At 33.9% G+C, this 126,468-nt stretch overlaps 12 protein-coding genes and 2 long non-coding RNA genes across 22 annotated transcripts; 11 read left to right on the forward strand and 3 right to left on the reverse strand.

Moving 5' to 3' along the window:
- Nucleotides 1-3,971: 3,971 nt before the first annotated feature.
- On the forward strand, nt 3,972-5,888 carry LOC124834032 (RNA-binding protein csdA-like). Of its 2 annotated transcripts, none has more exons than XM_088115472.1 (4): nt 3,972-4,116; nt 4,503-4,823; nt 5,435-5,514; nt 5,626-5,888. In XM_088115472.1, exons 2-4 carry the CDS (start codon nt 4,507-4,509, stop codon nt 5,637-5,639), a joined length of 411 nt encoding a protein of 136 aa, XP_087971598.1. In that variant the 5' UTR covers nt 3,972-4,116; nt 4,503-4,506; the 3' UTR covers nt 5,640-5,888. The 2 variants fall into 2 exon arrangements, with proteins under 2 accessions (XP_087971598.1, XP_087971600.1); XM_088115474.1 differs by having other exon boundaries at nt 5,435-5,505.
- A 7,031-nt stretch (nt 5,889-12,919) lies between these two features.
- On the forward strand, nt 12,920-15,681 carry LOC124848906 (Zinc finger (CCCH-type) family protein). The gene is made up of 2 exons (XM_047326731.2): nt 12,920-14,072; nt 15,025-15,681. The coding sequence occupies exons 1-2, from the start codon at nt 13,316-13,318 to the stop codon at nt 15,300-15,302; spliced, it is 1,035 nt and encodes a 344-aa protein (XP_047182687.1). The 5' UTR covers nt 12,920-13,315; the 3' UTR covers nt 15,303-15,681.
- Nucleotides 15,682-18,893: 3,212 nt separating this feature from the next.
- On the forward strand, nt 18,894-29,869 carry NUDX19 (nudix hydrolase homolog 19). The gene is made up of 6 exons (XM_088105160.1): nt 18,894-19,522; nt 19,912-20,052; nt 20,147-20,251; nt 20,652-20,751; nt 28,886-28,978; nt 29,335-29,869. The coding sequence occupies exons 1-6, from the start codon at nt 19,037-19,039 to the stop codon at nt 29,592-29,594; spliced, it is 1,185 nt and encodes a 394-aa protein (XP_087961286.1). The 5' UTR covers nt 18,894-19,036; the 3' UTR covers nt 29,595-29,869.
- A 422-nt stretch (nt 29,870-30,291) lies between these two features.
- Nucleotides 30,292-31,877, reverse strand: LOC124837021 (uncharacterized). Its single transcript, XM_047312305.2, has 2 exons — nt 30,969-31,877; nt 30,292-30,822 (listed from the first exon to the last, which is right to left on the reverse strand). Exons 1-2 carry the CDS (start codon nt 31,722-31,724, stop codon nt 30,532-30,534), a joined length of 1,047 nt encoding a protein of 348 aa, XP_047168261.1. The 5' UTR covers nt 31,725-31,877; the 3' UTR covers nt 30,292-30,531.
- Nucleotides 31,878-38,938: 7,061 nt separating this feature from the next.
- On the forward strand, nt 38,939-44,396 carry LOC124837018 (FAD/NAD(P)-binding oxidoreductase). Its single transcript, XM_047312301.2, has 13 exons — nt 38,939-39,215; nt 39,346-39,388; nt 39,472-39,547; nt 40,132-40,191; nt 40,286-40,336; nt 40,803-40,857; nt 41,190-41,260; nt 41,345-41,396; nt 41,812-41,889; nt 42,150-42,239; nt 42,323-42,436; nt 43,964-44,032; nt 44,113-44,396. Exons 1-13 carry the CDS (start codon nt 39,060-39,062, stop codon nt 44,167-44,169), a joined length of 972 nt encoding a protein of 323 aa, XP_047168257.1. The 5' UTR covers nt 38,939-39,059; the 3' UTR covers nt 44,170-44,396.
- Nucleotides 44,397-47,906: 3,510 nt separating this feature from the next.
- On the forward strand, nt 47,907-50,770 carry LOC124837015 (zinc finger CCCH domain-containing protein 17-like). Its single transcript, XM_047312297.2, has 3 exons — nt 47,907-48,120; nt 48,395-48,505; nt 48,971-50,770. The coding sequence occupies exons 1-3, from the start codon at nt 48,049-48,051 to the stop codon at nt 50,342-50,344; spliced, it is 1,557 nt and encodes a 518-aa protein (XP_047168253.1). The 5' UTR covers nt 47,907-48,048; the 3' UTR covers nt 50,345-50,770.
- Nucleotides 50,771-52,526: 1,756 nt separating this feature from the next.
- LOC124837016 (plant/protein) lies at nt 52,527-53,346 on the forward strand. Its single transcript, XM_047312299.2, has one exon. The coding sequence runs from the start codon at nt 52,841-52,843 to the stop codon at nt 53,150-53,152; it is 312 nt and encodes a 103-aa protein (XP_047168255.1). The 5' UTR covers nt 52,527-52,840; the 3' UTR covers nt 53,153-53,346.
- A 7,757-nt stretch (nt 53,347-61,103) lies between these two features.
- LOC124837008 (Dynein light chain type 1 family protein) lies at nt 61,104-65,555 on the reverse strand. 5 transcript variants are annotated; one of them, XR_015783841.1, is made up of 5 exons: nt 64,576-65,554; nt 63,453-63,609; nt 63,164-63,211; nt 61,675-61,856; nt 61,104-61,566 (listed from the first exon to the last, which is right to left on the reverse strand). XR_015783841.1 is itself a non-coding variant. In XM_047312285.2 (3 exons), exons 1-2 carry the CDS (start codon nt 65,146-65,148, stop codon nt 63,454-63,456), a joined length of 729 nt encoding a protein of 242 aa, XP_047168241.1. In that variant the 5' UTR covers nt 65,149-65,554; the 3' UTR covers nt 63,060-63,211; nt 63,453. The 5 variants fall into 5 exon arrangements, 1 of the variants encoding a protein (XP_047168241.1); XR_015783842.1 differs by having other exon boundaries at nt 61,675-61,894; XR_015783844.1 differs by lacking the exon at nt 63,164-63,211 and having other exon boundaries at nt 64,576-65,555.
- A 5,275-nt stretch (nt 65,556-70,830) lies between these two features.
- LOC148206968 (uncharacterized) lies at nt 70,831-73,892 on the forward strand. Its single transcript, XR_015783845.1, has 2 exons — nt 70,831-71,047; nt 73,260-73,892. It is a non-coding gene; the product is annotated as an uncharacterized LOC148206968 (long non-coding RNA).
- LOC124837020 (glyoxylase I 4-like) lies at nt 72,439-73,362 on the reverse strand. Its single transcript, XM_047312304.2, has 3 exons — nt 73,220-73,362; nt 72,948-73,053; nt 72,439-72,853 (listed from the first exon to the last, which is right to left on the reverse strand). Exons 1-3 carry the CDS (start codon nt 73,360-73,362, stop codon nt 72,599-72,601), a joined length of 504 nt encoding a protein of 167 aa, XP_047168260.1. The 3' UTR covers nt 72,439-72,598.
- Nucleotides 73,893-74,788: 896 nt separating the features above from the next.
- On the forward strand, nt 74,789-78,280 carry LOC148206969 (uncharacterized). Of its 2 annotated transcripts, XR_015783847.1 has the most exons (6): nt 74,789-75,505; nt 75,623-75,849; nt 75,995-76,057; nt 76,294-76,350; nt 76,437-76,499; nt 77,696-78,280. It is a non-coding gene; the product is annotated as an uncharacterized LOC148206969 (long non-coding RNA). The 2 variants fall into 2 exon arrangements; XR_015783846.1 differs by lacking the exon at nt 75,995-76,057 and having other exon boundaries at nt 74,794-75,505.
- A 2,865-nt stretch (nt 78,281-81,145) lies between these two features.
- Nucleotides 81,146-84,204, forward strand: LOC124837011 (testis- and ovary-specific PAZ domain protein). The gene is made up of 4 exons (XM_047312291.2): nt 81,146-82,227; nt 83,346-83,525; nt 83,620-83,671; nt 83,795-84,204. The coding sequence occupies exons 1-4, from the start codon at nt 81,968-81,970 to the stop codon at nt 83,885-83,887; spliced, it is 585 nt and encodes a 194-aa protein (XP_047168247.1). The 5' UTR covers nt 81,146-81,967; the 3' UTR covers nt 83,888-84,204.
- Nucleotides 84,205-88,563: 4,359 nt separating this feature from the next.
- On the forward strand, nt 88,564-92,595 carry LOC124837009 (F-box/kelch-repeat protein At1g55270-like). Of its 3 annotated transcripts, XM_047312288.2 has the most exons (4): nt 88,609-88,841; nt 88,959-89,005; nt 89,136-89,470; nt 90,605-92,595. In XM_047312288.2, exons 3-4 carry the CDS (start codon nt 89,444-89,446, stop codon nt 91,862-91,864), a joined length of 1,287 nt encoding a protein of 428 aa, XP_047168244.1. In that variant the 5' UTR covers nt 88,609-88,841; nt 88,959-89,005; nt 89,136-89,443; the 3' UTR covers nt 91,865-92,595. The 3 variants fall into 3 exon arrangements, 2 of the variants coding, with proteins under 2 accessions (XP_047168245.1, XP_047168244.1); XR_015783848.1 differs by lacking the exon at nt 90,605-92,595 and adding an exon at nt 89,714-90,082 and having other exon boundaries at nt 88,564-88,841; nt 88,959-89,470; XM_047312289.2 differs by lacking the exon at nt 89,136-89,470 and having other exon boundaries at nt 88,603-88,841.
- A 9,720-nt stretch (nt 92,596-102,315) lies between these two features.
- LOC124837007 (DEAD-box ATP-dependent RNA helicase 52B-like) lies at nt 102,316-105,272 on the forward strand. Its single transcript, XM_047312283.2, has 6 exons — nt 102,316-103,009; nt 103,143-103,226; nt 103,332-103,574; nt 103,711-103,878; nt 103,967-104,080; nt 104,403-105,272. Exons 1-6 carry the CDS (start codon nt 102,410-102,412, stop codon nt 105,045-105,047), a joined length of 1,854 nt encoding a protein of 617 aa, XP_047168239.2. The 5' UTR covers nt 102,316-102,409; the 3' UTR covers nt 105,048-105,272.
- The last annotated feature ends 21,196 nt before the right edge of the window (nt 105,273-126,468 follow it).

Below are 126,468 nucleotides of genomic sequence, written 5' to 3' on the forward strand. Positions count from 1 at the left end.
ATTATTATTCTTTTTCAGTTGCATTGAAAATTATTTAAAGGAGGATAATATTGGAAAGCAAATTTTTATCCCACAGATCTTCTCTAGTTACTGAGATGAACATCCCACACAATTTCATGCAAATTTTTTCTTTTTCATCTGCTTAAACAGTAAATCTTGCTAAACGAACACAGCATTAATGACAATGGAAAGCAGAGATTCAAAGTTTAATTTTCAAAATTGAATGAAAAATTCAATTTCCAGCGTCATTTTCTTTATTTAAACTATGAAATTTTACCTGTTCATGCACTTTTATGATTTTTGTAATCTTATATATTTATTTTAAGAAACAAATTATGATTTTTTTTCTTCTTCTAGCCATTCCCCATCTACCTGTATAATATATGTTGTGGATTTTCATAATACCGCATATATTTATACGTAACATTTTATGAGTTTTTTTAAGATTAATGTTTTTATTATCTGAATTTGATGTAAAATTAAAATTTGTTTTAGTCTAAAACTTTAATATATTTTAATTTTTAACTTTAAAAAGTAATTAATATATTACGTAATATTTTATGAGTTTTTTAAAAATTAACTATGTTTTAATATCTGAATTTTGATGCAAAATTGAAATTTATTTTGGTTTAAAACTTTCATATATTTTAATTTCTAACTTTAAAAAGTAATTAGTATAGTTATTTTAACTCAATTATATAAAAAAATACTTTTAAATGATATAAATAATTTAAATGTTAATATAAAATATGTTTGACACGTCAAGAAAATTAATGTAATTAAGTTTAAAAAATTATATTAATTCATTTTTAAAATTTAAAACTAAAATGTATCAATGTTTGTATCAAAACGAATTCCAATTTTGTGTAAGTAGACATTAAACTATATTCATTCATTTTTCAAAGTTTGAAGATCAATATATATTAAAATTTTGAACATGAATAAATTTTAATTTTATGTTAAAATTAAAATTGAAGAATAAAAACACACTTAATTTTTTTATTTATGTAAACGTGACGTGACTTTGTAAAATTGTTTAAGATGCCATGTAGCTTATTCTGTGGTAAACATAGAGATGAGTATTTTTGGGTTTAGATTGGCGTAAGGACCTTGATTATGCTAAATTTGTGATATGGTTAAAATTCGAAAAGCAACGGCTATATTTTAGAGGTAGTGTGATTGGGTTGTGGATTCTCTAAGTATTATTGAATAGAATAGAGAGAAAAGGTAGATAGTGGGGGTATGAACTTTGAGTCTAAGGTTTTATTTGATGTCAATACATGCAGAATATTCATCTTGTCTGCAGAAAATTAGTGATTACGATTCCTCCTTATCGAACCTGGGCCAACAACCCAGCATTCAGCCCACGCTGGATTCCACCCATTTCAGCCATGTCAGCAAAACCCACGCCATCTTCCAAAAAATAACTGCTTCTTTACGATATTCAATAATTAAAATCCAACATTTCGAAATAGATCTTGGGTGATACAAGTAGACAAGTTTTAAACTAAACAAATTTTTCTTATAATCATTTTCTAAATTTGCCACTAATTACTTGTTTGTGTACATGATATATTTAAAATACTAAATTAGTTAAAGAAAAATTTCATCTTCTCTCAAAGTTTAGGAACCATTGTTGCTGCATCACAAGTTGTTAAATCAGGATTACTAGGAGCAACCTTATTAATATTGTCTTTAACAAATATATATCCTTGGATTAATCCTACTATACCAGGAGTACTTTAAAAATCTTTCTTACAGTCATGTAATGTTAAAGTACTTTAATGAGATTTTCAATATAGTTATTCGTCACTCCTTTAAACTTTAAAGTACGTAATAATCTTATGATCATCGTAAAAAAAAAAGAGATTATAATATTGTATTTAAATGAATCCTACGTCCAAAACAAACAAAAATCATAAACTTTACCCTTAGAAACTAGTAGTATAGATCGAATGTGTAACAAAAGTAAAAAAATTAATAGAGATCCTATTTTTATACAAATTACATTTAGAAATAATATATTATAAAACAATTTCCAGCCAACCAACTATCTATAAGGAAAAATATGTAACTTTTATTATTAAAAATTGATATTTTTAATACATGTAATATATATATATATATATATATATATATATATATATATATATTGTTTTTGTTACACTTTTTGCAACTTATTCAACATGTCACATCAGTAAAATATACCACATCAAAGATCACGTGACAGTCACATGGCAACATATATGTCATTCTATGAATAGGACTTAAAATAGATATATTACTGGACAAAACAATGTCAAGTATAAGTATAGAAAATGAGGTAATTGAGATTTGATATTTTGTTGATTTTGACATAATACTTTTTGGAAAAAATAAACGTTTTATGATAAAGACTAAAAATGATATTTATTTTATGTGTAGGCCAACCTATTACATGAATAACTAACAGTGTAGCTATGGCACCACGAAAAGTATGACGATGCTTCAGCCCATCTTTCAGTTGAATTGGAACAAGAGAAAATGATAAAAAACAACAGTGATAATTACTGTATGATCCACTTGTACCACTTGTGTATGTATATATAATAGTTTGGAAGTCCAAAGACTTTGATTCCGCTGTAGCACTTTTTTGAAACCTACATGAGTAGGTTCACCTGTCGAATTTTCCCGGCGTCGACCCGCTGCATATTTTTCCACAAAATTTTTCTTTCTTATCATTTTCTTTACACTTAAAAAAACAAAAGGAAACAGCGGCTGTCTGGTTGGAGAATTTTTTTATGACTCCAATATCTTGTCGAATATTTAAATATATAAAGAGATTGAGTTTTTGTATGTGAATTTTATGGCAAGAATTGTAAATAGAGAGTATATAAATGAAAAGAAGAAAGATGAGGAGGTTTAAAGTGTATAAAAATGAAGAATTTGACTGTGAGATGAATAACATGTGTTTAGTAGAGTGGTATGTAAAAGAAGGAAAAGAAAGTGTTAACAATGGATGTGAATCTTGGAATGGCATTTCAATTATTGTCCTAAAGGAATTGAGAAAAAGGAAAGAAGATGGAAATGGATGTGCATGAGGTTGGAATAAATTCTCCATAATAATAATAATCTCACTATCACTACTCCCCCTTTAACTGCACAGCACAGCACACCACTGCATAAGCCTACCCACTGAAGGCTTATTTAGAATGCATGGATCCGATGGCTATTCGGTGGGATGAGTTCATCTGACTGTTAAGCCGTAGGTGGGGTTAAAGAGATATGGGATTCTGTAGTAGATTTGCAGCCTACCACATAACAACTACCCCATATAGTCTTACATCCCTTGGATATGTTCCTCTCAATAATTCATAGGAATCACGTAAAGATGGGCCAAAAAGACTAGATACAAAAAATAAACGTGTATGCAAATGCAAATGTATATACTGTTCTTATTGTTACTAGGCTAAAATAACTTTTTAATTCTTAATCTTAGACTATAAATTGAAATTTGTTTTCTTTCCTACTTTAAAAGTGGTTCAATATAGCCATTGAAATCTAAGAACCGCAACTATATTTTAGGTGTTAAATGATGTTTCATATTAATTATTAGATTCAATATAATCATATTTTTTAGTTTACCATTTAACTTATTCTAATTTAAACATAAATATGAAACACAGTTTAACTCAATTTAACGCAAAAAAAAAAAAAGTTAATGTTATTAGATTAAAAAAATTATATTAGTTTAATTTTTAAGTTGAAGAAAAAAAAATTAATTAAAGTTCGATAAATTAAGTTAAAACATATTTAAGCATTGTTATTATTATTACTGATTATTACCCATCTTTCCCATCGTTTCTAAGAATAACAAGCCAAGGCTGTACACATTTTTATCACATCTTCCAGTAAATTCTTTCATTTAGAATCCCTTGTCAAGAAATCCATTACCAGGGAACCAGAACTGGCATTTATGTCCCCCTCAATAGCTCTTACAACCAGTATATAAAGCTTCACAACACAACCAACACACTCACCATCTTTACTCTCAACCTATCCTAAAACCTTTACTATACCAATAACAACTCACTTCTCGCCTCATACTTCAATTATTCACATAATTCTTCTTCAAGGGTAAATTTCTTGCTTCTATGCTTGTCATTCGCATTTTAAATCATTTCTTACACGCGGATGTTATGTGTTAGTTTCTTTGTTATGCAGTGCTGTGGAACCTTATGGTTCAACTCCTATGAATAGATTGAGTAGAGCATAAAAATTGACAAGATTGTTATGCTATCTTGACAGAGTATTCTATCACTAACACAGTACTTTCTAATGCAAATAACCTATATGTGGATAAAAAATTGCATGCCTTTTATAGTAGTTAGGGTCATAACTCACAATGCATAAAACAAGGACTGTGTGGAGGCTGCATGCATACACAGCCCTTATTATCTGGTTACACTGAATGATGGAACAAATAATTATTGTTTACGAGTTCAATTGAACATATTGATCAGGAAAATGAGCTGGTCTGGAGGAGATTGGATGTGTGGTGTTTGCCAGCACATAAATTTCAAGAAGAGGGAAGCATGCCAGAGTTGTGGATACCCCAAGTACGGAGGACCTGACCCTTCAACCTACAGATACAACAGGACTGAAGCTTTGGCAGGGGACTGGTTCTGCAACTGTGGAGGTCACAACTATGCCAGTCGATCAAACTGCTACAGATGTGGTGCAATGAAAGATGATTATGCTTCAGGATATGCCAACAACTCTGGAGGGTATGGATCTGACACTTTCCCCCCAGGATGGAAGAGTGGAGACTGGCTTTGCCCAAGGTCTTTTCACATTATCCTCATATTTTCAGTATTCGGAATAGTGTCTCTATTTTGTTCCACATTGTCATCGTATTTTCAGCTGTTTCAGTTCAGTAAAGAGCCTGCATTTAATTGCATCTACAAACACTAACTACATGCCACCTACATGTCCAACTAGTCCAAATAAAAATGGGGTTAACCCTATTAATACGATCATTGGTGCGTGTATTAATGTATTTCAAGTTGGTTGGTAGGTACAATTACTTAAATGCACCAATAATCTATGATAGAGTTTTTAACTTCATTTTACTTAGGTTGAGTTGGACGATCCATCCAACTATCATAAAATCAGAACAATGTAATTTAATAACATGTGACTGATGAACACACTAGCTGCATTGTATCGAAGGTACAGTCTCTTTTTCTTTCTCCCAAAGAAAGAGAGAATCATACTCAACGTTGCACATAGGCATGTAGAGTGACACGATAATTACAGTACGGATGGTGGCCAGTGTTATTTCGTTGCATTCATCAAACAAAATATGAAATATGATAGAAATAATTTTGTCCTAAAAGATATCTTTCTCATTCAAAGTATTTCACCTTTATTTTTTCTTTTTCTAATATAACAGACATGGATGTGGAGTGCACAACTATGCCAGCAGGACAGAATGCTATAAATGCAAAATGCCAAGGGATTTTGGTGAGAACAGTTTAGTGTTCTGAGGTTTCATCTGTTCTTTTTGAAAAATATGGTCAAGATGTTTCTAAAACATACTAATAAACCTAAAGCCTAATGACATATTTTTTACTTTTCTTTCAGGTGGTGCAGATTGAAAGAAGAAACTTCACACAAGACCTGCAATATAATTGATTTTTCCCTTGGCGTCTTTCTTATCCTAACAATACTCTATCTTGTTTTCCCTATGTCAAGTCGAGTTCTAGATAAATCATGGATGAAGACCTCTGTTAGAATCATAGCAATGTTTTTTCATTAGGAAGGAATATGGTATCCGGCTGTCATTGTTTCTTGCTAGATATGTACTGACAAGAAGGTTATGAAATCCATACACTTTATTTTCCATACTCGTTACTGACATAATTAAGCTTTAGGACCTAATATTAACCCTTCCTCGCCAAACTTTCCCTTGTTATCTTCACCAATTCAAATGCAAGTGTTCATGGATACTTTTTTCAGTATTTTTCACAAACAGTGTGTGTGAAAGAGAGTGGAAAGGCGAGAGTGAGACATTGTGTGCTTGTGGGGAACATCTGCTTTGTTCAGTTGCCACTGTTGGGGTGGTCCAAAGAATGCTTTTCATAATTCATACATCAGACTGAGAAATCAGACCCAAGTCATGAATCACTATGAGCACCAGACTCTACAACACTAAGGGAAATCAATGAGTTTACCACCTAAATGAAGAACTCAAGATATAGCTCTCAGAGCTTCCAAACATATATAAGTTCTGAGCAAGGAAATAATTAAACATGCAAGAATCTAATGCAGCATACAAAAGCATACATGATTGAACTAAACTTCAAACAGACCAAACATAATTATTTATACTAATTAATTGTAGCTTAGGCATGAGTACTGTCTTGATTGCTAACTGAGCACTAAAACAGGGAAGGAATTCTAAATTTCAAATCATGATAGTGGTTGATTATGTTTGTGTAGGCTTCACTGACTTAATAGCAACTTTAGAAAGTGGAGGTTGACTAAAAAGCATATATATGTTCTTTGTTTGTCACTGTGCCCCGTTATAAAATATTCTGGGCTTTCATTAAGCTAGCTTTTGGTTTATATGCTTTGAAGATGTTAAGATAGGACCCCACTTTTAATGAACTAGTTCCCCCAGCATATTGCAAGGATCCAAAGTGTTGGACAATCTATCTGAATTAATGCAGTGGCTGCTTTTCCTTTCTGGTATCCTCATCTAGGAAAAAGACGCACCAGATTAAGGAAGTAATACTATTTGTGGCACAGGATTTATAAACAATTACTTTCTCAAGGTTCCTTATTATCTTGTTGGAGCACATTAGATGATGCAAAATAATGAAAGGATTAAAGGATTTTCTTAACTAAAAAAAAAGACCTAAAGAATCACTTTCAAGAGGCATCTAAAATCTACAATGTTACATTTCTTAACTATGTTTTGTACTTTGCCAAAAAAATTAACTTTATTAGAAAGTTTAAGTATGAACTGAAACTGATATCATATGTATAAACCACTCATAACTCAAAAAAGTGGTTCAACCCATGACATTTTCCAAACATACTAATAGGCTTAAATTTCTTAGAACAATTGGGTAATGCATATTCGTTTGTTTCGTTGCATTTAAGCTGTTATGAGTGACTTCACCCCAGGTGTCTACGAACTGATAAAGGCTCTTTTATTTTTCTAATTTACAATTATTATCTTTTTTCCTCCAGTACCTTCATAGACTTTTATTTTCTACTTTGGTCCATCATGATTTTTCATCCATCCTCAATCTCTCCCAAATTATCATTATAGAATTTTCACACGAAATAGCATAAAAATCAAAGGGAAAAAGACAGTATTTAATATTAAGATGAGGTATGAAAGAAGTTAGACTTATGAAAATATATAGCTTCTAAGAGTCTTTTCATCTTATTTCAATTAATTGTTTTAAGTTTCATATACTCCAGAAGATTTTGACATCTCTTATGTTTTGTTCACTTGAATGGATTTATCCCCTCAATCACTCTCTATCAACTTTTCTATATAATGATACTAATATTAATATATATATATATATATATATATATATATATATATAAATCGATCAATAATGTCATGACAAATAATTAAATAAGCAAATCAATATTCTTTATTAAGAAAGCTTTCATATAATTTTATATATAGACATGCAGATGTAGACTAGTTTTATTAGAAAGTGGGTTGGGCCTAACTCATCCTCACAAACCGGTTTGTAAAATGAAGTTTGTACCAAACTTATATATTATAAATTGGCCTTATTTCTAGTTGATGTGGGACTTCCAACAAGTTTTTCTAATTTTTCTTGTTGCAATGAAGAATCACCCAAAAAGTAATCCTCTTCAGACAATTTGTGTCATAAAAATGTGAGAAGAACATACCTTACTGTTCATGCAACTTCCTCCTATATTACTCTATTTTTTATCATTTTTACGATGTTTCTAAAATCCCTTGTCCTTCTTGTATTTCTTAGTGAGTGCACTTGCATTCACGTTTGTCCTTGTTCATACATCGCACTCTTAAATTTTTAATCTTCTAGCTATGTTATGTCTAATAACCCCTAACAATATGTTATACTAAAATATCGTTAGAAAGCTTTATGTGAATATTGAACATTATATATTATATTAGGTAATCAGACATTGTGTTAGTTATAATTTAGGTATTATTATAATTTGTATAGATGATCATTCCTTTAATAGATGAGAAATTATAGGATCTTTATATATCAGAATTGTTCTTTAAACCTTCATTCATTAATGTCTAGTCTCATGTTCGAGATGTATATATCTCGGCGTAAGGGAGTATATTGGAGGTCTAACATCGACTAAAGATAAGATCAATTTAAAGTATATAAGTGGGTACAAACCTCACCTTACAAGTTGATTTTGTGGGGTTGAGTTAGGCTTAAAGTTCATTTCTTAACATTATTAACAACCTTTTTTCTTGAATTTCACAAACAAATTGCATTCAGATGAAAATAATCGAGAACTATCCTATTCATTGTATCAAAATCATGTTTCATGTTCTTGCTATTAACTAATAAAATGTAAGTGGTGGAAAATACTTTCTATTGGTTCATTTAAATTTTCAGACTATTGAGGTAGTTGAATATTGGAATTATAGGATGTGAGATTGAAATTGGAAAAATCTAATGAAAATTTTAAAAATAGTTAGTTAAGTGTTACAATTTATAATTTGACACAAGTTATAAAAAGTTTATGACAATTACCTTAAGTATAAGATAAAGGTTTAAACCCTGTAGTTGTCCCTATTTATGTGGGTTTTTCCCAGTTTGATCCCCTTCTTATTAGAATCCCCAATTGAGTCCTTAAAAGTGCTAATTTGAATCGATTGAGTCCATACCGTTAAATTTATTTAACGGAATTAAGTTTGTGCATAGGTGGAAGGTTGATGTGTCTAATTTTTTAAGACATGGCATGGTGAGAGTTGAAACGTGACATGGTTTAGGCCGAAATTTGGTAAAATGTAATAATATAATATTAGGGATTTCTGAGATGGGATTTAGGGTTCAATCAAATTGAATGGGATTAAAAATCTGAGAGGTGGTTGTAGATCAGACGAAGGGATGGAGAGCAGTGAATTTCCGAATGGGGTCTGGGAGTAGCAGTCAAGGTTGTTGTGGAAGGAAGGCTTGGGGGACTGTGGGGTCATCCAGAACCAGATGGCGGACTTGAAGGAGACGACGACATCAGTGACAACGAGATCAGAGTTGTTGATCAAATCCACCCCAATTGCATTTCCGCACTGACTGTAGTTGTAGTTTCAAGATATTGGATGGGACCCCTGCCATAGTATTGCTCTCCAGAAGCGCAGGGGAACTGGGGAGTTGGGGAGCAGTTATCGCTTGGGTTCCGCTCTCTCACGGAGCAGTAACCCCATGCCTTTGGTCCGTCCGGTGCACTGGGCCATCCCCCGGTTGTTTCGTGAGACATTTCCCCTGCATTAAATTGTTCATGAAAAAGGGAATATTTTTTAAGGTCCTACGTTGAAACTTTCATGCCTCCGAAAAAAGGGAATCTTTTTGATGAAACACTGTAAACTCTTATTGAAAATTGTCCCCCTTAAGATCAGGTTTCTCTTCATTTAAGTCATAGGGAATATCAAAAGGGTTTCATCTAGGTAGAATAGAAGGAGCAGATCAAAGAATGGGTGGTAATCCCATGGCAGCAAAGGAGTCATCAGGGTAATCAAATGGATTATGCCTGGTTGTAGCAATAGGTGCAACATTACTGGGAATATCAGCAAAGTCTAAGTCTATTAGATTCTTCTCAGATATCAATCTCCTTTGTCTTCTTCTGGCAATAAGATTCTCCAACTGCGTGTTCCTTTCCAGCTCTAAATTTCCCAGATCCATGAGGTTCTTTTGGTCATCCTTTGTCCATTTAATGACAGATTTACTTTCATCTTCTTTGTCACCTGTAACTTCTTCCTCCTCTTCTTTGAACCCTAAATCCCATTTCAGAAATCCATATTATTAAAATTTAAAAAGTTGCTAAATTCCACGTATTCAACTCTTAGTATGTCACGTTTTAAATTTAACCTCATTAACTAAATTTAACGGTAGAGGCTCAATTGATTCAAATTAACACTTATAAGAACTCAATTGAGAATTCTAATAACAAAGGGATCAAACTGGGAAAACCCAACAAAAATAGGGACAACTAAAGAGATTTAACCTAAGATAAATGTCAAAATCTTGTAAGATGTGACATGTTTAAACTAGTATTTTGACCCGTGGAGTCGCAAGATTTTTTTTAAAATGTTTTAATATTTATAAAAATATATTTTATTATATAAGAAATAATAAAATGTATTTTATTTAGAATAATAATACTAGTTAAAATAATGAATAATGAAATATTATGATAAGTTTGTTTATAACAACATAAATTGTTTTTAAATATATTTATCTATAATGATTTAATATAAAGTAATATGTTGAATTTTAAATAAATTAATAAATTTGGTATATAAATAAATAATTGTTAAATTAAATTACCTCAATTTTTATTTTTTCAATTTATTTTTAATAAAAATCAACTTAAATTATCATTAAATAGATTATATACACACCTTTCCAAATTATTATTGACATTTATAATTTAAAATAACTGGAACAATTAAAATCACATGATATAAAATAATTTATATTTTTTGTTTTTATTATAAAAATAACTATATATAGTTGATCAGGTGTGCATTATAAATTCAAGTTCATCCCTATAAGTGATTTACTTTAACTATTAGTTATTATCATTCACAAAAACATAGATACATGTGAATAGATATATGTGAAGTTGTCTTTTTTGAATAAACCAAATATAGATATTTTGTTATAAATGTTTTTACTTATAATTATAGTAATTAAAATAACATAACTGTCAAAATCATTTACTTGCAACTTTGTTTTATTAATATAAAAATATTATAAGTAAACATATTTTCAATTTAACCCGAATATTTAATGTATTAAAAACCTTTTATACAACTATTCATTTTGAATTTTGCTGTCTTCATTTAATTGAAGGTATGTTTGAATTTACAATTTTTTGGTGCAACTCAAAATAATTTCTCTGTGCAATTTGGAAGTCTGAGTGTTAAAGGTGTACAACTTTGTAAGTGTTCTATATTAAAAAAAAATATTTCACATCTTGATTCCTTTATGACAATAACCCAAAGTTAGTCTAAAATCATCTCCCACACAACAATTTTACCATCAAGTAATTTATCATTGTTTTTTTTTAGCTTTCATAATATATTTGAAGTTCAACAAAATTCCTCAAAACATAATTTTTCATAATGTATAATCAATTTGATTTTCATAAATATTGTACTAAGTAAAATTAAAACTATAATAATTAATCTATTAAAAAAAATTCTACATTAATCTAAAAAAAACTATATATTTCTTTTGTGCAAAAATATCTACGTTTTGTTTTATTTTATTATTTTAGTAAAAAGAATCGATTTTTTTTTATATATAATCAAAGTTAGTAAGAGAATTTATAAATGAAATATTGACGTTAAAGTTTATAATTAAAAACTAATTTTAATAATTCATAAAAAATATTTATTTTTATAATATTTAACAAAATTGTAATTAAAGTTTTAGATTTTTTTTCTAAATGTTTTCTCATAAAATTTGTAATTAAAATTATAAAAAATTTACTCACGTTTATTTTTTATTATAAATTTTTTTAATAAAAACATATTTCTTTGTGTTTAAAATATTTTTTTAATAAATTAATGCATTTTTTATATTTTTAAAAATATTTATTAAATTTTGATATATTAATTAAAATATCACGACTAAAAATATAATTATGTATTTATCATTTAACTTTATTTCTAATATATATATATATATATATATATATATATATATATATATATTAATATAATGTTATCTAAAATCTATCCTAAATAAAATTTTAAATATTTGTGAATATTTTTTTAAATGATATTTGATGAATTATTTTGTTATAGATGGGATAGTATGTTAACATTATTTCGATTTGACTGTTGTCATTCTTAATTGAAACCATTATAAAAAATTTCTTTTTGAAATTCTTTTCAACAATATACACCATGTTCATAATCAACTTATAATCCATCAAGCCTTACAAATTCACAATAAATATACATAAAACTTATGACAAAATACCTCAAATAATTAATATTAAAAAATCACAGAAAATATACACTAGGTTAAGAGTGACGCTTAACACACAATTTAAGATTAAAATTATTTCAAACCTACAGTAAAAAGTGACACTATAAGAAAATTGAAAATTATAATATCTTTGGATAAAAAATTTCTTACTTGATACATGTAAAACTTTTAATTTTATTAAAATTATTTTATTTTAAAAATAATAAATCATAATCAATACTATTTTTTAAATATAGATCAAAACAATATTTTGAGTTATAATATTTAAAAAATATATTATTATTTTTTTAAATATAACATAATTTTGTAAAGCAAGCATTCTTCTAAATCCTGTCACCAAAATTAGATGAAGCACATATTTCATTATTCTAGATAACTTAACAAGAAATAGCATTTTTTAGAAGTTTGTTTCAATTGAAAAAAAAAATAGTTGAAAACTCATCTCAATATTGCACTAATGTTAAATAAAAATTATATTTTGTTATAATTGTAATTAAAATAAATAATTTTTATTTTTGAAAGAATCATTTACATTTTATTTTAAGTTTAAACAAATATTTTGATTACAATTTGATATTATTTTTTTCTGATCTGTTTATATAATTTCATTTTGATTTGTTGTTTTTTTTTTAATCAGTCAATCAGGGTTAGATAGGCGGCTAGGGTTTTGACTTTCTTATGCTACCAAAAGGCTTAAACCTCCCATTTGCCTCTCCACATTCCCTTCCTTTCTCTTCTTCGCCCTCTTATTAAATACCGGTGATCAATCTCCTAAAAGATCAAACTTTCATCAACCCCCTAGTTTCTTTCCAACATTCTCATCTGGGTCTTCCCAATTTTTTGATTTCATCTTTCTCTCTCTCAGAAGCTGTCCACAGTCTAGACTCTTACCTTTTCTTTATTGTCTGTTCAGTATTGATCATTCGATTATTGAATATCAGTGTTTTAAATTTGATAAAGTTATTGATTCAGTTTATTTTGGGCTTGAAACACTACTGGTTCTCTAAGTCCATTAGCGAAGAATCAAATCAAGATAGAATCAAAATTTGATTGAATTTGATCAAAATTTCGCCATGAGTTTCTCTGACCACATTCCATCTTTTATGATGTCACCGCCGTCATTTTCGACAGACACAGATGCCATTGAAGTGAGGCTTCAATTTCCAATGAACAACGAGGAGGAACATTCACAACAGGATCAACCCCCTTCGTTCAAGAGGGCAAGAATTGGTGATAACAATCACTCCTATCCAATGGCATGCCCTCCAAAGATGATTCAGAACCCCAATTTTAATAAGGGAACCAGCCACATTTTCTTCAAGACTCGCATGTGTGCAAAATTCAGAGTTGGGGCTTGTAGGAACGGTGATAATTGCAACTTTGCACATGGAGTTGAGGACATGAGGCAGCCACCCCCGAACTGGCAAGAGCTTGTTGGATTGCGCAATGAGGAGAGGCTACCCTCCGGGAATTGGGATGATGACCAGAAAATTATACAGAAGATGAAGCTGTGCAAGAAGTATTGTAATGGGGACGAATGCCCCTATGGTGATAAGTGTAGTTTTCTTCATGAAGACCCTGCCAAGTTCAGGGATGATTCGGGGAGGTACAGAGAGAGCACAGCTATAAACATCGGAACTAATGGATCTCCCAAGGCATATGGTGATCCTTCAAATTGTTTAGAGAATAATAAGGTTGTCAACACTGGCTTAAATGTTTCCCGCTCGAATGTTAAGTCCACTTATTGGAAAACTAAACTGTGCATCAAATTTGAGACAACAGGGCACTGCCCCTTTGGGGATGACTGTCACTTTGCTCATGGGCAAGCAGGTACTTCGAATTTCTCTTTTTGATTGATTGATTGTTGGTCTTGGTTCTACATTGTTTCATTTGTTCTGTTAGATCATTTTGAAATCAGTTATTGATTTAGACCAGATTTGGTTAAAATTTTCCTTAATCACTTGTAGAAGAAAAGAGTAAGTCGAATTTCTAATTTGTGCAGTTTGTCTTCTATGAATATTGTAGAAAAAAACTATATAAACATAGCTCCTTCTAGGTTATGTCTGGAACTAGAAGATCTATTATGCTGTTGTACTTGTTCATGATCTAATCTCCAAAGAGATTGCTTCCTAAACAAACAAGATACAAAGAGCGTGCTTGATTGAGTGTCATTTGGTCTTTGTGTATGAGCATTGAGTATTTCTTGGTGCAACAAATGTTGCTTCTGTTCAAAAGTAATTAAACACTTCTATAGTGTTTAATTAAAATCTTTGTTCACATGTCACATATGCATGGAAATATACATTTTACTATAAACCCTCGTTAGGAATTTTCTGTGATAGAAATGTCCTAGATTTTCTCTATAATTAAGTAGTTGACCATCTATTTTGTAATGCATTAAAATTAAAATACAAAGAGTGCACTTGACTGAAGTTTATAGTAGTTTGGTTTGGCATACTTTGTGAAAAAAAAAAATCTCAGAGTGTTAACAATAATGCCCATGCTGAAGAATTAAACATGGTGTCATGGCCCACTTGATTATTTATTTCTTTCAAATATATCACAAGATCAGGATATTGCTTCTGCATAATTCCGAACGATCAATTTGCCAGCATCACTTGATTTCTGCTAATGGCTCAGATATTTGATGCCTGGCTCATAAAAAATTTAGATGTACTTTCACTAGGATGTGATATTAACTTTATGTTCTTATTGTGAGCAAAATGTACGTACACTCTAGAAGTACCATGATTTCCTTAGTGTTTTTTTGTTGCAAACCCAGAGCTACAATTTCCTGGTGGACGCAATGAGGCAGAAACTGCAGGTGCCGTTCTAGTTTCAAATAAAGCTACCATTCCAACCTTACCAAGAGCTACACCAATTCTTTCTAATGATGCTCCTCCAAGCCAGAGAGCAAGTGTGCCTCCTGCAAATGAAGAGGAGCAGGGCAAGAAGCATTTACTGAAGTGGAAGGGACCCAAGAAAATCAACCGAATTTATGGTGATTGGCTTGACGATTTACCACTAGGTCACAACTTGCCAGGTAGAGTTGGAATCTGATTTGAAGTCTGTGCTCTTGAAAAGTCTCAACAATTGGATTAGGAGATTGAATTCTTCATTGCAGACAGAATTTTGAAGTGTGATCATTCGTTGATGGTGATCAGTTCATAGATTTATTTGTTCTTACTTATTTTTTCTATCAATTGTTATAGTTTTCTTATTCTAATTAGAGATGTGCAATCTCATTGTACATTGAGGTTTTGATGGATTTAGGACTTTAGCCAAATTTGTGAGAAGAAAACCAAATTCTGAGTTGTGTGCATCCTGATTCGGGTTCATCAATTGTCAAATTTTCTGGACCGAACCCAGGTCTTAAATAGTTAAACTATAGTATTCTATTTTTACTTATACATTGAATATGATCATTGGGCCTCTGGTACGTTCTCTTTTTCCACAGTTCCATCTCACCATACGTTGTTCTCGTAGGTTTCAACGTTGGATAAAGCTTATTGCAAATGATCCACACAATTCATAGAAAGAAATGTTGAGAAAACACTTATTGTGTGAATTTTTTGCAAGTTTACTTAAAATAGAAGGGTTGTGTTTTTGTAAGATATGTATCTGCATCGAAATAAAGCTGTGTGACATTCAGGTTTAGCAGTAATTCTATGATTTGTTATCTCTTGTTATGACTGGTTATGTAACCAACATTTTTAAAATGAAAACTAATTAGCAAACTAAAACTAGTTATATAAGATTGGTTATAATATGGTTATAAAAGGTTGACCTAGCTACTTATTATAGACTTTTTTAAAAGGTTTAGTCTAACCTATGAATCTTTTTAAAAATTTATTTTACTATATCAATATGGACCTAAGTATAGATCAGTTTATTCAATTCAAATCACATTAGCAAGCACAAAAATTATACATACATGTATAATTGTTAAAATAAACTTAACCTAATCCACATACCCATAAAAAACTGCAAGTCGAGTTAGACCATATGTTCTAATTTGAATTGGATTATTTTTACCTCATCGTATTTGACCTAATCTAAATGGATTTATTGTTGGGAAAATCTCACGATACACACTTAAATTGAGTCTTATTATTCATTATAATTGAAGGGCTTTAAATAGCCCTAACACTTATAATATTACAAGGAATAAAAATAAAATATCAACTATCTTAAAAATAAAATCTGTTTAATCTATCATAAAATAATATTGTACTTAGATAAACCGAAAATCATAACTACTTATCCCTATTTTATCTCTATCAAATCAAACTAAATATTACTATACCCAGAAACTAATAAAATAATATTTAAACAAAATTATTAATAAAACCCTAAAATTTAAGTTTATCCCAACAAATTCCCCCATAAACTTAAATTCTTTCTTCCTTCGTTCGACTTTCCATGTGCATCATCCTACTCCGGGTTTGCTTCTTTCAATCAAATTTGAGTTCTTCTTTTTCCTTATTACCCTCCTATCTTTTACCTTGGTTGACCTCTTTAATGCTTTGACTGACTTTGTTATGTCCGACTTCTCAATAACCTTAACCAACTCGTTCCTGACCTTAGGCGATTTCTCAACCATCTCTGCCGACTTCTTCATCGGGTTCTTCTCAACATCTTCATCTTCCTCTTCCTTTTCAAGAGTCACCTTCTTCAACTCCTCAAGCTCAACCCATGTTTATTCATAATTTCATTAGCTTACTCTAGAAGTTTTCCTATCCGCTGAATCTCTTCACCTTTTTGTTTGAGTTCTTTCTCCAGGTTTTCCTTCTCCACAATTGTTGCATCCTTTACTAAGATCACTTCATCCATTGTTGGGATTGGGCTCTCCATTTCCATTGCATCCGAGCTCTTTGCCATCAACAGGATTCCACACTCTTCTTCAACATCTTCAGTAACGAGATTCGTCTCCCCTTTTATCTCGGTTTTGCAATACTTTGCAATATGACCAAACTTGCCACAATTGTAGCACTTTGTTGACCTACACTCGTTTGCATAGTGGTCGTACTTGTCACACTTAAAACACTCCACTCTTGACGGATCTCCTCGACCTTTTCCTTGTCCTCGGTCATGCCAATTCTGCTGACCGGTTTGATCTTCATTATCATTACCTCGTCCTCTGCCACCAGGACCTCGGCTTTGAATAATCCGAGATTTATTCGAGGACAACTCCCTCATTTTCATCCATCTCCATATGTTCAAACTCTCTTCTAAGAGCTTGTACTCGAACCTGCTTCACGCGGGTATCTCCTTTGTATGCCACCTTCAGAATTTCCCATGCTTCTTTTGCTGACTTTGCATTAGCTATTTTCTCGAATCCAGATTCATCCACTACATTATACAAAAAGTACAAAGCCGATTTGTCTTTCACTCGTGTCTTTTTCAATGCAGCAATCTAGTTCTCTGTCTGATGCTCATCATCCACGGGTTCATTGTACTCGTCCTCCACTATGTCCCATACATCTTGGGATCTAAGAAGAACCTTCATCTGCAAAGACCAATTGTCGTAATTGGTATTTTCCGACAATTGTGGCACACTCATCCCATTGAATACCTTTGCCATCTCTCACAAAAAAATCAAGCACTCACTTTTTCTCTCACGGTGTTTGATTCTCTCCTCTCTCTCTTTCTCTCTCGTTACTCAGAGCATAAAGCTCTTATACCACTGTTGGAAAAATCTCACGATACACACACTCAAATATTTTCCTGAAATTGAGTCTTATTATTCATTATAATTGAAGGACTTTAAATAGCCATAACACTTACAATATTACGAGGAATAAAAATAAAATATCAACTACCTTAAAAATAAAATCGGCTTAATCTATCATAAAATAGTATTGTACTTAGATAAATCGAAAATCATAACTACTTATCCCTATTTTATCAATACTATTTAAACAAAATTATTAATAAAACCCTAAAATAAGAGATGAATACACACATACACATAGATATCTCCAAAGTGATAAGATATTGTCCGCTTTGGGCCAAGCCCTCACGGATTTGTTTTTGGTACCACTCCAAAAGGCCTTTTAACAATGGAGATTTGTTATGTGTATATAAACTCATGTTCATCTCTTATTTTATGTGGGACTTTGTTTGTAGCCAACATTTACATGAGGTCATTTATAAGATAATAGTTATAATTAAAAAGTTAAAATAATATATATATTTTTAACTTGAATACATATATTATAGTTTATATATACATACATATACATATACATATACATATACACACACACACACATATATATATATATATATATATATATCAATTTTTCATACCTAAAATTTAAATTTACATTCAATAATGACTTAAATTTTAAAAATTTATATTTGTGTTTTTATTTATTTAATTATTTAATTTCTATTGATATTCATTTTAAACTTGGTTGTTAAAAACATGTATTATAAATTAATTTTTATTAAATAAAAAAATTGTATCAAACAATATAGATTCACGTAAAATATTTATTGTTTTAATGTTTTTGTATGGTTTGTAGTGTAGCCAAGTCATGAGTGGGACAGGAAACTGAAAAAAGTGACACGTGTCTCACTATTGATATTTTGCACAACCATTATCATCACTTACCAACCACTTCTAGTCTCCCTTTTGACCTTTCACCTGTCAAAAATGGAAGCAAAACTTGAACTTGTCAAGTTTCTTCACTGCTTTGCAAAATTCTTCTTCCATAACAGACTCTCCCACCAAACTGCGGTATCTCTAACAAGATATTTCTCGCAAAAGCAAGACTTCTCCCGCCACCATGTCCATAAACGTTCACTCCCATGCCTTCGCTGGCAACCCTCTTCTCTCCAAATTGTCATTTTCAGGCCACCCCCTTCCACCCTCTTCAGCTCTTGAAGCGCTCAACGCGAAAATTGGGCTACCAAATACTCATTCGTATCCATCCCTGAGCTTCAAGGTACTACCTTTCAGAAATGGGCGGCTCTTGGCTTCTTCCGAGGCCAGCTCCGGCGACTCGCCGCCGATTTGGCATCTGGGTTGGCTCGGCTTGGACGATCTCAGGGTTATTTTCGACAAGTCCGGTGCCCAGTTGAGTGTGGACTCGTTGGTGTATCTGAATTCGAGTGCAGAGGACGACGCCGTTTACTGGGCAATCGATGTTTCTGCTGAGGTAATTGAATTGGGTAGCAAAACGGGTTTGCGTTTTGTGGAGCTTCGAACGCTCATGGTGGCTACCGACTGGTCGGATTTGCAAGCAATGGGAAGCTTGGCTATTGCTGGTCATGTAAGTTCATTTTGTAACATGATCAAACCACTAAGTATTTTTGTTACATAATATACATTATCACTGAAATAGTTACAAATTCTAATTATATGAAGCATATTAAACAAAAAATCTTATTACTTTGAGAAATAAAATTATAAATATAGTCTATTAAGTTATATTAGAGTTATCAAAGTTATCACTTTAATTGGTGAGTGCCACTCTGCATTTTAGCCAAACATTTTATACTGTAAAATGCGCAATTTCTTAGAGGCGTCAAATTCATAGTTATCTATTTAACTTATTTTAGTTGGCCTTTTATCAAACTATTACTTATATAGTGAATTAGTGTATGATACTGTCGGAGCAATGTCAATGCAACTTCTTAATAAATGGTTTGGCCTAGCCAGGCTAAGGCACTGCTAGAATGGCATAATGTATCACGATTTTGTGGACATTGTGGTGAGAAAACAGTCCCAATGGAAGCTGGACGAAGGAAGCAATGTTCTAATGGTTCATGCAAAAAGAGGATATACCCGCGTGTTGATCCGGTTAGTTGTCTTCTGTTTCTAAGTGTTGATTTGATAAAAGGACGATCAAGTGTTTGATCAATTATTTGTTTGTTGCTTACATGATCTTATGTAGGTGGTCATTATGCTTGTAATTGATAGAGAGAATGACCGTGCTCTTTTGGCTAAGCGACCAATGCGTCTACATCGATTGTATACTTGCTTATCAGGTTTCATAGAGGTACATCTCAACAATTTTAATTTTTAAGACCTTTCATTTTGTAGGGACTCAAAAAGGTTTTCTATTGTTACAGCATTAGGTAGCATAGCTTGGTAAATTGACATTTTTCTGTTTGTGTTCCTTGAAGCTTCCTTTTATGTGGTCTGGAATTCTTGAACTTCCTTTGGTTCTGTAAATTGGTCACTATTATAGGTGCTGACAGACAAAAACTCTGTAATTTTTATCTGTGACAAGTTCAAACTTCTCCATAAAAGGAAAAAAAAATGCTTCTAAGGCCAGGTTTCGTGAGCTTAAGAGTTTTTTTTTTTGTCTGGGGATTGTTTCATAGTTGTTTTCGATTTGATTTTTTTTTCCTTCTATACAAAAATATAATTAGTTTCTATCCCCTTGTTCCATTTAGCCAGGAGAAAGCTTGGAGGAAGCTGTAAGAAGAGAAACATGGGAAGAGACTCGTGTTGAAGTGGGAGAAGTTGTATATCACAGTTCTCAACCGTGGCCTGGTATATCACTTAATGTTTATTAAACTGTAGTCTTTGATAATTTTATCATTTCTCTTTTGTTTGCATGAGAAACATAGGTAACAAGCACAACCAAAAGCTTTTAGAAAATGATAGTCTGGTGATTTATTAAACAGAAGGTTATATGGAGACACATTATTCAACACAGGTGGGGCAGCATGTTAATAATAGATATAGAAAAAGTAGAAGCTTTTCCCCCAGTAATTCATAGGTAAAGACGATCCAGCCAATAATGATAAACTAACATCAACCACATGTCAATGTTTTCTTTTTATAGAACCATTTTGTTCATGTGTATATGGACAAGTTAGGTGATGACATATTCCATACTCACGTAAAACAGTAAAAGCATAGAAATTCTTTAGTTTATCTGTTTGAATGCATTTTAGTTTGCAACCAGTTTTAGTTTCTGGAAAAACTTTGAACAGTTTGAAAACAGATGCACTTGAGATTTGGAGTGTATCAAGTATAGCCAAGTATAACGTGAGAAAGCATCAAGAAATGGAATGTAATAACGAGTTAGGAGCAGATCCTCATATATCAATAAACACTGATTGTAAAGGAGCAGTGTAAACAGTGTTTGATCTAGAAAACGGAAGCTGATGTGACTTAGCAAGAACACACGATTCACAAATAGTATTCGGTTTATTACAAGATATATTGCAGTAAGCACACTTTGAACAACATTGGATGATGCATAGCCAAGTCTTGAGTGCCAAAGAGTAAACGTAGATTTCACAGGTTTATAAGTAGCAGAGTGCACATAGTATTTGTTTGCATATATAACAGAAAGGGAAATCATATAGGGCATCTTTAAGATTTCCATGTACAATTATCTCCTGAGTTGCCTGGTTTTTAACATAGCAGGTGTTAGAGTGAAATTCAAAAAAGACATTATTATATTTCGCAAATTTAGATACACTCAAGGTTCTTCGTAATTTCCGGAACATGCAAAGGATTATTAAGCAAGATTGATGATTGTGTGAGTGGAAACCTAAAACGTGCAGTACCTACATACATGACAGATGCGCATACCTGAGCCATTTCCAAGTTGTACAACGTCATTGCAGTTGAAGACGTGTGTTTTGCTGAAAATATTAGCATGATTGGTAATGTGATGTGTGGCTCCACTATTACATGAGAGAAAAAGTTGAGAGGAGTTAGCTGTTATAGAAGTAGAATTGTCTTGTTCATACCGGTGCCAACAGTCCAGAGCATTATGACCATTTTTTCCAAATATTTGATGTTGGAGCCGATTCATGTGGTTAGTATTATGTGTTGTTGAGTTTCTGGTATTGTTTCTGAAAGAAGACCTTGAGTTTCTGTTGTTAAATCTGAACCTGCTATTAGTGTAAGGGCAGAAATGGAAAAGCACAAGTGGTAAGGGTAAAACCGAGAAAGCACAGGTCAGAGATAGGATTAAGTGATAATCCCACGTGCAAGAAAGAGAAAGCTGAATCAGAGACTTAGAGAGAAAGAGAGAGCGAGAATGAGAGCTCGAGAATGGAGAAAACTAGGGTTCGTAACCCTTGCTGGAAAAGCAGAGATGAAGGTGATCAGAGTAGAGAGAAAATGAAAGCAAGCACACATACAAGGTACTGAGTAACATCTGAACTGTTTTTGTTTATTCTAACACTCCTCCTAAACAAAAACGTTTAGTCGAACAAAAACTAGATTTTTCTGAAGAAAAACACTTGTTTCACCGATTCAATCGGTGAAAATTCTTCTCCTGTGATTCTGAGCACTTTCCACCGATTAAACTCGGAGAAAGCTCTTCCTAGGTAGATTTCATCCTCTCCGGCGGAAACCCTAGGTTTTCGTCCTCCTCCTGGTGCGATCTTCACTGATCTCAGCTCGCACCATCCCAATCTGCTTTCTGAGTGACTGAAAACGCTCACTTTTGAGTGCTTTGGTGAGTATATCTGCTAGTTGGTCTTCGGATCTGCAGTGTACTACATCCAGTCTACCACTACTGACTTGTTCTCTGATGTAGTGAAATCGAGTCTCGATATGCTTGCTCCTGCCGTGAGATGCAGGGTGCTTAGCAAGATCTATGGCTGACTTGTTGTCAACAAGCAGCCTCACTCTTCCAGTTAGCTCGATTTTCAACCCTTCCAATAAGAATCCCAGCCAAGTTGCTTGGCAAGTAGCTTCACAGGCAGCTATGTACTCTGCCTCACATGATGACAAGGCAACCACTGGTTCCTTTCTTGAACTCCATGAAATTGGTGTTCCTCCCATGAAGAAGATATAACCAGCAGTGCTCTTCCTATCTTCTTTATCACCACACCAGTCTGCATCTGAGTAAGAAGTGATTTGCACTTCTTCCCCAGTCTCTCCTCTTCCCAACAGTATTCCATAAGAGTGAGTGCCCTGCAAGTATCTTAGAATGCGTTTGACAGCATTCAAGTGTGACAATCTGGGGCATTCCATATATCTACTCACCACTCCAACACTGTAACTCAAGTCAGGCCTTGTGTTACAGAGGTATCTCAAACTTCCAACAATACTTCTGTAAGATGTTGGATCTACAGCTTCTTCATCTGGCTCCTTCTCAAGTCTCAACCCCACTTCTGCTGGGGTGTTGGCAGCATTGCAGTCAACCATTTCAAACCTTTTTAATAAGTCTAGAACATATCTGGACTGATGCATCACAATTCCACTTTCAGTCTCAGTAAATTCTATCCCAAGGAAATAGCTGAGCTTTCCCAAGTCACTCATCTCAAACTCACTCAGCATTTGAAGTTTGAAATCTGAAATCAACTCCTCACAGCTCCCAGTAACTAATAGGTCATCAACATATAGGCATACAATTAACTTCTCTTGTCTGCCACTGTGTTGGCAGCTCTTCACATACAACCCGTGTTCTGATACACACTTCTCAAAGCCAATACTGTTCATGAACCCATCAATTCTCTGGTTCCAAGCTCTTGGAGCCTGTTTAAGCCCATAGAGAGCCTTTCTCAGCCTGTACACCTTGTCATGCTGCCCTTTAACCTCAAATCCCAGTGGCTGTACAACATATACTTCCTCTTCCAGCCTTCCATTTAGAAAGGCTGACTTCACATCCAACTGGTGTAGGGACCAGTGAAATTTAGTAGCTAGAGACACCACCAACCTGATTGTCTCTACCCTGGCCACAGGAGCAAAAACTTCACCATAATCAACTCCAGCCTTTTGTAGAAAACCCTTAGCAACCAGCCTTGCCTTGTGCCTTACTACAACACCTTGTGGATTTATTTTTGACTTATAAACCCACTTTAATGCTATGGGCCTCTTATTAGAGGGCAGATCAACCAACTCCCAGGTCTGATTTCTCTCTATAGAGTCAATCTCTTCCTGCATTGCCTTATACCACCTTTCATCCTTCACTGCATCATCAAATTCAACTGGTTCTGCTTCTGCTATTAAAGCAAAGTGAACAAAGTTACCTTCTGATGTGAGTGTGGCCTCATAGGATAAGTCATAGTCTCTTAGATGTGCTGGCAGTTGTGAAACTCTTGATGACCTTCTCCTGCTGTCATCTCTTCTCTCCCCTGTCTCCACTGTTTCCACTGTTTCCACTGTTTCCTCTCCAGCAGTGACATCTTCCAGATTAATGGTTGATGCTTCCTGCTCACTTGTCTCCCACTGCCATACTCCAGCTTCATCAACTACAACATCTCTACTGATGCAAACTGCTCCTCCTATAGGATTATACAGTTTGTAACCTCCAGTGGCATTGTACCCAACCAAAATCAGTGGCACTCCCTTGTCATCCAGCTTCTTTCTCAACTGGTCAGGTATATGCTTGTAGCATATAGATCCAAAAATTTTCAGATGCTTAACATCTGGTTTCACCCCTGTCCAAGCTTCCTCGGGTGTCAAGCCATTTAGTCTCTTTGTTGGAGACAGATTAAGGACATATGTGGCTGTCAACACAGCCTCTCCCCACAGAAAATTAGGCAACTTTTTACTCTTCAGCATGCACCTAACCATATTTAATATGGTTCTGTTTTTCCTCTCTGCTGCACCATTGTGCTGTGGTGTATAAGGAGGGGTAACTTCATGCACTATCCCTTCCTTTTCACACAACTCTTTAAACTCAGTGGAGGTATACTCTCCTCCTCCATCTGTCCTCAACACCTTAATCTTCTTCTCACACTGCCTCTCAACAAGAGATTTAAATTTCTCAAATGTCTGCAGCACCTCCCCCTTTCTCTTAATCAAATAGACCCAACATTTCCTGGTCCAGTCATCAATAAAAAGTAGAAAATACCTGCTGCCTCCAGGTGTTTCTACTTGGATAGGGCCACACACATCTGAATACACCACTCCCAATTTTTCTGTTGACTTCTGGGGTAGGATTTTCTGAAAACTGCCCCTGGTCTGCTTGCATTGGACACACTCCTTGCAAACTGTTTCAGGAATTTCCACTTTAGGCAAGCCACTCACCATATTTTTCTGGCTTAACAGTGATAAATCTCTGAAATTTAGGTGTCCAAATCTGAGATGCCATAGCCATTCTTCTTTATTTTCTGTTGCAGTAAAACAGTGATGTTTTACTGCACTCATTACCACCCGAAAAGTTCTGTTTTGTGACAGCTGGGCCTGCACAATCATCTTCTTATGCTGATTGAAAATGCTGAGACAGTTATTCTCCATTTTCATCACATATCCCTTCTGTAACAGCTGTCCCAAGCTTAGCAGATTCGTTTTCAGCCCTGGTACATACAGTACCTCTTCAATTATCACTTCTTTCCCTTCTGCATCTCTCAGAACAACTCTCCCAGATCCTTCTGCAGTCAAACTCCTGTCATCTGCAAACCGGATCTTCCCTTGTGCAGCTCCTTGCATTTTCACAAACCAGTCCTTCCTCCCTGTCATATGGGTAGAGCAGCCAGAATCCAAGTACCATGTTGTGCTCTCTGGCTGCTCCTCTCCTGTGTTGGCCATCAACATCACAGCCTCTGAATCTGACTCCTCCTCCTGGGCCAGATTAGCCCTCTTCTTGGGTTTGTTTTTAGCACCTTCCCCTTTCCAGCACTCTTTTGCATAATGCCCAAGTTTTTGGCAATTATAGCATTTCACTTTCTTCTTGTCAAACTTCCAATCTCCTCCAGTTTTCTGGTTTTTCACTGGTGCAGATTCACTGGAATCTTCCCCTTGCTGTTCCTGTGAATCTTTACCTTTCTTGCTGCCCTTATTCCACTTTTTGAACCCCTTTTTCCCTTTAAACTGAGATCTGGCCTGTAGGGCCTGTTCTTGGCACTGCTTGCGCTCATTGATGCGATACTCATGAGCTTCTAATGAGTGCAGCAGCTCCTCAATCTCCATAGACTCCAGATTACGTGCTTCTTCAATAGCCACTACAACATGATCAAATCTGGGGGTTAGAGTTCTTAGGATCTTGTCAACAATGTACTCATCCGAAATTGTATCCTTGCATGCTCTCATTTTATTCACCAGTTCTTGGACTTTGTCAAAGTATTCTGCCACAGTTTCACCCTCATCCATGATCAGAATCTCAAACTGCCTCCTTAGGGCCTGTAATTTCACTTTCTTGTTTTTATCTCCATCACCATACATCTTCACCAGAATGTCCCACACTTCCTTAGCAGTAGAAGCCTTAGAAATCTTGTTAAAGATCTTTGGGCTGACACATTGATACAGCAAAAATCTGGCCTTGCTGTCCAATTTCACCTGCAGTTTATAACTTCTTTTCTCCTCTTCAGTAGCTCTTTCACTCAACTCTGGTAACCCATCTTCTATAACTTCGGACACATCTTGAAAACCAAAGATGGCTTGCATCTTGATGCGCCAGTCATCAAATAGTTTCCCATCAAATACAGGCAGTTGCCCCTGTATTCCTCCAATGCCTGCCATCACTTTCTTGCTAGCTTCTTGATTTACCCACACACAAAGGAACCTCCTTTCTCCACTTCCAATCACCAATCACACACCCACTGTACACACCAGAACCAACAAGCACCTATGCTCTTGATACCATATTAGTGTAAGGGCAGAAATGGAAAAGCACAAGTGGTAAGGGTAAAACCGAGAAAGCACAGGTCAGAGATAGGATTAAGTGATAATCCCACGTGCAAGAAAGAGAAAGCTGAATCAGAGACTTAGAGAGAAAGAGAGAGCGAGAATGAGAGCTCGAGAATGGAGAAAACTAGGGTTCGTAACCCTTGCTGGAAAAGCAGAGATGAAGGTGATCAGAGTAGAGAGAAAATGAAAGCAAGCACACATACAAGGTACTGAGTAACATCTGAACTGTTTTTGTTTATTCTAACACCTGCCTCCTCTATTTTGACTAGATGAAGATCGGTTAAAATTTCTTGAAGAATTATTCGAGGTGGAAGCAACATTTGCTTGCACTCCTGTTGTTCTTGGAGTCGGTGTCTGTCAAATCTTTCTTCTTGGGCTAATAGAAGGGCTTCAATATCTTGAACGCTGTGAGGATCGATTTTTGAGGTCACAGACGTGACAAAACTGTCAGTCTTTGGATAAACCATCTAGGATAGCTTCAATATGGTCATCGGGAGTAATAGGACACCCAACAACAGCAAGAGTGCCAACTATTTTCTTGATATCAAGAAGATAGGTGGTAACAAATTTGTCTTTTTTGGTTTAGTGGAGTTGGATTTTGAGTTTTTTTTTTTTACTTTGGTAGGTGTTTGACTGGCATAGTAGGTGTTCAGCCGATCCCGTATCTGAGAAGACATGAAGTTCCACCGTCTTGGTGAGGATAGGCGTGATCATAAAGCCAGCAGCCAGGCAACTAGCAGGTGATCTTGAGAAATTATATTGTTTGCAACATCCGTATCGTTGGAGAAGCGTGGAGGCACACAAGAACCATCCAAGAAGTGCATAAGATTGAGGCCCGGTGGCAAGAACTTGTTGCCAAATCAAGTAGTTGTTTGTCCTCATCCAATTTGAGATTGATAGGGGGTATTGAAGGTGTGGGGAATAAAGGAAGAACGGTCAATTGTAAGAAGAGGAGTGCTAGTAGTGGAGGAGGAGGAAGAAGTCATTGTGACAAAAAAAAGGCTCTAGATACCTGAAAGATGAAAAGAAAGAAAGGAGGTGAAAGAATAAGGTTTTGCATTATCAGAAATTGATTAAAAACTACATCCGAACCCTGCACCAAAGACGTCTATATATTCTGGTTTTTAAGATAATCCATGCATGTGTCCATGCATATACAAAGTTACGTAATAAGGTTTTTTAGTAAAAGCATATTCAAATATATATTATTTGAATATGCTTTTATTTGTATGGTATTAACTAGGGCTGAAACAAATTGAGTTAAGCTAAGCATTTGAAGCTCAAGTTTCGCTATAGAAAAAACAAGCTACTTGAGTTTGGTTGATTTCTAATTTAGTGTTCATATTTGTGATTGAAAAGGAAAAGAAATTGAAATAGAATTTTTTCTTTTCTTTTCATAATTCATTTTGGGGTAACTTTAATGATTTTATATAGTTTTTATTTGCATATTAAGTATGATAATTTCTGGATACATAATGCCCCTTTCCTCACAAGTCAAACTAAAATTACTTGGTCAACATATTAATTCTATGTACACATTCATGCATGCTGATAAAAAAAAAATGTACACACTCATGCACGTGTAGAAGGGCTATTCGTGAGCTTTTGACATCGAGCTTTGGATTAGAAATCTTAGCTTCAGGTACAAACTTACAAATGAACTTGGTCTAGCTTGAAAAAGCTCAAATAATTCGAACTTAATTCATTTAGATACCTGTTGGATTAACAATAGGAACTGACCCTGTCCATTTTTTTACACCTTACTTTAATTTGGGTAGCTGCATGTGGCTAATGGAGAACATGAGTGAATTCTTGAAATTAATTGCTGGTAGTTCTGTGGTGGTTTGAACATGTTCAAAGTAAATAAGAACTTGGTGATATATCTTAACTATGTTTGAAATTCTTAATTCTTCTCACACGCGTGGGCAGCTTTCAGAAGTTAACTACAGGTGAACATAATCTCATGTAATGATGAATTAACATAATTCTGTGTATTTTACCATTTTCCTTATTAGTTTTTGTAATTATATTTATCCCCTTATTGTCTATTAATATCACAATTTTTATTGTTTTTTGTTTCCAGTTGGACCAAGTGGCATTCCATGCCAGTTGATGGTTGGGTTCTTTGCATATGCAAAATCACTTGAAATAACTGTGGACAAGAAAGAGTTAGAAGGTGCATTGACCTCGCTTCTATATACTAGAACTTAGCTCTGATACTGTTTTCTTTTTTTCTTATTTCCCATTTATTTATATGCATGACTTGAAATGGTGAGTTAGTCTGTAAAACCTTATTTGTGAGACAGATTTAGGTACAACGTTTGTATGTTTGTGGAGTGGCTGATTTCTCAGTTTTACACGTGTCACTTTTGTATGAAACTTCAACTGCACCATATCCGTATATATGGTGTATGCAATGCAAGTATTTTCCTTGAGTTATGAACTTATGCACAGATAATTTCAGTTTATCTCAATTTCTTTTGTTTGGTTTATTTAATTGGCAACAACTGATTCCGCAACTTGCTTTTCTAGATGCTCAGTGGTACAGTAGAGAAGAAGTAAGAAATGCATTGACGTCTGCTAAATACAAGGAAACCCAAAGAACTGCAGCAGAAAAGGTCGAGCAAATATGTAAGGGACTAGAAGAGAACAGAAGCTTCGCTTCGGATTTCAACGTGGAAAGTGCTGGTGAAAATGCTCCAATAGTTTTCCCTGGACCCTTTGCAATAGCCCATCACCTTATTTCTTCTTGGGCATTCTCGGATAAAAATGTCGTGCATCACTCAAAATAACCCATCAGTTCTTTGATAAATTCAGAAACTCTTTTTCAAGGAGCCTCTGGAAATAAAATTTGCTATTATTGTTAAATATCTTTTTATCCCCAATAATATAGAGGGGTTCTGCTGCTGGTGATGATATTTTATCGTCAAACTGTTTTTAGATTCTGCAGTCTTGGAATTGAAGAGCTCGACTTTTGATTTTGCATTATTCGTTCACGTACTACTCATATGGTCTATTACCAACGATCTTATTGATATTATACAAGACCATTTACTTGTTATGGTTTCATGATGTTTCTTTGATTACCTTGCAGTTGATCTTAAATTTTGTTTTACCAGAGTTTTGGAGGTTTGCATTTAGTAATGCCCTTATGTTGTGCGTAACCTACTAGGCTTATTGTACGCCATGTGATTGCTTTGCATGGTCGATAGGAATCCCTTATGCAATGACAAAGTCGAATCTTTTTTGGATGTTCCGTCTTGGAGAGGTCGTTGAACTCCAAAATTCAACAACACTTGTGTTGCGGAAGGTGGAGATTAAAACATTGCATTCCAACACTTTCTAGCTTTCTCAAGATTGGAAACGACAAATATCAGAATGTGATACTCTGCTATATCTAAGAAACATAAAATAGGCATCATCGTGATTGGCAAATGGCGAACACGGAGTGATTTCACGACATATCATAACTTAAGTGGCTGCTACGGAGATACCAAGAGAATTTTATTGCATACAAAGGCACGCCAAAATCTGCAATATGAAGTGCAGATGAGCTACAACTATCAAGTTATCAAATTCTATTCTAACGACAGTTCCTCGTTTTATTCCTCTGTCTATCAAAGAAAGATGCAGTGGCAAAGGAGAAATTCTATCTACATGAAGCCATGTTTCTTTTTCTTTTCACATAGATGAGCCAATCACTATGGCAAGCTTTCGGAAGAAGGGATACTATAATTTCTTGTGCACCTTTGCCGTTGTTTCTGCCCAATGTATAATTGACCTTGCCAAAGCATCCATGGGGTCTATACATTTCCTGAGAAGAGGATCATTGTGAGGGAGAACCCCCAGCAAATCATCAGATGCCAGAAGCACCAGGTTTACTGCCCTAACCAAAAGAACATGGATTGCAATTCTCAATAAATTCCTTGCCCCTTCGATGTCCTTTCTGTACAATGCTTCCATTGCAGGAACCAATACATGCTCCTCGGTATCCTTATCTAGCAACACTACTTCAAATCCCTGCAGATAAATTTTACCATCATTTACACAATAAAATTCAATCTGGTACGCCAACAAAAGTACCGAAAGCAACCGATAGTATTGAACTTGCGAAGTGTTTGGATTGTTTGTTACTTTCTGTTATTAACACGAGTCATTATGAATACCTGACTTTGAAGCTTGTCCTGGTAATAACTAGCTACAAAAGCGGAATCCGTAGTCAGCAGTCCAATCCTCACAGTATAAGCAGCATGGATTGGTTTCAACTTGGCGTTCTTGAGTTCCATGGCCACACAATCACCAACATGAAGAAATGGTAGGGAACTATCCTCAGAAATTTCACTGTGCCACGCATGTGAGAGATGGCAAGGCATGGCCAATCCCTGAGCTCCAGACTGCTGAAGAAAATTCCTTTTGCATCTCAAATTCTCAATCACAAGGTCCTGATTCAATTTGATACGATCGATTCTGCTTCTTGCAGAAGGGAGAGGACCACGAAACGAAAGCACTTTGCTTAGCACAGAATCACTGGAAACAACGAAAGGTGGGCATTCCCTACCATTTCTTGAACCCCAACAAGCAAGCTTCTCCAAGAAAATCAGAGTTGATAGAACTGACACTCCTCCTATAACACCAACAGTGTTCGGTTGGCTTAGCAGAGAACCAGAGCTTTCACATCTCATAAGAGAACTACCTGGCTCTGCATATTTTCCATTCTCTTCAGAAGATAACTGTAAACCTGTGCTTAAATTTGATTTCGCTCTGCACCGAGTCTGAGTCCTCTTTCTAAAGGCATCACCAGTAAGAAATGGAGGGTGATTTAGTGTCTGCAGAGACATCAATATGCCCCTCTCTAGCATCTCTAGCATCCCAGTTTCTATGAAAATATTTTCTCCTCTAAATGGCAAGCGTCTATTTACCATCACCAGTGAAAAGTCGACAAGTGCTCAAGAAAGTTGTCACAGTCACGTCACTAAATACCAGGACCCTGTTGCTTGGGTTTTCATGGTTTCGGTGTTTGGCCTTTGGCAAACCTATAGCAGATTTTAAAGCCGAATCAGCAAGAGCACAAGCTGACATCACTTTCTATACCAGATTCTCCAGAACAAAACAGAATCTAGGACAAAAGGACAATATTCAAATAACCAAAATGGATCTTATATATAAGGTGTTATTTTTATATACTCTAGTAACCAATAATTGATGACATGTAAAATGCAAAAGGGTAGGTAACTTAGTAAAAAGTAACAACTAGCTTCCAAAAAAGTAACAAGTAAAAACACCACCCTCCAACATTGCCTTGTTTAGGTCTGTAGTACGAAATTTAAGGTACTACTCCGAGAGTGTTTTGGATGAACCAACACAGTTATCATTTGTGTGAGACTAAATCCTTTAGGATGTGATTGGTATGGTTGAGAAAGATGGAGAGCAAAATAATTGATTTGTGTGTTTGGTAAAGGGGAGAAAGAATAAATAATCTGTGGGACTAAGTATATTACTCTCACATGTTTTATATTTTTTTTTTATTAAATCAATCAAATTACATCATGTTTAAAATATTCTCTCTTTATGATCGTGTGATAATACATTTAATTTTATTCTCTTAATTTTGTTATTTTCCTTCTATTGTTATTTTCTAAAAAAATCCAAATTAACATTAGATTTTTTATATTTATTATTAGTATTGGCTTTTTCCAAGTTTCCGGGCTAGTACATTGTAGACCGTTGAGGAGATGAATGAATGCGATAGATGATGGATCCAATAAAACTACTCTAAGTTGTAATCTTTGAATCGACGACATGTGATCCGTCATGTCACAACTTATTTGTTTCACTGAATTATTAGATATTATTTGTTTCTTTGTACAATAGCACGGAAGACCATAAATACTTGACGCGCGTCTTTAGTGTTGTTCGATTATAATTAGGCACATCAAATCCATTTGCCATTCCTCCTCCGTTTGTTCCATATGCTCCAGCCAATGAAACACATTATAGTTCTTTTCAAATTTAAAAAGGAAAAAGTTCATTTGTCTCATGCTCAATGATTGTCCCCACTCCCCTAATTATTAGTTTGCAATTTTGTTCAATAAATGTCTCTCTCTGCCTGCATATTATATTTATATATATAAGGAAATAATAACATGTTAAATTAAAATTTTGATGGATGGAAAATTATTTAATTAGTTAAGAGACTATTAGATCATGGTGTAATAAAGAGGTAAATGAGGGTAGAAAATAAAATTGTTTGAATGGATGAAGAGTGAGTTTAAATTTTGTAATAAATTTTTATTTATGTGATCAAATAAATGTGATTATATATGATATATTTAGAAAAGAATAGAAAAACTATAAAGTGAAAAACTTCACTTCATGATATTTTTTCTTTTTCCTTCACAGGTCATTTCCTTCTTTCATTTTTCTGATCACACTGTGTTGAAAATTTGATCACAATTTTTTTTTAGATTTTGAGTTGTTTTAATTGAAATAGTTGAAAAAAGTAATCATTCAATCTTAATTTACTTTATATTGAATTTTTGTTTTGTTTGAATGTTTAGTGTTAGGTTTTTAATTTATAATAGCTCTCAATTTGAAATTTTGGTTTGAAAAAAACTCACGAAATACATTAAAATAATAATGAGACATGAATTCAACTCGTAAAAAATTGAGAACACCTTTTACCGAAGATATTAAGATAATAATTTTATGTGTCTTCTTTCTTGTATGATTTAGATTTAATTTGATTTTTAACAAATTAATGTCTTAATTTATATTTATATAATTATGACATCTTTCTTAAATTTTGACATTGAAAAAAGAAAATGTATTTCCTTTTAAAATTTAAATAATAAAATGATGTTTGATTTATTGTGATTTTTATTTTTTACAAAAAAAAAAATTAATTAATATTTATATTTTATATGAATATACCTCTTCTTCGACGAAAATGAGATAAAATATTTTATTTCTATTAAATATAAGTTAATTTTTATTTCACATAAATATCAAATAATTAAACTTCCATCCTTTTCAAATTCAAATTATTTTTTGTAAATTTGACTTTTAATCTAGTTATAAGTTCAGATGCAATCTCTTCCATCTTCACATCAAAAAAATATAACTTACCATCAATTTTGCCATAAGTTATAACTTTTATACTCTCCTATTGGTTACAAAATTATGTTTTCATGCATAATAACTAATAATGTAATGCTTGATGAAACTTATATTATTGTAATTTATTTTTTTCTCTAAATATAAAATTTTATTATTAAATTACTTTAATAGAAAAATAATTTGAGTGTATAGAATGAAGTCTTTTTAGCTAAATTTTTTATTATCAGGATCTAATCGATTATATATATAGTTATAGTTATAGTGACTATACATATTTAGGAGATATCATCTATAATAATATATAAAGAAAATGATTTTTATATTTGATATTCCTATCTTTTAATTATATTTTAAAATTAAAAATGAAAATAAGTCATCTATAACTATACACATATTACCCATCACTCCCTTATTTTAACAATACAATATTACAAATCACATATTATTAATTCTATTTTCTTTAGGAAATAAAGAGATAGGAAGTATACCTTATATATTAATGTGAAATGATTCGAGCTTGTACATATTTTTTATTATTATTTAGAATTACGAGAATTTTACAGAAACTTGTAGAATTAGAACACGGGATCTACCACTCACTTGTAAGACTCAAGAAGGGTGAAAAGATACTCAAGTGATCACAACTAAAATACTCATCTAATTTAATTGGTCATTGGATTCTAGTAAATCAATTTAGAAAATGTGACTAAGCAATAATTGATGAGGTAATAATCATAAACCAAGCTCATCATTTGAGAGTGCTTGGAGCGGGACATGATTGTTGGAAACAACTATGAAGCAATGACACTTGGTTGTTTCTTATTAAAGTTATAAAGTTCAAGAATATCACATCAAGGTTACAAGTAATGTTTGAAGATTATAATTTATACCAAATATCACAGGTTCAAGACTCACATGTCCACGGTTGAAATTAAAAATAATAAAACAATACTATTTATTAAATAACATTGTATTTTTCTACCATCATAACTTAATGATACTAAAAAGCTAAAAGTAAATATTTTATCAGTTTCCAACATTCAAAATACATAAAAATAATATATATCATAATATTTAGATTTAAGATTCAACAGTAACGTTAACAAATTCTTGGGAGGAAAACAAAAAATACTGCACGTCTATTTTATGTTTTTAAAGAGAAATAAAATAAAAGAAGCGCTTTAAACTATTTTTTCTTCTTTACTATTTTTTTCACCTATTTTTTAAACAATTGAATTAGAAAGTAATTGTGAGAAAGTAGAAAATGGTATAAAAAATAGTGGTGATTTTTAGAAGAGAATGCTATAATATTTTAATAATAAAATATTTATACTATATTTTCTGTTATTTATTAGGTAAATTTCATTATTTTTTTACATTTTCTAAACTTTTTTTATACTCTTTCTCTATATTTCTAATCTCAATCTCTGTCCCTTTGAAAATCATAAACTGTAGAATTGTTTGTGATGAGGAGTTGTAAGCATTCATATTATCAAGGAGTCTAAAAAAATAATTTCTTTTTTGTTCTCTTTTGAGATATGTTAATTCTTTGGATTGTTTGTAAGCAGTTAAACATATGATTCAAAGATGCTCTTAGTGAATTTCTTTTGTTTTATGATCTCGATGATATATTTAGATTTTTAATTTGAGATCTTTATTGTCAAGTTAGATTATTTTGTATTAGATAAAGCTCTATGAAACATCTTTGAGGGAAATGGTTGTTTTTTCTTTTGTTTTATGATCTCGATGATATATTTAGATTTTTAATTTGAGATCTTTATTGCCAAGTTAGATTATTTTGTATTAGATAAAGCTCTATGAAACATCTTTGAGGGAAATGGTTGTTTAATCAAGATAAGAGAAACTAATCTTAATTTTTGTACATTTGAATTTCATTGTTTGATTTGGTTGTTTGGTTCTTTGTATGCTGATGATTGAATTATTATATTATTTTGAAGTTATCTTGGCTAAATTAAGTGAGAAAATGTATGATTGTGTGAAGTTGTGTTTATTGATGAAATGATATTTGATGTTGTGAATTTGGGATTTATCCAAAGCAGGGTATCCTTAGTTTAAATGGCTCATTTCTATCAATTTGTATTCTTTATGACTTGTTCATAGAAGGAAAACTTCCATTTGAGCTAAAGATATCATTGATTATGTATATTTGTGTGTCTGTGGTAATGTTGTCATTGATCCGATCAAATTAATACTATTAAACTATAATAACTCAAGTATTACTTAAGATAATAGCCAATAAAATAGAAAAGGGTAAAGTCAACTCTAAGTAGTCTCTCAACAAACATAAAATTGATTTCTAACAAATTAGTTCTTATAAAAAATATAGAAAAGGGTTAGTCAAACAAAATAAAAATAAATAAAAGATCAAATAAAATAATAATAATGTAATAAAGAAATAGGATTGAAAAGATAAAAAAAAATAATAAGAAGAAAATATATTGATTCCACTACTTTTTCAATATATGATTCATCATTGGTTATCTAAATATTATTGTTCAATTAATTATTATTTTAGATTTTCAAATTAATAAGTGTAAATTCTCAATTATTTAGTTGATATTTTCACTATTAACCAAAGTACATTATTAATTAAAAGTAAAGAACTTTCTATATTAATCATAATAAATTTAACCAAATTACATTCTCAATAAAATAAAATTATGCAAACTCTACAATTTGCTTGCTTCTTTAAAAAAAAAGGTTAAACCCCTTTAGTTATCCCTATTTTTGTGGGTTTTTTTCCCAGTTGATTCCCGTTTTATTAGAATTCTCAATTTAGTTCTAAAAAATGCTAATTTGAGTCAATTGGGCCCTGCCGTTAAATTGACTTAACGGGATTAAGTTTTTTATGACCTGACACCTTGACGTGGTAAGTTTTTAGTACATGGCATTCGCAGAGATTTATACGTGGAATTTCATAACATTAAACATTTTAAAATTAGACTTTATTGGTGAAATTTTATGGGTTTTGTTGTGTGCAAGTTTCATGGCGGCGCATGGAGGTGGTTCTTGAGGAAGATGATTCGAACAACGGTGAATTGTTATGGCTGTTGACAACGGCGATTTGCGACGAAGAAGTCGCTATTAGAGGTTTGTTGAGTTAAGACCCTCTTTATTGAAGGCGAAAACTTGATTCCAGTCCTTGCTCTCTGTCTCGCTTTTAGTCTTCATGCTCCGCGTCCCAATCGAAAGATTTGCGTAAACGGTCAAACTAGTTTCCAGTCTTGCTCGCTTGGTCTTGACGACTCAAACATATAAAAATGGCATGGGATCTACAAGGTCGTAAGCACTGCGGCTTCTATCTCTATCTGCACAATCGAAGGATTTGACACCTCCTGTTTTGGAGACGCTGTTTCCTCTGGAATCTCCTCCTTTGGCTTTTCAACTGTTGGTTCTTCTTTTGGTGTATTCTCATCTGGCTTATCTTTTTTGGTTCATCTTCCTTTGTCTCTCCTTCTAAATTCCCGGGTGGCTTCTCCTCTGGCAGTGGTGCTGACTCTGCTTCTGCTCACCTGTGTTTTTTGCTTCTAGTGGGTCATCGACGTACCAAATTTTGAGACCGAGTTCTCCTTTGATCTTAGAGAATACACTCCTCTTCTCTAACGGATAGTACGCAACCGTTTCGGAACTAGACTTCACAAACTTCTACCCTTCTTTCAATTTCTGCCAAATCAATTATCCTTCTCAAATGAGTAACCCTAAAAATGGGGAATCAAACACCGAGATCCCTGAAGCTAGAAAAAAGTTTTAATCTTGTCAGGTACAATTCATTAATCATTCATGTTCAATGCCCTCTCCGTCATGGGTGGCGGTGGCCAAGTCAACTCCATCGCTCGGAGTCTTGTTTCAGATTTTAGAAACTCTATTTTTAAAATGTTTCTTTTATGAAATGCCACGTATAAACTCATCATGTCACATTTAAAAAACTTGTCACGTCAACCTCTCACCTCATAAAAAACTTAACCCAAAATTTAACGGCAATGATCCAATTGACTCAAAGTAACATTTTTTATGATTAAATTGGAGATTCTAATAAAACGAGGATCGGAGAAAAATCCACAAAAATAGGAACAACTAAAGGGATTTAAACAAACTCATTTCAAAGTTCATGTGCTTATCAACAAACATTATGTGTTGATATCCATTTTAGATATATTTAAGAATTAATATGGCATTTGCCAAAAAAAAAATTATGAAGAAAATGCTGAACTTGAAATTTGTCACATCCACAAATTAGTCTTTGGATCTTTACGAGCAATATTCTCGTAAAAAATTAGATACATAATGTCAAAATTGTAAACGAAAGTGCTTTTTACACTAAGAGTCCAATTAGTTTTATGTTGAACTAAATAATATATTCATTATTTTTTATGAAATGCCATCTATAAATTCATTATGTCACATTTAAAAAACTTGTCACGTGAACCTCTCACCTCATAAAAAACTTAACCCAAAATTTAACCGCAATGGTCCAATCGACTCAAATTAACATTTTTTATGATTAAATTAAAAATTATAATAAAACGAGGATCGAACTGAGAAAAATCCATAGAAATAACTAAAGGAATTTAAAAAAAAAAAAACTCATTTCAAAGTTCATGTGCTTATCTTGATATCCATTTTACATCTATTTAAGAATTAATATGGCGTTTGCAAAAAAAATTATAAAGAAAATGCTGAACTTGAAATTTGTCACATCCACAAATTAGTCTTTGAATTTTGACGAGCAATATTCTCGTAAAGAAATTAGATACATAATGTGAAAATGGTAAACGGAAGTGCTTTTTACAATAAGAGTCCAATTAGTTTTTAATATATTCATTATTTTTTTGAAGAGTATAAAACTGTAAAAAAAATGTTTATCTCATTATATTTCCTTCACAAATTATCGTGTGCTAAGGATGAAAGTAATCTTAATTTAGGTTGTTTGATTAGGACAATTTAAAATCTTAAAAGAAGGGTTTATGAAGCAGTGGCAACGACTGGTCGTTTAATATTTGCAATAGAAATAAACAGAAGCAGGCGTGAAAGTTAGAGTTAGGGGTTGAAACACTTGATCCCTTTGCTGTGTTTGCCTTGCGTTGTGCGCTTCTGGAATCTGTCCCTAAAACACAACCCAAATGGCTGCTCTCTTGAGAAGGTTTGCGAGAGCTACTCCGATACCGTTCGCTGCCCAATCCAACTCCTCTCACTCCAATCTCCGCCTTCCCTTCGCTGCTATCGCCGCCATTTCCGGCGGAGTCTCCTTCCTTTACTACCATTCCTCTCCCAGCTTCGTAATTATTCTCTCCCATTCCTAATTATCGGCTTTTTAGAAAGATGATTCTTGATTTTTGGATCGATTCTTTTATCGTATGAACACTAACACTAACGGAATAATAAAGCGGTTGCGGTGACTGTTTGCAGGTTCATTCGCAACAAACAGAACAAGAGGAAAGTAGAAATACCGGTGAGTGTGGGTGTGCATTTGATTTGGAATTGCCTTTCGCTTCTAATGCTTCATAAACAAGATTCTGTACTTTTCTTTTTCAGCGCTCAACCCGGACAAATGGATCGAGTTTAAGTTGCAGGACACCGCCAGGGTTAGTCACAATACTCAGCTATTCAGGTATGGCAAATCGTGGATCGTAAATAACTGTGTCTAGAAGACATGCTTCTATCTATCAATACTGAAGCCTTTTTTCTTATCACACCCAGTTATCTGTAGAAAATGCTTGTCTAACTTTCACTTTGTAAAATATTCTGGTTAAGAGACTTGAAATGCGTATCATAATAAGCATGTCAACTGAAGCAACGAGCTGGAAATTTGGAGAAAAAGACAGGTGTTTAGAAGAGATTCTTAGGAGCTTAGTTAAGCTTATCTGGTCGTATTAACATGCAAGCTTGCGTTTGGTTTGGTTAAGTTTATGAAAGTGGTTTGTGGCCCTTCTTTAATTAAGCTCTAATTATGTTATCCAGTAAGTTTCATTGTGAGGCTGCTTATCAAATAAGCTGTAAGTTCTCAAGTGATAAGGCTCCTATTTAAAGAACTTAATTCAATTGTTTTGACATATTCAAGCCAAACCATACAAGGCATGGTTTCATTGTTGATGCACATATTCATTAATATTTTAGATTCATGCGTGCAAATGCATTTTCAAATTTTATCTTGTATTGGTATAACTGTGTCTCTTCTCCTGTGATTGGTGCCAGGTTTTCGTTTGATCCCACTCAGAAATTGGGTCTGGATATTGCTTCTTGCATCCTTACAAGGTTTTGCTAGATTTTCAATAGTTAATATGTTTTTGCTTATCACATGTTTCTTCTTTGTTCCAATACTATGTGTAAAGCATCTGTATAACTGCAGGGCTCCATTGGGACAAGATGCTGAAGGAAAACCAAAATTTGTTGTACGCCCGTAAGTTTTCCTGTTCAGACAATGAGTTCATCTCCAGATCATTTTTTATTATGGCTCTTGATCATGTAACCTTCTGACAATCTTCGGTCTGAAACATTCACAATTATTTATTATCAGTTTCTTAAATTGTAGTCTTCATATGCTTTTTCTATAAACTTATTTTTCTGTTTGCCACGATGGCCTTAGTGTGATTACTTAGTACAGATTTTCAGAGGGCTTGTTGTCGTCTTAACTCCCTACCTTGTTGGTTTTAAATGTATATGAAAAGCATTCATATGTTGTGTATTCTTTTCCACTTATTTTCTGGACCTCAGAAATTCATTTAGCTATACATTAGTTATTAAATGAAAAGATTAAATTTGCCTTCTCACTATTTCTTTATCATGTTACTCCTTCCTGTGTGACCTTTTTTTGGGTCCCTTTCATGGATGTTAATGTAAAAGGGTGCTTGTTTCTGAATCTTCAGGTATACTCCTATTTCAGATCCAGAATCGAAAGGATATTTTGACTTGCTAATCAAGGTTTGTCACCATTATGAAGTCATTACGTTTCTCATCTTTTAGATAGTCTATGCTTGGAAGAGCTTCTCGACAAGTGCTTCTAGGAGAGAGATATAAGACGAGAAAAAAGGAATTAACTTCTCCATAAGTTGAAGTTAACTTTGCAGAAGTTAAAAAAATTAAGATAGTTATACAAGAGAGCTTTTACAAATGATCTCGTGGAGAAACTAATTTCAAAATTTCCTCTTATTTTTCTCTCCCATAAGGAGCTTATGGAGAAGTTTGTTCAAACAGACCCCTAGCCTACCATTTTAAAGAAGCACTTTGGTGATCCACTTTTCAAATTGTTTCAGGTGTATCCTGAAGGGAAGATGAGCCAGCATTTTGCAAGCTTGAAACCAGGTGATGTTGTTGAAGTGAAAGGGTATGTCATTTGTAATAACAATTTAAGATCAGAAGGATACTTTCCATATTTAAAATTTATATAAGAAACCCTTGTTATTTTCAGGCCCAATGAAAAACTCAGATATACTCCTAATATGAAGAAGCATATTGGCATGGTAAGCATATTCACACCTGTAGCCATGGACAATACTGGGGTATTGTGTTCGGTATCATCATTTTAATTTATTCTTATGATGGACTGTGAGTTTACTGAGTGTGGCTCTTGAAAAGTATATACTTCCTAAATAAAAGATTCTTTTCAACATATTAAGCCTATTTTGTCACCTTGTCTTTCAAAATGGAAAAGCATGAAATTAGGTACTCCTTCTCTCAAAAGTTTGTTTGGATGCCTACACAGAACTCGTGATATAAGCCTACACAACTTTTTTTAATCACTTTATTTCATGTAGATATAATGGCATGAGTGATACGTTGAGTTTGTATAAATATGTTTGTATAAATATCTCTATTTGCTTTCCCTGCTATACTTGCCTGAGCTCTCTCTTTTTCTTTTTTTATTGTATGACCCAGATTGCTGGAGGCTCAGGAATTACTCCTATGCTTCAGGTAATTGAAGCTATTTTGAAGAATCCTGATGACAAAACTCAGGTAGGTGGTAAGCGTTTGCTTTTCATTCCCTGAATATATATAGTTTGTTTTATATACTCGTAATTTTGTTATCAAATAGTACCGTATTGACTGTTATTTTTTTACTTATTTAAATTTTTGGGCATCTTAATTCATATCGGTATATATGTACTGTCATTTTGTTTATTATGCATATTAATTTGTTTTTTTAATTTATTTATTTCTGACAAACACAACTGCATAAGAATATCACAGCTTCTATTGGCCTTTTACATGTACAGGTATCATTACTTTATGCTAATGTCTCCCCAGATGACATTCTGCTTAAACAAAAGCTTGACATTCTAGCAACAAGCCACCCAAACTTAAAGGTAAAATCTTTAGCAAAGATGACATTATTAGCCAATTGCAAAATATTTTAATTGGAAACTCTTTTCTCTGAGAAAATTTGCAGATATTCTACACTGTTGATAATCCAACAAAAAATTGGAGAGGAGGTGCAGGTTACATATCAAAGGATATGGTTGTGAAAGGCTTACCTGCTCCTAGTGATGATACTCTTATACTGGTGAGTTTTGCTTCAAGTAATACCTACATAGCATTAACAGAACTCTTTTAATGTTGTCCTACTGATGATCTATTTAAAATTTTAATTTGAACCTTTAGGAATATTATAACATGTTTTTTCTTTCTTCTGAGAGCATTAATTAGCCATGTGAGATACTGCATTGGTTGTCACTAGTGATAGTTACTTGTGTTTCTTAATTAAGTGGTTTACAGTTCAAATTTTGGTAATACCACTTTGGGTATGGAATAAATCATGTTGAGAGGAAAATACTCATTTGGTGTGTGCTTAAGATCCCTGGCAGTGTTGGTCATTGTTTTCAGCGGTGAGTAGTCCGAATTAATACCACTGTTAGTAGAAAAGTTATTCATGTCAGATAGCTGAAATATGCCCAGGATTAAATGTTGCATTCATAATTTTTTTAAGGGGTGAGGTGGACAAAGGAGAAGTCCATCTCCGGAAGTCATGAGGAGAGTACTCTAAAATGGGGGCAACCTTAGGGATTTGGACCCAGGAACAAATAGTTCCTGTTAGGATCAGGTGCTACTCGGCTCATGGCTTTTGAGCGATTGGTCAATGCTATGTAGAAATTTTTTCTGACATAGTATACTTTGCTTTTTTATTTCTCAAGGTAGCACACTCAAATTAATATTTACATTAGCATGGTTTTTTGACAGGTCAGAATTCGGTTCGTAGGTAACTTGAATTTTTATGAATTTAACCGAGGTGTAGTTCGGAATTCAGATTTCGGGAAGTTGAGTTCTGAAATGGTTTTTCATGATTTTAGCCGACATGTATCTCAGACTTTGGTTTCCAGACAGCCGAGTTCTGATTTAATTTTTCGGACAGCCGAATTTTGACTTGAGTTTTTCGGGATTTTTAAAGTCAAAACTCGGCTTCCCTGAAACCAATAGCTCAGCCAAAATCTTGAAAACTCATTTCAAAACTCGACTTCCCAGAATCCGAATTCCAAACTATAGATCAGTTAAATTAATGACAGAATTAGGTTACCCGGAAATTGAATTCTGACATGTCCAGAAACAATGCTATCCAGGTAAATATTAACTACAGTGTGCTATCTTGAGAAATAAAAAAAACAAAGTATGCATGTCAGAAAAAAATTCATGCTATGTAGTTGAAACTTGAATGTATTTACAGCCCCTTCCAGTCAAAATTGTTGCACTAGACCATTATTTTTAAATTGAAATCAACTTCCCATATCGTGCACTCATTCCAATGTAAAATTTGTAGCTGATATTAATCTGCTCACAAATCTCAATTCAGAATCAATTCTATTCAATTTTAAAACGAATGGACAATTAAACTTCTGAAGGTTAGCGCAATCTGCAAATAGTCTTGATCTGTGTCAGAAAGCCTTATGTCAAAACTATCGCCTCGTAAATGTTAATATTCATGTTTCAGTTTTTTCCAGTAAGGTTTATAGATGGATTAGGGTGAATGTTTAGCAGTTTGATTATTATTTCGAACGTTTCTCCAGTTAATTCCGTACCATTATCACCTGCGTTTCAGGTATGTGGACCTCCTGGGATGATGAAACAAATATCTGGAGAAAAGGCCAAGGACTGGACACAAGGAGAGGTATGAAATTATTTTGTGATGTGTCTGATTTTATGGACCCCTGGAATGATGCTCTGTATTTTATTGTTGATTTGCTGCAGGTTTCTGGCATCCTGAAAGAGGCTGGATACACTGAACAAATGGTTTACAAATTCTGAGAAATTTAGGTTTCTCGCCTGATACTAGCATTCTTGTCACTGCAGAATTCGTTACTGAAATGGTTTTCTGAAGAATAACCGTTGGCTGCGGTTGAAAATTCGAACACGAAATAAATATAGAATTACAGAGCACTGAAAATGGTTGATTGTTATGTATTTTCAAAATTTTGTTGACACTTAATCATGCGGTTATTTAGCATGGATGTCAATAAAGGGCATCTCTCGAACTCTACTTTCCAACATTTTCTTAAAGAACCCTCTAAGGTATGCTGCAGTTTTAGAATTTCAACATTTTCTTAAAGAACCGTTATGAGATATGCTGCAGTTTTAGAATTTTTTTTTAATATAAAATTACATAATCTATAACTATATCTATAATTATAGATATACTTCTTGTTCTTATTTGTTTTTTCAATTTTACCATTTTAATTATTATTTTTTCAATTTACATAATTATTCATAAAAAAATTATCTGTCAGTTTTATCAAGTTTGTAATTAACTTTTTGAATTAAATAATTATTCATTATAAGAAAATTACTATTTTTTTAATCATTTTAGTAACTATTGTTAATTATATAAAAAGAGAATATACGTCTTTGGTATTCTCATTTTGTTTTTTTAATTTTATCTTCTTAATTATTATTTTTTAAATTTAAATCATTATTCATAATAAAAAAAACTGTTTTTTAGTTTTATCAGGCTAGCAACTACTTTTTTTTCATTTAAATTACTTATTATAAAAAAAATTATTTAGTCTTTTATAATTTTAGTAACTGTTTCTAATTTAAATAATTAATTATAATAAAAATGTTATTTACAGAATATTATTTATAATATTTTTTATTTTAATGACTAAAATTTATTTTATCTACAAATATATATTTTTTATTTTTTTTATTTTATTCTTTCAATTAATATTTTTAAAACAAAATAATTTATAAATATTTAAAAAATATGTAAACAGTCGCCATAATATATTTGAATAGGTGACTCTTTACATGGATAAACACCTAATGTCATTATGTTTATAAAAATTTTACTTTTATATCTATAATATTAATAAATAACTTTTCCTTTTAAAAAATGCATTTTTTAGTTTACACAAATTTTTATAATTTCATATTTTAAGTTAACAAATTATATATTTTTATAATTATTTTTAACAATAAATTAATTTAATAATGCTTTAGGTTTATATAAATGCGAGTAGATTTGTACAAATGTTTGCATTCATCTTATATAAAAAATAACTACGTTTTTATCTCACGACTTATCTCATGATAACATTGGATTGAGGATATGATATCAACCAAAAACAAAGAATAACCTTCTTATAAGTGAACATGTATTATTAATATTAGTAGAGTTAATTAGATGACAAGTAATTTTAAAATGAAAGAAAAAAATAATAGGGTTAAATATGTTTTTGGTCCCTTAACTTTTAACGAAAATTGGAATTAGTCCCTCTTCAAAACTTTGGACTAATTTAGTCCCCAAACTTTAAAAATGTGTGAATTTAGTCCTTTTAACCAAATTTTGTTAACTTTTTTTGATGTTTCAAACGCATTTCTCAGTGAACATTGAAGTAAAAATGTGTCAAACAGTGTAAACAACTCAAATGCTATCATGAAACGCACTTGAAACATCAAATAAACCTAACAAAATTTAGTTAAAAGGACTAAATTCACAAATTTCTAAAGTTTGGGGACTAAATTAGGCCAAAGTTTTGAAGAGGGACTAATTCCAATTTTCGCTGAAAGTTAAGGGACCAAAAACATATTTAACCCAAAATAATATTACCTACACGAAATGACATCCATGAACGTGTCTTATACAAATTAAAAAATAATTTTAATCGATGTTGTTTTATATCAAAAGGCGATTTACTGCAAAATGGGAAGATAATATAATTATGACCGTATAATCATCCACGGGTTCCTATTAGCCTTTAATGAATAAATGAAATTGTTATAAAATTTTCAACAAAAATTTTGAAGGGAGGATCGACATAAATCTCCATACTGCTAAGATATTGTCCGCTTTGGACCAAACTCTCACCGGTTTGGTTTTAGTACTACTCCAAAATGTCTCTTACCAATGAAGGTATCTTATGTATATATAAACCCATATCTATCTCTTGTTTTATCTTATGTGAGACTTTGTTTGTACCCAACAAATTTTGCATTTGGCTTTAATATTTTTCAGAATGTGGAAGCAACATAGCATCTTATATGACTCAAGGGATACATTGGCAATGACTTTCATCAAAGCCAAGTATTTCTCACTGACAATGACTTGTGGACCGCTCTCAGATGTCAAAAATAAACCTTTTAGCCTTTCTAAATCCCAAGTGAAATTATTTTGTTGTTCACTTGATAAGAATGCAAATGCTGCTGAGAAGGTCAATCTAGTAGACGTCACACCAACCATCTCAACCAAGGGAAGTCAATATTTGTTTGTTTTGTACGTTGAATCTATCAACAAAAAATATTAAATGTGTTCAACAATTTGTCTGCATCAGGATGTGTCCAAAAGATGTCACTTACAACCTTAAATTTTTTTGACACATCTAGTCCAATGAATGTAGTTATCACGATCCAACGCCATCATCAATTGTTGCACTTTAGTTCTCGATTCTCTCAATAATCGTTTATATGTATACTTTGTGTTGTAGATTTGTTTGATTGTTATGACATTATGATTGTTATTTTCTTTAAGAGTCAATAAAATATTTGCAAGTGACTTTTGTCATATCAACAAGTAATAATTGTTCACTGGGATTTAACCTCCCAACAATGGAGTGACCAACTAAACTTTATATCAAATCCAGTTGTGATATCAGCACATGACCTTCAATATCCACTCGTCGCCATTAGAAGATGACTTGTCCTTTAACTTGAAAAGACACTCACATTTTCGGGTGTCATATATATTAGGTTGGATATCAAGCTTCTATTTTCTATACTTTCCACTTTTTTTACATCTTAGCAACCTAAAAGTTTTCCTTCTCAATTTACCGGTAGTTTTTTTTCGATCTTATAATAACCACAACAAACCCTAGAAGATGTGCAATCTCTCTCACCAGAATTAACTCATCATGAGATGAAAATATTTTATTCATTGTAAAATTATTTGTCAATTCTCCTCTGTCATTTTTATAAGAAGAAAAATCTGTTGAAGAGTATTTTGATTATCGGTTCAACATATTTTAAAATCCATTAGAATCTTCAGCAGATATTCAAGAATAGGTTTCGACCTGCTTTTGTTGAACGAAGTGAAACTCTGAGAGATAGCACCACCAAAATAGCAACGACCAGCACCTCCCAAACAAAACGACCAGCACCACCAATCGCAAACACAATGGTCCACCATAGAAGGAACAAAGAACGAAACTTTGAGACAGAATGGACTACTAGAGAAAGCACAATGGAAGCACAATGAAAGTAGGACCACACACGAGAAAACAACCAAAGCATTCAAAGGAATTTGGGGTGCAAAGGATATAAAAGGGAAAGAATGTGGTTGGAAGTTCGGTGCACTTAACCAATCTTATTTACTCACATGGCATTTTCGGAACTTGGAGGGTGCAGGAAGAAATGTTTAGAGGTTGAAGGAGAGGCTCCCTATATATATGGTCCGTTTAGGATGATGGGCCGAATTTGAGCCCAAAGGTTGGAAGTCCAACTAAAGCATATGTGGTTTGTTTGTCTTTGTCCACAAACAGTGAAATAGTGAAATAATGAGGATGGTTGTTTCTTCGGGGATGCTAATGCCATTCACCACTGATTAACATTGAACGGTAATGTGAGAGCAAAATTGGAACGTGGTGATTTCCTTCTTCTTCTTCTCTTCCAAATACCCCTTTTCACTCTCCCAATATGGACGAAGATTCGCTCAAACGCAACACTGATTGCGTTTATTTTTTGGCCTCTCCCCTCACTTGCAAAAAGGTTCTCTCTTTCTCCCTTTCACTTTTTTTCAATGCCACATTTTTTCTTCTCCTCTGCGCAATTCTATTTCCTCGTTTCGTATGCCGTTTCTTGTCTCCTTCGATTGTCGGAAACCTAGTTTTATTTCACCCTTTTCGACTATGTTCTTTTTCACGTTTTCCAGTGCTTCGATTATACAATGCTTGGTTTTCTGGAGTCTACGTGACTTTACTTTTGGTAATTGCTGATGTTTTATTATCTTTAGATTTTATGCATTTTTCTCTTTGTTTCCCAGGGGGCTGAATGCGAGTATCGGCACAATGAGATTGCGAGGCTTAACCCTAGGGATTGCTGGTACTGGGTATCTGGCCAATGCCTGAATCCAACGTGTGCTTTTAGACACCCTGTGAGTTTTTTTAATCATTATTTATTTTATGTCACGAATTGAAGGCTCGCTCGCATTTTTCACTTCTCATTTTCTCTTCAATTTATTGCTTAAGTGAAACACTGATATTTTGGACAGCATTGGCACGTGTGTGGTTGAATACAAGTCTGCTTATCTCTGTTTGCTGTTTTTTCTATTACGGTTTCTGAAACAAACGTATAGGTTATTTCTCAAATATATGCTGAATGAAGGATGTGTTTCTGTTAAACCCTTATAAATACCGGCGATATTACATTTTGCTCTCATGCAATATTGAAAAAAAATTATTTGATATCCATTTGGTTACTGTTATCTCTTTCACGCACCCCCTCCCCATGTATTTGATATCTACTTTGTTATATTTTTTCTTGTTTAAAACTATTCTCTATCACTCAGGCCAGTTTTAACCTCTTATGACTGTCTGATTGATTTTTATCCTTTTCTCAGCCTCTGGATGGGCACACTGGAGTGCCAGCGCCATCTGAACCTGCACAGATTTCATTGCCTGCAAACAAGACAATGGTTCCGTGTTATTTTTTCTTCAATGGATTTTGCAACAAAGGTGACAAATGCTCTTTTTTGCATGGGTCTGATGATAGCATTTTTACTGTAAAACCTGTGAAGAATGATGACGGAAGCACCGATGCACGCAATCTAGAAAATAAAACATCATCAGGAAATGGAACTGGTGTAGCGTCAGTGCCAACTCACCAATCTTTAACTGTTCCAAAGCATTTGTCTGATTTTAAGCGTCAGCCCAAGGAAAAGTTACAGTTATCCAAAAATGTTCAGCAGCAAGGCGATTCCCTAGTGATATCTGCTTCTGAATACAAAGAAGCTGCAGTAAGTAGGTCAGACTCTCCGTTTCCAGATGACGGCTTTGTACATAATGTATCTCATTTACGCACTGAGCGGAGTTCGGAAGAGCAAGTAAATAGTCAAATTGAGCCTGAGGAGCGGTGGGAATCATCCCCTCATTCCCCTGGATTTGACGTTCTTGTGCACAATGAATTGGAGAACTTGGGTTACGAGGAAGATTCTGAATATTTACCAGTGCTTGATAGGAATGAGCAAGAGCTGAATGAGCAGTACTTGGGGTACGAATTTAAGGATCCAGTTGAGTATGATACTATGTGCCCGGAAGCTGATATTCTGTATCCACAAGAAACATATGATGGTTACAGATGTTTTGATAGTGACCTTACTCATGGTAATGGCAGAACAGTTCGTACTTATTCCAGAGATATATTCTTAGATTCTATATTCTCCAGGAAAAGGATTCGGATGTCAGCCGAGGTGGCTGCCTATGACAATAATTTAGATCTACGTGACCATCTCAGGAGACGTAGAGAAAATAATGGGCCTCCCATTGCAGGTTTCTTAAGAAGACAAGAATCGTCTTCTTTGATGATTCGAAACCAGGAAAGGCACCAGAGGCCTGGCATTGAGCAGCGGCCAAGTAGATTGACATCACAACTGGGATATAGTGCTATAGATTCGATTGGAGAGGTTGAAACTCTTTCAATCGCTAACAAGCACAGGTTATTCAGGCGTTCCCAGCAACACAAACCAAGGAAGCATTATAGAGAAAAGCCAGCGAAACGACCATTTCTGTCATCTAAAATATCCAGGAAACCGGTTTTTAAACAAAGGGGATTTGTTGAGGAATCTACTGCATTTTCAGGACCTAAGACTCTTGCAGAAATTAGAGAAGAGAAGAAGAAGGCTGAAGAAGGTTTACATTGGAAACGCCCATCAACTGATTTCCAGGATCCCAAACCTCTGAGTGAAATTCTGAAGGACAAAAGGACCATGGATTAGTGGGACGTGGCTGCAAGAAATGCAACAATTGAATTATGAGATTAAAATGACTAATGATTGATGATACTAATATTTTTACCTACGATAAAGGATAAAGTTGGCTGTTGGCCGTGTTTTCTTAGCATCCTTTACCGTGCTAGGTACAATGACCCTGTTTTTGCCATTGGTAGATGGTATAGATTTTCGTTCGAGTGAGTGGAAGGTTTTTGAGGCCTGAGGCGGCTAAGATAGATATTAGATAACCAGTGTTTGAATATGTTGATTTGGACAGGACATCTTAGTTGAATATGTTGATTTGGACAGGACATCTTAACCTAGAGAGCATATTACTGATTTACATTAATTTTACGTGTGATTTTGGCTTACTTTTTTTCCTGTACAGACCTGCTACTTAGATCATGACTTGCTTGGAGAGTGTTTTTAGTATATGATGATATTCAGGATTTTGACAATTATTGTTGCTCGGGTAAGAAAAGAAACCTTTTTAACACATTTGTATAAATTATATTGATTGATGATTTTGATTGGTAGGCGTACTGATGCTTTTCTTTTTTCAGCTTCAACTGAAACAATCTAATTATTTATTATATTAAGCTTGCACAGAAATTCAAACATTTTTCTCACCACCTAATAACGAGGGTGGTTCAATGCTGTTGGAGGTCCAAAGTTAGATAAAAAAGTAAAATAAAAATTACGGATCAATTATTCCTTGGGTTTCCGAACTATTAACAGATTCTCATGTTTTACTTGAGGCTTTCATCATGTAATTTTATTTTAATCGAGCTCATTGTTTTTAAAGCTGTCATAAATATTCATTTTAATGGTTTCAAGTGCTATAACCTAACCCTAAAATCTTTCTTTTTAATCTCTAAGAGCATAGTATTGAATTAACACTTCTTTCTACACTTCATAAGTTTTCTGGATTGGATATTGCTACCACTCCTTGAGAAAAATAAGTCCATATAGATATGAAACTTCAGTCATGGATTTACTTAAAATTCAGAATGAATGTATATAGGCGGTTGCTTCCTACACCCATCACATTTTTTCCTCCACCCTGTCAAAACCCCTTCCCGAAAGAAAACAATTTCCGGAACTGTTTATTGGGAAGTGACAGGGTATTGGAAGAATTTTGGTAGGGTTCAGGAAGCAATTACATGGATATGTCTTATATATTACTGTCTCGTATCCGCCGTCTATAATTATTTTAATTAAAATATTCTATACAATGTGGATTCATTAAATTATGTCGATCTAATTTATGAAATATTATAATATTCAATATCTTTTGATCGATAATACTTTTTGAAATTCACTGTTAAATTATTTTTTTTGAATAGATTATATGTATAATTTTACATTAGTCTAAAATGGTTCTATTTTTAAAATGATTTGATATTTCATTTGTTGGAGATTGAAGTTCACCCGAGGGATGGGTCTTTCCTTTTATATAGTCCTATACTTTTTCATGGATTTTAGATTCACAAAAAATTGACATATGTATTCTTTAAAAAATACTAAAATATTAATTATTTGATTATTATTATTTTTTATATATATAAATGCTAGGATTTGGTTTACACAAAAGAAGTAAATATTCATGGAACCCTGAATATTCTGACAAGGCTGCAAAAGAAAATTGACCTGTAGCGTTGGAGAGTTTTGGAGAGCTCTCACTTGGAATATGCCAAAGCAAACCCAATAACTCAATGATGATGCTAATGACACTTTTTGACTCTTTCAGTACTCGTCATTTAATCAATACAGATAAGTAATATCACAAATATTGTTGACAACCAATTCACTTTCAAACCCCATTCAAAGTATTATCACAAATATGCTCACGATAATTTCTACAATAAATGAAAATATTAAAAAGAGAACAAAAATATAAACTATAATAAATATTGTCATAAAAAATAAAAAATAACATCATTTTTCCAAACGTGGACAGTAAAGGATCATTAAGTTGGGTCAACATAGGTTGAACAAGAAATCTGTGGAAACTGAGGCCCAATTAAAATCTCGGTAAGAAAGGGCTGAACGATCTTATTAACAGACCCTGCTCACTATAAATAATGAAACGCAATATTACATCTGTGAAAATTGACCAAGTCCACCAAATGGCACCTCATACAATAATTTTTGCTACTACATACATAGCTTGGTGACACAAATCTGAACACCTGCTCTGCATATGTTACTCCATTTCGAGTCAAAAAAGTAGGATGTGATTAGTGTGAAGATAGTCCAAAACTTTAACCATCAGAGGTACCAAACCCAGAGATTAGATTCTCCACTGATTTTCTTGTTAACAAATATATATATTCTTATATCTGTCATTTTCCCCAACCTTGTTATCTCTCTAACAATTAAAGGTCAAACATCATCATATAGCTTGTTAGGCCACTCAAAATTTCTTCAAATTGAACGGCATCAGAGAGAGAGAGAGAGAGAGAGAGAGAGAGAGAGAGAGAGAGAGAGAGAAAGAAAGAGATGACTGAGTTGCAGAGGTCTGTAACATCATTTAGAAGACAAGGATCTTCAGGGTTGGTGTGGGATGACAAGTTCATCACAGCCCTTGAGAACCAGAATCAGAACCAACAAGGTCAAAGGGAGCTTCAGGATGTCGAATCAAGTGCCAGGTTGGAGCGGAGCAGATCAGATGGAGCACGCCCTTATCGGACGGTCAACGTTGCACCGGCATCCATAGACCCACCTTCTCCCAAGCTAGCAACCTGTGGCTTTTGTTCTGTCTTTCGGAAACCAGGTCCTGCAAAATCCACCAAAGCTAAAAGACGTAGGTGATGATGATGTATCACTCATCACCATCATCTTCTTTCTTTTTTATTTTCTCCAACTTGTAAATCTGTGCTTCTTGTTCATCTTTATTGTTTCTCTGTTTCAATTTCCTGGTTTGGATTTGGGTTTGATAGTTGTAAATTCCTTTGACATATCATATGGATGTGCAATAATATTCTTATGCCAGTTATATCTATTCATTTCACATCCCACATCGCTTAATCCTCTCGACTATAAATAAAGGAAAATAAATATAAACTAGTTTTAATTTCATAATGCTTCTTTGATTTCTTCTATACAGACCCCCACAGTGATTTAGGTTAACACACCTTTTTTCTTCCCAATCTATCTTGTGATGGTAATGTTTTTCAAATTCAGTTGACCTTTATCTTTGTTGCTGGTTTTTCTTGTCTGCAAAACTACTTCCCCATATGGTTTTGTCTTATTACAATAAAATATTGTAAAATGTAAGCATTTTCCTTTCCTACTTGATAATAATTTACAGTTATTAATTACACGCCAAACCTTGGACTTTTGGATTTTGTTGTTCCTTCTTTTTTTTATATAATTTATAGTTATTAATTACATATCAAACCTTGAACCAGTAGGATTGAAGCTGAAATATTAGGAAATAATAGATTAAATCAATGTTCTCTATTTGTTTTAAATTTATAATCCTTACTCTTTAAATGACTTTTAATTGTTTTTGTTAGAGGTAACTATTATAATATTTTTCAATAAGAAAAGGATATTTTTAGTATAAAAATACAAAGTAAATTTGAATTGATTAAATTTTTCTGTGAAACAAGTATGTTGTATCTAAATTCACATCTAATAAAGAGACAAACATCTAACTAATAATATATATAATTAAGTGTTAAGCACAATGTTTAGTCTGGTTACATTATTAAGGTATTGTTGATTTGACTATGCTGCAGAAGAAGTCAAACAAGAACAGAAGATAATAACTCAAAAAAGAAATAACCAAACTTACATTTCACCAATTAAAGCTGGTCGATGAGAACTACAAGCCACATCACATCAACCATGGAAATATAAGTATATATATAAATGTAAGCTTCTAAGTAACAAGACATGTACACATGTAATAATAATTTAAAAATTAGCTCATTTGAAATAAAAAAGTGAACTTTAAGATAAAAGTCACAAGGGTTAAATAAAAAATAATTAACAATCTGAAGATAAATATATGTATATATGACAAATTATGAAAATATTAAAAATATTCATTTATAAATTTACCTAACTAATATTTTAACAAAAAAATTATTTTATTTATTAATTGATGATTTTACCTTTCAATATGTACTAAACTTTATCTAAACTAATCACCACTTAAGTACTTGCCACTTCCTAAATATCTAATTTAAAAAAATATATAGATAAGTTTATTAAATTAAATCATAACTATAAATATCAAAATTATCTACACACTATAAGCAAATAATAAATTTTCATCATCATGTATAACTTTTGTCAAATAAAAATCTAAAATTTACTTTTCACGGTTCTAATTAAATTCAATTCAATACTTATTACACAATATAGATAAAACACTCATTTCCCTAATTTTCTCCAAAAGCCATACTTTACTCATTCCTCAATAATTTAAAAGTTTCTAAAATTAAAAAAAAACACACTTTACAACTTAAGTTAGAATTTATTCCCTATCAACTTAAGGATATTTTTGTTTTGGGAATGTAAGTAATAAATTTTTGAAACAAGGATTGTAGAAAGGTAAAAATAAAGAAAGAAAATATAAGGAAAATAATAAAAGAATTGTTGTCTTATCACTTTTGATAAATAAGGGAATGGAGATAAATATGAGGTGCTAAGGACACTCCTTTTTCTAATTCATTAAAAGCTACGTATTCAAAGTTCAATTTAGCTTTTTAAAACACTAGAGATGTTTACCCAAACAATTACATGTGGTATGGATCGGTTCAATCTATCTCACTTATCTTATAACTTTTAAAAAAATGGGCCTAACATAACCTACCACATGTTTATGAATTAAACATAGCTACTCACTTTATTTTAGGAAAAAAAAATGGACCTTTTTAGTTTTTTTTTTCTTGAATCAAACTTTTTTCTAAATATAAAAATTGAAACTAAATTCTAAACCATAAGAATAATAATAACAAAAAGATAATCACGTTAATATGTGGCCATAACATATATTATTATATACATAATATTATGTAAAAGATTTTGATTTTGAGAAAGAATAAGTGAGAAAGGAGAGTTGAAATGAAAAAGAATTTGTGAGTTGCGTATATTTTTACTACTTTATTTTCTTTTATTGTGTTGGGTTACATTAAGATTCCTTTTTATCTGTATAAGACATTGAGGTGATGAGTTCAGTTTAGATGAGTCAGATTTTTAATAAATTATATTTATTTTAAGTTTATTTTAAAATATATTATTTTTTAACTTAATACAACTTAAATACATATTGAGTTTTATTCATTCTAAAAACTCATCGTAAACATGTAATAAAACAAATATAACATAAATTTCCATCTCAAAACACGTAAATTTTACACATAACTCTAGAAATTTGAATCCTATACAGCCATTAAAACTAACTATAACTAGTAATATAAATAAATATTTAATCATTTTTTAAGTACATTAATGTTTGGAAATCGAAGTTAATCTAATTTTGGTCTTTTAAGTTTATAATGTATTATTCTAATCCCTTAACTTAGAAAAAACTTTAACAAATAATTTTGAGCAACTAAAAGAATAATCTTTAAACTAATTTTAGTTAAATGTGACAAACTATGATGGTATTTTTAGATTTTATTATAGACACACTAATAGAATTTCTTAAATTTATTACACGTAGAGAAAATTTCATTTACTTACTTCAGGAATTAAATTACCATTACACATATTTTAGTGTTAAAATAATATATTGACGGTGAATTCAATAAAATAAAATAATAATTAAATTTTAAAATATGTGGAGTGAAAAGAATAAAAGAACAAAATGGAACAATTCATTTATGTATGTTAGCCACTTAGAAAAAGTACACTGTGAGTCTATCATAACTTGTTGTATACAAATTCTACATAATATTTGTTTAAGAATGTAAGAGCATGAAGATAAGGCTATTGGACTTGCAGTCAGGCCTAAAGACCAAAGGCACCCTGACTTAGAAGGGGTTTTTTCATTTTTCTAACTCTGAGTCACTTTTCAGTTCTTCTCTCCTTCTCTCTCTAAACTCAGTTTTTCTCCTTCCTTCTCTGCCTTCTCTCTACCCTTACACTCATTTGAACCGTTGAAGTTTTGATTAGGTGGTGTTCTTTCGCTCACGGAGTTGAAGGCTTCCTATCCATCCCATTAGTTTTCAATTTGGACGGGTGGTTGTAGGGCACTGTTTGGGTTTTCTCTGTGAAGGCACTGTTAGGGCACTCTAGTTGGCTATACTGCTCAACTCCAAGGTAAGGGGAGCTAATTATTTTTTTTTTGTATGAATTTATTTTATAAAAATATATGCATATGAATGTTGAACTGGTGTGCTTTTGTGAAATTGTTTTATGACTTTATTGTATTTGGTGTTATAATTGAAACTGTGAAATTGTGCATGTTGTGATGTGATGAATTTAATTTGTTTTGAATGAGTTTGTTGCCTGAAATTGATCTTGTGGGAGGTCGGGAGTAAGGGTTCTGTAATAGCATGTATATGGATATTAAATAGATGTACAGGTATTGTTTGAGGTTGTTGTGAGAGGAAGTGAAAATATTAAAATTAGGCATGTTTGAGGTTACTGTGAGAAAAAGTAAAAATATTAAAATTAGGCATGTTTGAGGTTGTTGTGAGAGGAAGTGAAAATATTAAAATTAGGCGTGTTTGAGGTTGCTGTGAGAGGAAGTGAAAATATTAAAATTAGGCATGTTTGAGGTTGTGTGAGAGGAAGTGAAAATATTAAAATTAGGCATGTTTGAGGTTGCTGTGAGAGGAAGTGAAAATATTAAAATTAGGCATGTTTGAGGTTGCTGTGAGAGGAAGTGAAAATATTAAAATGTTGCTGTGAGAGGAAGTAAAAATATTAAAATTAGGCATTTTAGATTTAGAGCATAAGAGAACAGGGTAGATAATTTAAATAAATTAATTGTTAATTAGAGAGCCTTTCTTTATTGGTAGGATAGAGGAACCTTAAAAACCTGAGTTGGCATAACCCTGATCATAGAGCAGCCCTGGCCTGGTCCAGCCAGTTGTGACTAGTCATATGTGCTGGCGTCGAAGGTGAGTTTGATGCGTTCAAACATCTGGGTCCTCTCTGGTGACCAATTGGGATAAAGAAAGATCTCTACTAGGATGAAAATAAAATAAAACAAGTTAATTGTAGATGCATAAAGTTATCATGTGTTAATTTCTAGTCAATTATAATTTTAGAAGATCAGTCACTGTGTGTTTGGAATCATATATAAATATATATATATATATATATATATATATATATATATATTAGTTACGTATATATTTAATATAATATATATTAGTTTAATATAATATATATATATATATATATATATATATATATATATATATATATATATATATATATATATATTAGTTACGTATCATATATATATATATATATATATATATATATATATATATATATAATAATATAATGTAAATAGATATATTTATAAGATAATGTACGTATCATATATATATAATAAAGTAAGGATAATTGTTTCTTATATTGAAACGTGAGTGTTAATCAATAATTATATTAATTGTAGGTATGTATAAATTGATGCATTTTATGAGCTCTTATGGGTTAGTTGGAGTTGTTTGGTTCTTGGTATTGATTAACTTAGATTCAATTGTGGAGATGTTATTTTTATAATTTGTGAGTGGTGAGTAATGTATATTGTTGAGATTGTGTATATGTTGATTGTGGCAGAAAATATATGATTACAAAGTGATGAAAGTATGATCCAAGTTGTAAATCAAGTTCCATCTGTGTAGGATCTCTTGGTGAGATCCTTAGTGTTTTAGAATGAAAGTAGGAGCTCAAGGGGTCATTCTGAAACTCCAATGGCTAATCATACTCAAGTAGAGGGATTAATCCATGTGGTGAGGAGTAGCAGGAGGTCTTAGTCTTGGGGGCTTCCAGTATGCCTCAAGGCCCGGAACAGGCTAACCTCGTGAGTGTGGCAGGGTGGGGAATCAAAGTTTCATAAGTCACCACGAGTGCAGGATCCGCCATAGCTCGACTATCATTCTAAAGTCCGGACGAGTCAAGTCTAGAAGATAACATGCTAGGATGTATGCCTTAAACTGCTTTGATTTAAGTTAACTCCTGTATGTTATGTGTTTGATATGATGCATGCTTTTATATAATTAGTTCACCCTTGCTTGTTTGTGTGCTTGTTGTATGTGTTTTCTTTTGCAATGATCATCCACTTGGATGTGAGCAGAGAAAGATGAGGTTTCTTTGGAGGCAACATTGGAGAGAAATGAAGATGATGTTGCAGCTTAGACTCTTATGTCCTTTTGAAGAACGTTGTAATGTTTTAAGTTTCAAATTCTGGACATATTTTGGAATATTCTAGTGCTTGAAGTTTTAATTTCTTAGTAAATTCTGGAAGACTGTAATCCTATAATACTTTAAGTACATCTCTTAACTGCTTTCTAATATTATAAATTGGTGATGTCTTTGCATATATATTTGCTATATATTTGGGATGTCACAAAGAACATTAATAAATAAATGTTTATAAGATGTATGATTTAATTTATTAATTTATTGTTATATTTATGTATTATTTTAATACATGAATAACTATAAAAAAATTAGATATATATTTAAAAAAAAATAAAAGTAAATGTACATTATAGGTAAATGCAATTTTTCAAGGAAAATAAATTAATTAATTGGATTTAATAAAATATTATATTCTACCGTCCCCTGTAGGTGGTGAGCGGCGAGATGTATCCAACGGTTCAGAAAGTTGGTGCATTGATAAGTTGGTGCATTGATGAGACCATATTTTCCTGCAAAAAGATCCTGAAACTAATTTTACTATTTGCATATTCTCTTCAATTTTCTTTTCATTTTTAACTTTTATTTTATTTTTATTCATTTATTTTAATAATTTTGTCTCGAGTGGCATACAAGTTGAGAAAAGTTATTGGTTAGGGGAACTAACTTCTTTTTCTTTTTTATAATTTTGTAATATTTGAATCTTTATAATGTGAAAATTACTCATAAAAAAATAATAAATTTATTTTAAAGTTTTAAAAAATATTTCCCAATAATAAAAATATATTATTAATTTATCTATTATTATATTTTCCATATTTTCATTAATATTTCTTTAAATTAATGAGTCACTATTTTTATATATTTATAACAATGATTATGCATATAACTCACATAACTATTCTGAACATGCAAACATTTATACAATTGCATCAGTACTATAAAAGTAATATTTAATAAGGGTGAGGGGAAATTGAGAATGATAAGGCCTTTGTTAGAATATAAAACAAATAAAAGTTGTCTCCTAAGATAAGCAAGAATGAAAAGTTGATTTTTTTTAATAAATTCACATGACCACACCTACATAAAATGACATTAAAAACTTATAAAATAAGCTATTTTTATAATTAACTTTATTTTAATTAGTTATATAATTTACTTTATTAAAAAGTTTATTCCTTGATAATATATATATATATATATATATATATATATATATATATATATATATATATATATTCTCCCATACTGTTTTTTCATAACAAAAAATATTTTAATACACATAAATTTATTATATTTATTATGATGCCGAACTTGAATGGCAAATAAATAATTTTCTATGGTAATAATATTTTGAATTATTAACCATTTGCTTTATTAATTATTATTATTATTTTCCTTATACTTATGTATGAGAAATCAAGTCCAATACAAGAATACAGCCTTTACAAGTAATCATCCATTGCAAACAATATAATAATAACTATTAGGGAGCACACTATACTAATATGTACCAAACTATAATTAATTATATTTTTAGTAAACTATATAAATTAAATTATACTGTACTGTTTAAGAGTTCAATTTTTAAAAATTGAATTTATGTCAATTAATTAATAACTCAACTAAACTGAATTTTGTATTGAAAGATTAAACATGCTATCAGCTATATTAGTTACATAAATAATTGTTTTCTCATACTCTATTGATTGTTATGCATTTTATAAACTTACGAGAAGTATTTATTGGTTGTTATGCATTTTATAAATTTCCTGTAAATATAGGAAGGTTATGCACTTAAATAATTGTTTACAATGTTAATAAAGATCAAGACATTACAATTTCAATTTGTAATGTCAATTCGGATTTAAATTATAGGTTAATTTACTTAACAAATTCAATTGGTGCTTAAATCCAAATGTTAAAAGTTCATTGTGCTTCATATTAATTTTTTTTATAATCTTAATTATTCACCAAATAAGACAGTGAAGAAATTGGACAAATAAAGTAGATATTCTTCTTGAAATACTATTTATTTTATTATTTTAAATATAAAACAATATCTTTAAATATACCATTTTGTTATTTTAAATATAAAACAATATCTTTCAATATACCATTTTATTATTTTAAATATAAAATAAATAGTATTTTAAATAGGTTTAAACCCTTTAGTTGTCCCTATTTATGTGGGGTTTTTCCATTTTGATCCTTTCTTATTAGAATCTCCAATTGAGTCCTTATAAGTGGTAATTTGAATCAATTGAGCCCCTGCCGTTAAATTTAGTTAACGGGGTTAAGTTTTTGCATAGGTGGGAGGATGACGTGTTAATTTCTTTAAACGTGGCTTGTTTAGAGTTGAAGCATGGATTAGGCCTTTATGCGTGAAATTATGTAAAATGTAATGATTAGGCCTTTATGCGTGAAATTATGTAAAATGTAATAATATAAAATTAAGGAATTCTGAAATGAGATTTAGGGTTCAATCAAATTGAATTTGGGATTCAATTTGGGAAGCGAAGAATGGCCTTATGTGAAGGCACTGAGTCCTTGCTTAATAGTTGCACTTCCAATATCCGCAACATCACTGAGAAACGATTTCTTATCTTGAGAAGGAGCTTGATAGTTGATGTTCCCAAACCCTTTGACCGTCTATTGAGATCAGCAGAAGCCGAAGACGGTGGCTTGCTGATGTTATCATCTGCAGAAAATATAGCAGAGATAGTCTCTTGAGCAGTGTCTCTAACAGCCTTGTTGAGTGCATCGCCTTTCAGAGGATCCAATTGACCCTTGTATTGTAACAATTGCCGAATTACCACTGCATGTCTATGCATCTCCCTTCTAAACTCTACAACACACTTTCCAACCGCATACTTGATCAATCTCAAAGCCTGTCAAATGCAAACCAACACAATGATCAGAATCTAATTTCAATATATTTTATATTCATATTCCAGGGAATAGTAATAACAATGATAAATTAAAAGTTGCATGCGTACCTTGTTTGACGACGAGGCTTTTATTGTCGAGGCGTTTAAGGATGAATTCTGAGAGCTCCTTGACGATCCAAAATTCAATTTGATTGAACCCTAAATCCCATTTCAGAATTCCCTAATTTTATATTATTACATTTTATATAATTTCACGCAGGCCTAATCCATGCCACGTTTCAACTCTAAACCTGCCACGTTTAAAGAAATTAACAAGTCATCCTTCCACCTGTGCAAAAACTTAACCCCGTTATCACTTATAAGGACTCAATGGGGATTCTAAGATCAAAATATGAGAAAATCACACATAAATAAGGACAACTAAATGTTTAAACCTTTTAAATAATATCATCCTCAACTCCACAGTTTAAAGTTCTTATGTTTGAATGGATAGTATAGTTCAATTATTAGTTAATTGATATAAATTCAATTTTTTAAAATTGAACTATAAAACAATACAGTTTGGATATTATATCAACTAGTTTAATTTTTTTTAGTTTATTATAATACGATTAATTATAATTTAATATAATTTAGTTAATTTTACCCGAGTTATAATTGAATTGGACCTTTCCGTCCAACATATAATTGCTCATAAAATGAGTTTAGTCAATTTTCAAAATCTGTTTTGCAGATTGAGCATAAAATATGTTAAATTTATTTTAAAAAGGATGAATATAAGAGAAAACAACCATAAGTTCAGACTGATTATTTTTCCAAAAATAATTTTTGCTTAAAAAATTTAACCAATAATAATTGGTTAATATAAGTCTAATATAATACTTTGAGATGGATGGTTATATCCATTTTTCTATTGTAATTTTGTAAATAAATATTATATGTATTATGTTGGAATTAAATAGTATAAAATATTTGATTTTATTTCGCATTCAGTTTTAAATACTATGTCTTACAAGTAGGGAACACCAGTATTTATTAGCAAAATTTGTTTGGTTTATGTTATATGAAATTTTAAAAATCAAAATAATTTTATTTAATTATTACTGAACCCCTGTTCTTTTATATTTAAATCATTGACTTTGTCCAGTTAATTCTGATTTTTAAATTTAAAAATAACTTGATGCTCTGTCTGGTCACTGTTAAAAAAATTACGTACTGTATGATACTCCAATAATGATTTTTTAAAAGAAAAAATTTGATGCTGAGAATGAATACTGTTTGATTTAAAACTGCACATCATCCAGTTCAATTATGAGCTGTAGGATCCAATCGCCATTAATCAGTCCTTCTTTGATTGGATGGGGGACCATAACATTTCATAAATTTAACGGTCTGTCATCTTCTTTTATTTTTTAATCCATGTGATTCATAGTGCTAGGTAGGTATACTTTTTTATGCAATAAATAAATAATTATGGTATATAACATTAAATATAATAAGACACTAAAAAATATTATTACATAAAATACTTAAATATTTGAAAAAATAAAGTACACTAAAATGACAGATAAGGTTAACAAAAAAATAGTTTACTTACAAAAATATATATATTGTGGAATGAGTTGGGGTTACATTCTCCTGTCAACTAGAAAATGAAACCCAGTTTAGTAAGATTCCAAATTCAAGAGGTTAACTAATTTGGCAAATTTCTTAAAAACAAAAGGCAAAACTAAAAAAGACAAGAACATTTGCAAGAATAAAGCTTGATTACATGTAAATTTTCATTTACAGACAAGGCATCTGATTTGAATATATTGAATACAAATTTTTGGTAGCATAAGAAGTGGTGTTGCTAATTAAATCATATATGTATAAATTATATGTACCTTAATCCAGAGCTTTCTTAACTTTGGTCTTGAACAGTAGAATATATAAATTTTCCATCGAAAAATAAAGAAAGCAGCCAGTTGAATGTGTGACGAATGAACCAAAATTTGAGCCTACAATGCAATGCCAGACAGGACCATACCCTTTGTCAAATTCCTGCACATGAACATACCAGGAATAAATTGTAAATAAATAAATAAATAAACAAACAAACAAATTTATCACCGGTTAAAAAAGTAGATGATGGAAACACTATATTTTATAGATCTTGCTGACCAAATATACGAACAAGCCAACCCTAACTCTATTTGCACATGGGTTAGGCTCTGTATAAGTCATTAATTGAAAAATGCACCTTTTTAAGACAAAAATAATCCATGATTAGGTATAATATTAGGGGTACGAGGGTTTGACACATGGGGTGTTGGGGAGCTTTGTAATTAGGATTTTATCTTGACAAGAGACTCCACTTTAGCCTATTTGTCACAGGTGCTTGCTATTGGACCAGGACCAGATTCAAATACTCTATTTCTATCCAATAAACAAGAAACTAAGAGAGACACAAAATGTCAACATATGATTCGTCTAGTCGGTTTTCGCCATTAATTCTTTCTGTGGGGTTCATTCAACTTCAACCGTTCTCAATCATCCAACAACCATAGTCCCAAAAAGAACACCCACAAAAATAACCTCAAATCACTTCTCAGGTTTTCTCCTCAAACTCTATTCAATAACAATACCAAGGTATGGGCGCCACATTTGTAAAGATATTCTAAATGTTTATTTAGTTTATATAATTTGTACAAAATATTTCTTTTTTATTTTTATTTTTAAAAGTAATATCTATTTGAATCCGTGGACATTACTTTAATATTTTAGTCCACATAATATTTTTTTTTTAATTTCCCCATTTAAATTCAAATGAATTAAAAGAGATTAGAAATTATATGTATATAAATTGCTCCTAACGTAAGTATAAGATTAAAAGGTTAAAGTTAGTCTATCATAAGATCAAACAAGTCATTAAACAATTTCTAAATCTACGTGTAGATAAAAAGAAGATAATGTGTTTGATTAAGGAATGCAGATGAACTGAAATGGGAGGATAAAATCAAAGCGTACCTTCTTTACGTTATGAGCGATGTGTTTTGCGCTAAACTTCTCCAAGCTATCGAATGTACTTCTCGCACAACGAAACGCGTGCAGTTGCATGAAGGACGGCATGTCTGAGACCAAAACCTTTACATGAAGATAGGCAGCCACAGAGGAGAATGTTTCGATGTGGGACACGGACTTTCGTGCCTCGACCATTTCCGCCACCGCAAAGTGTTTCTCTATGTGGGACACTGATTTTCTTCCATCTTCAACCGTGATTCCTCTTGCTGCGGGTGATGCGGCTGTCTCTACGAAAGATACTGATTTTCTCCCCTCGACAAATCCTCCCGCAGGTGATCCTAACTCTAAACAAGAAGTTGATTTTCTCGCCTCCACAAATTCTTCCCCTCCCACGTCTCTGTTACCATTACCACCACCATTAAAAACTCGAGTTCTCGAAATCTTGTGCAACCAACTGCGTGAATTGGATTTCTTGTCCTGCCCCACACCATGCTCCAACTCTTTCTTCCTCTGATTTCCTATGCCACCTTTGTAGATGTACATGAAGCCTCTCTTGTGTTGCTTTTCCTGGTTAGCCATTTCTGAGACACTCCTCTAAGACTAGATGAATAATAATTGGACTAGATCCAACTGGGACTAATGAAACATCGAGATACGTAGCAAATATATATAAAATGTTTGGCAGGGTATGTAACTATGTATTTGGAATCACGAGCAGTTGGAAGAGCAATTATTATAATAATGGTGATTGGGAAGAAGGTGACATGTTACGAAGGCAAACCCATGTGTGTGTGCCTGCGGTGAAGGAAAGGCAATGTTATATAGAGAGAGATAATAGTTTTACCCAAGATTTGATCTTGTGGTTTAAAATGAAAAATAATAATGAGCATTGTGGTGTGGGGCTAATGATTAGTCTCTGGGGCATATTTGTCTGGCAGTGAGTTGCTGGTAAACATGGAAGCATGGATGGACCCCTACCCTTCTCACCGTCTCTGTTTGGTAACCCCCATAAAATGGTCATTGTCTAGTATCTGATACTGTGTAGTCTCAAAACCTACCCCTCCCTCATCATCATCAACATGCACGAACACTTTAAACTTATTGGGTGGACATGCTTTGACGGTTAAGCCAACAATCAATAACGACCAGGTCACTTGTGCTTTAACATATTTACGAGAAAGAGAGTGATAGTTTGGTAATTTCTGGTAGGTTTTTTTGGATACACTCTAGCACACCATATGTTTATGTTGTCATTTTTGGCCCTTCCTTTTCGTCTTCCTCGCACCCAATCCTCTCTATTAAATTATATACATGCACCTAAACTTCCTCAAAAACAAATGTGTGAACAGTGATGCAACACGTATCACCATTTACAACTTGTCTAACCATCTAATCATCGACCCCTCTATAAATAATTAAGATAAATACAATATCAAAATAACTGTTAGTTACACCAAAATGAGTGCTCAAATTGTGTAGTCAACGTAATAGCTATTTTGAAATAGAACAACACATTAAAAAAGAATCCAAATTCTCTACTCTTCCTTTTCTATTCAACTTTTTTGTCTCTATCTTTAATTAAATAGTATTTTTACCCTGTTTACGCATATATGTGCTGTAAGTAGAATTAGCTGTTTAATATTTTATGTTTTCCTTACCAAGTGGTGGGAAGATTTTTATTCCACAGTCCAATTATAGTATGATGAAATTCTTAACCTATGTGATAATTATTTTAGAATATTTATCCTTATTGCTTTAATTCATTAATAATGTAAAAAAACTGAACTGGAAAAGTATGAAAATCTAACGTCACAAATTTTAGTGGTTTTAAAATATGCTTTATTCTCTTGTGAAAATTCTTTTATTCACTAAAAAAATTTGATAAGTTTTAGATTTAGTCGCTCTTTAATAATCTAATCCTTGTATTTAGTAAATTAGTATAGGTTTCTGGTCTCCCAAAAACTATTTTTAAAGACTTTGAAAAAATAAATTTTACTTTTCATATTTTCATAGCCTAATTTTAATTTCTTTTACTTTATATTCATTATCCATTTTCACATAAAATATTTTACTAATTACGAAGTCCATTCAATTGAAAAAATTATCTATCTTATACACAGGAAGCACCGAAGGTTTCAAGAAATTGTCATATGATCACAAAAACATGTTAAATATTATATGGCAAAAAAATGAGTGAGCTCAAGACACGTCGATAATTTCCATTAAACACCTAATCCAATCCAAGCACTTATGATGGCACAATGGTGATCTGTGTATAATGTAAAACACACTATCTTTCCTTCTCAAAATATCAATACACCCATGCACCGTTAATGCAGACAATACAAAATCTCCATCGTATTACAGGAAGATCAAAAGCTGAAACAGTGAATAACCACAAAACAAACACATCACTTCTTGTATGGTGGCTTGTCAAAATCAATCTCTATGGTGGCCAAAAATCTGTCTCCTCGAGATAAGATCAGGGAGTGCTAGAATTTTAGTTGGAGAGATCAAAGCGAAAATGAATCTTTACGGGTGCGGGAGATTATAGAGATAAGATTGTTGATACTAATAAATTTTATAAAGCTGAATTAGTCTTAAAATTAACTTTTTAGGAGGGTATCAAACTCTTGTAATGAAATGGTCGTTTATTTTGTTGTGTTTTAGGCATAGAGTGGATCATTAATGGGAAAGATTTGGTTGTTGAAGATATTGATGGCTGGTTTTGGATTGTAGTTTCTTAACTTGGGAATAATTTGGTTAGAAATGGCAGCAGGTAGTTTAGTTTGGAAGATGGTTTTGGCTGGAGAGGAGACGCAAAAACATGGGTTTAGTTCATGTGTATGGTTATGTATACCTACCTAAGTGGTTGAATGAGCCCCACCAACACTATGGAGTCCCTGATTGAAGCCCCTCCAAAACCAGCTCAAACAATCACTGTTTATGACGAGAGCAATAAGCCTCATACACTGTTTCCACGTTTGGCAGTGCCCTACACTCTCATCCTCATCAAATTTAACCCATGACAATAACAATAAAGCATTCATCGTACAAGGTTATTTGTTGTTCGTTGTTGACACAAAATCTCTACCCACACATGTTTTTCTTTATTGTACGTTCTATAGGTGCCAAGCACAAAATCATCGTATAATCATATGCTTCTGCACCCAGATTCTTCTCATCTCTTAGACTGACCCTTTCCCCCATGAATGTATGTGCACATTATCCTTCACTCTCTTCCTGTCCTTTCTTTCTATCCATCTCTAATTGGAAAAACTGTAGAACCCAAGTATTTGAGCCTTGCTTTTATGCATATGTATTTGGTTAAGAAAAACTCATCTTATCCAATTATGCTTTTGCTTTTAATTGGTATTTATAACCAATTCATTCAAAGTATAGTTGGATTATTAATTTAGGAGCATCACATTTTCACATCCAATATCTTTTCTTTTCTTCATAAATACAAAAATATATGATGTCCAAATTTATATATCGAATTGAATTAAGTGATTCACTTTTTTTACTGATATATCTAACTTTTTCTTTTAACTTTTACACACGTTATGAATTGAAAACTAGCCTTTTTCTGGTTTCCCGCTGGTAGTGTTCTAGTCTTCTTTTTTTCCTTTGTATGAAAAAAAAAAAGGCTTTGGTGGTTTATTTCAATGACCTCTCTTTCTAACTATTTTACCCTTCTAGTTCATCATATATATTTCAAGTGAAATTTGGACACATAAGCTACCAGTATTAAAGTTTTTAAATGAGACAACTTTGGGTAAATAACATAGACAAAATAATTATCGGGGGCTACGATAAATTTCTTATAAACGTACGTTGCAGTTTAGAAAGCTAAAAGATAAAGTTATACTGCAACTGATAAATTACGTGAAAGAGCACGTTACATATGATACGAATGTTTTACGCACAAATAAAGTGGGAAAGTCCTTTTTATTGAACCTTTAATAAAATAAAAAAAGTAGCAATTCTAAAACGAAACGCAAACACCAACACTCATACATGTATAGTTTGGTCCTAATAAATACGATTAAACAATTCTCTACGTTAAAGAGCACTGCTATATAACAATAATGTTTTATGCAAAAGAGAATGCGATATCAAGTGGGAAAGCCTTCCTTTTATGATTCTATGAACAGATAAAGAAAAAATAGGTTTGAAATGTGTACCTATAGTCTATAACTGAATAAGAAATGACATCTAACTAAACTATTAAATTGGGATGAAGAAACAAAACAATTAGCCTCAAAATGCGAATTAAGACATCATTGTTCATTCATTCTAGAGGCTATAGTTTGGAGCAAACATTGGAAACCAACAATAATTTTCTTTATACGCAATTTCATTCACATTATTCATACAATTAAGCCATTTTACTTTTTTAAAAAACATTAAGTTGCTTAAGTTAAAACTCCCTTTTCTTTCAGACGTAAATGCATTCCCTATTTTGTGGTTAATAAAAGCATCGTGCCCCCATCACCGTATGAACGCATATCCTATTCTTAATCATTCATGAAAAGTTTGTTACATCCCAAGTTTTTAGTTTTTAATATATGTGATGTTGAAAATGTTTATTTTTTATGTTTAATTTATCATTAAAAGTAATATTTTAAAAACTCACTTTTATCACATAAATGAAAGCATTAGATAATAATTAGTTACCTTGCTTTTGGAGAAAGGAAGAGATGAAAACTCACTTTTATTACGGAAAGATAAATTTTTTTTTTATTTATCTTTTCAGTTATTATTTTTAATATATATAAATATATATTTATCTCTTATGATTCAACTTTATAAATTATCTCAGGTACTACTTATTTTCTTTCTATCCTTTCTTCTTTCCCTTATTATATATATAAATCCTTCTTTAGTAGTTTTCTAATGATAGGAATAATATGAATTATTTACAATTTGTTTCTCAAAATATATCCATTTCAAAAAGTAAATCACCCAAATAAATCTATCTGATTTCTAAACTAAACTCGTTTACTCTTCACACATTCCGAATTCTCAATAGTGAATACTGTCACTAAATTTTCTTTTCCTCCTTTTTTCCAAATTTTTAACAAACAATTAAAAAAATTAAATTAGACAAGAAAAATCAACTTTTCAGGAATTAAATTTCGTTCGGTTTTCAGTACGGAGTAGGTGCGTTGAGAATTCCGTTTTTAGAGAGTCAAATTCTTGAAATGAATTCTCAACGTGCACAGTAAATAGGTGTAGTTTAAAAATTAAAGTAAGAATTGATTTATTTGGGTAAGTTTTTTTAAATGAATTTATTTTGAAAAAAAAAAGCATTTAACGAAAAAAAAGAAATAAATATTTTAAAGTGGTAAAAAATTATTTTTTTCTCTTAATTTATTCTTCATTTTTTTCAACCAAACACTTGTTAAATGTTTTTTTTATTGCTAGTACAATTTTATCGTATTAATTTATTTTTATACCTACCAAACTCGACATAAATAATTTTTGAAGAAAAAAAATACAAACTTTTATGAAGATACAAATTTTTGCGAACCAGAATAGAAGCGGAGGTAGAAGGAAACTTACTATCTCAAAGGTCAAAGGAACACAGAAAGAATAACCGACCTATTATTAGTGCAGAGTGATTTAGAACGTTTCCAACAACAGTTTCTTACCGTTTCCCTAATTTTAAGGATCTCGCATCAAAATAATAATATTCTGAACAAATAACGCTTATAATTTAATGTTGATAAAAAACTTTCTATGTTGGTGTTAATTTTCATAATGTAAAATAATTTCTTTTTTATTATATAAATATATAAATATTAGTCTTAATCCTGAATTAAAGCCATACCCAGTCTTTATATTTTAATTTTGGATTTGGTTCCTAAAAGATAAAGTAAGAAATTTAAGTTATAAATAATAAAATGCATCCCTAATGTATGATGCATTTGCATGTTATATTTGATGTTGGTTTTGGTAATGAATAGAGAAAATAGTTTAGTTTACATGGTTGTTTTGGTAGGGAAAGAAGATGAAGTGATGAAAGGAAGCATGATTTTACAGCTATGCCTATGGTGGCTAGGTCCTATCGCTTGAGGGACAAGTAAAGCAGGAGTTGTAAAAAAAAAAAGAGGTACTCTGTGCCTAGTAACGGTAGGTTCAGTTATAAATGAGTACCTAATTTCTGTTTTCTAGATGCACCAAATTTAATTGAACTGAATTATTTTGACCATTGATTGAATCGAAGGAAAAGTGCTTATAAAGGACCTTCTTTTCCTTCTTACCTACACTCTCATTCATTCCTGTTTGTTCATCTGTGAAAGATGCAGAAATAGGAGTTCTCTTGCAGCCCAAAACACCCTCTGCATCAACTTCATGCTGTTTTGGACTGAAGGGAGCTCCTTCTTCTTCACTTTCCTCTATCAACCTCAAACCTTTCCTTCATTCAACTATTAAATTTCACCCTTTTTCAGCTTTCAATTCCTTTGCAAAGGTAAAAACTAAATATTTCCTCAGTATCCTTTTTCATCTTGCAGATTCCATCACAAAGGGATCTTTTACCGATCCAATATTTAATTTCAGAAAATTTCTGAATCAAATTTATCTTTTCTTTTGCCTTTTATATTCCTACGCTTCTGTCAAACTTATTTTTCTTTTAACATCTTCACTATTTGTTGAATATGCTTCGACATGAGTGGCATAACCAAAGCTATTGAAGGATCGGTATTGAACTGTTTCTCCATGGTATGCTACCCCAATTGTTTTATTTTCAAATACAGAGAGCTTCCCAGTTGCTAAGCATTCTTCTTTACATCTTCGAGAACTTTTAATTTGACAAATTCTACTTTTTGTGTATCCAAATTCATTCAATTATTGAGAAAAAAAATAAAAAAGACAGATATATTTCTCTGTCTATTTTATTTTGGTCTTACTGGATGTGTAGGGTGTTTGCCACGAAATCCTTGTAGTTCAAGAACTACACCAGTTGTTATTTAAACTCATTTCTTCATACACCTTAATTCCTTAAAAATATACACATCGTGTGCAGTAACCTTCTCTATTATAGTTTCCCAAAATTAAAGTTTATTTCTCTCTGCAATCATCGGGTTGAGACACTAATTAAGGTTTAATCAACCTCGCTTCGGACAACTAGATTTGAAGGGTAAATGTTGCAGATTTCAAATTTTATTAAACTGAAAAATCTTCTTAAAACTTTTTAGTGGTTATTAAAACAAATTTAATTTGATCTGATCCCGCAGAGATTTGGTCTAAACTTATTCCTGAACTTAGTTTGCAATAGATTTAATAAACACTTGGTATAAATAAAACTTATTCCGTATTTTCTTCTTTTATAATTTTAAATTTGGTCAAATTCATTCTTAAACTCGATTTTCAAAAGATTTTAAAAACAACACTTAATATAAATACACTCATGTTTTTTCTTCCTGATCTGTTATAGCAAATTATTATTGGAAATCATAGTTTGTATCTAACTTGCTCGTTTTTGTAAATAGTCTCCAAAAAGGTTATAAACTTATACATTTAATTTTTGCGAGTTTCTGACTCAGTTAACGTAAAAACGTATAATTTTTGTCAGTTGCATAAAAAAAGTTGTTAGTTAAGCTGTCTAAATTATTGTCGGAACATGTTACATCCTGAAAGCAATTTTTTTAAAATTCCTTGAAGAAAATGAATGAATTTACACGTTCAATTCATGAGACTGGAACTCGGGCATTAGGCAGAAAAATTCTTGTAAAGTATAAATCTTTACGTATAATTATATCAAGGAGTTCACAACCTATCAGAAACTGTGATCTTAGACTGCTAGGAGTAAATGGGTTATCAGTTCACGCGCAGTCCAGACCACTGAAGATAGGTGATGGTGTTGCAGGTACTATAACAGCTCGGTAAACGACAAAAACGTTGAAGAAAGATTTTTACTATCATGAAGAAAATTTTATTACAATTACTAACATACAACATAATTTACAAGCGATAATTTTGTACAGGCAGACATGACATTGCAAGTGTTTGAAACTTAGTACTACATAGGGATCATTTGCTGAATCTGGCGCTGTCGGTTTGGAATATTGCAATTGAAGCGAGAGCATGACCATAGTTTGTCCTCTGATAAAGGCACCATAGGAATGTTATCACAGTTGCAGATTTCGATCATCATGCCATCTGGGTCATGGAAGAATAGCTGATCAACGTAGATTCCGCTTTCCTCTACTCTGCTCTTCACGTACTCTATCTCCATTTGCTGCAGTCTTTTCTCCACAGCTGCTGTACTTTCACACTGCAACAATGCATAATTCCTTCGTTAAGTATATTATATGTATTAAAGACTATGCATCAAAGTTGAAATGGCACAGGAAGAGAGAGAAAAATACTTGGAAAGAAATGTGGTTGTCCTTAGGATTAATGGGAGTAGTTTTGGGCATGCCTCGTGGCTCTTCTGATTGGAGAAGGTGTATCCCAATGCCATAATTGAATAACCTACCAGGATCAATATCAAACAAAAAGGCAATTAATCAGTATATTCAATTTCTATGCAAATTTCTGTTTCATATGCTTTGGCTTAAGAGCATATTGAATTAACCAAAGTTTCTGTCACATTTTTGCAATGATATATGCTCATAGTAATACAAATGATTAAGCTTACCATGCACCATTGAAGTCTAACGAAGTAGGTCTTTTAACAGGAGAAAACCCGAGAACGTTTACGTAAAAGTCAACGGACTTCTCCAGTGATGCACACACAAGTGAGATATGATTCAATGACTTGAGTTGCAGAGGGTTCGACATTCCTTCTGTCCCTTTTGGGTTCTATCAATCAGCACAACAGTTAAGAAGAAAGAAGATGAGAAAGTGGTTCTTCTGAGAGGTATATGGCGGTGCAGAAATTAGTTTCAAGCGTATCGAAGAATGTTGTTGATAAGATAGAGAAAAACGAGGTTGGCCTATGTTATGCGTGCTTCTATTTATAGTGGGTTGTTAGGGATATGCAAATATTTTTTCCTGCATGTTTTAGAAGTTTCGTGTTTGAAGTTGGGATTGGATTCAGACAACGATTTGGTTACACGTAGATTTCTTGTGATGAATCAGGACCAGACAGCATGTAACACTTATCTTGTTTCACCGACACGTTAGTTTGTGTGTGTCGTAGTGACCTAGTCTATTACTTTTTGTAACGGACAAAAACATGTCATTGCTCAAACTGCGGATAAGTATTGAGAAACTTGCAATTCAAACGCAGATAACTGTCAACATGAACCTTCCAACAACCATTTTTTATTTTCTATCCGATTCTTAACAAGTGAAAGTTCTTTCTATTATTTCAGAATTATTATTTTTAATTCAGGGTTAAAAAAATAAAATACTTTGACTAAAATTAAATTAAATCTTAATCATATTATTATTATATACTCAAAAATAAAAAATACCACGATTCAAATCTATCAAATTATACATTGTAAGGATTTGGTCGAGATGTTTTTTAGGTTCCACTATGTTTGGTCTTCAAATTTCGGGGCTAATTTTATTTCTTTTAGTCTTAGAAATATTTATTTAGTTCCTAAACATTAATTTCGAAGGATTATAGTCAACTTTAAACCTTAAACGTGTAATGTAAACCTTAAATCATAAAAAACTTACTTTAATTTAGAGATTAAAATCGTTTTTAATTTTGAAAGACTAAAATTCAAGACGCCAAAATCAAAATTATTCAAATTTCAGGAATTAAAAATATAACTCAACTTTTTTCCACGCAAGAAAATATAGAACTGAGAAGAATGCGAAAAAAAAATGAGTGATTGACGCAAGAAATTTCATTAAAAAAAAAGTCAAAGGACGTGAACTAATTATTTCTTTTTTTTAGCAAATAAGCCCACAATTTTATTTATTTATTTATTAAAATACAAATCTAGGTGATCTTTCGTTTATGGACACTGTGTTTGTTACAAAATATAATTATATTAATTTTTAATTAATATCGGCATTGAAATAATATTAGTTGTACATAGAAATTAAAGTTTTAATATACATAATTAGATCTCAGGTAAAAATCTCTGTCCTTTAAGTGCAACGCATTTTTTTTACTTTTCAATCCACTAGTACAATATTGACTTTTAAACTCGCATATTATGCTTCATTTGACAGCAAACCGCGGCCTATTATGAGGCGGTGGCAGATTTGTAATAAAATCGATGTTATATAATTCGGTTGTACGACCAACCGGTGCAAAACCAAGATATACCTCGGTTGCTTGTAGACTCGAGGCAGAAAGCCTGACCTACGACCTCGGTGAACTTAGACCCGAGGCATAAAGCCTGAAAAAAACGATCTTCGCTTCATTTCTTCTCGCGCTGATGGTTCTCCTTCTTCTTCTTTCTCTGCGCGCTGCCACTGCTATTCATTTCTTCGTTGCTATTCATTGCTTCATCTTTCACTTAAAGCTTGGTTGTGTTCATTGCTTCTTCGGTTCTTCTTCTTCGCGCTGCTGCTTAGTCTTTGCCGCCACCACTGTTGTTCTCCCCAAGGGCTACCTCCACTAACGTCGCCGGTGCGAGTCCTTCGTCGGTGCCGTTCGCTTCGTCCTTCGTCCTTGCCGCTCTCACCTTCGTAGCCGTTATTGCCGTCGTCTACTGTCATCGTCGTCGCGCCATGGAACCCTAAATCAATAAATCCCAATCGTCCACCATCGCGCTTTTCTCCCCCAACGGCGAGTGGGTTGCCTCCGCCTCGGCCACCATTGCACGTTTCTCCCCCAACGGCGAGTGGGTCGCCTCCGCCTCGACCATCATCGCGCGTTTCTCCCCCAACAGCGAGTGGGTCGCCTCCGCCGATGCCTCCGGTACCGTCAGGATTTGGGACACGCCGATGCCTCCGAAGCTTCTCCTTTTTGTTGATGATGTCTTTTGTTGATGATGTTGTATACTGTGCAATGAAGGTGCGATGAAGCTTCTCTGTGTGTTGTGTATTGGTTTGTGGTGTATTGCTTTGTGGTGTATGTTGGAATTTCTAATATGTTGTTGTCTATTGTTGTTCTTCCTTGGCGATGAAACAGGCTTATTGGGTGGTTGTTTACTAGCTCTGGATGGCTGTTTACCAGCTCTGGAAACATCAGCTAGATCATTCACAGTGAATCAACACACACCTTGCTGTAGTGGAAAGCTGAGAAGAATGAATTCAGTGCAATCCTGGAGACTCTGCACAGAGGAGCTAAACATAGTGGAGCAAACCCAATAAGAACATTCCTGATTGGAAAAAACTAAAGAGTGGCTGCATGAAAAGGTATTTTTGAACCCAAAAAGTATAAGAATTTCTTCATCATCTTTTCTTGACTACATATTTAACCATTCGTGATTTTGTATATTTAGTGATTTTTGTTAATGAAAGTTGGGCTGACATTCTAAGTCCAATGTACATCATTCAATAGGGGAGTTTAGAGCAAAAAATAAATCTTCTAGAGAATGATTTGAGTTTTTCTAGAGAGAAAGAGGTAAAAACTTGTCTATTATTTCATGTTTTTTTGCATTTACTATGTTGCTTTTAATTGACAAACTTAACTATCTCATGTTGTGGATTAGCTATTAGCACTATCTTTTGACTGGGTAACCATTTTAGTTTTAATAAAAGTAAAATACATAACTGAATTTTAGTTGAACAATTTGGATGAATGTATGAATGGATCTTAGGTATTATCTGTATGCTTATATTTAACTTGATTATTTGCAGGTTGGACTGGAAGTAGCACAGTTGCAGAGTGAAAATAATTCCTTACTTCAAAAAGGGGTACGTAATACGTTTTTCCCTTTTGAAAGATATAGGAGCAAATGATTTACCAATATATTTAATATTTAAAAGTACATCATATGCAGGCTACTTTGGAAGAAAAAATAAATCAGTTGCTGAATGAAAAGGCAGTTTTGAGCTTGAAAGGGGTAAGATTTGCTTCACTGAATTTGTTATTATGACATTCACTGTTTTTAGCATTTTCTAATTCCCCTTCACCCCTCTTCTCTCTTGCTGTGCTATAGTTTGATATCTTTTATTGGTATTTAAATCCAATATGCATTGTTCCACAGGAGAGCAAACCCAATAAGAACATTCTTTCCCCTTCTCTTCAATTGTAGCTTTAGGTTCTTTCCGATAGTTTGTTTAGGTTACATTGTTTTGTCTTAGCTGTTTTAGGTTCCAATTGAGTCTAGTAAGCCTGTATAGGTTGTACATAGTTTAGGTCACACTGTTAGACATTTTTAGGTTCTGTTTCATACTCTTATTCATTCTTTACTGATTTAATTCATTTCTCAGTTTTATTTCTTTTAATTAGAACTGTTAATTGTGTTCCATTCTGTAAATTCAAGTAGAAGTAGTCCTAGCATTACAAGCCATTTTCCCATCAATTACCCAACCTGTAGAGACTTGTGAGAAGTAGGGAGAGATGGAACTTGGTGAGTGCAAAAGAGAAAAGAAAGGCCAAGAGTGAAAAAGAAAAAGAAAAATGAGCTGAGAAATCTGGTTGTGTTGAAAAAGAAGAAAGAGCAGGTTTGGAAAAAGAGCAAAATTGCAAAAGAAATGAAAAAAAAAATTTGAGACCTGGCAGAATTGAAAACCAGAGAGAAGGGAAAAAGAAAAAAAAATTGATTGGCCAAAGTTAGAGTCCTTGCAAAGTTAAGAATGGAGGTTGACATGCCATGAGTGAGTGAAACAAGACCACCCTAAACAGTTGAGTGAATCTGAGTAAAACACTTTCCTGTGAGGCTGAAACTGACTTATGCTTTTCTGATTATGTTCATTGTTGAAATTAGCTGAATTAAGTTGTTTCTCAAATGCTTGGATTGTTGAACCTGAGGTTTAAAGCTGAGAAATATTGTTATGTAGTTTTGACTGAAAGAAATGGCTAGGAAATGATTAAATGGCAGGATTGAATGTGCTTTGAATAGGTCCAGTGTTTTTGAGTCTTTAATTTTAGAGTTTTGTAAAAATAGTGTTATTTTCCCTTTTTAGTTAAATAAAATAGGTTTTTAAATAATTAGGTAATTTCTCTTTTAGAAAAATATTCAGAAAAAAAATAAATAAATTTTTTAGTCTTTTATCTTTTCTTTTTGCGGTTTAAAATCCTATTTTTTTTCTGCAGATCAAGTCTTTGGCTGATTGGGCTGAAATGGAGCAAAGTGGGCTGGCAGTGGCTGAATAAGGCTTGGCGATGGAATGGGCTGAAGTCCTCTTGGAGTGAAGTTTAATGAAACGCAGCGTTTCATACTGCTGCAAAGAGGCAAAGCTGACATGGTTTTCTTTCTCGAGTTCATTCTACGTAGGGAGACTTAAATCAATTTGGGGCTTTCTCCCAACTCTCTCACCGATGGCTAGGGTTCTTGCGAAAAGAGAAGAAGTAGAACAGAATCAGACGCAAGCTCCAAGGTCCAACGGAAGCAGGCCCAGAAACTGATCAAACCAGAATGCTGATCAGACCGAGAAGCGGTTGACAGTTGAAGAGAAGAGAGGTTAGAGTCAGTTGAAGAGCAACCAAGAATATTCCAAGTTTATTCGGTTCTTTCCCCTTTGCCCCCTCTTTTCCTCTTTTCTGTTTTTGTTTTCTCCTATATAAAGGAGTTTTGTAAAACAGAAACATACGTGTAGTGGGTGACAGACACTATACATCAATTGTATTTTCATTTCCAATTTTTAATAAAAGCTTGTACGTTTCGGTTTGATGATTCAATTTACAGTTCTGCATTCACTTTATGTTTTGTCTCGTTTCTTTCTTGCATTGATTTTACCTTTTGATTTTCATGTCTGATAATGGTTTTAGAGTTGATGTTCTGGTTCTGTTTCTTATTGATAAAGGTTGAAAAAATAAAAAAAAAAACACGTTACCGCCTCGGTTACTTAAAAACCGAGGCATAATCCTATTTTTTTTTACTCGGTTCGTAACCGAGGCATAAAACCTACTATTTTTTACCTCGTTTGAATATGCACCGGTTGTAAAACCGGTGCCTATAAACAAATTTAACCGGTGCCATTTTGTCTTTATGCACTAGTGATCATAAAAGATGTATAATTTACTAATTAAGGTATGATATGGTTTGAATTTTCAAATTGATAATCGAAGTATAATTTTAATTCATATTCATGACCTACTAAGTTTAGAAATCTTACCAGATTTTATCCGATTATATTTAAAAGTGCTAGTAATAAAATATCATTAGGGTTTGAATGAATCCAAGTTATATTAAGAAGAGTAATTTCATAAGTATGATGATTTCTGAGTTCGTGAAGGACTAATCAACTATTTGTTAAGTTTTTCTTTTCTTTTTATGGTATTCACGCGATTTTTTGTGTATAAAATTTGTTGAATTTTTAGATTGAAAGGGAATAGTTTTTATTTAAATTTTTAATTAAATATGGATGAGACTCGTCAAATCAAAGTACTATTAAGAACCTTCTAAATATTTATAAAATTGAAGATGCTCTTAATTCCAGTTTCGCCTTGCAACGTAATCATAATAACAGTTTGAGTAAAAAAGTTTAAATTGAGTTGATTAAAACAACAGTTAAATGTTTAATAGTTTAAAGCTAAATCATGATTTAATCAATATAGTAAAATAATTATATATATATATATATATATATATATATATATATATATATATATATATATATATATATATATTAGGGTGAGTATGAGATAGATTGTGGTAAATTTAATTCTTTTGTGTTAAATTATTTAATAAACAAGTAAAACATAAATTATTAATTATATATTTTAAACTAAATAATTGCATTTTATTTTTAAAATGACAATTATTATCATTAATAGATAAATGTTTAAAAAGGTATACTCGTTAAGTTGAGTTGGACCAGCTTAAAGTTTCTATAGTTTTTGTAATACTTAAAACTCAAACTCCTAATGTTTTGATAAGTAGAACGTGTTATTATAACATTAAAGTTTAACCACAGAGCAGTTTTTCCGCATCTGATTAGTTTTGAGAGTTAAATTAAACTTTGGTAAATGATATTATATGATTATGTTAAGAAAACGTAAAGGTGGACAAAGAAACTATTAAATATTTAAAGTAATAAATGAAATCAAGTTTATTAAAAGAATGAAAACTAAATTTTAAAAAATAATAATAATGAACACATGCGTGGATGTCAGTGATGAACCGTTACATGCCTCGTCTCCCAAAAGGTCCATGATGTTAACCTATTAAATGTCGACAATTTTATGAATAAATAGTCCCAAAAAAACTGGGATATTTATACGGGCTAACGCTTTGCCGATAAAGAAATGTATTATAAGTACAATATGAAATTTAAAAAATAAAAATAAAAATCTTCCTTCTTAATCACACTTCTCCCTCTGATTTTATTTTCTAAAAAATATCCTATTATTATTATGTTTCAAATCGTAATATATATATATATATATATATATATATATATATATATATATATATATATAATATTGTCAGTTAAGTAAAATTATGTTATAATTTTGTTTTTAAAGATAAAAGAGAGAAAAAATATTTAAATTATCTTGAACTTTTAATATATGTTATTAAAAAATTGGAAACTGTGGCAATGTCAGTGGTTTTCAAAACTTTCATACATGAGAAGAAGACACTTGTTAACAATCTAGACATGCAGAGCTGGACAATGATAATCACAAGTTACTTTCCACAACCTTAGAATCTAATGTTGCTATTTTCATGGATAACCAGTTTCAAGATTACATTACCTTTTTCTTTTACAATTGTCAAAATTCAGATATTATAAATTTGTCTTAAGATGGTTTAATATATTAGACAAAATCTAAGTGTATTGATAAAAATAATTTTATATTTTGAAATATAAAACTATTAGACATAAAACTGAAGTGATTTTGAAAATCTCTGCCTTCCATTATGAATTATAAGAAAAGGTTACCTTGTTCATTTTCCCATCACACTTAATTTTAAACAAATTATTTGTCGTCAGGTAAAATATTCTCCCCTTCTTCCATTTAACCAAATATTATAAGAAAAATAATACCTCTTAGATTATAAATTTTCCTTTCTTATTTGATTTTAAGCCACTTATCACAATATTATTGTCTACCTCTTCTAATAGAAAGTCTCAATAATTTGAATTAAATGTTTTGATTAAAGAATCTCATTCTGTACTCGAAAATAGAGAAAGTATTAATTTTTCAATTTTATTGGAAGGAAATATTTATTTATTGAAAGATTTCCTTTTTGGAAATATATTCCATTTTCATCCAAAAAAACCTGTAAAAAAAGTTTTCCTAGGCTTGTTTTTAATTAAATCTATCAATGTTGTAAAATAGAAGTGCATTTTGAAGATATTTCTGGAAAATAAGATAACGTGAGAGTTCATTAATAAGATAAAATATATCAAATTGTTAAATCCAAATTTGCTGAGAATCTGCTCATACCATATTAATGAGATAGATGGAGTAACGAATCCTATTTTTTCAGAAAAGAGAAATGGAGTTGGAATGAAGCTTCCACGTGTTTTTGTTTTGTTTAATTGAAATTGAGAATGAAATGATTTTGAAATAAAAAAGAGTTGGAGGAAGATTCGAAGGGTTCCTGAATAAATAGAGACACGAAAGGAATCTCCCTTACTTACATCAACAAATCCTTATTATTTTTATGGAGGAACTTGAAACAGTACCGTAACTCTTATTCCTTTGTCTTCTTTGTCTTTCCTATTTGCTACTCTATCAAGAGAAAAAACTCTCACGCATGTGCCTGCGCCCACACGAAACGACTGCCAAACCCTCCTTCTTTCCACTCATCCCTGCAACCCAATCGCAGTTTCTGTTTTTGGGTAGCTCTAATCAAATCAAGATCGTGTCTTTCTTCAAGATTCAGTGTTATTGCCCTCCTGCGTCAACTGGGTTTCCGCCAATTTTCAGTTACTCCTCTTCGGCTCTGCTAGATTGTTAAATTCCCAATTCGCTTTTTTCCCTTTTTCTTTATTATTGTTGGTGGGTGAGATTTCGTTACTGAGTCGGGTTTTCGAGGTTGGCGAGGGTCATTGTCAGACGCCCTTTCCTTCCATCGGTGTGATCATTCCTAGGTTGAGATTTTTGTATGCAACGATGATTTCTATGCCCCGGTTGCTGTGGTTGCTGTTGTATTTTGTGAATTTGTAGGTCATGATATTCGTCAAGAAGGGATTGCTTCGTGGCGCGTAATTGGGATTTGGGAAGTGTATCATTGGTTCATGGAGTGATTAAATTAGATCAGAGGTGTTTTGTTTATTGATTTTGTGGTAAATTATATTTTATATTGCATAATTGGATGGTTGGTCTTGCGAATAGGAGGGTGAGGATCTAGGTAGGTTGTGGTGGTTTGTGTTGGTACTAGTTGGGAGGTGGTGTTTGTGCAATTTATTTGCAATGTCTGGTGGAACACCGCGAGGGGGTGGTGGATTTATGAGGCAGAGGCATAGCCAGGGGTATTCAAGCAGTGGTGATGACCTAGAGGATGATGCATGTTCGAGGCACCGTCACTTTTTGGCCCCTAGTCCTTCACCAAAGACGTGGATTGAGATGCTGGAAAATTTTCTTTGGCTTGCTTCGGCGGCTTTTATTCTGTACTTTGGCGATCAAAAATCCAATATGATACATCTTTTGTGCCATGACAGTCGAATTAGAAGGTAACAACATTCAAATTGCAGTCTTTTATGCATATTGGTTTGAATTATAGTCATAAACTTCCACTGGTATTTCGACAATCGCAGAGTTCATTGTTTCTAAGCGGCTAATGTATGCATTATTCATGGAAGATTATTGTACCAACCATGATAGCAACAAATAGCTGCAATTCCTTGACTTAGTTCAGGAACATGTTGAATATATGAATTATATGGATTTCTGCCTAACTCGTAAACTTTTCCCTACCTGTCATTAGTTAAAGTGCTTCTTGATATTGCCTACTATCATTGTCAAGTTGACAACATTATGAGCCATGAACAATTGATGAGGACCTAGGAACGGAAGATATTGGTCAATACTCTGTATCTTCTAGTGTGGTTTGTTACTTAATTAAAGTGGCAATGCTTAGGCCAAAATGTGTCATTGGGATAATTGTGAAATCGTACAGTTTAGAAGGTGTAGACTGTGGGAATGATAGGGAAAGCAAAATCTATTTTACTAGCATATGCCCTTCATTTATAAAATAAAAAACAGGTTATCCTTTTCTTCTATTTCTTGAATGGTGGAGAGGGGATGATATTTATGTGCATTTTTACTTGGAGAAACTCTAGTATGTGATTCCTTTTCAATTAGGATATCCATATCTTGATTACATTGTTATTTCTTCAACTTTGGATTTCAAACAACTCATTGATTGTTGTCCTAATTAATTTGAAGCAAAGATTAAATCATCAATCCTGAACATAAAAATGGTCCTTACTTTGTAACCCATGACATCATCCTGTAATATGACATGACTCTTTAAATCTTATCGACTCCCAGCCGTAGACATGCATATATCTGCCATGGATATATTAAGCTAAACAACATCCTAACGGATATTTGGACATGAAATGACCTTTATTATATTATTTCATTGGATCTAACCCCTCTCGAGTTATAGGAAATAAAACCTATTTTGATGATGTATAACATGAGCGTGGTTGTATATGTTTGCAGATGTATAAATTTGAAATACCGAAAGGGATCGGAATATTTAATTGTTGTGATTCTGATAGATTAGATTCTACCACTACTTTGTATCATTAGCATAATTTTCACAATCTTCATTTTATTGCAGACTGCCTTTGTATCTTGGGATGATAGGTATTGGTTTGAATACAATAATTTTCATTTATACAACGTTCTTGGCCTGGAGTGCTCGAAGATTTGATGAAAAATGGGGATTTAAAAAATGGGAAATAACAACCTTATCTGTGTTGCCATTCGTCACGGTATTTGGAATAATCTCCTTTTGCTTGTAAGGCACTGCCAGATCTTCCATGTTATACCTCAATTGTATTTTGTGTTAAGGCGTTTTCTTATTTTCTTGACTCTATCCCTTGCTTCTATAGGTTCTCCTTTGCTTTGTGGCCAATATGGAGTTTTTTGACACTTCCTCTTCTGGTATATCAGTAGTTTCGTTTTCCATTGTTTTTATGTTTTTAGTGCTATTTATATTCTTGTTTTATTATATACCGCCAAAAGGGTAAAATTGTGCTAATCACCTCGTTGCCATATGCTCTGCAGTTTACACTATTTATGGCATGCATGGTAGTAATCCCTTACCTCATTATTGGGACACTGCGGCCTGAATACTATGACGAACTCCGTACAGATTAAGCCTCATGATTGAAGCGAGGAATAGTACTGACTTAGATGATAAGAGTTTCTAACACATGTCAATGAGTGATTGGTTGCTATGTGGTTTGAAGTTTTGTCTCCGACGAGCATGATGTATTAAATGTTATGCTTTCCTAAACCGGCGCTAACAGTGAGCTAATATTCTTTTCATCCATACTGTTTCATTGGGTTAGAGTGATGGTAATGCGGCTGGTCTTAGTTACTGCAGGTACAGATATAGGACTTGTTGGTAAAGTGTTCAGTTCTATCAGTTGGTTACCTTCGGTTTATGATATCATAGCAGCATTTTTATTTTACACGTTTTCTCGGTGGCAGTACAAGAAGGGTTCATATAAGCCCTCAAAAGTTTTTAAAAGTTTCCCATGTTGCCCATGAAAGCTTGATTCTCTTAAAACTTTTCTCATTGGTAACATTATCGTCTTACCAGTTCATTGAAAGTAGCTTTAATATTTTGGTAATGAAAAATTACCATATTTGAGTGATCTATGCACATGCTTTATGATGTCACTTTAAGTTGGGAATATCCTGCCTCTGTCCCCCCATAGAAGTAAAATTGAAAATCATTGGCCATTTTCTTAAAAAAAATGTTTTTTGTACTTAGGTTACTTTACTCTTTCTTAAAAGGCGTTGCTTTATATAGTTGTTGGTGTGACTAATGAAGTTCAATTGAAGTTATGAATTTAGGAGATTTTTTTTCTTAGATTATGCATACTTTCTGACATATATGTATTATTGATAAAACAAAATAAACAAAATAAACAAAATAAACAAAATTATTAAAATTAGTTCAGTTTCTTTTTCCTTGTAAAATTGAAACAAATCAAACTGTGTACACACTGTTACACGTGGGTACTAAGATTTTTCTATTCTTCCACATTTTCCCTTTTCAAATAGAAGTTTTTTTATTTGACTGATTCATTTTCTTTTCTTTTTACTTGTTTTTCAGAAATTTTTTGAAATTATATGTAGTTTGACTTTCAATTATTCAAGAATAAATGAGCAAACATGAATGTGTTCTCCCACGTTTTTGTACGATTTCAGACCTCTTTGGATTGATTATGCATTAAATTGGTTTCGGCAGTGCCAGTATTTTTTGGCTGCATGCTGAAGTCACTGGGATTCCTAGCAACTAAATAAATAAACAAACAGTGAATTAATGGTGGTGTACTAAACCTGAATAAACTAGCTGACCCAAAAGAATTTCCCCTCAACAGGAAACCGAGATATAATCTTCCATATTTTTTACACTTAATGGTGTGTTTTATATATTTTTTTCTCATATTTTATCATTAAGTTTTTAATTTTGGCACATTTTATCACCTTTTTTTTCTGCACATTTTACTACTTTAATTTTCAATTGCTGTAAGTTTGACCACTATATTAGTGGGAAAGCGACGATGGTTTTCGATATAATAAATAAAATGATGTCATTTTATAGAAATAAATTAGCACTTTCTTTATACATCTAAAAAGATAGTTAAAATGTGTGAGAAAAAGTTTAGTTGGTAAAATTCATAAAATAATAATAATTGGGTGGGAAAATGTTCATTTGATGGGAGGAGAGGAATGTCTTCTTAGATTTTTTTAATTTATTTCAAAGTCAAAGTGTTCTCATGAATATACACAGGAAGAGTGTTAAAGTGGGTTTTAATCAGTTTCGATATATGTCAAATTAGCAGGGTAAAACAGGTTAACTCATTAATCCATTTTTATTATAACATCAAAAATTATAATTTAAAGATGTAAGTATATAATAATATTATAATTTAAATTATTAATATATAAATTAAATTTTAATTATTAATTATACTAAAATAATTCAACATTTAAGTATAATAATTGTTTCATTTATTTAATTAGAAATATTAATTAATCAATGAAAATTTTAGAAAAATATTTCTATAAAAATTTACCAGACAAGTTAAGATTGTAACGTTAACTTAACCCACAATTTATAAGATTATGTTACACTCATTTATATATTATTATAAACTTTTATATATTATAAACTTGTTTAAGTTTTAGTTGACGTGGATCTTCAATACATTTTCTCACCCTTATATATGCATCATGTCAAACATTGATACTAGATTAATGAAACATATATCATTAGACTATTAATTAGTGTCTAATTTTGCATTTGAAATAAATATGTATAACAAGTTTATAATATATTGATAAAATACAAATCTTATTTTACAATTTGATTTTATAGAATTGATGTAGACTTATCTCTCAATATTATTAAAATAAACAGATACAATTGTCAAAATTAAATATGTATTGGTGAAATTCTTTATGACATCATCATCTCACAAATGGGTATATTATGTATTGTTGTAAAACAAATATCTCAAAAACAATAGATATTATACTTTTTGTTTGTTGATTGTAAAATGACCGTAGTACAAAAATATTAAAATTGATTAAAATTGCTTTTTATTTGAATCTAGTCTAAAATAAATAACCAAAATTAATGTATATACCTTGGAATTTAATGGTTGAGGTTGAGCCACAAAGAAATAAGCATGAACTGTGCGCCTCCCACAACACAAGGACCTCAACATGTCTTGTCCCCAAGGTTGAGAATGACATCTCTCCACATCAATATCTCCTTCTCCAAAAAGGAAAAGTGGCTCCATTGATCCTTCTCATCCTTAGTGCTCAACACATTTTTGTGAATACCATTATTGGTATACACTGAATTGTCAAAGTTACATAAAAAAAATTGAAACTGTTTACGATAGGGAGGCACCGAAAAAGAACTCTGCTTTTTGCGAAATGGGATGAGAGCATTAGCTAAAAATGATGGTGACTACCAACTCTGCACCCTGCTTTGTTTTGTGGCAAATCTTTGTATATTTGAGAAGGGAAATATAGATAGTAACGTTCTTGACAACGATAGGGTTGAATTATGCAGCTTTTTGAAGGATGCACATGGCCTTGCGTTGGCCATCTTGTTTGATTTCTAACACCACTAGTATGTTCAAATGAAACGGACAATTCCAGTGTATATGTAATGTTTCTGATAGTGGTTACGTTTCCTTGATTGGACCCGCCATTGTTGAATGCAAAAAAGGTCATAATTTTTCAATTAACCGAGCTAAGTAATATCTTCTAGATGATATATTTGCTCACATCATTCATTTTGTAGAACCATGGAGTTCGGGTACAGATCAATTGCATTTTAATTAACTACTCTCAAGTATTGTGCCTCACACAACATCATGATGAAGAAATTGTTACCGAAAGTGGGGTTTAATCAATACCATATTCCATTAGCCGATCTGTCTTAAACTTTTGAGGAGTGTGGAAAGTTTTTGGCAGAAAGAAATAGAGTTGAGTGGGGCCATTTTAGTTACGTCATGTAATTGGAATTATTGCTTCAAATGGGAATATAAAAAGGACATTGTCTGCTTAATGGTCATGGAGGTTGAAAGATTATACTCCTAAGTTGCTAAAGCCTAAAAGAGCTCTAACATGTGATAGGAGTGTCCAGCTGGAAAGGTGTTTCATGGTAAGGACTTATATGAGGAATGAAATCCCACTGATATGGAAAAGCATGGCTCATCACTCCAGAAACGTATCTTTGCAAATAAGATACTGTACTGCACTCATATGCCATTTCTTAGACCATACTTAGAGCTCTAGCAGATTTTTGGAAAAGCTTGCAAGCTAAAGGTAAACTACTTCAACAACCAAGGGCAAATAGGACTTCTGAAGATTTTTTAAAGTGCATGCACCTTTTTCTTCACGTTTATTCAATAAGCGAGAGACTGATAAGATAATCAACACATAGCGCGTAACTCATCTACAATGGCATTATTTATTGGTGATGATAAAAATTAAATAAAAAGAGACCCCACCGATAGCCTCTGCCAAATTTCTAATGAGTGAAACACAACATGCATGATCACGAACCATGCTCATTAACATAAAAGTATGAATGATTCAATTCCATTCATAAGCATCTCTTAAAAAAAGTTCATTGTTTTTAGTTGAAAAATGTAATCCTCGATTGTAAGATATAAAACAATTTAACACTACTTGAACACCATACATGCTTTGTTAGATTTTTATCCTCTCAGCTTAGGTGTTTTGATTCTCCTTAAAACAAACATTACTAGGCGATTGGAGCATAATATCTTGTATTTTTTATGATTAACTTATTCTTTTGCACAATGTAAAGATGAATTAAACACAATTATTACTGGTACTGAAACTAACTAAAAAGGAGTTGTAGTAATTATACATCTAGAAAAAGATAAGTAAAACTGGAAAAGCATATATAGGTAGGCTAGTTATGATAATCCAATCAGAATAAGAATAATTTTGAGTGCAGGAAGGAGGAAAAAAAAAGGAGAAATGGAAGTAAGTAGTTGGTAACTAAGCAGTAAACCCTCTGGCAGGGCCCGTTTCTAATCATATGCAAAGGATGATAGGACACCCACCACCTTCCCAGCCAGCAGAACTACCAAATTACCCTTGGTGGAGTGGGAATAGTTACACGATGTGTGTGTGATGATGCAGATGCAGTGCGGTGGGTCAAACAAACAAAACATGCACCCTGCAACATATCTTACATTACATTATTAAATATATAGTTGGTGGAGTATTATTCTTTTTTCATTTTTTCTGCAGAGGTGGACCCATGTTATTTTGTTCTGAATCTTTGTCTGCCTTTGTAGTGTTTGCATAGTTCAATCTTCAACTCCACAGTAACAAGGAGTGGTTGTGGTATTTGTATTGTATTGTATTTGATTTGGAGCTTTGACTTTCCCATTTACAAACCAAAACCCTCCTAGTCTCCAAAGAAACAAACAAACAAAACAATAGCTATCTTCCAACCCAAGTTGTCAAATGTTCCTCTTTTCTCCAATTCTCCAATGGGCAACCACCAAGGTGTCATCATTTCTTCTCTCCTGCTTTAATGGTTTGCTTTGCTTCCTTTTTTCAAAAAAAATCAATTTCATTTTTCTCTTTCTCTTTCTCAAAGTCTTACCATCCCTTCTTCTAGTTCTCTTGCTGAACACACTCTTATGCTTGGTAGGTTGTGCCGTTGAGGAGATGGGCCCTAAACTCCACTGAAGTTTGATGGTAAGAACCAAAGGGGTCTCTTTTCCTCTTTCAGTGCTTCCCCTTTGCCCCCAATTTCGCGCTGTCTCGCATTTAGGTTTTCCCCTCTTTAAACTCACCAGATAAGATTTAGGGCATTTGATTTGACTAGATTCTTGGCAATTTTCGATGTGGAGCTTCTCGTATTCCACATGGCTCTCCTTGATCATCTTTTGTGATTGATTTGGTTCCGCCACACTTGACTCGTTGTTGTGAGAGAACGTGCTTCAAATTTCGCTCTGAAGTTTCAATTTTCTTGCAAGTTAAATTGAACTGGGAGGGAAGTAGAAGGGGATTATGGGACTGGATTCTCTCGAATTTCGTGTACGGTATGGAGTTTGAGGGACAAAGACTCGATTTTCAGTGGTGTTGGTTGTGGAGTTATTTTTGTCGGAAGAGGTGAATTTGAAGCCCAGTAAGATGGACAGAGTTATTCAGCCTCCTTTGGTAATTGATCTACACGCTTCTTCTTATCCCTCTCTCTTTTTCCTAGTTTATATGTCATTTTCATGTTTAGGTTATGAGGTAAACCAATGCTAGGTTGGTTTGAGTTCCCCTTTTTTGTCTGGTCATTTCTTTGGAAAGTATCGTAACTCTTGCTATTTAAACCGTCTGGGTTTGGTCTTTCTGTGTCCATGTTACTGATCTAATTGCTGATGTTTGCCTTGACCTAATATGTTGTTTCAAAAGAGCTCTAGAAGTGTTTGTCCGAAAATGGAAGCTTCAAGAAATACCACTTTCTGGGGTGTTGTGGGATGAAAGGAAGACTTTTGGAATCGTTGCTTGAGGATTCGGGTGGTTTGAAGGAGCTCTGGTCTTGTTCTGTTGCATGCCAATGCTTACATAGCATTTATTTCTTTACCCTTCGATCTTCTATATGTTGCATTATAACCTCTGCGAAATTTCTGTGTGTAATTTTCTTTTAATCCATGAAATGTTGCTGCAAGCTTTTGGGCCATGATAGATGAGAAACTCTTATATTTAAACGCTGTAATCCGGGTATTTGGATGGGGATAATATTTTGTATAATCTCACTGCTAAATTTTCAGTAATGTGACACCACTTGTGTTTTTTCCTAAATAGTTAAGCGTACTCTACATTCAGAAATGTGGGGATTGTTGGATGCAAAACTAATGGATTAAATTGCTTTCTAACACGGGTCAAATATTTCTGAGGCTTAAGATTTGAAATTACCCTGGACTCTATGAAGGTTTGATTACATAAGACCTTCAAATGCCTTGTCAAATTGTGTCAACTCTTTCAGTTCAATATTCATCAAAATACAATAAAGCTTATTGTAAATTATTTCTCATGATTTATAAACTGGTGATTGGCTTATGTTAACATATGAATTTATTTGAGCCTGAAAGATAGCTCTCACGATTAATGTTTAAGCTATTACAAATTAGTAAACGAGGTGCTATCTCTGCTGCATCTGGATTATTATCTGTATTATAGGCTGAGAGACATCAATTTCTCATGTATGAGTTCATAATTTATCGTACTACAGCAAAAAAGGAAAATATACTTCCATTTTAAGTGTAGATAAAGAACTTTTCTGTTTCAAATGTGTTTATGCAGGTCGATACAACTGCATGTCTATGCAGAGTAGATACGGGCCTGAAAACTGTTGCTGGAGCAAAAAGGTATGTCCCTGGAACAAAGCTCTGTCTTCGGCCTGATATTAAACCATCTATTCACCCAACTAGAAACAAGCCAGCACGTGGTGACAGAAGCCGCAATCAATCCCCGCTACTTCCAGGACTCCCTGATGATCTAGCTATTGCTTGCCTAATTCGTGTCCCCCGTGTTGAGCATCGCAAACTTCGGCAAGTCTGCAAAAGATGGTATCGTCTTTTGGTTGGTAACTTCTTTTATTCTCTCCGCAAGAGTCTTGGAATTGCAGAAGAGTGGATATATGTTATTAAGAGGGACAGAGACGGGAAAATCTCATGGCATGCCTTTGATCCTGTGTACCAACTGTGGCAGCCCCTGCCACCTGTTCCAAGGGAATATTCAGGAGCTCTTGGTTTTGGCTGTGCTGTTCTCAATGGCTGTCACCTGTACTTGTTTGGTGGAAAGGACCCACTAAAGGGATCCATGAGACGCGTCATATTTTACAGTGCTAGGACAAATAAATGGCACCGTGCCCCGGATATGCTTCGAAGGCGGCATTTTTTTGGTTCCTGTGTCATAAACAATTGCCTCTACGTGGCTGGTGGGGAGAATGAGGGTGTGCACCGATCCTTGAGATCAGCTGAAGTGTATGATCCCAACAAGAATAGATGGTCGTTTATTTCAGATATGAGCACTGCAATGGTGCCTTTCATAGGAGTTGTCTACGATGGGAAGTGGTTCCTCAAGGGACTTGGTCCTCACCAGCAGGTTCTGAGTGAGGTCTACCAGCCAGAGAATGATAGCTGGTACCCGATTTATGATGGAATGGTTTCTGGCTGGAGGAACCCTAGCACTACCCTAAATGGAAAGCTCTATGCCTTGGACTGCAAGGATGGCTGCAAAGTTAGGGTTTATGATGAGGTCACTGATTCATGGAGCAAGCATATTGACAGTAAAATGCATTTGGGGAGCTCTCGGGCTTTGGAAGCTGCGGCTCTTGTCCCCCTGAATGGGAAACTCTGTATCATAAGAAATAATATGAGCATTTCTCTGGTTGATGTTTCAAAACTTGAAGATTTGAAAGGATCTTCCGCCGAACAGTTATGGGAAACTATTGCTGGGAAAGGCCAGTTCAAGACATTGGTAACAAATCTGTGGTCTAGCCTTGCTGGGAGAAACCGACTCAAAAGTCACATAGTTCACTGTCAGGTTCTTCAAGCTTAAAAGGCTGTATAGTTCTAAACAATCACAATGCGCTTTGGTAACCGGTTAAAGTATCTCATCTTGTGGTATATGTTCGTGAGAAGCTGGGTCAAATCTTGGCAGAACACCATGGTGCTGTCTATTATTTTGTTTCATCTCAAACCCCTGACATCATGCTCATCACAAGAGGTGAAACATTGATGAGATGTTTCACTAATCATATAGAGTTACAGATATTGATACACAGCTGCTGCATTTTGAAAAATTTGAGTAGGTTGCTTACCAGATAACATGGTTTATCATTAGCTTGTCTTCTGTGTTGCTGCAACCAATGTATGACTTGCGTGTTGGAGGGAGAGATGAATAATGCATAGAGTCAGTTTGGTATTCTTATGAAACTGAGGGTGAAAAATTCAAGAATTAGTTTTTAAATATAATTTCATATAAAAATACATCTATGAATTTTTCACCCTCATTTTCTGTAGGGACACCCATCTGACCAAAAACTCTTTGCATAACGTGTTTATTATATATGAGCACAAGTGGAGTCAAGGCTGAAAAGAATTTAGGGTTGCCTCTAAGTTTTGTACTGTGATGAAACACTACTAGCCTTTTTGAATTAAAGTTTGCTCCCCTCAAACCCTGCATGGAGAGTGCAAACGTTTACGATTGTCTTGTTTGGCAAAGTATTGTTAGACAGTGTTTGAACATGGTTTTTAGTTTAGAACTATAGTTTGTGGGGGAAGACCTAACCATGTCTTAAAATGCAATCTGAACATGAAATATGCTGTATATTTTCAAAGTCAGAAATCAATTTAAGGGTACACAAGTTGTATTAGTTAAATTAAAACAATGGTATTTTGAGTGTAGAGTGGTGTGAACTAGACTTTTATGTGATTTCTGAGGCCACATGCTGTAAAGAGAAAAGACACGGATGAACAAAACCAAAATTACACGTCTCAAGTTTAGCCGAAATTGCGCGTTTATCGTTTACTCTGCTCTCAACTTAAATTAACCAATTTTTAAATAAATGGTATAAAAGGTTTCAATTACAATAGGAGCAAATATATCCCAGTAGCTACCCTGATTGTGCCCATTTTTTAGGCTATTCCTAATATAGAAACACAAGTTAAATACAATTATTACAATAAATAAATAAATAACAGTTCCTCCTACTTTTTTGGCCATCATTACGAACCTTAGCTTGTCTGTCACGTTGGATGTAATGCCTGAAAGAAGGAAAAGGTCATTCAAATTTTAGTAACTGCATTAAAAAAGAAAAGAAGGTAAAAAGTTGAAGAGCCTATAAAACACACAATGACTAAATATAGAAGGGTGGAGAGAAAATAAAAAATAAAAACTGGATACAGTGTTCTTAAAAAGAAAGTGATGAACCCTTTTTTATTACAGCGTTTGTACATAGTTTGTGAATTTAGACATCTCAATTAGGGACTCAGCCTAGTACTTAAGACCAAAATGTCTATAAAAGTTTCAACATAAAAAAACTCTTCTTTAAAAATGAGAGTTCTAAATCGCATTTACTTAAAATATATATATATATATATAAATACAAAAGAAAGTTAATTTACTCTAAATTTTGACTATTCACATTTAAATTATTAACATTCAAATCCAGATTCAAAATAATTTAATTATATATTTCAAAATTAAAAATAAAAAAAGTATATTTCTACAAGGAAAAAAAAAATAAGCATAAAAGAAAGTAATAATATTAAATAAAAGTACGAAATTAAGTTACTATAATTAAGGAGAATAAATGCATTTATACTTATTATTATTATTATAGTTACTATATATCCTGGTACAAATATGTCTGATTGTATCACAAAATTGTATAATATGATGTGACACTAACTTAATTAAGGATACAAATTGTTCATAATATTAATAAATTGGAAACATAAATAGTTAATTGATGCGAAATCTCTATAACATACAAAAAAAAATGGTTATTTTTTTCACATGACAACTCAATAAAATTTTCTTAACTCTTTTGTAAACCATTAATTGTGCAAAATTCTTCTTAACTCTTTCCGATTTTGACACAACTTTAGTCTGGCCAAGTTTTTTTTTTAACCATCTAAAAGTAAACTGTGACAAACGTCAATAAAAATAATAGCATATAGTTTGGCATGAGACAGAAATTAAAACAATAAGATGCTCAAGAATTAAGACCAGTCAAAATTTTATTTAGAGATTAAAAGTAAATATTTTGAAAAAGCATAAGCTAAAAAATTAGTAAATCCTGTAAAGTAATACTAATTGGTGTTTTATATATACATGTACAAAATTAGTATTTTCCAATAATTACTACTTACTTAACATTTAATCTATCTGATTTTTTTCTTTTATTTAAATATCCTATGTGTGTTCATTTCAGTGTTCAAAACATACTGCACGATCACCATATAAAGGACTCGTAGATGTGAGAAATGAGCATGGAATGCAAATTGTGTTCTTAATTTTATAACAAATTTATGTTTTCAACTTTTCAATTAAAATTATCCAGGACAGTGAAATTCAAAAGCTCTTGAAATATATTTTATTATATCAATCCACTGAATTTTTAAATTTGTTTCTTTCAGGATCATTGTGTAAAAATGTATTTTATTCAGTAGGACTCTATGGTAGTAACAGAGGAAATTAACTTCGAAAAAAAGTAAAAAAAAAAACGTACTCACTCAAAAAAATGGATAGGTATGGTAATAAAATTCGTTTAACATAAATGCGAGGTTATTTAATGTATGAATGTAAAAGATAAATGGCTTAAGTTTTTTCTCTTTAAAATATTTTAGCGTTTTCATTTAATCTCTTAAAAATTTTCTTGAGTTTTAGACTCTGAAAATATATTTTATATTTTGCCTTTGCTAAATTATTAGAAATATTTTTAAATTTTTATTTAATGTTTGGAAAAAAGAATATATATCATATTTTTTTTCATGTCAAGCTAAACAAGCTAATGTAATGAATATAAAGTTATATTGGTCAAAAGTAGTTGAACAATAACGCAAAGCGTAACTTAGAAACGAAAAATATTTAAATTATTTTATTAAATTTTAACTATTTTACAAATTTATGTATTATTACGGTTGATAAACTAAAAATAATAAAAATAAACAACTATTTTACTTATTTTTCAGTTTAATATATTTTTCACATTTTGTATTATAGTATTTTTCTTAAATTATATTTTAAAATGTTTTCAATCAAATTTAAAATAAAAATGTAAGCGTTTAAAAAATTATATATTAATATTGATAGTGTGTTTTAAATAATAAGGTGAGCAATATAATTAGAAACATTAAAATAACTAGTAGTAAAATAAAATATAATGAGAAAATTAAATTAGTCGTAAGAAAAATATTAAAAAATAAATTATGAATTTGACTCGAGCTTTTTCGATGAATCACTTTTATTTTCTAAAAAATGTAATGTAAAGGAGTCCTCCCTTAATGATCCAGCAGCTTCTTGATCCTTCACCCCACTTTAATCCGGCGGGTCGGACCAATTTGTTAAGTTGCCTTCTAAGAACCCTTCGCAAACAGTCTAAAAGGCACATAACACACCCAGAAGGAAGAATGATATATTCTTGTATTTTTAGTAAAAGAATACAGAATATGTGAACTGTGAGAGCTTAACCTCCCCCTCAGGAATGATAAATTCCTGTTAGGCTTCTACAAAACAATCAACTAACTATTCACAGCTATTCAGTTAGCTATTTATACAAACGAATACCCACTCCTCCTAACTGCCAATACAGTTAGGTATTCTCAGGTTTATTCCTTCTCTCAGTAAACCTTCCAACTCCTAACATTACCCTCCCCTCCCCCAACAACCTTGTCCTGAACTCAGGATATTGGTCTGCCACAGTGCTTGTGCAGAACCGCACTCAACTCTACCTCCTATACATCAGTCAAATCACCGTGCCACTTATTGTCCACCTCATTCTCCACTAGTCCCAGATCCCAAACCAGGGTCCACGTTTCAGCATCTGCGAGCTTGAGGAGAGCTTTCGATTCTATCTGTCTCGACAAAGCAGGGTCCCCTTTTACTCTCACCTTTTACCTGCCAGGTTATACACCATGGTCATCTCTTTCCAATTTATCATCACCTCTCCCAACTTAGCTAACCAAGCTACGCCCAAGATAATATCTACTTCACCCAAGTCGAACATATAAAAGTCCTCATCCACCATAGCTTCCCCCAAACTCAGTCGCATCTTATCACAACACCCTTTGGTAATTTTCTTTTGCCCATCTCCCAGGCTCACCGGATATGGCGGAGTATCTGTTAAGAGTAACTTCAATTCCTCTGCTAATTTTTGACTGACAAAGTTGTGGCTGGCGCCACTATCAATGAGCACCACTACTTTTCTTTCTCCAATCCACCCCGTCAGTTTCATTGTTTTGGGTGGAGTCAACCCTTCTGCTGAGCAAGCTAACAACTCCATGAATTTCTTATCACGGTCTACCACCTCTTCACTCACGTCTTCCTCCTCATCCTCCGCCAAAAGCAGCACGCGCATGCTTCTCTCAGTGCAACGATGGCCAGGTGTGAACGACCACCCACAACAGAAGCATCGACCCTCTTCTTTCCTCTTAAGGAATTCTGGGTAAGGGAGGTTCCTCACCATTCTTCCTTACCCAGAATTAGGTTCGGATCGCACCACTACCCCCGTCGATCGCGACCCTGATGGGTTAATCTTGAACCCACTCCAGGTTCCCCCTTCCGCTCGTAGCGTTGCATCTTCCACGTCGTGTGCGATTCGCACCGCCACCATCAACTCCTGGGGATCTTGAATCCTCACCTGTCCCTTGATGTCCTCGCACAATCCGACGAGGAAATAGCCCAAGACTTGTTCTTCGGTACGCCCTTGGTTTGCCCCATCAAAATCACAAAATCGCGAACGAACTCCTCCACCGTGCCATCCTGGCGTAATGTCGCCTGCCTCTCAAACACCGTCCCCCGAAATCCTCCTCCGTCACTCGCACACTTTCCGGGAAAACTTCCCAGAAGGTCACCCATCCCAGAATTACTCCAGGCTAAGCACGCTTAACCATGGAGTTCTTATGAGTCAGGCTACCGAAAAGTAAATGCATTTTGTGATATGAGTAGTCAAATCAATTCCTTTAAGCTATCCTTCAACCGTATAGTCCCATACCTATACAGTCTCCAAATCCCTCTCATTCCGGTGTATGTTCGATTCATCCATGTACCCCTTCCACCCGAAGCTGCCAGGAGCCGCTCCTTGTCTGTGCCCCCTGCACCATGCTTCTTGCACCGGCGTCACTCCCCGCCCTCGTCTCCGTGCCCGGGTGTCACACTTCCCTCCATGCTAATATACGCGAGCTCCACCTTTTCTTCTTCGCCTGTCACCTTCTGGATATCAAAGAATCTCTTCGTCCTATTGATCCAACTAAAGGGCTCCAACCTGTCAAACGTAGGCAAATCTACCCTTTTCTGCCACGGTCTCTGATCGTCATTGCGGTCGCCGACCCCTCTGCCTCCAACTTCCCCACTCGTCAATGTGGATTCTCGTTCACGGAACTATCATAAAAAAGGTCCCTTCGTGTTATTGGCGTTCGTATGAGAAAATAACTAAAAACTATATTTGAAAGTAAAACACCCTTCAAATCTTTTTCTCTGCACTTTATCAAAAGTTTAATTTTTTTTCCATAGGGGTGATTGCTTTTTTAAAAAAAGACCAAAATTATTTATAATATTCCAAAAGATAAATTTAAGCTATAATTGGGTGTCGGAAAAAGTATGACAGAATGCAGAGAACAATGGTCTAATTTGTTTAGGCAGATGATGGATATAAATTGGCCCAAGACTTAAAAGTTCATTTCTTCCTACACCTCCAATTGTTATAAATTATAATATCCCCATTTTACCCTTCATTAAAAATCCTAGAATCCTTCTTTGTTCCTTCGCAGATGTCGTGTTTACCTTCTTTCTCCTACAACCGAAGGTGCCACTCACAGTGACCTTCCTCATCACCACTTCCACCTTGGGCATTGTGGTTTCAGCTGTTTAGGGGTGAACTGGGGAACCATGGCTTCTCACCCCTCAAAGTGTCAAGCTCTTTGATGTTCTTCGATCTTTTTTATCACAACGGCTGATTTAATTACTATTTTACAAAAGAAATTATTTATTTTTATTCTTTTTGTCAAGCTGACAAGTTTGCACAATAAAAAACGAAAGTGAGTATTTAACAAAATTAAATTAACTTCAAAAATAAAATAAAAATTGAATATAAAAACTAATGCAAGAATCATGTTTCTTTTTCATCTAGTTTAAATTGTTTTCTTTTTCTCTTCATCAATATCCAGTATTTTTAAAATATTTTCTCATCTTTTACTTTATCAGATTTTTTATCCACTAGAACATAACAAAAACTAAGTCTTTTATTCTAGGTTCTCCTATTCTTACTCGGTTTTCTCTCAATATTTCAAATTTTTACAGGTTTTATTGAAAAATTTAATTTCTCAACTTATTCATCTTTGGATAAGTACTTTGGTAAATTTGATGACGTTTTCTTAATTTTCTAAAATGTTTCTCTCGTCCTCTTATCTATCTTAAATTATGGATAAATTTGATTTTGTTTATCGAAATTTTCTTAAATATTGTCAAAGTTATTAAGATTATAACTATAGATATTTGGATTGATTGCATATTAATGCATTTTTCTTGAAGTTATATGCTCACCTAGTATAAAAATACATTTGTTAAAATAGATAATATAAGGTGAATTTTGGAATGTAAAATTGTTTCATGAATTTGTCAATTTTATTTAGTTTTGCATGTGTTGGGTTTTCGTTCAATTGCTGATTAATAATTTAGATTTTGGGTATTATTAGTCGTGCATTACTTGATTTTCATTGTAAAACTCTTATAACTCAAGTTATAAAGAGTTGGTGAGCATTGTCTCTCAAGTATCACTTGGTCATTTTAGTGATATAACTCTCCATTGCAAAACTCTTATCATTTGAGTGATAAAGAAATTATATTTTTGTGACATTTTGGATATCCAGTTAACAAGAACAAGAAATTTTGTTACTCAAACACTATATTTTCCATTCCTGGAACTTGCACTTTAAACAATTATTTGTTTTTCAATAAAATATTGCTCAAAAGGTGTTGATGAAACACTCAAGCGAAAGTCATAACTTGATCAAAGTGATATTAATCAAATTTTCTTTATTTTTAACATTACTCTGACAACTACTACATACTCAAATTCAAACAACCTAAATAGACCAATATATAAGGTAAAGTTAAAATTTTGAAACAATTATTTAAAATAAATTACATGAATTTAATCTAATATGATTTTATTTGGTTGAGATGATTACATGAAACTATGATCTTATAAGTTCAAGTAACCATTATGGACAAAGATAAATGGCTTGTAATATTTATGACTTTATGTATAAGTCTTTTTTTAGTAATATAAACTTTTTGTTGAGTAAATTATATAACTAAAATTTATAGATATTTATACATAAGTATATTTTCTTGTATAATTAATTTTAAATGTTACAATTAAAAAGTTTTATTTGAAATAACATGACAAAAGCGTTATATATAAACTAGAGTTTATTTTGTCGAATATATAAAAATTATTATTTTTTAATAAAACAAACATGTTCATATATATATATATATATATATATATATATATATATATATATATATATATATATATATATATATATATATATATATGGGTTTGCTAATGCGCGTACAACTGTTTTTCAGTTGGTACATTTTAGCAATGTGTACCGGATTTTAGTAGACAAAAATACCATTATATGTTATGGATTCCAAGTTTTAAGGTTAAGGGTATTTTAATAATTTTCATTCTCAAAACTTAAAAAAAAAAGAAACCCCCAAACCCTTACTCACCTCTCTCATTCTCTCAATCCTTTCTCTTTCATCTCTCTCACTCCAACCTTTTCTCTGTCATCCCTAATTGAAAAAAAAAAATTTCCTTTGCAAAGAGTTGAGTCATTGACATATTCACCTTCAAGGCAAAGGTTCATTCAAGATCTCTTCAATTTCACCATCTTCACTAACCTCTCTAATTTCATCATCTGTATTTGTTGAATCATCATCTCTAAAAAAATCCTCCAGGCCAATTACCAATTCTTTCGGATGTCATTATGCTTGTGAAAATTAGATAAAATTATATACGACAAAAATTATAAAATGAAAACTTATTATAAAGTCATTTTTTGTAAGAAATTGTTTAACAACTGAGTGTTTCTGATTTTTTTCCTGGCCAATTACCAATTCCTTTGATGTCATTATGCTTGTGAAAATTAGATAAAATTAGATAAGACAAAAATTATAAAATAAAAACTCATTATAAAATCATTTTTTGTAAGAAATTGTTTAACAGCGAGTATTTATGATTTTTTTCAGATCAATTACCAATTCCTTTATGCTTGTGAAAATTGGATAAAATTAGATAAGACAAAAATTATAAAATAAAAACTCATTATAAAATCATTTTTTATAAGAAATTGTTTAACAGCGAGTATTTCTGATTTTTTCCAGGTCAATTACCAATAATTATAAGATGAAAACTCATTATAAAATCATTTTTTTGTAAGATTGTTTAAGAGCAAGTGTTTCTGATTTTTTCAATTGGGCTACAGGGATGACAGAGAAAAGATTGGAGTGAGAAAGAGAAAAGAGAAAGGGTTGAGAGGAATGAGAGAGGTGAGTGAGCGTTTCGGGGGTTTCTTTCTTTTTTAGTTTTGAGAATGAAAATTATTAAAATACCCTTAACCTTAAAACTTAGAATACATGATATATAAGGATATTTTTGTCTACTAAAACCCGGTACACATTGCTAAAATGTACCAACTGAAAAACAGGCGTACGCGCGTTAGCAAACCTATATATATATATATATATGAACATGTTTGTTTTATTAAAAAATAATAATTTTTATTAAGAAGTAAATATTGTGATATCTAATTTCAGTTCAATAGATATATTTCTTTTCAAAATGAAAATAAGAGTTAAAGTTTCATTTTATATTATATAAAATATTATGAAGTTAATTTTCATTTTTCATCTCATACTATAAGTAAAGAGACAAAACATCATTTCTAACCAATCATAACTTTTGTTTCATAAACTTCGAAGTTCTCAAAGTTTTGATGTTTAATCAAAATATCCGTTGATTTTGATATTTTATTGTGTTTTTGGTATTTCTCAGGTCTTTAGAACTCTTATAAGTGGTTTATTTATTTTAGTCAACCTCTGGATCTACGTAGTTTAGAAGAAAAGTGTTCACCATAGCTGAAATACTTTATTTATGTTAGATTTAGAATTTTGGTATAGAATTGAAATTAAATGTTTAAAGATTACCGAAATTCGTTTAAGGTTTAGTTAGATATTGAATAAACTATTGTGAATAATTATAAATTGTATAGATGCATGGAACTATTTATAATTTTTTATTTTTTACCATACATGGTATTGTTAATCATTGAATTGAATTTTTATACAATTTGATTGATTTGAATAATGATGAAATTATATTAGTTTTAGATTTGAAATAAGTGATCTTAGTTAAGGTTGATGTTAATATAAAGAATGAGATAGACTTATTAAAAACATCTTAGAACTCCGTAATCACTACTTCAAATTTCAGGATCCTAACATCCAACCTAAGGAATCTAGTTCAACATCTTTAGATAGAGAGAGGAGTAATTTGTTTATTAGCATTATGAATCACATTGAATGTAATATAAATGATAGATATTATTAGTATTTATGGATAACATTGCTTTTTGGGTTAAAATACTAATTGGAGAGTTTTGGTATGATTATGTAGTATTATTTGATTTAATTGAATGAAAAAAGTTTAAAAAAGAAATGGAGAGGTTTTTATGGTAAAAAAGGAATGAAGTATGATATTAGAAAATGTAGAGGGAAATGGGTCTGAAATAGATAGCAGAAAATAAGGAAGCAAAAGGAGAGATTGAAGAGGATGGGTTTGGGAAAGAGGAATAAAGGAATATGAAAGAGCAGCAGCAGTAGTAGTAGTAGAGTATAGTTAGTAGTACTTACTAACTAGCTCCAAATCAAACGCCCACATATCGTTACGAATAATAGTCATGCGTTCCAGTTGTGGTTGGTTGGGGGTTGTGCTACATCCCATCTCCCACCACGCCAACATTTATTTCATGTTCAGACCCTGCAAATACCCACCCCATTTTCTAACAGCTTTTCCTCAAATCCCCTTTCGACACGTGCCCACCTGGTCCCACCACTCAAAAGATATTTCACGTGACCCAGGATTCTGCACGATGCCTCCTTCCCACGTCATCCCACTGGGCCCACTCCTCTTTCTCCCTCTTCTTCAATGTCTTTCTCCTCTGCACTTCACCCGTCGTTTTCAGAGCCACTCTGCTATATAAGCACCCATTCAAACCCTTCCATTATTATTCTTACTACTACTCTACTGCTACTACCAAACCAAAACTCCTCTTCTTCCTCGCTTCATTCTTTAAACAACCCTTCGCCATGCCGTGGTCTTATGCTTCCCCCTATGTGCCTCCCCATCACAACTCTAACTACATTCCACCTTCCGATGATCCTGCTCACAACGGATTTTCCCGTGCTTCCGCTCCCCGTCCTGGAGCCTGGCAACGCGGCGGCAGCGCCGGCCGTGGTGCCTCCGGTGGTCGTGGAATCTCTCGGCCCCGTGAGTCTTCTCACCGGAACTCACGTTTCCCCGTGGAGGAACAAGAAAATGGCGACGCTATTAACTTTGACGCGTACGAGTCTGTCCCGGTGGAGGCGAGTGGGAAGGACGTGCCTCCGCCGGTGAACGTCTTCGACGATACGGACTTGGACGAAGGGTTGAAGAGGAATATCAAGCGATGCAAGTACGTGAAACCCACGCCCGTTCAGCGTCACGCGATTCCCATAGCTACCGCGGGCCGTGACCTTATGGCGTGTGCACAGACTGGGTCGGGGAAGACGGCGGCGTTTTGCTTTCCCATCATATCTGGGATTTTGAAGGGTCGCTCCTCTTCTGCGTTTTCGCCTGTATCTCGTGGTGTCGCTGTTGCGTACCCCACTGCGCTTATTTTGTCTCCTACGAGGGAGTTATCTTGCCAGGTTTCTTTATTTTTCTGTCCGCTGTTCTACGATATTAGGTTTTGTTATTTAAAACATGGATGAATAGTAAACACTGCACAACTATTCTATTTTCATATTTTCGTATATTTTAAATTAAAGTTTTTTTTGTTAGATACGCGATGAAGCGAACAAATTTGCATTTCAAACTGGAGTGAAGGTTGTTGTTGCCTATGGTGGATCTCCTATCATTCAGCAGGTGTGTTTTTTTGACATGCATGTACCCTGTACAAAGTTGGTGTCTTGTTTTTAAATGAGGATTCAGTTATTGATTGTGCATTTCATTGTTTAAAAATGGTAAAAGCTGCGCCTTTTGGAGAAGGGGGTTGACATATTAGTTGCCACTCCTGGGCGTTTGGTGGATATTATTGAAAGAGAAAGGGTTTCGTTGGCGAGGATTAAGTACCTTGCATTAGACGAAGCTGATCGTATGCTGGACATGGGTTTCGAGCATCAAATACGCAAGATTGTGGAGAAAATGCACATGCCACCGCCAGGTATCAGACAGACATTGTTGTTTAGTGCAACGTTCCCTAATGATATACAGGTATGAAAAGTATTGGGTTGCCCTGCTTTAATATTTGTTTATATTCGTAGTGGTGCGCTTTTTCATGCTTCATTGTAATATTTTATTACCGTTTCTTGTGAAGTTCTTTTGATGTAGCATTTCATTGATGACGCAGAAGCTAGCTTCGGACTTTTTGTCGGACTACATATTCTTGTCTGTTGGGAGAGTTGGATCGAGTACTGAACTGATTGTGCAGAAGATTGAGCTTGTACAGGATACAGACAAAAGAGACAAACTTGTTAATCATCTTCGTAACCAAAAGGTGCATGGGACCAATGGGAAGGTAATAAGTGTGTATGCTCGTTTGACAATTGGTTTGCAAGTGCTGTTTTTTGGATAATTGATTTAATTGTCTGTTTCCTGCAACGCAGCATGCTTTGACTCTTGTATTTGTTGAAACAAAAAGAGGAGCAGATGCTTTAGAAAGCTGGTTATCGAAAAGTGGCTTTCCAGCTATTGCCATACACGGAGACAAAGTTCAATTGGTTAGATATTCTGCCTTCTATTTTATTCTTTGTTGCTTGAGGTCTGTCCTATTTTTTTGGCCATTTTGCAATGGGTTTTGGGTTTATTGCAATAAGTTACTCTAACCTTCAATACCTTAACCTTTTGGCTTTTAATTCCTAATTCACTTCATTAACACTCAACTTCATACCCAAGAAACACGAAACATCCTTTTCCTTTCTTCAAAAAAAAGAAAAGAGGTCATGTGTAGTCTAAACACTCTTCCAGGCATATTAGTGTAATTTGTTCTGTTCTTTAAAGTTTTCAGCTCGAGCTTTGAATGATTATTGTTTCGTTGTTTAGGAAAGGGAACGGGCTTTAAGATCTTTTAAATCTGGACATACTCCTATTTTGGTTGCAACCGATGTTGCTTCGAGGGGATTGGATATCCCGCATGTGGCTCATGTCATAAACTTTGACTTGCCTAGAGACATAGATGACTATGTACACAGAATTGGACGAACAGGCCGTGCAGGCAAATCTGGTTTAGCCACTGCTTTCTTCAGTGACAAGAACAGTCCAATGGCAAAGGCTCTTGTTGGACTCTTGCAGGAGGCAAACCAAGAAGTTCCTTCTTGGCTCAACCAGTTTGCAGAGTGTTCCTCCTCAGGTGGCCGTGGTCGTGGTTATGGATCACAGCGTTATAGCAGTGGTAGCTATGGCGGTCGTGATTTTCGAAATCCCACTGAACCTGAGGTGCAAAGCTACAACTGCTACGGTTCTCATGGCAATGCAGATAATGCGGTAGAATCTTTTAGTACAACTTCATACGTTGATACCTCGTACGACATGCAAAACTACCCTGTAGAAACATCTTTTGACAATTTGAATATAAGTTGCAGTTATGAAGAAGGAGATGTTAACTCTATTGAACTGTGTGGAGGTGTAACGGTTGGTGAAGAGGGGCCTAGTGGTTATGCATCTATTGTTCCCACTGGGTGGGACTAGACTTGTATAGTTGGTAGTGGAATGTTTTTTTGCTTTAGAGGGTTGACATTTTAGCATCAAATATATAATCTTTCATACTATAGTGATATTAGTGAAGAAGTTGGTAGCCGCTTTCATGGTTCCAGATTATGCCACACTTTTTTGTGCACCCTCTAGTCCTAATACAACAGATTATTATGGATGTAATTTGTTTTGCTTATTTACAAGTCAGGGCTTATTTAATCAGATTATTAAATGTTATTGACTTTTCTATAACTTGTTTACTATTGTCACTAAATACAATTTATTTGGTCAAAATACATTTTTTATATCAGTGAAATTCCTACTATTTAATTTCATAATGTTCTAAACGTTTAATTCGTCATTTTGCTGTATATAGTTTTTAATTGTCTGAGAAATTAGACAGGGCTTAATATTTTGAAGTTAATAGTTTCTTGGTCTAAGTGCTATTATTTGTAGAGGGAACGATTGAATTTAAAAGATGAAACTAGTGATGACAAATGTTTCTTCTTAATTTATTAGGACACTTTAATTTGAAAACTAGAATGGGATGTTTTTTTACTATTATCAATACAAAAATATTGGTAATGAATTTTAATTCCCTTTTTATTTTTTGTTTATATTTGTATAAATTTGGAGAGTAAAAACCGAATAATGTTTATTGAGGTAATTGGAAATAATTTTAATATTTTGATATAAGCCAAGAAATTAAAGAAAATATTTAAAATATTAGTAATATACCGTGGATTCTCGGTTAATATCTGCTGTCTCTTCCAATATAAAAAAAAAAACAATATATTTTTAATAATTATTGAAACAACTAACCGCTCTAACGATGGTAAAAAAAAACACTACATTGTTACCACTCAAATGGGTTCTAAATGGATTTTACAATTTTTTATGTTGTATTGTATATGTCGTGCATATTAATTTAAATCGGTTGCGCTAGATGTTATTACGGAAAATTAGTTTATAATAAATATTATTACCAGCAAACAAGCTATAGTTATTATATAAATTTGTTACGATATATCTTATTATGAAGATTTAATTACCAGCAAACAGTCTGCAGCCTTTTCACCTTGAAATTATGCTGCTTGATTAGAACAAGTTGGTTTTAGTCCAGTTTTCTCATTTTTACTATTTTAAAAAAATATTTTTTAGTCTTTCATACAGAGACTTGTGTTTAAAAAATAAAGAGATCAAATATAAGTCAATAGATTAAAATATATATATATATATATATATATATATATATATATATATATACACTTTTTTTAGTTGATACATTTTAGCATTGTGTATAAGGTTGTAATAGATAAAAATACCCTTATTCTAAGTTTTAAGGGTATTTGAATATTTTTTATTCTCAAAACTAAGAAAAAAATAAGAAACCCTCAAACCCTTACTCACCTCGGTCATTCTTCTGAACCTTTTCTCTTTCATTTGTCTCACTTCAATCTTTTATCTATCATCCCTACTGTAGGCTCAACTGAAAAAAATCAGAAATACTCGCTTAACCTTAATTCACCTTCCTCACTTATCGAATTTGTTTATCTCTCATCTCCTTACTCTCTTTCACCCGCATACAACAACTCGCGACATCGCAATTTATTGTTCTTGCTCTATTGGTTCATTTGTTTTGCATTTTAATAACAAAATTGATGATGTTGATATTGATTTTTGATTGGAGGACTGTTATATTTTTTTGCCTTTAATTGTAATTAAATTTGTAAAAAACTAAAGTCTACAATAATTTCAATAATTTCAAAACTAAAATAAAAAATAAGAACCCCACGAAAAGACTTTAGAATCAACCTATATTGCAAAGCATTTAGTTTCTTAATACCAATTTTGATAAAATCATAGAAATGAAATGAATAGAAGTTAAACTATGAGCGTGACGATAACAAATTTATTAAGTTTAAATTACAATTTAAAATTCAGTGCATTTTGTTTTTCTTAATTTCACTTATGCGTCAAATGATAAATCAGAATGACAACATCATGTTTATATTGACCAAACAAGTTGGAGATATGAATTGATTAAAATAAACTTACATGATGTGATTTACTTTGGAAAATAATTTCCTGGTTTAATTAAGAGCTAAGAGGTTCATTATGACTAGTTTACTAATTTCTGGTTGATTTTTAATTAGTTCTCAATGTCAACACTCAATTTTGTCCGGATTGTAAAAGATTGTTTTTATTGGTTATTTGTTATTTTTTTATTTTTATTTTATTTTATTTTACCTTTTTATTTTATTCTATTTTTATGTATTTAGATCTTTACTTTTTATTCAATTTCTATTTTATTTCTTATCTTTAATTTTGTTTTAATAGAGTTAATTAATCAAAATAATTGAAAAATTGAAAAATAAAATTAAAAATAAAATAAAAAATAAAATAAAATTGAAATAAAAAAAATATAAATATAATAAGAAAAAGAAAAAAAACGTGGAAATGAAGGGGAAGCATGTCTGGAATGAGGGGGACAAGGGGGAAGGGAATATTTTTCAAAGATTTTTCTGGAAGGGGGGGACCAGGTGGTTACGGGAATTTGGCTGAGATTTTTTAGAAAGAGAAAAGGGAGAGACCAGGGGGGAGGAGAAGGGAATTCCAAGATTTTGGGGGAGCAGAATTGAGGGGGGTTCTGATCGGAGAGAGAAAAAAGGGAAAAGGGTGCACACGAGAAAACCATCCTCTGAATCGTCATCCAGAGTTTAGCATTGGCACGGTCACCGGCGAAAAGAGGCCACCGTCTACGCAGCGAACGATAGCAGCCACCGTAACAGCAGGTAAGTCTCTGTGCTTCCAGAATCATCGTGAACGCTTACTGCATAACTGCTTCTCATGCTTATTCCATCATGAACGCTGTTCCTCTGAATATCCTGAATTCCCTTATCACCAACCTCCCCTTCCATTCATTCTTTGTTTCACTACGTTCCTTTTCTCTGTTCTAACTCCCGCGACTCCCTCGCTCACGGCCAATCTTAACAAAACAAAATCCAAAACCTGTTACGCAATCGGAAAACGGAGAGTGGTCTCGGTAGTGAAAAGCGGAGAGTTCGATGAAGAAGCGGTGGCCCGTGGGTTTGAACTGGTGGAGATAAACCCCTCCCTGGGTTGCCGGCGTCGGAGAGAACAAATAAGAGTAAGGAAGCAGTGACGCGGTGTGGCGTGACGTGGTGCAGTGGCTAGATCGAGAGAGATGATGGTATGGTAGTTGGTCCATAAAGGCAGTGATACGGTGGCCATTTTCGTTGCATGGTTAGTTTGGTTCGTGGTGGTCAATCGGAAGAAGACGTGGCCGTTGAGTGACAGAGTGAATCCTTTTGATCAGAGAGAAGGAGGCATTGGTCTCATCTGGGAAGAACAGCGTGAATGAGTGGGAATGAGGGTGAACCTCCTGAACCCCTAGAAAATTCTAGGTTAGAAACCATTCAATTGGGCCAGGCCCAAAGTTGAGCGTACGTCTAGGAACCTTTATTTTTCGAACGTTCGTCATCCCTCTTCATCATTCCCAACGAACGCTCGTCCATAACGAGCGTTCGTCATCCAGCCTAATCTGCCCAACGAACGCTCGTCCCAAACGAGCGCTCGTCATTCGTTCGTCATCCAGCCTAATCTGCCCAGCGAACGCTCGTCCCAAACGAGCGCTCGTCATTCGTTCGTCATCCAGCCTAATCTGCCCAACGAACGCTCATCATCCCAACGAACGCTCGTCCATAACGAGCGTTCGTCATCCAGCCTAATCTGCCCAACGAGCGCTCGTCCCAAACAAGCGCTCGTCATTCGTTAACCATCCAGCCCATATCCTCCCAACGAACGCTCGTTAATAACGAGCGTTCATCATCCAGCCTCATCTTCCCAACTAACGCTCGTCCAAACGAGCGTTCGTCGTTCATCATCCAGCCTCATCTTCCCAACGAACGCTCGTCCAAACGAGCGCTCGTCGTTCGTCATCCCGCCTCATCATCCCAACGAACGCTCGTCCATAACGAGTATGCACCATCCAACCTCATTTTCCTAACGAACGCTCGTCCCAAACGAGCGCTCGTCATTTGGCCTCCACTCACCTCATCTACCCAACGAACGCTCATCCCCAGCGAGCGTTCGTAGACTACCCTCCTCTTCTTAGCGTCCGTTCACCATCTTTACCAATGAGCGCTCGTTATTTTGCTTTCGATCCAAGCGCTCGTTATTTTGCTTTCGTTCAAAACGTCCGTTCGCCACATTTCTTGAGTGAGCGCTCGTTATCAAGCTTTCGTTCCAAGCGTTCGTTCGCCATTTCCACAACGAGCGCTCGTCATTCAGCCTTCGTTCCCAATGCCCGTTTGTAATTTCAACAACGTCCGTTCGTTTTGTCTCTTAACGAACGCTCGTCATTGCAACAATGTTCGTTCGTCCTCTCCTTGCGAACGCTCGTCATTTTGTGCCCTTTACAACGTCCGATATCTTCCCCAACGAACGTTCGTTTCTTGCACCGAACGTTCGTCGTTCCAGTGCACATTTTTAAACGTCCGTTCGTTATGTTCCCCAATGGACGTTCGTCCTCTCCCCCAACGAACGTTCGTTCCTTACCCTACGAACGCTCGTTATTCTGATACTGTCCCCAACGTTCGTTCAACCTCTTCCATTTCTTTTTGTTTTGTTTGTTTATTTTATTTTTCTTTATTGTCTTATTTTATTCTATTTATTTATTTTAAATATCTACTTATTTTAAAATATATATTTAATAATACAATATTTATAGTTTAATAAAAAAATTACAAAAATATTTTAAAGGTTTAAGCACACGTGTGACCGCTCGCGTCGTCCTTGTGCTAAAAACCTTTTCTTCTTTTCTTAAATAAAATTTCAAAAATATGTTTTAAAGGTTTAAGCGCACGTGTGACCACTCGCGTCGTCCTTGTGCTAAAAACCTTTTCTTCTTTTCTTAAATAAAATTTCAAAAATATGTTTTAAAGGTTTAAGCGCACGTGTGACCGCTCGCGTCGTCCTTGTGCTAAAAACCTTTTCTTCTTTTCTTAAATAAAATTTCAAAAATATGTTTTAAAGGTTTAAGCACACGTGTGACCGCTCGCGTCGTCCTTGTGCTAAAAACCTCTTCTTCTTCCTTAAATAAATTTACAAAAAGTATAAGTTTTGAAGGTTAAGCACACGTGTGACCGCTCGCGTCGTCCTTGTGCTAAAAACCTTTTCTTCTTCTTAAATAAAATTTCAAAAATATGTTTTGAAGGTTGAACACTCGTGTGATCGCTCGCATCGTCCTAGTGTTCAATACCTTTCTCTCTTATTTATGTAATATTAAACGAGGGTATGAGTGCTCGTGCGATCGTCCGCATCAGCCTAGCACTCAATACTCTCGAATCTTCCTAAATAAGTAAATAACGGTATGAGTGCTCGTGTGATCGTTCGCATCGGCCTAGTGCTTAATATCGTTATCTCTCTTTTCAAAAATAATTAAAAATATTTAAATATCATTTTAAAGGTATGAATACTCGTGCGACCGTTCGCGTCGGCCTAGTACTCATTACCTTTTTTTTTCTCGAAAATATTAAAAACATAAAAATCTCCAAAAATTAAAAACATCTGTTTTTCAAACAAACAAACAGTCTTTCAAGCTAGAACTACGTAACCCTGATTTCTCATTTTGAATGAGAATACGTAGGAGCAAGGTCAATCCTTGTCGGGCCCAAAAAACTAAAAAATATATTTTGTTTATTTTTATTTTCATTTTAGGGATAGTTAAACATTTTGAAACCACATCATATTCGCGCATTTAGTTAAAGGTACTGCCTTAGGGCAGGCGTTGTAGGGTGCTAACACCTTCCCTACACGTAACCGACTCCCGAACCCAGAATATGGTTTTCGTGGACCGTGCTTTATCATTTTGAGGTTTTTCCATAGTTTTCCATAATAAACTATGGTGGCGACTCCAAATCTCTTTTTAAAATACGTTTCTTTTTTGGATCGTCGTCCCGTCGCGATTCCGGTTGCGACAGATAGCGACTCCACTGGGGACGCTTAGAGAGTCGAGCCATTTAATTAAATGCGCGAATTTGGTGTGGTTTTGCTTTGTGTTTTTCTTTCCCTTTTCTCTATCTATGTGTGATATTTAGAATAACTGCAATAACTGTGGAATATTGAACCCTAGGGTAGACAATATGTTTATATCTGCCTGGGAATTTTTCTGGTTGTTTTGCAGGTGAGGGTTTGGGTGTGCATAATTTCCTCCCTTCACACACACACTTTTGGCATATCATGAGTGGGGCCCTATACCCGGGTCTGAGCGTAGCTTAGAATTAGAGGAGTTGTGTAGCGGTGTCACTCTGGGATGTACTTCCTGTTTGGCTATCGTGAGAACTCCAGCTAGAGTCTGTTCTCTTCATATGTGTTTTCACACCTAGTTGATTACTCGACTGTTGTGGAGATGCTATGAAGGGGGCCATAGCTCTAGTGACCTTTGACCTTTAGGTTCAGGGAACCATCCTTGTGAGATTGCATATACTTGACCTTGAACTCAAAGCAGTGAACCTTTGGTAGGGCACGATGGGAGGAATATATGCTTCTGTAACCCTCACGCTGTTCGTTTTTTTTATGATATTACATTTCATACCATGCATGTGTTTTGTTTTGTCATGTTATTTTATTATCATGCATCATATTCATACATCATTTAGTAACATGTTAATTTTAAGGGAAATCACATGTACCTACTTGACTTCATACGAGATGGATGTTAACACAAGATCTGATGCCACACGGCACACCGAGTCTTCCGATTTAAGAAAGAAGTATAGTCTAAGGACCCATGTGGGAAACTTGACCGGGCTGATAAACTTGGGCAAAAGGCTTAAGACTATAAAGAGAGAAACCTTTCAGAGAAGATATGGAAATTTGTTGAATTTAATGGAGGTTGAAGTACAAATACCCGCTATCACAGCCTTGGCACAATATTATGATTCTCCGCTTCGATGTTTCACATTTCAAGACTTTCAGTTGGCGCCAACCATAGAAGAGTTTGAGTATATCTTGGGTTTGCCACTGGAAGGCACCACTCCCTACCAGCATTTAGAGCATCATGCCTCTATACCCACTATTGCTACCATCATGAAATTACATCCCAAGGAGCTTGAAGACAGGATGATGATGAGGAATCAAGTGCATGGGTTATCACAGGGATATCTAGAGCAGTATTTACATCATCTGGCTGATAAAGAGGATTGGGAAACTTTCATGGATGTATTAGCCCTCACCATATATGGCATTGTCTTGTTTCCCAAAATAGAAGAATTTGTGGATTACACCGCGATAGACGTCTTCGTGGCGAGTAAAACCAGATCAGAGAATCCTGTAACAGCAGTTCTTGCAGATGTTTATGGGACTTTGAGTTTTTGCCATGAGAGAAAGGGAAAGAAGATTCTTTGTTGCTTACCGGCGTTGTATATATGGATGACAACGCGCGTGTTTAAAGAGATGGTCGACGTTAAGAGTCTATCGGAGAATTTGTCACACCAAGGGCTTAAAGGTAAAGGAGGAAACGATTGGGCCCGATTCCTTGCCGGCTTGAGCGAAAGAAGTATAAAATGGCGCCTTCCTTGGCTCGGAAATAAACTGGCTATCCAGCATTGTGGTAGTTTTCCTAATGTGCCTCTCATAGGTGCCCGGTACTGTATAAATTACAATCCTCTTTTGGTGCAAAGATAATTTGGGCATCCCATGAAAGGGGCACCTTCATCAGATTACCTTGCTACTCTATTCATTTATTACGAAGACGGGCATTTCATCGAACTGTTAAGAAAGGTTAAAAGCGCCTGGGAAAATGTTGTTCGAGCAGAGAAGGACTTGAGGGATGGAGTAGTGGATAGCAGTATTAGTTACCACACCTGGATTCTGGAGAGAGTGAAAGTAGTCAAGTTGCCTTTCAAGCCAATCAAGGATCAATCAGCTAGTGAAGGACCATCTCAAGCTCCAGAAAGTGAAGAGGTGCAACAATTGAAGGCTGAGATGGAAAAATTGAAGGTGAGGAATGCTAAGTTGGAAAACGAATTACAAAGGGCGCGTAATGATCTTGTGGATATGAAAAATGATAATGAAGAAAAGTCGCGGGCTTATGAAAACCTTGTCAAAAGCCAGAAGGCTGAGAGGGATTACACATTTCGAGTGAAACAGGATCTAGCCGCCGCGAGTAAGGAATTATCCATGAGGGTAAATGAGAAGAAGGTAGCTTTAGAAGAGGGGAAGGAGTGGAAGCACCTCTACGAAGAAGCCAAAAGAGATAAACGAGAAGCCCTGAAGAGATTAAGAGAAGCGCAGATTCAGATAGAAAAAGCGGGGCATGAGATGAAAGAGATGGCCATGTCGTTTGAGGCGGATATGAATAGGGAGCGTTGGAAGCTAACGGAAGCAGAGGAAGAGCATCGAACTCTGATAAAACAAATGGAGGAATATATCGAGGAACAGGAGGAGCGATGGAGGTCGATAGATTTTGAAGAAAGGCATCAGGCCTTGATAAAGCGAATGGAAGAGCACATCGCCGAGCAAGAAATGGCTGTAAAGCACTGGAAGGAAAGATTCTCTCAGTTGGCTGCTTTGGCAAACGGGGCAATTGAAGACATCCCCAGGATGGTGTCGAATGCTGAAGCAAGCACTCATTTTTGTAACTCACCAGCGGAAATAGAATTGTTTATTAATCATTGTAAATGGTTGGTGGGAGAGATGAGATCTTTCATTGCCCGGGCGCGGGATTGATGTACATCAGAATTATGTGTTTTGTTCCTTAGACTATGTAATGGATCAAATTTCCTTTAAATGAAAGATAAGGGATGTTTGTTGGTATCGGCTTGTGTTAATTTTCCATCAGTATTGTCATCGTTATCCTGTGATTTCCACTTATCACTAGCATGCATCATGTTTTCTTTTGTTTTGCATTTTTCATCCTTATCTAATTTAATTTAATAAAAAAATAATAATAAGCAGCAGTACAAGTGAGAAAACAACGGCAAATCTTCCACGACATCCGTACAGGACCAGAGCTAACTCAAAGGTCATGGAGAATTGGGAGCAGTCACACGAATCTATTAAGGCTGATGTCAACCAGTTGAAGGATCAAATGGCCCAGATTTTGGCGGCTCTCGAAGCCCTAAAGACTACGGGAGGGGCGACGTCTTCGCAAGTTGAGGGAAATGCTCAATATTACCCTCCGTTGTTCAATGCTGGGAGCCAATCTGTTCCGTTCCCAATGTATGGATTGCCCCCAGGTTACACCCCACCTGTGGGAGAATACGCAGAAGGGGAGCAGGCTTCATTCTCTTTCCCTACCACTGCCAACGTACCGCCAATCAGTATTCAGGGACCTGTTGTAATGTCCGCACCCCTGGTAAATGAAGGAATGCATGCAAGCATGTCTGATGGAATACGAGTAACTCCGGTGCCGCCTGTGATTACCGGAGAGGGCTTTTCTACAGGGGCTGCACCACGTACCTCGTTTCAGGGGGTAAATGGTAATGTTGACGGGGCAAAGGATAAACTCGAGAGCCTAGAGGCAAGATTGAGGGCTGTTTAGGGGTATGAAAGTTATGGATTTGGTGATGTTTCTAGATTGAGCTTGGTTCCTGGCGTCAAAATTCCACATAAGTTCAAGGCGCCAGATTTTGAGAAGTATAAGGGAAATACATGCCCTAAGAACCATCTGACCATGTTTTGCAGAAAGATGGCTGCATATGCTTATGATGAGCAGTTGCTCATTCATGTTTTTCAAGATAGTTTGGCTGGAGTGGCATTAAATTGGTATACCCATTTGGAGCCGTCTCGAATTCGTTGTTGGGCGGACTTGGCTGATGCTTTTGTGAAGCAGTACATATACAATACCCATGTTGCACCAGATCGTTTACAGCTGCAAAATATGTCAAAGAAGGACAGCGAAACTTTCAAGGAGTATGCCCAACGGTGGAGAGAGTTAGCTGCACAAGTCGAACCACCTTTGTATGATAGAGAAATGGTGGCAATGTTTGTGAACACTCTCCAGCCGCCATTTTACGAGCACATGGTCGGGAACGTGTCTGCCAATTTCGCTGATATCATTATAATAGGCGAAAGGATAGAAATTGGGGTTAAAAGTGGGAAAATTGCATACAGTTCGCCCGCAACTGCAAATTACAAAAAAACCAATTTCAATGCGGGAAAGAAGAAGGAAGGGGATGTACATGCGGCATCAGCAATGCCTGTATGGAGAGGTCAAGCTTCCGCTCATAGCTTCCGACCATGCTTGGGGCAACCTCCTCTTGCAGCTAATGCGGCGTTTGCTCATCAAGCCAGGCCTCAACAACAACAAGGGTATTATCAACCGCCATTGCCCCCAACTGATACTTGGAGGGCTGGGGCAATTGCAGGTCCAAATCAGAATGCGGGCCAAAATACTTACCCAAGAAGGAACCAATTTGTTAATTTCACCCCTATCCCTACAACTTACACAGAATTGTTACCTCAACTCGTCCAAAGGGGTTTGGTTGCTATTTGTCCAATGAAGCCCATGCAACCTCCGTATCCCAGGGGTTATGATGCAGAGGCCAAATGTAGTTATCATGGGGGAGGTGTTGGTCATTCAACTGAGAGATGTCTGGCTTTTAAACACAAAGTACAGACTCTAATCGACTCTGGGTGGTTAGAGTTTCAAGAAGATAAACCCAGCATTGAGACTAACCCACTTTCTGGGCATGAGAGTGCCTCGACGAATGCCATCGAGGATGAACACGGGCCATATAACAGCCATGGAGGATGAAGATAGCTTTGAATGCTCAAGTTTCGTGCGGGCCGGCTCCCCAGATGCACCACTCAACAATTGGAACTCCGAGTTTACCCGTGATGCTTAATTTGAGTAAAATGTAATAGTTTTAAGTAATCCTATAGCTTCACCCGGGGCTTTAGGATTCATGACTTACGGGTTGACGTTTAGTTTTTGTGCTCAGCGTGATAATCTAGTTTGTTATACTCTGTGTTATTTCATTCAATAAATACTGCATGGTTTTATTCATAATTTTTGTTTGCACGCTTCTTGAAATATTGCATGTCGCGCTGAGCTTTTAGGTAAATAAAGGAAAATAAAGGTAATGATAATTAAGCACACATGAGTAAAAGCATCACGGGTATATTCGGGTGGCACCAGCTCGTTCCTGAAGGATGTCGTGAAAGATTAAAAAAAAGGAGAGAATAAAAATGCACATGTTGAATTCATTGTCAATTAGGTTGTCTAGGGCATAGTACGTTCAAAAAAAAAAAAAAAAAAAAAAAAAAAAAAAAAAAAAAAAAAAAAAAAAAAAAAAACACAATAACTAGAAATGGCAAAGATGCAGAGTCTTCTCCTGATTCAGAGTTTCGGGGGTAACCTGTGTTCGTTTCTCGTTAAAGCATCCGCTTTCTTATTGCGTGAACCCCTAACCTTTTCATTTCCCTTCAAAACAAAGGATTGTCGTGGATATAACACTGGGGCAGTTGTCATCATTGTACCCATGCCCAATGATCCGCGATCGGGGAGCAAAAATTAAAAAAAAAAAAAAAAAAAAAAAAAAAATTGAATTGAAAAAATGAAGTCGATGTGTCAACTGCTACAGAATTTCGTCTCATGGTTAAGGTTGTGGAAAGCAAGTCAAGCAAGCTTCAGGATGACGTGTGGCCGTTTTTCTTTATCCAAATTATAAAAGAGGTTTAATCAATTGCACACACTTTGAGCCGTAAGTCGTAATCATTTTTCATTACCCTAGACAAGAATCATTAGCATATCGACGTCAACTCAAAAACATACATCATAAGCATCCAAAGTTGAGGAGGAAATCTCTAAAAAAAAAAAACAAAACAAAACAAAAATGAAAAGGAAAGTATCATAAAGAACCACAGCAGGGGCAACAAAAAGATTGATCCAAAAGGAAAGAAAGAAAAAAAAACAACAATAAAGGATGCCTGAAGTTCAAATCTCTAAAGACAGTTGACTGGGCACCTTGCAAATGATTCTTGTTTAAAAACTTTAACCGTCAAACACTTATTTGGGCCTTCATTATCCATTTCTTTCATAACCCGTTTGCCTTTTAGCCACGTTACAAGCCGATTAAAGTCCACACCGACTGAAGATTGTTCGTCCTGGTCTTTCTTACGAACTTAACTCTGGGAAGGAATGATGTGGTGACTGATATCATCACTAGAAGAAAAGAAAGGACATTGAAAATGAAAGGTAAAAATACAATGTAAAGTCTCCCCGTCAATCGTCCTGTCAAGAAGGAACCCTCAACTGCGGCAATCCTTCCTACCCAAACCTTTTCACCTACCCAAATCGTACTTTTTGTGCACAACAAAATTGGGGCAATCTTGTGGGCCCTACATGTTTCTATGTTAACCATATCTCCCCAGATGAGGAGAACACAAATGTTAGCTCCACATACAATCATTCAGCTATCTACTTCTCGTCCCTATTTTTCCCTCACCTTCTCGGGTTCAGGCCAAATTGGATTGCAGGAAGCGATAAAGAGAACTTGAACTCATGGTTACACCCTTCTCTTTCTCATTAGAGGGCTCACTGTCTCCTGACATTTTATGATTACGTTTTGAACGTACATTAGGTTTGATGACAATGTTGACAATGAGTTTCAAACATAGGCAGTCTAATTAAAAAAAAAAAAAAAAAAAAAAAAAAAAAAAAAAAAACAAAGGTTTCATGTGTTTATTCATTCATGCACCCTCATGACATTACATCATACATTTCATAATAAGCAAGGTATTTTGTTTGAAAAATCCTTTAGGCAAAAGAGAAGTTGTGAAAAGGTTAATACAACATTTTGCTTTTTAGTTTATTCAATGTTTTGCTAAGTGTTTACCAACGTTTCAGAAAGTTTCAAATCCAAGTTTTCTTCTGTGATACCGACCCTCTGCTTCGCAATGGTCAAATTCAAGTTTTTCTCCTACGATATTGGCCCTCTGCAAGGCATTGGTCGAATCCAGTTTTCGCTTTATGGCCCTCTGCTAAGCAATGGTCTAATCCCATCTCGTTGTTGTATTACTGGCCATCTGCTCGGCAATGGTCAATTTCAGCTCGTTGCTCTGTATTGTTGACCCTCTGCGTGGCAACGGTCGAATTCAAGTTTTTCTCCTCTGTTATCGACCCTCTGCATGGCAATGGTCGGATTCAAATTTCCGTTCTGTGAGTTTGACCCTCTGCGTGGTAATGGTCAAATCCAGGTTTTAGTTTTCTGTTATCGACCCTCTGCATGGCAATGGTCGGATTTAAATTTTTGTTCTGTGAGTTTGACCCTCTGCGAGGCAATGGTCAAATCCAGGTTTTAGTTTTCTGTTATCGACCTTCTGCGTGGCAATGGTCGGATTTAAATTTCTGTTCTGTGAGTTTGACCCTCTGCGAGGCAATGGTCAAATCCAGGTTTTAGTTTTCTGTTATCGACCCTCTGCATGGCAATGGTCGGATTTAAATTTCTGTTCTGTGAGTTTGGCCCTCTGCGAGGCAATGGTCAAATCCAGGTTTTAGTTTTCTGTTATCGGCCCTCTGCACGGCAATGGTCGGATTTAAGTTTCTGTTCTGTGAGTTTGGCCCTCTGCGAGGCAATGGTCAAATCCAGGTTTTTAATTTTCTGTTATCGACCCTCTGCATGGCAATGGTCGGATTTAAATTTCTGTTCTGTGAGTTTGGCCCTCTGCGAGGCAATGGTCAAATCCAGGTTTTAATTTTCTGTTATCGACCCTCTGCATGGCAATGGTCGGGTTTAAATTTCTGTTCTGTGAGTTTGGCCCTCTGCGAGGCAATGGTCAAATCCAGGTTTTAATTTTCTGTTATCGACCCTCTGCATGGCAATGGTCGGGTTTAAATTTCTGTTCTGTGAGTTTGGCCCTCTGCGAGGCAATGGTCAAATCCAGGTTTTAATTTTCTGTTATCGACCCTCTGCATGGCAATGGTCAGGTTTAAATTTCTGTTCTGTGAGTTTGGCCCTCTGCGAGGCAATGGTCAAATCCAGGTTTTAATTTTCTGTTATCGACCCTCTGCATGGCAATGGTCGGATTTAAATTTCTGTTCTGTGAGTTTGGCCCTCTGCGAGGCAATGGTCAAATCCAGGCTTTAGTTTTTGTTATTACTTGACATTGGTCATTTGGCACCGTGACTTGAATTGTTTTGTTCGTTTTCTTTCAGGATTGAAACCCGGACAAAATTAGTGTCTTTATCTTTACTTAGCTTTACTTAAATAATACGAAAAGATTAAATTTTCATATTATTTAGTAATATCTAAGTAAAGAGGGGCAGCTGTCAACACTCAATTTTGTCCGGATTGTAAAAGATTGTTTTTATTGGTTATTTGTTATTTTTTTATTTTTATTTTATTTTATTTTACCTTTTTATTTTATTCTATTTTTATGTATTTAGATCTTTACTTTTTATTCAATTTCTATTTTATTTCTTATCTTTAATTTTGTTTTAATAGAGTTAATTAATCAAAATAATTGAAAAATTGAAAAATAAAATTAAAAATAAAATAAAAAATAAAATAAAATTGAAATAAAAAAAATATAAATATAATAAGAAAAAGAAAAAAAACGTGGAAATGAAGGGGAAGCATGTCTGGAATGAGGGGGACAAGGGGGAAGGGAATATTTTTCAAAGATTTTTCTGGAAGGGGGGGACCAGGTGGTTACGGGAATTTGGCTGAGATTTTTTAGAAAGAGAAAAGGGAGAGACCAGGGGGGAGGAGAAGGGAATTCCAAGATTTTGGGGGAGCAGAATTGAGGGGGGTTCTGATCGGAGAGAGAAAAAAGGGAAAAGGGTGCACACGAGAAAACCATCCTCTGAATCGTCATCCAGAGTTTAGCATTGGCACGGTCACCGGCGAAAAGAGGCCACCGTCTACGCAGCGAACGATAGCAGCCACCGTAACAGCAGGTAAGTCTCTGTGCTTCCAGAATCATCGTGAACGCTTACTGCATAACTGCTTCTCATGCTTATTCCATCATGAACGCTGTTCCTCTGAATATCCTGAATTCCCTTATCACCAACCTCCCCTTCCATTCATTCTTTGTTTCACTACGTTCCTTTTCTCTGTTCTAACTCCCGCGACTCCCTCGCTCACGGCCAATCTTAACAAAACAAAATCCAAAACCTGTTACGCAATCGGAAAACGGAGAGTGGTCTCGGTAGTGAAAAGCGGAGAGTTCGATGAAGAAGCGGTGGCCCGTGGGTTTGAACTGGTGGAGATAAACCCCTCCCTGGGTTGCCGGCGTCGGAGAGAACAAATAAGAGTAAGGAAGCAGTGACGCGGTGTGGCGTGACGTGGTGCAGTGGCTAGATCGAGAGAGATGATGGTATGGTAGTTGGTCCATAAAGGCAGTGATACAGTGGCCATTTTCGTTGCATGGTTAGTTTGGTTCGTGGTGGTCAATCGGAAGAAGACGTGGCCGTTGAGTGACAGAGTGAATCCTTTTGATCAGAGAGAAGGAGGCATTGGTCTCATCTGGGAAGAACAGCGTGAATGAGTGGGAATGAGGGTGAACCTCCTGAACCCCTAGAAAATTCTAGGTTAGAAACCATTCAATTGGGCCAGGCCCAAAGTTGAGCGTACGTCTAGGAACCTTTATTTTTCGAACGTTCGTCATCCCTCTTCATCATTCCCAACGAACGCTCGTCCATAACGAGCGTTCGTCATCCAGCCTAATCTGCCCAACGAACGCTCGTCCCAAACGAGCGCTCGTCATTCGTTCGTCATCCAGCCTAATCTGCCCAGCGAACGCTCGTCCCAAACGAGCGCTCGTCATTCGTTCGTCATCCAGCCTAATCTGCCCAACGAACGCTCATCATCCCAACGAACGCTCGTCCATAACGAGCGTTCGTCATCCAGCCTAATCTGCCCAACGAGCGCTCGTCCCAAACGAGCGCTCGTCATTCGTTAACCATCCAGCCCATATCCTCCCAACGAACGCTCGTTAATAACGAGCGTTCATCATCCAGCCTCATCTTCCCAACTAACGCTCGTCCAAACGAGCGTTCGTCGTTCATCATCCAGCCTCATCTTCCCAACGAACGCTCGTCCAAACGAGCGCTCGTCGTTCGTCATCCCGCCTCATCATCCCAACGAACGCTCGTCCATAACGAGTATGCACCATCCAACCTCATTTTCCTAACGAACGCTCGTCCCAAACGAGCGCTCGTCATTTGGCCTCCACTCACCTCATCTACCCAACGAACGCTCATCCCCAGCGAGCGTTCGTAGACTACCCTCCTCTTCTTAGCGTCCGTTCACCATCTTTACCAATGAGCGCTCGTTATTTTGCTTTCGATCCAAGCGCTCGTTATTTTGCTTTCGTTCAAAACGTCCGTTCGCCACATTTCTTGAGTGAGCGCTCGTTATCAAGCTTTCGTTCCAAGCGTTCGTTCGCCATTTCCACAACGAGCGCTCGTCATTCAGCCTTCGTTCCCAATGCCCGTTTGTAATTTCAACAACGTCCGTTCGTTTTGTCTCTTAACGAACGCTCGTCATTGCAACAATGTTCGTTCGTCCTCTCCTTGCGAACGCTCGTCATTTTGTGCCCTTTACAACGTCCGATATCTTCCCCAACGAACGTTCGTTTCTTGCACCGAACGTTCGTCGTTCCAGTGCACATTTTTAAACGTCCGTCCGTTATGTTCCCCAATGGACGTTCGTCCTCTCCCCCAACGAACGTTCGTTCCTTACCCTACGAACGCTCGTTATTCTGATACTGTCCCCAACGTTCGTTCAACCTCTTCCATTTCTTTTTGTTTTGTTTGTTTATTTTATTTTTCTTTATTGTCTTATTTTATTCTATTTATTTATTTTAAATATCTACTTATTTTAAAATATATATTTAATAATACAATATTTATAGTTTAATAAAAAAATTACAAAAATATTTTAAAGGTTTAAGCACACGTGTGACCGCTCGCGTCGTCCTTGTGCTAAAAACCTTTTCTTCTTTTCTTAAATAAAATTTCAAAAATATGTTTTAAAGGTTTAAGCGCACGTGTGACCGCTCGCGTCGTCCTTGTGCTAAAAACCTTTTCTTCTTTTCTTAAATAAAATTTCAAAAATATGTTTTAAAGGTTTAAGCGCACGTGTGACCGCTCGCGTCGTCCTTGTGCTAAAAACCTTTTCTTCTTTTCTTAAATAAAATTTCAAAAATATGTTTTAAAGGTTTAAGCACACGTGTGACCGCTCGCGTCGTCCTTGTGCTAAAAACCTCTTCTTCTTCCTTAAATAAATTTACAAAAAGTATAAGTTTTGAAGGTTAAGCACACGTGTGACCGCTCGCGTCGTCCTTGTGCTAAAAACCTTTTCTTCTTCTTAAATAAAATTTCAAAAATATGTTTTGAAGGTTGAACACTCGTGTGATCGCTCGCATCGTCCTAGTGTTCAATACCTTTCTCTCTTATTTATGTAATATTAAACGAGGGTATGAGTGCTCGTGCGATCGTCCGCATCAGCCTAGCACTCAATACTCTCGAATCTTCCTAAATAAGTAAATAACGGTATGAGTGCTCGTGTGATCGTTCGCATCGGCCTAGTGCTTAATATCGTTATCTCTCTTTTCAAAAATAATTAAAAATATTTAAATATCATTTTAAAGGTATGAATACTCGTGCGACCGTTCGCGTCGGCCTAGTACTCATTACCTTTTTTTTTCTCGAAAATATTAAAAACATAAAAATCTCCAAAAATTAAAAACATCTGTTTTTCAAACAAACAAACAGTCTTTCAAGCTAGAACTACGTAACCCTGATTTCTCATTTTGAATGAGAATACGTAGGAGCAAGGTCAATCCTTGTCGGGCCCAAAAAACTAAAAAATATATTTTGTTTATTTTTATTTTCATTTTAGGGATAGTTAAACATTTTGAAACCACATCATATTCGCGCATTTAGTTAAAGGTACTGCCTTAGGGCAGGCGTTGTAGGGTGCTAACACCTTCCCTACACGTAACCGACTCCCGAACCCAGAATATGGTTTTCGTGGACCGTGCTTTATCATTTTGAGGTTTTTCCATAGTTTTCCATAATAAACTATGGTGGCGACTCCAAATCTCTTTTTAAAATACGTTTCTTTTTTGGATCGTCGTCCCGTCGCGATTCCGGTTGCGACACTCAATATTCTACAATTTGCTCAAATATAGAACATGTGTAATTTCTTAGAATATTTTTATTCTTTTTAGAAAAATGAAATGAAAATATGTTTATCAATATGAAACATTCGAAAGGGAACGAGTAGTGGTCTCTTTTCTGAATAAGGGGAGAGAATCAACAACAACAATCTTCTCTGTTCATAACTCTTCAATAATTTTTTTCTGTTAAATCATTTAGTATAATGTGCAGGAGCTTCATTTTTCTTTGTTGTGTTTTGACGTTGGTTATATGCAGAAAGGTGAAAAGTATATTCCGAAATATTTTTTTCACATGAAAATATATTTTTAGAATTATTTTTAAGAGCTAACTTCAGAAATCCATTATTTTGGACAATGACTTACCCCTTCTAGAATTCCCTTTCCACACAAGGGTTTTTCTCTTCTGGAAAATACTAGACAACTTAATAGTCAAAATATCAAATCTCCCTGAAGATAAACTATTAATTCTAAAATTTAAAAACAAATTTAATAACAATCAAAAGGAAAAAGATATAACACAACCATCCAATAAGAAATCAACATCAACATCATCAAGAGCAACAAATTGCGGTGTCGCGGATTACTGTGTGTGGGTGAGAAAGTATGGAGATGAGAGAGAAACAAATTGGATAAGTGAGGAAGGTGGATTAGGGTTAGGCGAGTGTTTTTGATTTTTCAGTTAGGACTACAGTAGGATGACAGAGAAAAGATTGGAGTGAAAAAGATGAAAGAGAAAGGGTTGAGAAGAATGAGTGAGGTGAGTAAGGGTTAGGGGGTTTCTTGTTTGCTAAAATGTATCAACTGAAAAACTCATTATAAAAGGTATTTTTCAGTTGGTACATTTTAGCAATGTGTATCGGGTTTTAGTAGATAAAAATACCCTTATATATCATGGATTCTAAGTTTTAAGGTTAAGGGTATTTTAATAATTTTCATTTTTAAAACTAAAAAAAAAAAAACCAAACCCTTATTCACCTCTCTCGTTCTTCTGAACCCTTTCTCTTTCATCTCTCTCACTCCAACCTTTTCTCTGTCATCCCTACTGTAGCCCCAATTGAAAAAATCAGAAACACTTGACGTTAAACAATCTTACAAAAAATGATTTTATAATGAGTTTTTATTTTATAATTTTTGTCTTATCTAATTTTGTCCAATTTTCATAAGCATAAAGGAATTGGTAATTGACCTGGAAAAAATCAGAAATACTCGCTGTTAAACAATTTCTTACAAAAAATGATTTTATAATGAGTTTTCATTTTATAATTTTGTCTTATCTAATTTTATCTAATTTTCACAAGCATAATGACATCAAAGGAATTGGTAATTGACCTGAAAAAATCAGAAACACTCGTTGTTAAACAATTTCTTTCAAAAAATGATTTTATAATGAATTTTAATTTTATAATTTTTGTTGTATATAATTTTATCTAATTTTCACAAGCATAATGACATCTGAAAGAATTGGTAATTAGCCTGGAGGATTTTTTTTAGAGATGATGATTCAACATATGCAGATAATGAATGAAATTAAAGAGGTTACTGAAGATGGTGAAATTGAAGAGATCTTGAATGAACCTTTGCCTGAAGATGAATATGTCAATGACTCAACAACTCTTTACAAAGACAAATTGTTTAACGACAAGTGTACCAACTGAAAAAGAGGCGTACGCGCGTTAACAAACCCATATATATATATATATATATATATATATATATATATATATATATATGTGGTATATTTCTATTATAGTTTATTTTAATCCTTACCACATTTTCATCAAAGTCGTCCGTGTCTATAATTTTGTAGGCGTTAGCCAAATTTAAATTTGATTCATTTTTCATATAATACATTAATTTTCATAGTATTTTTCTAACTTTCTAAATTATAAAAAAAACACTAATTTTAATTTTAGTAATGAAACAACTTCAAGAGAGCTCATTTAATTAATTATAATATGTTTGTGTATATGTTTGAGTAGGACTTAGAGATATACCTTCTCGTCGTAGTCTTCCTTTCCTCTGAACTATGACCCTTCTTCTCCAAGCACTTAGAGTCCAGACTAAGTGGAAGTACCTGCAAAAGGCTCTCTGACGCTCAAGTCAGACTTTATTCAATGAACTTTTCTTCACAATTGAGTATTAGAGTTTAGTACTTACCTTTGCGGCTTACCTTGTAGTTGTACAGTAGAATCTATTTATTCATTTTGTATAAGTTCAGTAGTGCTCAGTCTTGTACTAGCGCTCGGTCTTAGTAGTACTCAGTCTTGCACTAGCACTCGGTCTCGTCATATTACCCAATTATGTGCTTGTATTTGAAACTAAGAGTGTTCGGCTACTTCAATAGTGCTCGGCCTAAGCTCGTAGAGTTCGGCCTAAGCTCGTAGAGTTCGGCCTAAGCTCTTAGGTTTTAGTTAAAAGCTTTTAGTATTCGGTCATGTTTAATTATAAGTATTCTATAATATTCAATCAATTCTTTGGGTTTTGTCTAGTAAAGACCGTTCGGTGATAACTTTTGAGTAGCGAGAACCGTGCAGTCTCACAATAAGTATTCGGTTCAACTAAAGTGTTTAGCCTGAGTATAACGTTCGGTCTTGTTCTTAGGAGTGATGTTATCTCTTTAGGTTTTGTTCAAGGATGAGATCATATTTTATTGTTCGGTTGGACTGTATTTATGGCTAAGTATGATGGTATTTAAAGTGTGGCATGAATTGAATAGTATGGATATGAAGGAGTATTCCAGGGAGGAATATCTCGTGATTGGTTATTGAATGGTAGAGTATGAATGTGGTTATGCTTAATTGGTGTTTATCCTGATATTCTGTGATTACTCATTCTCAAGTAGAGAAGAGTAACTCATGCGTGAGAATGGCAGGAGGTCCTGGTCCATAAGGTGAACTCGGGCGAGGTATAACGGACTAACCTCGGGTGGCAGCTGTTGAGGGCATCCCAACTACTACATCATCCGGGTGCTAAAACGTCGTAGCTACATAATTCGTACAATCTGAACAGTCAGAGTAAAAGTGGTCGGTTATTGTCTTTATGTGTTTGGTCTTTACTTGGATGTAATGATGATTGTATGCTTTGGTTGTGAATGAATTAGTTTATATTAATATGATTAATTAAATTACTCAAGCTTACCCTACTCTCATGTCTTGGCTTTGTTTGTCCGTTCGGTCATACTTCCTGTTGTAATGATCATCTTGTGGATGTGAGCAGAAGTGGACGCGGGTTCGTTAGAAGAAGCTCTGGAAGGAGAGAATCT

Source organism: Vigna umbellata, chromosome 1 (genome assembly GCF_029865625.1).
Source record: "Vigna umbellata cultivar VRB3 chromosome 1, Vumbellata_1.0, whole genome shotgun sequence".
Classification (NCBI taxonomy): Eukaryota; Viridiplantae; Streptophyta; class Magnoliopsida; order Fabales; family Fabaceae; genus Vigna; species Vigna umbellata.

Bases quoted from the DNA above. Each gene is read 5' to 3' on its own strand.
- LOC124837008 (XM_047312285.2), bottom strand. From the start codon at position 65,148: ATGGCTAACCAGGAAAAGCAACACAAGAGAGGCTTCATGTACATCTAC. The intron at 63,610-64,575 runs GTACGCTTTGAT...GTTCATGTGCAG, and splicing joins TCGCTCATAACGTAAAGAAG to GAATTTGACAAAGGGTATGG.
- LOC124837020 (XM_047312304.2), bottom strand. From the start codon at position 73,362: ATGTCGAACCCTCTGCAACTCAAGTCATTGAATCATATCTCACTTGTG. The intron at 73,054-73,219 runs GTAAGCTTAATC...TGATCCTGGTAG, and splicing joins TTAGACTTCAATGGTGCATG to GTTATTCAATTATGGCATTG. The intron at 72,854-72,947 runs GTATTTTTCTCT...GCATTGTTGCAG, and splicing joins ACAACCACATTTCTTTCCAA to TGTGAAAGTACAGCAGCTGT.
- LOC124837015 (XM_047312297.2), top strand. From the start codon at position 48,049: ATGGACGAAGATTCGCTCAAACGCAACACTGATTGCGTTTATTTTTTG. The intron at 48,121-48,394 runs GTTCTCTCTTTC...TTTGTTTCCCAG, and splicing joins CTCCCCTCACTTGCAAAAAG to GGGGCTGAATGCGAGTATCG. The intron at 48,506-48,970 runs GTGAGTTTTTTT...TCCTTTTCTCAG, and splicing joins CGTGTGCTTTTAGACACCCT to CCTCTGGATGGGCACACTGG.
- LOC124848906 (XM_047326731.2), top strand. From the start codon at position 13,316: ATGAGTTTCTCTGACCACATTCCATCTTTTATGATGTCACCGCCGTCA. The intron at 14,073-15,024 runs GTACTTCGAATT...TTGCAAACCCAG, and splicing joins CTTTGCTCATGGGCAAGCAG to AGCTACAATTTCCTGGTGGA.
- NUDX19 (XM_088105160.1), top strand. From the start codon at position 19,037: ATGTCCATAAACGTTCACTCCCATGCCTTCGCTGGCAACCCTCTTCTC. The intron at 20,053-20,146 runs GTTAGTTGTCTT...GATCTTATGTAG, and splicing joins TATACCCGCGTGTTGATCCG to GTGGTCATTATGCTTGTAAT. The intron at 20,252-20,651 runs GTACATCTCAAC...TGTTCCATTTAG, and splicing joins GCTTATCAGGTTTCATAGAG to CCAGGAGAAAGCTTGGAGGA.
- LOC124837018 (XM_047312301.2), top strand. From the start codon at position 39,060: ATGGCTGCTCTCTTGAGAAGGTTTGCGAGAGCTACTCCGATACCGTTC. The intron at 41,397-41,811 runs GTAAGCATATTC...TGTATGACCCAG, and splicing joins TGAAGAAGCATATTGGCATG to ATTGCTGGAGGCTCAGGAAT. The intron at 42,240-42,322 runs GTAAAATCTTTA...GAAAATTTGCAG, and splicing joins CAAGCCACCCAAACTTAAAG to ATATTCTACACTGTTGATAA.
- LOC124834032 (XM_088115472.1), top strand. From the start codon at position 4,507: ATGAGCTGGTCTGGAGGAGATTGGATGTGTGGTGTTTGCCAGCACATA. The intron at 4,824-5,434 runs GTCTTTTCACAT...CTAATATAACAG, and splicing joins GGAGACTGGCTTTGCCCAAG to ACATGGATGTGGAGTGCACA.
- LOC124837009 (XM_047312288.2), top strand. From the start codon at position 89,444: ATGGACAGAGTTATTCAGCCTCCTTTG. The intron at 89,471-90,604 runs GTAATTGATCTA...GTGTTTATGCAG, and splicing joins GAGTTATTCAGCCTCCTTTG to GTCGATACAACTGCATGTCT.
- LOC124837021 (XM_047312305.2), bottom strand. From the start codon at position 31,724: ATGGTAAATAGACGCTTGCCATTTAGAGGAGAAAATATTTTCATAGAA. The intron at 30,823-30,968 runs GTATTCATAATG...ATTTATCTGCAG, and splicing joins AGGACAAGCTTCAAAGTCAG to GGATTTGAAGTAGTGTTGCT.
- LOC124837007 (XM_047312283.2), top strand. From the start codon at position 102,410: ATGCCGTGGTCTTATGCTTCCCCCTATGTGCCTCCCCATCACAACTCT. The intron at 103,227-103,331 runs GTGTGTTTTTTT...AAATGGTAAAAG, and splicing joins GATCTCCTATCATTCAGCAG to CTGCGCCTTTTGGAGAAGGG. The intron at 103,879-103,966 runs GTAATAAGTGTG...CCTGCAACGCAG, and splicing joins TGCATGGGACCAATGGGAAG to CATGCTTTGACTCTTGTATT.
- LOC124837016 (XM_047312299.2), top strand. From the start codon at position 52,841: ATGACTGAGTTGCAGAGGTCTGTAACATCATTTAGAAGACAAGGATCT.
- LOC124837011 (XM_047312291.2), top strand. From the start codon at position 81,968: ATGTCTGGTGGAACACCGCGAGGGGGTGGTGGATTTATGAGGCAGAGG. The intron at 82,228-83,345 runs GTAACAACATTC...ATTTTATTGCAG, and splicing joins CATGACAGTCGAATTAGAAG to ACTGCCTTTGTATCTTGGGA. The intron at 83,672-83,794 runs GTATATCAGTAG...TATGCTCTGCAG, and splicing joins TTTTGACACTTCCTCTTCTG to TTTACACTATTTATGGCATG.